General features: G+C 38.7%; 1 protein-coding gene across 1 annotated transcript; it reads left to right on the top strand.

The window, feature by feature from the left end:
• Window positions 1–50,308: 50,308 nt before the first annotated feature.
• SLC44A1 (solute carrier family 44 member 1) lies at window positions 50,309–115,210 on the top strand. Its single transcript, XM_054003127.1, has 16 exons — window positions 50,309–50,394; window positions 67,130–67,219; window positions 69,292–69,434; window positions 76,886–77,022; window positions 89,941–90,034; window positions 94,790–94,959; window positions 96,770–96,859; window positions 98,973–99,100; window positions 100,134–100,320; window positions 102,273–102,438; window positions 106,765–106,921; window positions 107,366–107,449; window positions 108,518–108,655; window positions 111,086–111,322; window positions 112,876–112,956; window positions 115,130–115,210. Exons 1-16 carry the CDS (start codon window positions 50,368–50,370, stop codon window positions 115,151–115,153), a joined length of 1,953 nt encoding a protein of 650 aa, XP_053859102.1. The 5' UTR covers window positions 50,309–50,367; the 3' UTR covers window positions 115,154–115,210.
• Window positions 115,211–116,586: the final 1,376 nt, after the last annotated feature.

Below are 116,586 nucleotides of genomic sequence, written 5' to 3'. Positions count from 1 at the left end.
TTCGCGCGGGGTCTGATTTTACTACATCTGTGATCAACAAATGGAATTTAGGGAAGCAGTCATCTATAGAGGGATCCCTACCGATCCCCTCTGCTAGCCTTTTTCCCACTTGCTCCCAAAATTCTGTTTTGCGCGCGTCCTCGGTAGACAGACGGGGGAAAGCAAAGAACAACCACAGGACAAATTTCTTAACTAAATTTTTTGGGTAGGGGCCCTTCACCAAAAGGATTTCTTTAACTTGGGAATAAAATTCCTTTTGTTGGGCAGATAGCACGGTCCCCATGCTTCTTCCACCCAAACCACCTCACCCCTGGGGCAGTAAAAAAGAGAAAAAAAAGCAAAAAAACGCAGGCGACTCCAGCGGCTGCCGTTCGTGCTGCGCGCTGCACGTCCCAACCTCGGGAACACGGCCAGCCCTCCCCGTATTAGCTGGACACGTTTCCACGACTAATACTTACCAGACTGAAGTCTCTGCAAAGAAAAGCTGCTACCAGGGTCCGGGAGTCCCGGGAAGTGTTCTTTCTTCTGCCCTCCTGGCTGCGAAAATTTGCACTTCCTGTCCCACGCGGGACACACTGTCTGGTCCCTCGTGCGCGACGGAGACTTCACTGACGTACTTTGGAGAGCCCCTGCTCTCGGTTTCCGTCCGGCACGGAGCTGTGGTCTGGCGCGGATCGCTGCCCGCTCTGGCTTGGCGGCGGCGCTCCCCCCTTGGCGGCAGCGCGGCCCCTGGCCGGCGGCGGCGGCCCCCGGCGCTGTTCCTGGAGCTCCGCGGTGAACCTCCGTCCACGCAATCAGCTCAGCGCTGGCCTCGGCCCCACGTTGGGCGCCAATTGCGGCGTGGGTTTTTGCTCTCCCCGGCTGCACGCGGCTCTTGGGAGCCTGGCTGTGGCGTAGCTTCCACATGCTACCGGGGTTTGCTGCCGCGGGTTCCCGGACACGGCTCCGTGTCTCGGGTGCGTGGGCTGGCCAACCGCTGTTACCGTGCGCTAGGGACCCGGCAAAGAGGAAGGAATTTGTCCATTTACTCCGTGCTTGGCAGGAACGGTTTATTGGTCACGTGGCGTGGTTCGATGGAAAGGCGCGACCGCTGCCGGCACTCGCATGGGAGAAAATGGCGTCTGACTGCCGGCGGGATAGGGCTTTATAGAGGGGCGGGGCGAGAGGATCCATGGCCTGCCGGCCAATAGGGGCGGCTGCCGTGGCGGTGACACCCGCAACAGCGACCAACCAGAGAACCCCGCAGGGGCGGGCGCCGAGCTGCGGGCTGAGCGGGATCGTGTGGCTCGGGGCGGCCAGCACGGGGTTTCCCGGGGCCGGACGGCAGGGTGGTTACAGGAGCGGCACAGGGGTAAGAGCCGGCAGCAGGCAACATGGGGGCAGAAACCGTGGGGGGGGGGGAACAACGCGGGGGAAACGCGGGATTACAGAACTTAACATAAATTAAAAACCCTAATCTAAACCCAAACTCCGGGATGCAACAGTAAACTTTTTATTTAATGATCATACCAGGATCATTAACTGAGGAAATAATCACACTGGTTCAATCCAAACCAAAAGACATGTTGGTAAGTTAGCAAATTCACGTTGAAATGCAAAGTACAGTTTGCAACACTTGCTTTTGTTTTTGTCGCCAAAGCATTTCCTCAAACTCAACCCAGATTTGGAACTCTTTTCCACTTTCTGCTTGATGACCATAACTAATTTTGCCAGTACTAGGTGAAAGCTCCAGTCCAGAGTGTTACCTGGCCACAAATATCCCCAACACAGTACAAGTCACAGAGGTAAATGCTAAAGGAGAAACCTCAACTTTTCTCCCTTTCAAAGGACAATCAGTAAAAATTTCTAGATATTATAATACTTTGATTAAAAGAGAAAATGGACTAGGTCTTCCATATGAGCAAGTTTTCTGGAAAGAGCAGAAGAACAATAAATGTGGCAGAAAAGCACAATGCATTCAAAGAAGTTGTCTACAGAAACTGTAATACTGTACTACTGTCTACTGAAAACTGTACTGCTACAAAAGATGTGAGATATTAACAAAAATACAACTGCATCATATACTAACTTCTAGATATAGCTACAAATATGAGATAGACCAGACAATGTTCGTTAATTCAGTAACTTGTCTCAGACTAGCCAAAAACATGGGTTTAGGAAAAAAATACAAAATCAGGGAATTTGTAGAAATTTTTTTTGCAGATATAATACTGTCTTTCAGTGGTTTGGGGTTTAATAATAAAGATGTCCTCACTTTTGTGTTTAATAGTCCCTGATGGATTTCCATTAATTAATCAAATGACATTTAAACAAATTGCTGTCAGCATTTAGGGGCGATGCAGCGTGACCATTATGTGACATGTGCACACATTCCACTGCCAAATCTTCAGACTGTTGTCCCAAATATGAGTTCTTTCACATAGTGCCCTAGAAGCTGATCCACACACAGAGTCAAAATATTTATTTCATTTCTGTGCAGAGAGGAATGCTGGGTGGTAAATCAAAAATGCACATCTTCTCTTTTATATGCTTCAAACAGTGAAACAATGGCATTTCCCACATACATATCAACCTGAAACCATAGTCACTAACCTTTCATTCTCTCATCCCTGCTGAAAGGTACACTGCACACTTATTTTACTTCATGTGCTCTGAAAGGAAAAGGCTTAGGTGAGTAAGAAGCAATCATATGGTGGGTATTACATTATTTAGTGACTAAGGCTAATGCAAAGTTCCCTTCTTTGGCTTTGTAGTTTGATTTCCAGTGTCTTCTTATTCTTACTTCTCAGGTCATGGCTCTTGGTTCCTGAAGGTTTGGTTATTTCCTCATTTTTCACAAGCTTTTTTATTTACCCTGTGCTGTACTTCAGTGAATTATTTAGCTTTTCATGGCACCTTAGTTCAACAAAAGAAAGAAGGGCTTACACTGCTATAATTCCATGTAAAACTGGACCTGGTGCTAGACACACCTTTACAAATAAAGATATCATCCATTTTGCTGATAATGTTTTAAAGCTTGGCCTTGCCAGGTTGTTCTCATTTTCAAAACAACTCAAAACACAATGCTCCTTTGTGTCCTATGTTTTGCGTAACACATGAAAGAAATTGAAAGAGTATTGTCCTGTGGGTTGTTGGAAGCTACAGATCTGTGTCTACAGCTCTTTGCTGTGAACACTTACTCTCCCCCACCCTTGTTCCAACATAAGACAGCTGTCATCTTCTCAGCTAAATTGGGAAGATATTATCACTACACTTTGATATGAATGCTGCCTTGATCATCTCTGGTGTTTAATTCATTTCCTTATGATGAAGCTTTCTAACAAAAGGCCAAAACACTTAAAGGGGCAAATACTTATCAGATGAGTAATTTCATCTGATTCAATTTCAAACTTTCAACAGTCTGTCTTTTGACAGGGGAAACACTATCCACAATGGCAGGGACACTCACCTGTCCTTGGGCTATGCAAATGTTGGAAGAAAAGATTAGTTTATCTTCTGTACTCCTAGTTTAATCCAGGATGTGGCTGATACCACTCACATTGAATTTACAAAATGCAGAAGCAAAGGGTGAGCAAGCCCAGTTGCCATGCTTTTGACCTCTTCCTTGTACATCAGTTATGATATGACTGACCAAATTTTCAAACCTTTTATATGCCTTTGAATGCTTGGGTTTGGGGTTCTTTTAAACTATTATAATTTTTAAGTGTAAGACATTTTAACTAGTAAACATTTTTGAACAAATTGTTCATGTTTCTAACTTGGCAAATTTGGACAGTGCTTTATTGGCAGAGAGGAGCTTGTGGCACAAAAACTGTATTTAAAGACACTGAAGGTTGCATAAACCTATCTGATTTGTGTGTTTAAGTATCAAGATATAAATACACTAAAAAGATAAAGACCTTTTTTAAGACTCTGTATGTAGGACAAGTTTCCAGAGCTGATGATTACATGTAGCTGTCATTAGCCTCCTTTGGAAACATACATACTCACATCTGGAAATCAGGCTGCTTTTATTAATTTTTTTCAGCTTCAGGTCCTGGGCACTAGAGTTTTACTCATTGTTCTATATATATCATGAACATAGAATGCTAAAGCTAAGAAAGGGGAAAAAATAAAATTTTTAAGCTATCACTGGAGGGCTTTTTAAAAACTAATTTAAAAATTAAAATGATTTCTAATTGGTCACGGAGTTCATTTCCTTTTCTTCAGCTTTGGTAAAGTTGTCAATTCTTAATTTTCCAGGAAAACACAAAATGCTAGCCTATTATCCTCAGGAAGAACTTAAAGTGAGAGAACTGAGATTTTGAATAACATATTTATTATAATGAAAAGGCTTCTGAGACTGAAAGCGTAGGACAACACCAGAAAAAAGGCATCTCTTTTGTTGGTTATGTATGTATGACTCAGGGCATGAGCCATAATAGAAGCAGACAGTGCTGTGTCCCCGTTGGCTACTGGGCCAATCTTTCAGTGCCTAGGAAAGGATGGAGCTTTCAACCTGTGAGAGTTGCTGGTTTTACCAATGTTGTATTTGGAGAATGACAGCACTGTCTGTAACAGTTTCTGCTTTTGCAAAATTCTCATCTCACAAACAAAATGACCAAGAGTGATATTAGTTTCTTGCCTTCCTGCTGATCAATAAGCAGGTCTGGGTCAGCCTCTCTTTGCACATAAGCATCCACTTACCGTTGAATGATTTACATTCAAAAACCTGTGTCAAGGGCTCTGTGTTGACTTGCAGGACATATATGTTGTGAAAGCTTTGTTGAAAATACATGTGGGGCTTTCCCCATTTGTGCATGAGAGTTGGGGTTTGTGTGGTCAGAACTGTGTACCTGTGATGGCTCCTGCTTACTGTGGTTAAATAGGGCTACCATCTGTTTGGGGTTGGCTGTGGCCATATTCTGATTATTGCTAATACTACAAGCCATAAACACATAATAGACTGCAGTCCTGAAGCAGTTTGGACATACAAATCAACAGGGAAATCCAGGATTTTTCAAAGCAAAGGAGAAGATTGGAGGGCATTGGCACCTCTAGTACTCATGCACAGCTTATCTTGTGTGTTACAAGTTCGTAGATCTCAGCCAGGTATTTTGTGAAGTAATTCATATCTGCAAATGTGACTCTTGAAGAAAATTCCCCATGTCACTCCTCTCTCGCCTTGCACCAACAAAAGATCTCTTCACAGAAGGTTTCTTCTGAGAACCATCCCTTTTCTTCTTAACACCAGCGGTAACTGGTATAGGTTACCTTTACTGTTGCTTGTGGTCACTTTCCTTCTAGCCTTAGTCAGAGCTTGTCTGCTCCATCTATATTTGGGATTTGCTGCTGGAGTAATCTTCTCTCTTTATAATAACCCAAGTCAGTTCATAAAGCCTGTGTCAGCACAAGAGAAAATTGCAGGAGTGTGCAGTCAACATCAGGAAGGGGAAGCAATATCATACATATCATATTATATCATACCATATCCTAGCTCTCCTAGAGTTTACCTAGTCTCCCCTAGTACCGGTTACCTCAAATCTGTGTTTTCAGCAGGTTTTGCTGCTTGAATGAAAAAGTGACTTTTATTTTCTAACTAGTAACCAATGTCAAATCTTTCTCAAGGCTTCCTCTGCCTGTGGATTTCAGACATACTTAATATTTTCTACCAAGGCCCTTAAAAATTTTAGAAATATTTAGAAAACTTTACTGCTTTATCATGAATCATTTGTTTCATCCCCTAGCCTATGTAGCTTAGCCTCACACCACAGAAGTCAGGGGACTCTGCTCTTTTATCCTGGTTGGGAACCTAGCAGCCAAGAATTTGCTCCACTAGTTTACCTAAGAATTTAATTTCAGAAGTAGGATTTTAAAAGGCAGGACTATTTCAACCCCTATTATGTGTTCATATCACAATGTTATGTAATTCTACCTTTAATGATTTGCTTCAGAGTATTTCCTTCACAGAGTTTTTCTCAGTAAACAGTATAACATGGGTGACTCTCCAGCCAAGCAGATCTTCTGAACCATAAAGAGCATAATTTTTGTTACCAGTATAGCTGTTTTATTCCTTGATTCTGTAAGAACTCCCAGGTAAACTTCATCCAGTCCTGAATTAATAAATTCCTACAGTTTTTGTATCACAGTTTTTAATGCCTCTCCCTGTGACAATGCCCCATCATCAGACAAACATCAGCATATCCTTTCCTTTGTTGTGAAAACTACAGCAAAATAGTAATTTTGCTGCTGCCTTTTGATGTTCTCCTTTGATAGAAAATGTGTGCTTGTTCTGGATTATATTTATTTTTCCTTAGAGGCTAAAATAAGGAAATAACAAACACAATGTTCAGAGAAAGATTCCTCCTCCCTATTCCCATACTACAAGAAAAATGCCAGGGTGATGGGGAACTACAGTCCTGGCTATGGATACACAACAAATGCCAACAGTTCAGATTCTCATTTAGTGTCATTTATAGCCAGGTAGTCCCTATTGATTACCACTCAGAGCCTTATGCTCTGATAAGTACCTCTGTGCAAGGTATTAAGAAGAGAAGCAGATGCTTACATGGAGTTATTAATATCTAGAGAGCTTATGTAATTCTGGCATTTCCTGTTTCCAAGTGGACTATAAACAATGTTAAACATTTATTCTTCAAAGTTTTAATTGCTCTCCATAGGAATTCCAATAAGATATGTGCTGTATCCATTATTATCCCTGTTTATGAGGAGCAGGAGACAGGAATAGTAAGTTTTACAAATACTGATGAGGATTTCTGGCAACTATCTGTAAAAGAGGCCAGTAGCTCTTCCCTCAACATAGGCTTTCTCCCAGCTACATCATCTATTTCACCTGAGCTAAGAAACAAATGAAGGATATAATAAATTTGAGGGTGTAAATATTCATTCACATGTGGGCTATAAAGATATCATCCACTTAAAATTTATCTGGAATCTCATTACAGCCAAATACTGTCAAGATGTTTTGCCTGCCCTTGTATTCTTGCTCAGTATCTCTGACAGAACACCTGCTGTGAAAGCACAATGACAACTTCATGAGAAGGCTGCCTGCAGACTGAATCAGGTCCACCTGATCTGCTTGAAGTTATTTTATATACCCGCAGATACCAAAAAATCACACGAGTTTTCCTTCTTGGAAGTAGGAGCAGAATTCTGACCAAAGAGACTGCAGGCAGGTGTGCAAAGTGGTGGGGACAGGACAGGTGGTTTTTAACAGCACTCAAGTCCAGAGCACACTGTTGAATTTACAAGGACAGATCAAAGTAAATATATGGAGCCCTGGAAAGATAGTGAAATCATGGCCTGAAGCTGGAAGTGTGCCCAAATGCCAAGTATTTATCACTTTAGAGCAGAAAACCCTTTTGCCCATATATGTCTGTCTATGTAACCTGGTGCTGTCCTAATGGAAACAGAGTGTTAAGAGTCTTCTACTGCAGAAGTGTGTGTTTTCTTTCAAAACTTCTGAACCCATAGTCCAATTACAGTCAAATTTGACAGAGAATGAAATCATGAAGATTTACTTCAAAACAAGAGAATGGCTGGCACAGTGACTTTCCAATATCAGCATTCTTTCTAATGGAAAAGGATTCACAAAACACCAGCAAAAGATGCATGTGGGACAGAGATTCTGCTGCTTGCCTATCCACTGGAGAGCTCTAGTCAGAGAGCTTACTAACTACTAACTAATACTTTACTAACCAGAAAAACTCACTCTGTAGTCTGTTTACTGGTGTCTAGCAGGCAGTGAGTTGACAAAATAGCTTTGGTTTAACAAAAAAGTCAAGCAACTAAAAGATGTAAATTCCAAGAAATTAGGATTTATGAGTTGTACTACTTCTGGAACTAATTTTTTTGATTCAAGAAATAGGATCTAAAGGGGTCAGCATCACATTTTACATCTATTCAGAAAAACAGCTCAATTCAACATAAACAAGCATAAGCAGATATCTCATCCTTGGTCAACATTTATTGGTCAACTAATTATTAATCCTTGGTCAACTATTTATTTTAATTCTTGGTCACAAGAATTAAAATAATTAGTTACTGGAATGCTCTGGATTTCAACACTTTTGAATCTTTTGTTTCCTAAGTACACCTACAAGCATTTTTTAGTGTTCAAGACTTAGATTAACATAACAAAGTCTCCAACATGTGCGCCTTGCATGGAGTCTTAGAAAGGAGAGGTCTAAGATAAAATGTTATCTGAAAAACATAACATAACTCCCAAGTCACTGATGAATTTTCAGAAAGTAGTTAAGGAGACAATAATATTCAACCTTGCTAGTTCCATTTCCATTTCCTTCTCCATCTAACAGAATTTCTCATGGTACTACTGATCTTTAGTTTCCTGCCAGAACTGTGTAGGATGACAATTATTTTAAGAAGTTTTCAAAAATAGCTAGATCATGATCTGGAATGTGGTTTTTCCATCCAGGTAATCAACATGCATTCTTTCTATGGATTCTCTGATTTGTTAGCACTTATCTTACAAATGAAAAGCCCAACAATATCTTTCACTTTCCACATTATTATTACTTGAATTTCATTTTCATTTTAGTAAGTGTACTCAGGAGATGTCTGTTTTGGTTTTGATTTCCTTTTCCCTATTTGAATCCCAAAATGGAGAGAAAGAAAGATCATCTCTGAAATCTCACATGTTTAGTGAGTTAGATTTTTAAAATAAACCTCTTCCTAGTGCAGTATTGTAAATATATAAATGGAGGCTAAAACAAATCTAGAAAGTATTTTTTAAACCCTCTGTGTCTCAAAAGAAACCTAATTCCTATAGATTACCATGTTGGAATTGTTCATCCTTTGCATGGGCTTTTCACTGATACTGTATTTCCTATGTCCATGCAGATCATCAGAGGCAGGCAGGAAAGAGGAACATTCTTGCTTGCATCTCTACGATGGTCCAAATATATGATACAATGCAGAGAAGGTGAAAGTACCACCAGCTCAGTCTTTTTGGAGGTTATTGTCCCTGTGAGTCAAATATTTCCCCCTGACTAGTCCAGAGTCCTGTCAATAAATAGAAATAGTCAGTTTTCTGATTATATGGGACAATTAAAGAGAAAAAGTAGTTGGGATCTTTGATTTAACAAACATTTGTTTTATTTCTATTTATTTCATCTATTTCTCTGATGTTTGTGACATCCTACAGCTCCACAGTATGATATGAGGTTAAAAAAAGTGCAGGGTAATGCATCTGTTACTTAAACTTTGCATAGTTTAAGTCTAATTTCCTAACAAAATCCAGCTAATACTAAACCACTGGCTACCCATCTCTTATTTCTACTGGGATGGATCTCTAAAGATGAGCTGATTCTTTTGAGGTCTAGTCACTACATATAGAGGCTGCAGAGTAGTCTAGATTGCAAGCAAAATAGTACCATCTGCCTGTATGTTCACACTGCTTTCTCAAAAAAGCAGACTGACTTAGTATTTGTACATCTACATTGAGGAAGGGGAGAAGGGTGCAGATTTTTTTGCTGTGCAGATGCTGACTCTGCTAAGTTGAAAATGGCTTGTGTTGGGCCAACCTGCTACACTGGAGGTCTGGAACACCACTGAGGCTTATGGAACAGATACAAAAGGTAGAGGCATTGAAGATCAAGGATGAGGGCTTGAGCGGCATTTCCAGAACTTCAGAATTACTACCTCAGAAACTGGAAACTGCAGCATCAACGAAAAAATGTACCTGGCTCTTGTTAAACCTGAAGAAAATGAATAGGGAGATTGCAGACCAGAAGCAATATTGAGCAAATTCCTGACTCCCTTGAGTGTAGATTCTACTCTTTTTCTGTAAGAGAATTGTGCTATCTGCCAATATTTATACTGCTTTTGCATCTTGAAACTTAAATGCCAAGCAGATGGACCTTTGCTGTCTCCTACTTTTGCCAGTGGGTGAGCTTTCCTCAAGCCAGAAACATGTCAAGCAGGATACAATCACAGGAAGTGGGATGAAAGGGAGAGAGCTTTGTCAGAAAGCTAACTTCTGTATTTTTGTATTCAGACTGAGCAGGGATTGAAGGTTTTATTCTGTGCAGAGATGGTGACACTGACAAACTGAAAACACCTCATGATAACTGGAGCCAAATTGCTGCCGTGGAGGACTGTGAGCACAACCTCCTTCGCAACCTCTTTTGGTTTTCAAATTTCCATTGGAGATATAATAGGTATAAAAATAGAACTTGTCATATGAACACCTAAGTAGTATAAAAAAATTCATAGAGGAGAAACTCTATAGTCCTAGAGCTTCATACAGGTACTCAATAGACCATGTTCTCTATTCCCTGAAAAAGTAAAAACCATTGAGCTATAAACTGCCATCTAAGAGATGCCCAACTTCATTTCTCATCAGTGATGGCCTGAACTACAGAAAAAACAAGTGAGGAAATTTGTAGGAGACCATACATCTTATCAGGAGACCTTACAACTGCTGTAATGCAGCAGTTCAGCTGCTTAATTTATATTGGTTTCCTTATTTGACCCTTTAATTTAACTGCCTTTGGTAAAATAATGTAGTCAGTATTTTGGAGTCACCAGATTCTTCCTTGAAATCCTTCCTGGGATTTATATGTTGTGTTCATGGAGTAGCTTGATGCTGGAGAGAATATTTACTCGTAGCCGGTGCTGGTTGACAAGAGTTTGATTTACTACCTGCATTACATTAATCTTAAATAAGTTTAACCAAAAGGAGAATAGCTTTGAGAAAAGGGTTTTCTTGACTTTTTGGCTAGTCATTTGCATTAAATTGATCCTAGGTTTCCTTTTTAGCAGAAACAACGTGAATTAAGGCACTTGTAGAGGAATAGTGATCCCATGTAAAAGCCTCACCAACACTCTTGATTAGGCTTGGGATCTTGCCCTTTTAAAAATGTCAGTTGTGGCCTTATTGCCTATAATTAAGAGAGAATATAACTCCAAATAAATGATTTACTGCCTAAAAATAACAACTAGCTGTGTCATGAGAGAAAATGTGCTTCAGCTCCCTGTGGTTACACCATCAGCAAAACGTGGATGAAAAAGAAATATTCTGATTCTGTGATTCTCCCTTGGCAAATGCAAAGCTTCAAAGGCAGTAAGAGCCTGTCAATCTTCTAAGCTCGAGTGGTATCAGAATTGGAACTGTCAGGAACCCCTAAATACTTCCATAAGAAATGGTTTTCCACAGTACACACAATATCATTGAAAGCACAGAATACTTCACATTAAAAAAATAACAACCAACCAACTCATGACACATAACTAAAACACTGTTTTACTTATGTTAGTGATTATATAGCTCTACACAGTGAAAACATAAAAGGAAGATTATCTATTGAAATGTGATGACCTCTTTCACTGACATTGCTTAATCACAGAATAACAGAATAGTTCATGTTGGAAGGGACCTCTGGAGTTCTTGAGTCAAATGTCCTGTTCAGAGCACGGTCAACCAAAAAACCACTAGAATAAATGAGTAAAAAAAGTGGCTCAAAAGTGGCCTCTCTAGAGTTAACCTGCTTTTTAAATCAACAGCAGTATAAATGTTATGCTGGAGCAATAGGTACTTAGGGAGAGGGCTCTCTTTATCTGTAACAAGGGTATGCAGCAGGAGTTTTAGCAGTCTTTTCACAGTGGCTTACATGTGGAAATCATTACACGTGGAAGTGGAAATGGCAGAATAAGGAAGTATTCTTCTTTGCTTAATGGAAAGCAATAGACCTTGCTGGATTGCATGGTGTGACCTATGAAAGGACATGTGCTGGCCCAGTAAAAGAGGAAGTGGTAAAGTCTAAGTTTTGGTTACTGAAGTGCTAAATTACAGAAAAGTGGCAAAGGTTTGTGCCCTTCCTGCCTCAGACTAAGTCAATAAGAAGCATTCACTGAACACAGTCAAGACTGCCAGGAGTAGCTAAAACCTCATTTGTGAGACTTTTCATCCAACTGACAATTTTAACTCAAGACAACATCTAAATTCTAATTTTCTTCTGGCACCTTCTCAAAGAAAGTTAAAAAAAAAAAAACAGCTATAGGATAGGGCAACATGGAGAATAAACGTAAGGGCTGAGGAAGATATGTTTAAAGCAACAAACATTTATAATAAGTATAGATAAAGACATGTGGGTGAGTCATGTTGATGCTTTTGTGGATGCCATAGTTTCATCATTATCTGCTCTGCTACCATCAATTATGCTCCACCCCCACAAAAATTAGTAACAAAAACATGCAGGACCAAAGAAGCTATTCAAGTACACACTAACTGAATATCTGAGCCAAAAGTCAAATATTTGTCATCAACTTTAGTAAACTGTTACTTCCCATCAGGTTCAATTTAGTGTTGTTTATTTCCAGAAACAACCGTCATGTATTCTTTGTATTAATATAGGGTCAAGAAGAGGAGAAAAACCATGTCAGAGTCTTAATCTGTGATTATTCTAGCCATAGATAGCAAGAAAATTTCAGAGTAGAGAGCAACAGAAATTTTGTGTACAACCTTGCAAATTTGATTTGGTTAGAATCAGAAACCTTAAATTTCTTCTAAACTGCTATGTCTGTGAACCCAAATGCTATATGACCTTAATGAATAAAAGTTTTGAGTAAGATCTCTGCATTCTTCTATAAAACCATAGAAATGGTGCCTGTGACTTTACGGAACCATCCTGGGCCCCTATGTTGACAGCCCATGTTTTATAACAACTGGAGGATGGCTGTTTCACATAACAGGATGAACAGCCAGATAATCCTGTAAGGCAGAGCACCTTCCATCTCACTTGGAAGGCATTCCTTAAATGCAGATAACAGCTATTTATCCTACAATGTGCATATTATCCTGCAATGTGTTCATTTGGCAGCCAAAGCTCTGTGGGAATTGAGTAATCCATGCTTTCTGCAGGCCTTTGGTGAACTCTGGTAACCCTTCTAGCTGCCACTGCTCACTTGTCACAGACTATACAGGCAGGTTCAAAAATTCTCTTGTGGGCTGGCACTGCCTAGAGCCACAATTTTGCAAACAGTTGTTTATCTGGGTGTCTTCCATTGCACTAGAATAACCCCATGACTGGGACAAAAACACCCATTGATAAATGCCCGCTCAGAGAAGCCACATACACAACAATAGCATATGTTCTGCATTTAATTGTGATTTTGCAAACATTGCATTGGTTGTAAACACATAAGCTAAGCAATAATTGTAGATGCATGCACAAGCAATATTGGAGTCTTTGTTAAAAAAAGAACATCTACTGAAAATTTTACGTACTAACCTAGTGCTTGCTTGCAGCTAAATACTGTAACTTCCAGTGGGTGTTAGGACATGTCAAAGCAATGATTTCCATTTGTATTTTTAATTTTTTTAAATTAGTCAAATAAAATTTACATTAAATAATATCAATTTTTTTTTTTGTCAAATATGCAAACTGGGCACTACAAGAGGCAACAGGAACCAACAGTGTAACTCAGATTCAGCTCCAATGCCTCCAGCAGTTAGGCAACATAACATTAATAAAATTAACATAAGAAGTGGTTCAGCAAGATCTACTGTTCAGGTCAGAGCAGCCAACACACGAAGGAGCTGAAAGGCCTATATTAGTGTGCTTTTGTTGACAGAAATTAATTATCTATATCTATATCTATATCTATATCTATATCTATATCTATATCTATATCTATATATCTATCTATATCTATCTGTTTACTTAACTGTGGTTTTGAACACAGAAATATTATCAAGATGTTAAAATCAGCATGAAAGGAATCCCAATGAGGGTCATGGGATCATCGGATAATTTGGATTTGAAGGGTCCACAGGAGATCCCTAGTTCAGCCTTCTTCTCATACAGGGTTTCTATGGGATCAGACCAGGGTGCTCAGTGTGTTGTCCAGTTACATTCTGAAATTCTCAGGGATGGGGATGACAGCTTCTCTGAGCAGCTTGCTCCACTGGCTGACTGTGCTCATGGTGGTACAGTTTCTCATTAGACCAGTCTGCACTTCTCCTGTGTTGGATTATGCTTGTTTCCCATGCTCCGGCCATGCATTTCTGTCATCTCATTCAAGTTGCAAACATCGGTCACTAGGACTCTGGCATTAAACCCTTATCAATTTGCAGTCTCTCCATTTTTCCATTGAAAGTACAGATCCCTCTACAGTAAATTTAAACTTTCTGAACAGGTAGTGATTTTCTATAGTCCCCTAACAAGTTGTTGAGGACCACCACCTGGAAAACACTGTCAAAATACATTTCCAAAGGCTTGTGAAGTTTCAGCACAGAAGACTGGGGAGCAGAAAGGTAGAGCACCACTCTAATTGGAAAGATGATCCTTAGGAGCAGATGGCTAGCAGTGAAGAAATCTTAATACTGCCAATGAAGTAAATTTATCAAGGCGGAGAGGAAAAGGTACAATAGAGAGAACATAATCTCTGTTCACTAATGAGAAAGAGTTGGCACCCAAACTGCTGTAAATCAGTGGAGCTCCGGTTCTTTCACTGGAGATATATGCCTCTTACACCATCTCAGGATTAGGCTTGAAGTATCCTATCCCCTAAGGAGCTATTCCTTGTCTCATTCTGTGTATCATCTTCCATGTGCCACACATTATACACCAGTTACGAGTTGCTTGTTATGTCGATACAGGGCTGCACTGACGTGCTTCTGCAACTCAAAAATAGGGTGAACCTTGAATATTAAATTTTATTTACATTAGGCATTCATTTAGATACTATGGCAAATCCAACATCCTCACAGCATAACTCAAACGCCTTTTGATGCATTCTTTCTGTTTGAACAAATAATCTTTAATAATTCTTCCTTCTTTGGCATAAGTCAAAGGTGGTGAAAAAATTACAAGGACCAACAGATCTGTCAAGAAGTCTGTAGCATGTTAGAAGCACAGGCAGTTTACTTGTGACATTTTAGTGAGATTGAATGAGTGCTACATGAAACAGCTCTTATTTCTCTATAGAATGGAAGGAAGAAGTGGAAGGATTGCATTCAGGTTTAAAATAAGAGCTCTCCTAGGGATGTGGCAGTGCATAACTGCATTCTAAGTCTAGCTGAATTTGCAATCTGATGCAATTCTAGTATCAGTCAGGAAGTCAGAAGTCATTGCATGATATCATTCTTGATCTTTAATTACAACCCCTGTCTAGGCAGGTATTTAAATACGTGTTAAACTCTCACTTCAACAGTATCACTCACATGCTTCCAAGTTAAAACATACGCTTGATTGAGTGCCTAGCTTAGCATGGCAAAGCTTGATTAATTCATAAATCAAACCAAGTAAAGATGCTCACAGATAAAAGGAATTCAGACTGGCCCCTCAAGCTAGGTGCAATACCCCATGCCAAGGCAGGTAAGGCACAAGGGCTGTAAGGTAGATTATTCACTGATGTAACTCCGACAGAGTGCCTGGCAAAGCTAACAAAACAGTGCTGATAGGCAAGTGCTCAGATTTACTGGCAGAACAATAGGATGGCAAAATGTGGAATGCAGAGGCTCACTGGCAAAGCTCTTATCTTTGCCACTTCATGCCAAAGAGGTACAATTGAAAGCCAGTCTTCAACACAATAATACCTATTCACACATTCTTCGCATAGCAAATGAAAAAAGGAGGGCTACATTTACTGTTGTGCTACTGCCCCGGTGTAGGTTTTCCTCATTCATTAGTCCAACATCCAATTCATCTGCTGGACACCAAATGAGACCCAGGATTTTCAGTAACATCTCAGCTAATACACACAGAGTCAAGGTATGCAGTTTAATTCTGTATGATTTGGCTAAACCAAACTGGATTTTCTTTCCATCGGGTCTAATGGATTATATCCATTCCAGGTTTCAGGTTTCTGGTTCCTCCTCTTGGGATGTTTTAGTCAGTGCATTAAAAAAATACACCTTTGTTTATAAATATGAAATTTAGAAAGAAAGTAATTCCATTGCATCAAGCTGTTTCTGCTCAAACTTCCCAAAATAGTTCTCTTTCAAGCAGAATCCAGGTTCAGAAAAACTTCAGCTCTGTAAAAAAAGGAAGCAGTCTATTTTTGTTAGCTTTGCTTCTAACTCACTTTAGATTTCAGCTATAACATTCATAATGTTATAATATTATAACATTTAGAAGCATTACAGTTATGACTTCACCTGAAGTATTCCAGTTCCATTGTGATTAGATTTGGGATGTGAAATGTTGGGAGACTTTTTGAGGACACCAGTATTGAAAGAAAATAAAAATATTTAGAGAAAAGTGTTAGAATGTCACTGTAAGTGACAAACCTGTCACTTATAAATTCTGTCTCTCCAAAACTAAAAAATATAAAACAGTTATAAGGCCTCAAGATATTCGTGAAACTAATCTGGTGAGAAATGCAAGAAATCTACCGGTTTATATAAAGAATAAAAAGGCAAAAGCCAAGTTGATGCTAAACCTAATGAAGTCATGACAGAGATACAGATAATATACTTTAGCCACCCTGCTCTTTTCTCAGTTGTCATAAACAGCAGTCACTACTGACTATAAGGAATACAAAGGAACAGAAAAAAACCACATTTTTGGTATAGCTGGTGCTTGTTGCTGACACTCATTAAATATTTATGACAACAAGGGCATAACAAGATCTCTCAAAAGACCATACTTCAACAAACCAGCACAGACTTGCATATATTTCAAATTAAAAACTATAACCAACTGAAGTTAGGCTCCAAAGTAGTAGGTTAAGCTCCTGGTAATTCTTCTGTGTGTGGACCTCTATATGTATTTTCACTACTGACCATTAAAAAGGGGAATTGGCCAAGACATATATAGAAGACTTCATGATACCATTTTAACCTTTCTTTTTCTTAATTCTCTTGCAAATGTGGCAAATAGAAATATAAATTGTAGTGATTTATTAAAGAAATATGGATATTGACCTAGTACCGATATCCAACTGTGACGGACAAAAACTCTCTAACAGTTTAAAGTTAGAAAGTTTATGTTTATTGCGATGCCGGGCAGTGTGTGGGATAGCTTCCAAATACACACCACACCTTTCAAATGATTACAGAGTCCTTTTAGCCACCCAAGAACTGAATACCCAAAATACAAGTATGTATTCATAATTTGGTCCATCCCATTCCTCGCTTCGTATGCTAATCATTTCAAAAGCTATTAAGCATGCGTAGTTTGTTCCTTGAAATGGGTCAGTGGTCCCTTTCATGGGGAGGAGTCCCAAAATGAGGAAGTAAATGAAGTCTTCCTCATTCTGACCTTTCTACCTTTTCAATGCAAATATGACAAATGAACCTTGGTAGAACTCCCATTCCTTGTCTTCAATTGGTTTCAGAACAGAGGAGGCCCACAATTGTCTTAGGTTCCTAAAAGCTATTTGTTAGTTTCTATATTCTCCATTATAAACCCAGCTAACTAAACATTGTGTTGACAAGCAATCAGTTATTAGTTAACTACTAACTCTTAACTTCATCAAGGCCTACTTACAGAGTCCTTTTATTTTAATTAACTCTAGTAAGGCTTATCTCTAACTAAAATCTTAGCTCCTTTAAAATCTCTAAATCCCTTAAAGTTTATGTTTCAGTAGGAAATGGTTACTTTTATGAAAGCATAAACACACATGCTTAAACACAAATAAGAAAAAGAAATGTCCTTTATCACCAACAAAGGGGAAAACAAATAGACCAGTTTTTGCCACTTCCCCCCACCCCCACCCCTCCACTCCTGATGCAGGAATTTTCACAGGATGAACAGAGTCTACTTTAAAGACTCAGGTCAGGCAGAAGCAGTTTACAGGTATAGGAGGGAACACAGAGCAGGAGAGTTGAGCCTTCTATCTATATGAACTCTGACTTACAAGTACTAAGGGTTGTATAGATTTAGCACACCTCTGAATTCCACCATGAAGGGGCCTGATATAGCAAAGGAGCATCCACACAGAAGGAATTTTGTTCCTGTAGATATAGCTATATGGTAAACTAAAAACTGCAGCCAGGCAACCTTGACATACTTATTTTCCTCTGGTCTGCATTTGGCCTGTGAGATTATTGTGCCCTTGACCAACTTTCAGGCCTAACAAGGCTTCCACACAATTTATTATCTGGAAAAAAACCAATGTTTCAGGCGACAAAAGACGGTTATTTTGCTCCTTCTGTTGCCAGCTTTTTTATCAGACTTCCTTGCAATTGAAGTTTTTCCATCTTGTTTTCCTAGTATGTGGTATCCAAAGGAGCAGAGAATTTATAGCTTTGGATGTTACTGGTGGAGTAAAATAGAGCAGTGTCATTTTTTCTTTACTAAATCCTGTTACAGTGTGCTCAGGCTATACTTTCCTCCCTTTCGGGGACCCCTGTGACTGGAACCAGATAAACAGGGTCCCTTCCTTCCTGCTCCCCTAGGGTTGGTGGAGAGCCAGAAAGCCCTCCCTGTCCAGAGCCTAGATAAGGCCATGACCCTTCCTATTCAGTCTCTCTTTCCCCCTCCATCTCATGGATTAAACAAGCTTGGAGAACCGCATTGGGAATTGGAGCCTCTTTTGTACCTGTGCCCATCTCCTGATGTGCCTTCCCTCAAGGCCCGTATATCTGGGCTGGCCTGGTGATTCGGGGGCCTGAGAGGGTAGGCTCATCAAAATCCTACTTTACTTCACTGGTGTTGTCTATATGCAAGCTGTACCCATCTAATATGCTTCAGGCATCACTCAACCCACTGCCTAAGAAGCAATTAGGTGAATGGAGTTTGCAGACTGACCCAGTACAGTTCTCTTCCCATTTGGCAATAATTCCTGGCCATCACTAATCTCTCTTTCTGTAGTGTTTTTGTTAAATAACTTGATAAACTAGAAAAGTTTTTTAAAAAGCACATGATCCTCCAGCATGGTAGTCTATCTACTTATGTAATTACATGTAGATTTGACATCTGCAAAAAATACTTTCTCTGAAAGTAGATGAAAACATATTTAAAACTTTCTGCAGGGAAGCATTTTCTGCATGGTTGTTAATTCAAGACTTGTGGCATTCTTAACATATTTTCTTAACAGAGTTTTACGAATATTAAGAAACCTTGTAGTACCTATGACCTAAAGCCACAATCTACTTTTGTACTTTCTTGCAATTGAGCAAAAGCTAAAAGCTCCCAGGCCTAACTCAGAGCTGGTATTCTTCCTCCAGCCAGAACGGATGGTTTCTTTCAAAACAGAACCAAGAAAAAAAGGCTGTCAGCATTTCAAATCATCTCTTTAGCACTACTCTACAGATTTCCTTCTCTCTCTCTGAGCCACATAAACTGTGTGTATCTTCCATACCTAACTGTCACCATACAACTTTGTGTGTTGGGCTCTAGAGCAGAAGTCATCAGACACCAGCCCCATTATAGGGCTTGGCTCTAGATGAACACAAGAGAGCTCACTGAATAGCTAGGAGGTGGAGTAGTGCATGGGGGACTTTCTTTGCTTGGCTACAAATCACAGCAGCAAGTTTCAAAGAACACCTGCCAAGGAGTGAGGGAAAGAGGGATGTGGATGGGGTTAATGCCAAGTACCGTCAAGCAAAGCCTGCAGAAGAGCTAGGCAGATGCTGGGAGTCAAGCTAAGGACTTAGTTGGGTGAACATTCACTAAATCTGATCTTGAAGGCAATCTAAAGTTCAGACCACAAGTACAATTGCACTGGACCTAAAACGTGGCAATATCACTGGGAGAAGAGTGGTATCATTTCAGTACTGGTTGTCGTATATGGATGACTTGACCTTCTGAGAGTATCCAAGTTTTCCAGTGTGAAATGGAAACACGTCTTTTCAAGAATCTCAGAACTACATGTCCCAGGCTCAAGCAGCCCACCTGCACACCTTCAGAAACCCAGTTTTAATTTTCAACAACCAAACCATGCCTCTTGCCTGAGACCACAGTAACAACCCACACAGCAACAGCCAGAAATCTGTAGTAGTACAATGCTGACTTACCTGTAGGGTGACAAGAGGAAAAATTTAAACATTTCTGCCTTTGGGAATTAAAATTCTATCTCATTGTGTGTGAAGACCATGAGCACACGGGGAAGCTGCAGCTCCCAGCAAAGGAGCTGCCCAGCAAGTTTCCAGATAACAGCTGGAGCTGCAAAGAGAGGAGCTGCAACTTAGCAAAAGAACAGACTGCCTTCAGCCACTTTTGGAGGCTACGACATCTTGCTGTATCTACAAATACAGGAGGAAAACCTCCAAAAGGTGTAAATCTGTATGGCAATAATAACTACAAAGGATTGGTGCAAGTTTCTATAAAAGAGACAGTAATTTCAGTTTTGACAGACACCCAGAAAGGTCTTACAGCAGTAAAGATCATCTTGTCCTCTATTTGCATCAATCTAACCACAATAGTTCTGGGACCCACATGTGCCCCCTATGCTGCTAGGACAACCACTAGTAATAGTAATAACTAAGTTCTCAGAACACTTCCAACTTTACCACTCCATTTGTACTATAAGACCTACCCCATGTCTTACAGAGCAAGGAGTAGTGGCAAGACTATGAATGTTTAGCCACAAGGTGCTATCTTGGTACATTTATTTAGAGTTTATTTGCTATTAGATTTCTTCTGCTTTACATGCAAATATGACTGTGGCTTAGATGGCCTCAATCAAGATTTATGCTCTCTGTAAACCTGAGATAATTTAGAAAATGAAGAAAGATAAACCGGACTGTCTTTTATATGTTTATAATTTAGCATATGTTCATGATCTCTTGAAATATGTGCATGTATATGTGATTTTCATACCTTTTTTCCTCAGCTATGATCCAGTTCAGATCTCTGATCTATGTAAGATGTTTGTGCCAGCAGAAGAAAGAATTAGCAGGAAATAGGAAACAGAGAGAGGAGAGAAAATACCAAAATTGGTATATCCTCAGAGAAGGGGAAAGAATCATACAACACAGAAGTCAAAATGTTTTGGTCTTTTTTGCTGGCACTGATCTAGTAGCATTTGTGATATCCTAAGCCTAAGTCTCAGCAACAAGATTCTACACCATTAAAAGCACTCAAAATGCAGAAATGCTGTGCCATGTACAGTAGCTTCTGATATTTTAGAATTTTTTTCTTCCCAAATAGCAAAAGTATAAGTAAGTTACTTTCTTCAAAAAAATCTGAAAAAATCCCTTCTGGAATTATATGTATCTGACTAGTTTGAAGTGATCTGTTTTATCTCTGTTGTCTGGCATTACATGTTGCAGCATGGCATGGCATAACATATAAAACAGTATTTAAAGTCATAGAACTATAGACTCATAAAATGGTTTGCATTGAAAGGGACCTTGAAGATCACCCATTTTCAATTCCCCTGCCATGGGGACACCTTCCATTAGATCAGGTTGCTCTGAATCCCATCCAACCTGGCCCTGAATACTTCCAGGGATGAGGCATCCACAGCTTCTCTGGGCACCTGTTCCAGTGCATCACCACCCTCAATTCAAACGTACTATCTTGCAGTTTAAATCCATTCCCCCTTGTCGTATCATAACATGCCCTTGTAAAAAGTTCCTCTTCAGCTGTCTTGTAGACAAATTTAGGTATGAAAGGCTGCTCCAAAGTCTCACTGAAGTCTTCTCCAGGTTGAACAGCTCCAACTCCCTCAGCCTTGCCTTCATAGGAGAGGTGCTTCAGCCCTCTAACATCACCTCTGTCACACTGTTGGCCCCAGAGCTGGATGTAGTAGTCAAGCAGAGTACAATGAGAGAAACAGCCCCTTAACCTTCTGGCCATGCTGCTCTGGAGGCAGCCCCAAGTTTTTCTGGGCTGCAAGCACCACTGCCAGCTGATGTTGACCTTCTTGTACAATATTCGTAAGTCCTTCCGTCCAGGACTGCTCTCAATCTCTGCCAGTCTGTATTTGTGCTTGGGATTGCCCTGACCCAGGTACAGGACCTTGTACTTGGCCTTGTTGAACTTCATGAGGTTTAAACAGACCCATTTCTCAAGCCTGTCCAGGTCCCTCAGGATGCCATCCCTTCCTTTCAGCTTGACTGTCCTACACAGCCTGCTGTCACTAGTGAACTTGGTAAGGGTGCCCTCAATCCCACTGTCCGTGTCAGCAACAAAGATATTCTAGAGTATCAGTCCCAATATTGGCTCCTAAGGGACACCACTTATCACTGGTCTCTGCTTGTTCATTGACTGCTGACCACAGCTCTTTGAGTGTGACTTTTCAGACAATTCCTTATCAATTGAGTGGTCCATCTGTCAAATCCGTGTCTCTTCAGTTTAAAGAGTAGGGGTGTCATGTAAGACAGTGTCAAATATGTTGCACAGTTTCAGGTAGAATAATGTCAGTCATCCACCACCTCTGTAACACCATCAAAGGCCACCAAATTTGTCAGGCACAATTTGCCCTTAGTAAAGCCATGTTGGTTGTCACAAATCAGTTCCTTGTTTTCCATGTACCTCAGCATAGTTTCCAGCAGCATCTGCTCCATAATCTTGCAAGGCACAGAGGTGAGACTGATCACCCTGTAGTTCCCTGGGTGTTCCCTTTTTCCCCTTTTTAAAAATGGAGGTCATGTTTCCCCTTTTCCAGTCAGTGGAACATTCACCAGGCTGTCACAACTTCTCAAGTGAGATCTTCATCCACCCATTCCCTTAGTACTCACAGCTGCAACTCATCATGTTCCCTGGACTCGTACACCTTTCCTGACATGGTCTCAAACCTGACTTTTTTCCTACAGCAGGTTCTTCACTCTTACAGTCCCTGCCTTTGCCAGTGAAGACCAAGGCAAAAAAAGTTGTTGAAAATTTTAGCCTTTTCCACATCCCAGGTCTCTTGTCTCCTTCCAGAGAAGGCCTACATTTTTCATAGTTTTCCTTCTATCACCAACATACCTATAGAAGATTTTCTTCTAGCCCTCTGACATCCCTTGCTAGATTTGGTTCTGTAAGGACTTTAGATCTCCTAACGTGATCTTTGGCTTCTTAGATGGCAATTCCTCACAGTTTCCCTGTCTTTGTTTCCATCCTCTGTAAGTCAAAAAATTAAATGAAAGGTTCTTCCATTGCCTAAACCGCCCCCCCCCCCCCAAACATTTAATGTTTTTCTCCCAGTAGCATTAGTTAAATGTTTCTGGGTTTGTTGAATTGAAACAGAATTGCCACAAAAAGTTCTGCTAAGAAATTTTTATTCTGCTTTGCCTTCTACTTTTGCTAGCAATTCTCAAATGCATAAAGAGATGACAAGTAGTAGGTTTGATACAGTCTGAAGCTGGAATGGAAGCTTTTTATGCCCTGTTCACCCAAGTGGGAAGGATAATACAAGGTACAAGTAGAAGGACTAGTGAGCCAAACCTTCAATGAGCTAATCTGCTTGGAAGGGACCAGGACGCAGCACAGTGCTGCTGCTAGAGCTGCTACTACTCTGCTGAAAGCTGAAATGGCACAGTGCTAGGAAATGCAAATTAGAAACATAGTCAGTTATTGGGTTTTGACTGTCTGAATGTAAGTTGGATTTAGTAAACATTCAATGGTTTTATTATATCTGGTTAGGCTGACCTTACTTTGTTAAGATAGCTGTAGAAAATTATGATGCTCTGATTCTTTCTGGTTCATTTTTTAGCTAGTATTAATACTTGTTAGCTTTTGGTATCCAAGGGCCTAGTTCTCTTAGAAGTATTGTCAGTTTTGTGGACTGGACCTATAAAAAGAAGTGAGTTCATTTTGTCATATATGAACCTTGCAGTATTACAGAAGACAAACTGCTTAAGCAGCAGGCTTGACCTGAGATACCTTCTGTGCATCTTGAATTATCATCCTGCTTTCCAAAACAAATGAGCAGTCCAGCCTGCAGAATTAATGTTCAGTTTTAATTGCATAGTGTTATAGCTTTTGCCTTATCATACACAAACATCCTCATATATTTTAATCTTGAATTAGTTCAAGGTTTTCTCATCTGTTGATAATTCAAAGGCTTTGTTACTATAGTCACTTTCATTCTCTTTCTCTTTCATCACTTGTCACTTCTACTCCCACTCTGTCAGTCTTTGCCCTATCGCCTAACTTCAGGAAAAAAAGCCAACAACGTTCTCCATACTAGGGAAGAACCTATTTTGAATGACCCATATATTTCCAACTTATCTTGCAGTATCTGTTTCTAAGGTGACTGTAATGAATACACATACAAATCAAGCAACCTCTTTTTTTTCAACCTCATTTTTTTCACTTTACTTTTCTGCTTTCGGAACGTGATGAATTTTAATGTCTATGCATCCAAGACCCCCACAATCATGTCCTGTCACGGCACAGAATCAATAAAGATGAACACTACCTCAGCTGTTTTACTTATTGCAATCCTTGTGTATCAGAAGCTGAGCCTCAGAGAATGGGAGCAGTGCTCTTTGGTATCTAGTGTCTGACTAGGATTTGGGTGTTCCCACACACTCAAAGGTTTCAGTCCCAAACTTTTATACTAGTTTTCTCTGTTTTTATGGGAAATCACCAAATCTGTCTATGACATTGTAATGGAAAGTACCAATTCTTGCCTGTCCATTGCAGGATCTTTGAGATAGGAATCAGTTTTTATTACTAGTCTCTACAATGCCAAACACAACAGAACACTTAACCTAGATCAGCAAGAATTACTGTATTACAAACACAGTGAATAATTGGGAATAGCCAGAATACTGTTTTGTGTCATGGCTCATATCAAGTAGTTTCTGTTTTGTTGTCACAATAAAGAATCAGGTTGGGGTTAGGTGTCCAAAGCTGTAAGCACAGAGAGAAAATAGCTTCACTTTAATTCCCAGTGAGGCTTTTATTTTCTGAAAACATTGAGGAGAAACAACAGACCTGGAATATGCTAGAGAATGAGTTTATGGTTCTTCCTATGCTCTGCTGTGTAGGCATGCAGAAGACATATCTACACAATGGAAATGAAACCAGACAAGACTGGGACTGTTGATTTACCAGATTAGTAGTTCTACTGAGGCCAGATGTGCAAAAAACCTAAGATACTACTCAGCTACCCTTACTGAGTAAGCACGTGAGACTTAAATAGTCATGTAGTGTGGACACTAGCTATGTAGTACAAACTGTTGAGAGAGAGAGGAAATTCCTCATTTAATCTCTTGGAGAAGCCATCACATCATTAACCAGCAGCTATTTACATCTTTTAGCAGCTGTTTTTCATTCAGAAGTGATTAAGCCACTCAATAAATTTTCACCAACAGTAGCTGCAAGAAAGAGAGTCCTTTTAAAACAAATTATAAGGAACACAAAAAAAGCCACCAAGCAAGCAGTCCAAAAGACAAACGTAGGTATTTAGTAACTTGCAGTTACAGTAGCAGATTATGAAAGAGTTGGTCACATTCATAAGCTGACAGCAGCCTCCTCTCACCAATGTTGCATCCTGTGCAGCTAAATCTACCATCCAGATCTCTGAAAATCCAGCAGACTTGAAAGAGCAGATGACTCATCTTGAGGAAGTCTAAGGCAGACTGCATAAGGAAGCACTTTGAATAATTCACAATTCACCATCTTCCTTCTAGGCTTGTATTATACAGGCACCATGCAGTTTGCCTTTTTCAGTGAAGCAGTGGCCTACAACTGAGCTCAGTTTATCTATCAAATATCAAGAAACAAATTATTTGACAGTCACACAATGAAGCTGATACTAAACTAACTGAATCCTTCCTCTTCCTAACTATAGTGGGGTGCTCCTATGAGATGCTCTCCCTTTTTGTTGAAAGGCTGACAGTGGTACAGGTTTTCTTGTTTCCTTACTCAAAGGATAATGATTAGCAAGAAGCCACACCCATCCTGTCAGACCTAGACTAAGCTAGACTGACCTGACACCCTTGACTGCCAAGTCTAAATACCATCAACTGTTATGCCTCAGTACAGAACAGATGCCCTTTAAAACAGTCACAGCTGGTTTTATACACAACAGACTGTCTATTCATGCAACACAGATGGCTAAGAACAGAGCAACTCAGGGCTTTGCTCTTTTCCCTGGCTTCAGGTCCAAATAAAATGAGGAGTTTGATCTTCATATTATCAGAGACATTCTGCACTTATCACACATACCATCCTTACTGATGTTGCTTCATTCTTTCATGAAAAAAGTGAGTGGAATGTAAAACGGGCAAAGAAAGCAAAATCAAAGTTATAAATCAAAAACCAGTGCTACTGAAGCCCAAAACTACTTACTCTTTTGCCATGGAGCTTGCCTAAATTTACCCCATGTAATGAAGGTCACTGTCCAGATAAATAGGAGAATGACTAGGAAAGGAATCAGAACCAGCACAATGAGAAGAAAAGAAAAAAATCTTACCTGTGAATTGTAGCCCAGCTTTCAAGTAACAGTATATAGTTTTTTTTTCTGTATACAGATGAAGTATGAAACAGTCTTCTGTGAAATTCTCTGATCTAATGAAATTGTAATTGTAATAGTATGTTGAAAACAAGGAGAAGAGTAAATGAGATCTTCAGCTGCTTTGAGCTCTGCTTTGGGCCTTTAACTGCTCTTGTTAAGGCAAGAACTTCTAGAACTATGATGTCATGCTGTATCAGCCAGCATTACACACATGAATCTTGTCAGATAAATCTTGTCCACTGGAAGAAGAACAGGTAAATTGCTGACTTTCAATGGCATTCTTCACTGTAGTCTAAGAAGAATTTATTCTATGGAGAATTCCCATAATCAGGAATTGCTCTTTCTTAAAAATAAAACTGAAAGAAGGTCTAGGATGCTTTGTTTTACAAATAAGGTCTGAAAAGATTTTCTTTTGCTGTCACATTGAGTTAATGTATATTGTTTCGACTTTGGGAAATGAGACCCTTAACATGGTACTATTAGGAAATATTATGGTCTTATGAGAAACAGAGAAGAAAGGACAAGACTGTCAATTGAGTCTCCAACTTGAGACTAAACTTGTTCTGTTATATCTCAGACTAATGACCTAAATAAAAGCAGTGAGATGTAATGACCCAATGCCTTTCTATTCTTCAAAGAAGAGACAGTTCCCGTTGCTCATTCTCTGCTAGACCAACCTGTATGTTTGCTATAGCAAGAGATGACAGTTGTTGCATTTGTAATGATCTTACTGTCTTAACTGGGTACTCGAGTCCTGAACATAGAGTTAATTTCTACTCTGTGAGTGTGTTTCTCAAAGTCTAATTCTTCCACAGTTTCAGAGTACTTAATGTACTACATTATTTGCTCTAGCTGAATATTTAATGAAATCCCAAGATTTTGAATAGGAAGTAAAGAAGTTCCCATTCACTCCTAATAAGGCAGGACAAGAGAAAATCTAATACATATTATGCACAAAGTAACATTTGACTGATTACTGACAAGTCACCTTGGCAGAAACCCATAGACATGAACATGGGAGGGATGATGCAAAATTCAGGTAAGCACTCACACTGGCCTGACTAGACTTGGCAAAAAATACTGGACAAACTGTAAGGCATTCAGTGGCAGACACATATTTGCATAATAAACTGGCAAATGCCACAAAAAAGATACATTGCCTAGTTAATTTGCATAGGAACCTTCTGAGAATGACCTTCTGCTTTGATTGCTTTCCAGTCTATAGTTGGAATATTTTTTTCCCAAATACTGCTACCATAAGTGGGATTCAGAGCAGCCAACAATTCAGTGAATGGATTCCACCTCGAAATACTGCAAAAAAGAATCTATTTCCTGAAAGAACATGTTGACTCAGTGGGCAGGTGCACAAAATTGGCACTGGCAGAAGCTTGCAAGTGTTCATCAGAGTTAGTTATGAAGTAGAGTTTTATGTCTACAGCCAAGACTGGGCATAAATTAATGTGTAACTGTCATTTTCAGGTTTTTGAAGTAGTTAAAGTGCTATTACATGAAAATTTATGTGTTTGGGCATCATAAGATAAAATGAGATTCATTCTTTTTCAAGTTTAAAGTTTTTAACATCCTTTTCTTTATCCATTATTTTCTTAATGGATATTACAACTGAATTCACAATGACATACTTGGTATTGTCAAAGACTGTGGTAGAAACAAATACGAAGAGATGGAAAATAGAAACATGGACACAACCATCCCAGGGATGGACAAGTCCTCTTGTGTCATTCAGTCAGTAACTATCTCGATTAAGTAATTGGTCAGACAAGCATATTTCACTTTGGGAAAGTAACTGGAGGTGGATGATTTTAAAAATGAGATGCCTAGATGGATACTCTAATCCACTCTAAACTACTAAGGCACTAGTAGCTGCATTCTGTTCCTAGATACCCATTATCTCATAGAAAACTTTGGTTTCTTCATTTTCATGAAGGCACTGGGAAGAACAGAGGAGGTCTTCAGCTATGTTATGCCACATCAATCTATGAAGAGATTTATGAACAAGAAGAGCAAAGCAGTCAGTCATGACTCAAGGAAAATCACTTTTTGTAGTTCTTCTCTCTCTGCTGTCTGAATTTAAAGAGCTGATCAACAGCTCTGAAGCAGTTCACATTTTCTCTACTGTGCGCATCTGTTATGAGCCAGTCAAACCTAGCTTGTTCTTCATATTCCATTCCTTGACTTAAGTATAATAAGAAGCATAAACAATTAATTCAGTACCTCCCTGCTGCAGATTAAAAGCCAGAATTTTACACCCAAAAGCAAGCCTGACTTTAGTTTTATCCTGCAATCCCAAGACAAGGAAAATGTCTCTTTTATTTCTCTGTGGATAGTTCACAGCTCTTTTTTTGCAGTGCAGTTCTTTATATATTTTCTTGTTAATTTCCTCCTTCAGCTCTCCACTGCCAATTTCATGTCAGTCTTTTCAGTCCAAGGTTATGAATGCTTTACTGGCCTTCCTCTCTCATTTTTGAAACTGTGCAGTGAACAGGACATTCTTCACTTACTATTACTGTTAAATGAATAGTCATTCTTTGTCTAAATGCCAGCATAGTGAACAAGGGAAGAGAACAATAAGCCAAAACACACAGAGACAATACAGTTAAAAGTAGGCTGTCATATTCAAGTCTTTGTTGCATTTCCCTCTTTATCAAGACTTTTGACTCAGGCATCTATGGCACAGTCAGATTGAGTCTACCATTATTTTCATGGCACTGATGAATGATCTCATTCTAGATGGGGAAAGTAAATATTATGATGTTTGGCACTGGGTCCCTATCACTTTGATGTTATTTGAAGTTTCCTGCTGCTTCAAAGCAGAAAGAGTGATGACTTGTGCTATTGAGATTACAAAGTCCTGCCAACAAGGTTGCAGCTCACGTACTTAAGGTCCTGAATGGCACTGTTATCTGGCACCCAACATTCAGCTTCATTCTACTGGTTACACAAATAAAAAAGCACTGTTGACACTTTTGGGATCTTGTTCATCCAGAGCCTGCAAAGCACTTTGCAAAAGATAAAGGTATTCAATGTATACAATAATCTCAATAAATCCTTATCAGTTTCACTATTGTGGGCAATAGATCATTTTACATTGTTATTATATGCTGACAGCTAGCTACAATAGACTAGCTCTAAAAATACCATCTTCCAAGAAATTACAGAACTAGTCACAGAATAACTATCATGACAATTAACAGCGACATTGTTATTTTGTTCTCACTCAACGGAGCTCTCCGCTGCCTATTGTGAAATGGATTCTTCTCAGTATTTTGTTGGCTTCTTAGTTTATCAGAGAACAATGAAAACAGTTTATCAAGCCACTGTTAAAGGAACCCTTGATTTGATCTGAAATTCATTTATCCAGCTAAAGACATTGTTTGGTACTGAGCAAACCTTTCTGGAATGACACAGATTTAATTTCAGAATAATATTATGCTAGTATTTCAGTGACAGGCAGGAGACCTGTTAAGGTCTTTGTCCTCGCTGTAAAGATGAGTTTGAGTGCATATAGCTATGAAAATAGAGGAAAAAAAGCCGGACTATTTGATGACTATGATGATGATGATGATAGTAACAGCAAAGTTAATGTTAACAAGAATGCCAAAAACCAGTGCTTCTCCATCTGAATCAAAGAGACAAAAATATTGAGCAAAACTCTCAATGAAGATTGTTTAGAGAAAGAGAAAACATTTACTATTAACTGAAATAACACACATGTAATTGGAAGTAAAATGTGAAAATCTTTCCTAACTCTACACAGTCACCTTTTGAATGAGTCAAACTGATTAATGACTCTTTGTTAATAATAACAAAGTCAAATTTGACCTACAGAGTTTAATCTTAGCTCTCAACTTTAATCAGCAGAGACAAGAGATTAATGTATGCAAAAAAATCTTAATGTCAGAACCACTGACATATATATCTTACTGCCATAACTGCCTCTGGAGACCTTGTCTGACACCCTCAGTGCCAAGCATTATGTAAAAACTTTTTCTTTGATGTAGAGTTAACAGCCAAAATTGAGGAATAAATAATGAAGAGAGAAAAAAACATTTCTCAAGTCCCAATCTTCTTCACAGCCACTATGCAGTATTGTCTTCTTTGTGGATTGTTTGTGGTTAGAATCAGATTTATTGGGAGATAAAAAATCTGGTAACACATCATCTTCAGTCTGAACAGCACTACTTGAAAAGCCAGATTGATGGCTGAAAGAAGAATCATATACCCAGTCCTCAGCTTCCACTGCTGATATAATTATAACTCAGCTTGCCAGAAATAATTGCATCTAATAAACTGAGAGAAAGCATAATTGAATTTATTACAATTGGGTCATCTTAGGCAATTTCAGTTGTATCATTCTATGCAAATGATCCCTGCATTCTGATCCACAAAACAAATGCCCAAATAAGAAATTAAAAGCATTGTCGTGCTGGGTAAATTCCTTAGTGATGAGAAAGGCCTATCACATGCTGACAGGTTGTAGGTAGGCCTCTGAGAAGCTGCAAGTCTCTTCAGCTTGCAGCCAGTATTTAATCAAGAAGATGGAGAACCCTTTTCCTCTTTTGGAATCCTTCCAATACTACTTCAGAGCTGGGAACTATCACCAAGTGCTCTCTGGCATAGGAGCTGTATCAGCTGAATACATCAGGAAATGCCTGCACTATTGGTGGACAAGTGAAAAGACACAGGAGAGGAATTCCCCCAAGCCTCTGTCTCAGTGACCTGTGGCCATAGTCTAGCAGGAGCACCACAAGCATGCATTTCTACTCTGCATAGAAGCACTGAGAGGAGCACAGCCTGCCCTCAGCATCTTCTGCAGAAGGAAATAATGAAAAGTCAAGTTATCTTGGGATATCCCTTTTTCACATAGTCTGTCCTCAATACCTCTGACCATTTCTGGAAGAAGTAAATATTACATGTATTGTGAAACAGGAGAATTTGGCCTAAAAAATATCTGCAAGTTCTCTACACAAATATCTCCTGAAATCAGTGGAGATAACTTGTTTCCAGAGTGGCTTTGTCCCCACTTCAAAAGCAAAATCAGGGAGAGTTTGTTGTGAATTGAGAACGTATTTCTTCATCACTCTGTGTTGTCTGTTGACAATAATTCAGCCAATTTTTTATGGGTAGCATCTCATCTGTTATCGTAAAATAATTCAAGAGTATGTCTGTATAAATGGAAGAATTTAGCAAACTTATTCTTGAAAGATTGATTTGCCTTTGAAGTATGACCTTTCTTTTACATTTCACCAGCCCTTATTGCTTGAATATTATTCAGGCTTTTTGAATGTGTACACTATCACTTTCAAATGGAACAAATTCCACACCAAATTGTGCTTTGAGATAGAAAGACAGAGCTTACTACAGGAAATGGGTTGCAAGTTTCAAAGCAAAGAGGTTACTCTTTCTCTGTTATATTCTAAGGAACTTCTTTTACATCATTTGTCATATGATGGGAAGCCTTCACAAATGCTCAGTATTTCCAATTTAAAATATTGAAAAATTAATTTGCTTAAAATATTATGACACTTAAAAATGTTGGTTCTACTTGTCTGCATTGTAGTTTTAAGTTTTTAGGTGTTTTATTTTTCTCCAATTAGGGTCACTTTTACTTTCAAAACAAAGGTATTCACTCTAGAAAGTCCTTTCTCAGCACCTACAAGGACCATATACCAGTTTGAAGGAGTGTATGTGGTGTATGTGTGTGTGTGTGTGTGTGTGTGTGTGTGTGTGTGTTCAGTTCCAAGAGCAGTAGTCTCCTGTCTTTCCATGAAACACAGATAGTCATAACTTCATATTTTTCTCCACTCTGGTAGGATGAAACAAAAACTGTAAGCTGATTCTGTCTAGCAAGACAAATAACTTAGGCCACAGAGAAAACACAGAATAGTTAAAGATCTGTAGGAGAAAAATCCCAATGGCCACATTAAGTTCTCTTAGTAGAATCTGGGGGAGTATTTAAAGATGCTAATACATCCTTGCTTGTTCCTAAACTTCTCCCTAAACAGTGTGTTTTGGTTTATGTTGAAAACATAAACCTAGGGTCTGAAATATGTCCCTTCTCCTGTTCTTACAGAATAAGGCAGGGAGGAGAGAAATGCTGTTGTCCATCTTTGAAAAAGGGCAGATCCATCACAGGTTTAAAATACCCACTTCTTGACCCACTTGCACACTTTACTGTATTCATACAGGGATATGGAGTGCTGCTTTCTCCTGCTTTAATGCCATGCATGCATGTCTCCTTTCTTTAGCACTCTGTAATCTGTTTACATGCTTTATCCTGTAGCTCAGCAATGCCACCACTGCAGATAAGAAGAGTGCTTGGATAGGAGAAGATTCTCTTCATTACTAACACCATGCAAGCTTGCCCATTAAGCACTGCTCACTAAACTAAACACATGCAAAGGCTTTCTATGTGCTGACTTGCAAAAGCATTGCAAAACACAGGAAAGAGAGGAAAGGCAATGACATTTTGCTGACTGGACAGAAGACAGAGGCATCAGTCCTGTGTGTGAGAGCTACACCAATATGCATTGCAACTGAATATTTGCAGTGCAGTAAAACCACTTATACTGAACTGCTCTGCAAGTCCTGTCATTATTTTCAGATAAAATAATGGTAACTAGCAGGAAGCAGTAGTTCTGACAAAGAGTTCAGTGGTTCTGCAATAGGGAACTTCCAAAGACAAATTCCCTCCTCAGAGAAGAGAGGCTTGAGTCATCTTTTTCACTGATATTCAAAATATCACAAAAGATATCAACACTACTCATGTATTCTGAGTTTATCTACTTGGTAGGCTGTTCCAAAAAACAACCACTGAAGCTCAGAACCTCAGGCCTTTTGGCTATTCCTTGAAGCACCAGGTTAACTAGGCAGAGAGTTAACATTTCACATGTGCTTGAAGTTTATCATCATTCAGTCATACATTCAAGCACATTCAAATTGACTACCTGTGTAAAGCACTTTGCTAATCACAGCCTTCCATCCATCAAGGTCTGAGACTGAGTTGTCCTACTAAGACCGGTCGGCAGCAATGTATAGTGGGAAGACCTTCTCCTATAGTTATTTCATTACTTACTAGAAGTAAAGATAAAGTCACAATTTGTGGAGAGCAAAAAACCAAAAAACTTGTGAGCAATGATTTTTGACAACAACCACCTCTGAGAAATCATCAAAAGTTCTGAAACATGGTCTTCAAAACCTATCAATCAAAGTTGTGTGTTACTCCATTCTAAGCTAAAAATCCTCCTGTCCTGCAAGAACAGATATAATATTGGGATATTAAAACTTTGCCATGAAAAACTATTTTTAGTACAGTAGTTAGCAACATTTCTGCCAACATCCAAGTGCTGGATACTAAAAATACTTTCTGTCTATTTCAGAGCAGAATTTTGTGTGCATAAAGAAATAGCTCCTGTCTTCTTCAAACACAAAACAGGTCTGACTTCTAAGGCTAAACAGTGAAAAAAAGCAGAGTCCCAGGGCTGTGAGATTACTCTTTTATACTAAATTAGATACACTGTTATTACAGCTTGGTGGTCCCTGGGGGTCCGTCTGGCCCCCGGGGCAGCAGCCGTAGGTGTCCCAGATAGCACTGTGCTGATGAGGTGCAGCCTGTCAGGCTCCTCTGGCTAGCTCCAAGCCGCTGGCTACTTTAGCAAGCACTTGTGGAGTGATTTCAGCTCTTAGTGATTTCAGCTCTGTGCTCGCAAAGTGCCTCAGCAGACGCAGGGAAGGAGAGAGGTGAAGGCTGTGTGGAGTTCTGCAGAGATGTCTTTATTGGCAGCTTCTGCAAAGGGTTCCAGTGACAGCTCTTCCGTCTGAACTGGGCAATGGTATGGGTTTATATAGGCTATTGAGGGATCAGGATTTGTCCTATGGCTGAGGTCGAGGAGAATACGACCTATAGCCTTACAGAGAGATAACAGGGGTCTGATGTTTGGAAGAGGGGCAGTTCTGTTCCACTCATCATGACTCTGCATTTCTTATCTTAGGTAGTGACCGCCATGGAGGCCTTGCCAGGCCTCTGACTGCTACACACTGTTACTGCAGTTGTGTCGCAAATCAGATCTTTGAATATACAAAATGGCAAGACAGCGTGCCACTGCAAATTCCAAATGAGAGTAAAGAATATTTTTACAACCTGTGTATATACATTGATCACAATGCTGTAAGATACCCTTCTTCTTAATGAGAAAAAAGTATCATAGAATTTGAATATTGAAATGAGACTCAAAATATTTTCTCATATTAAGCAACAATGTTTATAAAAGGCACTTATTCCCCTAGCCAGCAGAAACTGAACAATTGACAACTCCAGTATTTCAGTCAAATTCTCTCCAGCAGCTTCCATATATGTCACAGACAAAAATAAACTTTTTTCCCATTTCAGATGTAGAGAAAGATAATATTCCTGATTCCTAATGACAGAAACAAACACCGTATGACTTGAAGCACAAAGATTCTTCCCTATCTCAAAGGACAGAAAAGCAAACTTACTATACAACAGTAAGGTTCCCTCCCTCCCTCCCTCCCTCCCTCCCTCCCTCCCTCCCTCCCTCCCTCCCTCCCTTCCTCCCTTCCTCCCTTCCTTCCGCAACTTCCGCAACTTCTGCAACTTCCTTCCGCAACTTCCTTCCGCAACTTCCTCCCTCCCTCCCTCCCTTCCGCAACTTCCTTCCTTCCGCAACTTCCTTCCGCAACTTCCTTCCTTCCTTCCGCAACTTCCTTCCTTCCGCAACTTCCTTCCGCAACTTCCTTCCTTCTGCAACTTCCTTCCTTCCGCAACTTCCTTCTGCAACTTCCTTCCTTCCGCAACTTCCTTCCTTCCTTCCGCAATTTCCTTCCTTCCGCAACTTCCTTCCTTCCGCAACTTCCTTCCGCAACTTCCTTCCGCAACTTCCTTCCTTCTGCAACTTCCGCAACTTCCGCAACTTCCTTCCTTCCTTCCACAACTTCCTTCCGCAACTTCCTTCCTTCCGCAACTTCCTTCCTTCCGCAACTTCCGCAACTTCCTTCCGCAACTTCCGCAACTTCCTTCCGCAACTTCCTTCCTTCCTTCTGCAACTTCCTTCCTTCCTGTCGCAATTTCCTTCCGCAACTTCCTTCCACAACTTCCTTCCTTTCACAACTTCCTCCCTTCCTCTCTCCCTTCCTCCCTCCCTCCCTCCCTCTCTTCAATAACCTAAGTGATGGCTCAGAACATAACACAATTATATGTTGCCTTGGGCTCCTTGACTAGAACAAGTGGAAGTCTGACTATAGAGATACAATGCAAGCATCAAGCCATTGAAACCAAGAAAAGCTGGTGTCTGATTTGACTAGAGTTTGGATTTCATCTTTTGCTATGTGTGTTTTAAATCTGGGGGAGGGACAATGTCAAGTATTCATGTGAGTTTTCTTAATGTATACCAAAGATGACACTTCCATGAATGTTAGAAACATTTGACTTGAAAAAGACCCTTATGATCATGAAGTCTAACCATAAATCTAACACTGCTAAGTCCACCACTAAACCAAATCTCTAAGGACCCCATTCGAAATGTACTTTTTAATATCTTCAGGGAAGAAGATACAACTACTGTCCTGGGCAATCTGTTCCAATGTTTCACAACAATTTCTGTGAAGAAAAATTTCCTAATATCATATCTAAACATCCCCTGGTGCAACTTGATGTGACTTCCTCTAATCATATTCCTTGTCACCTGTGACTGTCTACCAACTGGATTTACCTCCATTCACCACCATGGCTTGGCCAACCAGTCAGTTTTCAACCCAGAAAACAGTGCACCTGTCCAAGCCATGAGCAGACAGTTTCTCTGGGAGAATTCAGAATCTGTTGCAGAAGATGATCAGGTTTGTCAAGCAGGACCTGACTTTCTTAAACCTCTGCTGGTTGGGCCTCATCACCTGCTTGTTCTGTACATGTCACATGATGGCACAGAAGTTGATTGCCATCTCAAGATGAGTGCTGTCACTACTCCATAATCATCCCTGGCACTGAGGTCAAGCTGACAGGCCAGAAGTTCCCTGGATAGTCCTTCCTGCCCTTCTTGTAGATGAGCATGACACTGGGTAGCCTCCAGTCACCTTGGGACCTCCCAAGTTAGCCAGAACTGCTGTTAAATGATTGAAAGCGACTCAGTAAGCACTCCCCCAAGAATAAGTGATCTTACTATTAAAGACTGCAGCAATGAAGGCATTAAATACCTCAGTAATATACTTTCACATACAATAAATCCCCTTTCTCATTGCTATGACAAATTAGGAAAAACTCAGAGAAGAACGGTAACAACACATTTGAGTACAAAGACCCAAAGGAAGCAGGAAGCAAATACAAAATCATTTGAATCACTATAGCAAACCATTTTCCTTCAGGGCCTCTTAGCTAGGAGGAATACAGCTGATAAAAGTTAAGAGCATTAAGAGCATTGAGTTGTGCATGCAGAATAATTTTCTGTGTGCTCAAGACACTGAGTTGGAATGAGGTTTCAAGTCTGAAGACACTGACATCTGAGAACATATCTTCTGATATCAGAGGATATCCTCTGATATCAGAGGATTATGAAGATGGTGTAATAAAAATAAAAAATTATGCTAGGTAATACCATAACTTTTTGTTCCAGTTGATTTCCCTTCCAGAATCCAAAGATTTTGTTTCAAAGTCTTAAAAACTTATTCACCTCTGTGAATATTTGGAAAGAGTTTTCATACCAGTGAGCTCTCCTCAAATGCTGCTACTAATGTGATGTCTGCATATTTGGAAAAAAAAAATTGCAAGGGGAAACAGACATTCCTTCATACATCTGTATACTGGAATATTATATAGATCCATGTATTGGAATGTTATACTTCCTTGTGGACAAGCAGAAACTTCAGTGAATAGGTGAACTGTGCTCCTTCCTGTTTCATTCTGATTGGAGAATTAAGCAAGACTCTGTCTCCAAAGTATGTAGGACAACAAATGCCAATTACAGATTGGCAGGAGTGGCAGGAGTGTGTTTTTCTCTATGCTGCATGAAAGCACTAGTGCAGAGAAGTTATTTGCCCTGTCCTTCAGACATTTCAGTATTTCCACATCTACCAAGACAAGAAACAGCAGTCTTATGCCAGAGATCTTGCTCTCACCACTTGGTCCTTATTCTGACCTGTGCTATGGTCAAACACAGAAGACACTTAAACATTAATTTGTCAGACTAGAAACTGATTTGATCTGGAGCTGCTTCATATTCTGCAGTTCTCTAAGTTTAAATTTTCTCTGTAAAATCACAGTCTTGTTAACATATTCCCTGGACATTTTTCATTTCTTAGAAGGGTGCTTGGAAAAAGAAACATTATTCAAATATTCTCTCTTTTTGTGACCTAAAGATTCAAACCAACCTAAAGCACATTGACAGAAACAGGTTACAGTTTAAAAAGTTCACCAAAAATGAATTTTCCAAGTGTTTTGGCTTAGCTCAAAAAATATATCCCTTATGATCCCTTGTGATGTAGTCTGAGCTTTGATTTCCACTAGTGTTAACCAAAAACCCTAAATGACACATCTCAGAGGCAGATTCCTATTGGTAAAAAGAGCAAATATTATTCAGCAAATACAAAACCGCCCTGGAATCACGCTTGAACCTCCTTTGAGACTGGAAAATAAAAGCCCTGAAAGACTGCATTAACAGGAGAGTGTGTCAAATTTGCTCATGTCTTGAATCCAGCATAAATGCAAGTGATCCATCAGCTACAGGGCAGATCACGTCCCTGAGAGTGTGTCCTGCTTCTTCCTTCACACATCTCCCTCTATCAGGACTTAGATACATATTTACAGGAACAGAGCTTAAAAAGTTTGCAAGCATTAAAAAAACAAACAAAAGAATAAAACCAAAAAAACCAACAAACCCAAATCGGAAAACAACAAACCGGCATGGTTTGACAGCGCAAATTCTGCCACCTACTGACGACGAAACTGAACCTGCAGTTTACGAACCGGCTGAGAAAGGCGTGCTTCACACAGCTGCTGGCGGGTGGGCAGCGCCTTAACTCCTCTGGCACCCGTGGTTCACCCAGGCGCTCTTATCTGCATGCTCAGAGCATAAAAGAGGATGAGTGTGTGCAGCGCAGAAGTGCATGAGAAGGATGACCAAGCCAGTATGTACAAACCCAGTTCATTCATCACGCTGGAACTGCTGCTGCCTCTGGATTTTATCTTCAGAGAACTCAATGAGCAGATTCAGCTATTGGCTACACAGAGGCACGGTATGGGAAGAGGGAAAGGCAGCAGACACTGATGCTCTTTCACAGTCCTTTGGCTTACTGGAGAACAATCAGCACTCTCCATCTTTAAAGTGTGTCAGCCACAGTGATTTAATGACATTTTGCAATTTCCTAAAATGTCAGATGGCTCTGAACTGAGCCATAAACAAACAGGACATCATCTGAACCAGTGAAAATCATCATCCAGTGAAAATGTATGTACTCATCTCTGCCCAAAATCTTCTCATCTTATTTTCATTGTCTTGTGTCTTGTGCACAACTTCTAGGAGGAGAAGGATTTAGGGTAAAGGCTGCTGTGCCTGCTGTTACAAAGGGAAACAGCAAATTGTGTGGTGTTTAGAAATGTGATTTCAGAGCAAAATCATATGGGTTAAAACATTACCTTCTACATATCTGCCCTGGAAGCATTCCTAAGCTACATAGGTATAAACTCCTGCCACATTGCTAGCTGCCACATTTCTTGGTGCTTACCTACAGTGAAATTGATCTTCAAGCTTTTGTAAGGGGGGTGGCAAATGCATAGAAAACTACAGTTGAAATAACAAACAGGCAAAAAGCCATGCTGCTTTAAAGGATGTGTTACTAATTAATGAAGTCTGCAATTAATCATTAAAATCTTAGCAAGGGCAGACTATAACGGAATCCAGGCTTGCCATCTTCATCCTCCTTGTTATAATGACTTGAAAACCCTTTGTCCCTGACACAGACAATTAACTTGACAATTTGATGGCTTGAAAATCAGTACCACAGTTAAAACATTTGTAGATTCTCACATGGTGTAAGAGTCACTAGGCCACAATTCGGGACTGGGTACAACTTTCCTACTCCAGAGGAAGCACACTAGAACAGATAGAAACAGACATGGTAACAAAAAAAGCCAACCATAACCCTAATGAAATAGTGCTAATGATTGATAGTTCATGCCCATCCAGAAACTCACAGGGAGGAAGAAATGCTGCAAGAGATATTCAGTAAGATGTAAGAAAGGAAAATACAAGAACAGCAGAAGCCAGTACCTTCTCTACTTATAGTGAGGGTAGCTCATCTACCTCATCTTTACCAATGTGTTACACACTTTTTGAAACTTGCTTAATGACCTCCATGATGACTTACAGATCAAACCCTCCTCACAATAGAATGGATCTGCACTACAAACAAAGCTGCTCTGCAAGCTCACTAGCTGAGATGGAGATTATCTATTTCTCCAAGAAATTTCACAGGAAAATACATCCCAAATCCACTACCACAGAAGACTTGCTCCAAAGAAGGATAAAATGAAATCAGTTCTCTTAATTCTTTCATAAGTTAGCCCAACCCCCCAACAAAGGTAGAACCACTCATTAGAGAGGTGGAACAAATCCCCCTCTTCCCTGTACCCTGCCACTAGTGCTAAGCAGCAGAATATGTCCTTTGGACATTTTGTGGAATTGTCTCTGATGAAAGAAAACTTTTGTGGAATTGTCTCTGATGTCTCTGATGAAAGAAAACTTTACAATAGGAAGATGTTTATTTCAGGAAAGTCTCTGAGGTTGACCTGTTTGGCAAATGTGATAGGATAACACCTGAAAAAAGGACAGGTCTCTCAATCCTACCTGAAGCTATTAGTTTACCATCACGTTATTGCAATTGAGTTCTCTTGTTTTAAGAAATATTTTTACTACGCAGTTCCTCATTGAAAAATGCAAGTTCCTTGAAACTGAAACTTCTTCGCAATGCAGAAATCTTTCCCTAAATCTGTCAGAAATTAATTTTGATATCTGAAGGACAAACTCTGATTTATACTAGAGCCTGTCCTTGGTCATTAATCCAAACAGAACTAACTGTTCCAGGAATGAGGCATTAATTTGAAAAACAACTGAACAGCAGTGCACTACTTCCAGCATTTGCATTATCTCAGTAATTAGATGATTAACTAAAAAAGCATGGGGGTTTATCTTTTTAGAAGAAAAAATATTAAATAATTTTTTTCCTACTGCAGAACAAACAGCTACTGAAATCTGTCTTTGTGGCGTGGCCCTGTTTATCACCGGTGAGGTTTTGTTATGCGAAGTACAATTTCTAATGTAAATTTTCTGAGAACTTGTGTTTTCTCTATCTACTCATAAATCTTCCTGCCTTTCACTGTTTCCTTTATTTGCAAGCACAGACTGGCTATACCCTCCAGTTATCTCAAATGCACAGCACATTAGGACACAGTAAGGGAGGTGGGCTTGTAGCCAGGACTCCTGTGAGTGAGGACTTCACGAACAAGGAGCTGAGACACAGAAAGGCAAGTCTTAGTCAGGATCAGGGACAGAAACAGTGATCAGGTTGGGCAGAGCATCTCCCAAGGGAGACAAGGGGCAGGCCCTCACCTCTGGCCTTCTCTACAACAGTTCTTACTAAGGAAGTAGCTGACCTTGGGCTCAGGCAGCTAAACTTAACTCAGTCAACTAAACTTCTGGAATATGGATGTGTGCTGGACCCTACCTATCGAGGATCTGACTCAAGAGGGGAGAGATTTCGTCATCTACCTCTAAAACAGGAGGATTTCTGGTAATAAGCTATTGCAAGCATCCACGTCAACAGACTTGGTGGATAGATGACACCTCTCTAAAATGTACAATGTTCCCACAGCACTGCTAAAAAATGGTTTTCCACATTCAAATTTTTTTGATCTTTCAGCTTGAAAACTGTTTCATGAAATCTTTTGAATTTCAAAGTGACACGCTTCTCACTCTTCCACACCTCCAGAAAAACCTCCAAAACCAGAAATAGCTACAAAAGTGTCTGTACCAGACACTGCATCCCGCCCCAGAATTTTTCCAGTGCCATGAAAATTGATAAAACTGCACTTCTGTACCCAGGGTCTGTCAGGGACTCTGTGGTCTATGCCTAGCTAGCTAACTTGGTTAGGTTTCTGGAACATGGTCAGAGAGATAACAAGAACAGTGACAGGAAAATAACAAAATCCTCTTCAGTCAGTTATTAGCACTCTTTTCACATTCCTCCACCTCCTAAGCCTGTTGCCTGTGTCCCTTCACCCCAATGTCTCAATTCTGTGTCATTAATCACATGTTCATTAGTCCTGCAGCAGACAGTAAACACTTCCGCTTGTCTGCCACAGCTGTGAAGACACCACAGCAAAAGAGCTATTTCTCAGTGTCACTTGCTCAAGAGTGATATATCTTCAAGCAAAACAGCAATATGTCTGGCTGGTCAGACTAATACCTACAAGCAGACTGTTTCTGCTTTTATTTTGGAAGTATTGTCCCACTTAGGAACTTATACCAACTGTCAACAAAAGCATTAATAACAGGAAAAATTGGTGCAGGTGACAAGAAGCTGGAGTTAAAATGGTGTCAAGTAGAAGCAAAGAGCAACAAGAACATCCTGGAATACTGTTGAATAAATAGTTTTGGGAAAGGCAGGGAAATTGAATTCCTGCTGACAAATCCTACGTGCTACAAAACAACTTACTTGGTGGATATTATGACAGTATTTAGGAGGATATTTTGTCAAAGGAAAGAGATGTAACCAAAATGAAACAAAATAAACCTAAAAATCACAATGGCTGATTGTGTTCCTATAAAATACTTTCTGAGTATACTTTCTGAACTTAATCAGAACTGTACCTCTCTAAATTCTCCAGGTGAGCCATAGCCTCTAGATAATCAAAGACCTGTTAATCAAAGATAAAGTGCTGACAAGAAAAAATGCTCAAAGGAGTTATTAGAACTTACTCTTCTTAAGAATATTGTCAGCCAATGTAGTTTCTTTGGGGTTTATACTACAGTGGTTATTGCAGATGGGCAGGGATTTTTTCCTCCCATCCAATTTATTTGTGGCCTTAGACCCCAGAGCTAGTAGTATGAGACTGCATCAGCTAACACATGCCTGGTTCAAAGGACATGGGCAGCCTGACAGATGATACTGCTCAGCAGATGGAACCTATATTCACTGGAGAAAATACACCATTCACAATACCATCCTGGTCTCTAGGATCAACAAGGATGGAAACCCTCCATCTAGGCCCACAAGGTCACATAAGCTCTACCACCTGCAGTTATTTTCTTAAATAAGCAATGCACTTCTTTTTTCCAGAAGAAACTCAATATTAACAGGAGTTGATGAAAATGTAGAACTTCTGAAAGTCACCATATTTTCTGTAAGCCAGAAAAATTAACATAACACCATTTTTCAAACATCCTTTTCATCACTGACAGGCTTGCACTAAGCAAAGTACTTGTTATGAAGTTAAAGATAAGCATGTCTATATATGGAGGAAACATGCAAGCTGAGATTGTCAATTTCAAATAGATCTCAATGTACATATATGTACTTCTTTTTGTAACTGAAATGGTGGGGCCATTGTATTAAAAGGAATTGCTTTTCAAATGTTTATTACCCTAATTTTAAAGGTAAATATGAGTGACATCAAAGAATCAAGCATTGAGGCTGGGACCTTTAGAAGCCACCCCAGAAGGAAAAAAATCCAGTGAAATTCAACATGAAGGCCCTATTATCTTCTTTTGTTAGCTGTCACTGCCAGCTGTATTGGCCATACATACACTGTCAGCTGCAGAACGGAGCTGAATTAGGCAGACCCCCTGACAGTCCCATATCTCTATCCACCTTTCTGGTTTAAATCAATCTGAAAGTCTCAAAAGACTACTTTCAAGTATTCACACAGAGGATATAAAGCAGTATTTTAAGCTCTGTCAGTGTCTACTCACCTACATTGAGTATATGAATGAGTGTTTGTGTCCATGGTAAAGCACTCTTTGGTCTTAAGTCTGCACCTGAATTGAATGCCACTTCTGAGCCCACTGCAAATATTCAGCACAACCAATAGTCCAGACCTGTGCCAATCTATCATTAGCTGGAAATTACTATATCTAAACTAAAAAAATCAGCCTCTGGAGAGGGATTTCTACTCCTCTCTCATACAAAATACTATGCAGAAAGCCAATCTATTAAACTTTGAATATAGCCATGTCTTTTTTTTCTTTCTCCTAGAAACAGCTGAACCTTCCTTGATGAGTGATTCCTAGCATAACATAAAAGAGTGTAGAATGGAACAGTACCTCTTTCTATAGCACCTCTTCCCATCTTCCCCAAGAAAACAAATGGCAAGGTCCCATAGCAAATTTTTTTCTAGACAATGACTCTCCTCCAAGAGATTTACAGCAGCAGCCTTGTAAGAGATTTGTTGCAGGCAGTTCTCCATCTGTAGTCTTACATCCTCACTATGGGAGCCATAACTCTCCTGGAGTGAAATGACAGGTGATTGTAATAGCTCATCATGTATTATGATGGTACAGTCTCTACAGGAAGGATTGTATTTATATTTCTCCTTTGGGTAACACAAAACTTACTCAAAAGTGTGAAATAAATTCTACAGTTTTGACTACTACCATGCCATCATTGCACACCTCATCCACACCTCCACACAGACAGAACAGTACCATCATAGGTATTTTAAAGAACATTTTTTGAGAATTTTTGGATTTGGATGTTTGGATTTTTTTGGGGCTTGGATGCTGGATATGGAACATTTCAGCTGCAAATTACTAGCATGATTCTGGCTCAGGCTGGTAACGATGTAAACGTGTGACAGGTGTCTTGCTTGCATTAAATTGTCTATTCATACAGTTCTTCATGCACAGGTGATCTGACATCAGAATGAAGTCCAACAAGTATTAAATAGGGCAAAACCTCCATGCTTCAATATAAAAAGAATATTCATTTAACTTTCATTATAGCATAAATGTACTACCACAGATATAAAGCAGTATGTAAACTAAATGTTTAGAAAGCCATTTTCCTAATACAGTAAAATGATAATATTCTAACGAGTACTGAATATTTTTGATAGCATCCTACAGACAGGATCTCCACTGTACACCTCTATCCTCTCAAAGTTACATCTCAAAGAGTATAATGGACCAAAATTTTGTTTCAGGACTGGAGAAAGAAAATTTCACCTTCCTGATTCATTCAAAAAGCCTTATGCTCTTTCTCCCTCCTTGGAGTCTCCAGTTTTAAATTAATTACATTTAAATTAAGACTAATTTATGGGGCTCCAGTAAAAAGTAGAATCACAATAGGTTTTCTGACTTTTTCAGAGGTTTATTGAATTGACCTCTTCTGTGATCAGACATGCAGCAAGAAGAAAATCCTAGCCTTAACCGGTGAGAGCTCAGACTTACTGAGCAATGTTAATATTTTCTTAGTCAGCAATTAAAAAGTCTGCAAGAATCCTACTATTCCAATTCAAAGAAGAATGCTTTGAATGTTTTTATTTTGACTGACAAAAATTTGACAGGATCTTCAGGATACAAGCTGGAGTTTATAACTGAGATTGAGAAGCAGGATGTTTTTCTATTACCATCTGTGTAGCAGTTGTCTTCTGGGCAGTTTTCCTTATCTCCTGTCAATGGGCCCATCAATGTCTTGCCACATGACTCAGAGATAACTCCCTCCAGGAGCCAATTCTGTTTACAGGTGATCAAGGACCCACCACATGACTCAGAATGACATCAGCCCATTGTGAGATGCTCTGCCCAGGGGGGAGCAGCTAAGCATTCCCACCTAGATATATTCTGGGATTTTGGACAGGCAGGCAGCCTTCCCACAGGTTTCCAAGAGGATGCAGCTGGGGTTTCCACTGGATGACTACGTCTTTTCTACAGGACCACTGCTCCAACAGAAACCACATCTGCCATTCCAGGAGGACTGCAGTCACTCCAATTTAGACAGATACCAACACACTGGCCAAAGGGGTGTCAGGTTGTATTCTGACTTTGTCAGTGGTCTTTCTTTTGAGTTATTGCATGCATTTTGTTTCTTTTCCCTTTTCCCAATAAATTGTATTTCTGACTTGGAGTCTCTCACTGGTTTTGCTTGCAAACCAGAACAATAACATACAGCTTCACTGTTTTGTTATCTGGTGTCCTATGTGATTTGACACAAGCCTCTATCCTGTAGTTCCACAGCTGTTGCTTTGATTTTTTAAGATTTTCTAAAGCCTTCTGAGTTTACATTCTTGTAGCAAACTTTCTCACACACTTTCTGTAAATAACTTATTGTTTTGCATTCCTTCATAAAAGAGGAAAAATTTGATTGACTACTAGTTTGTCCAGTGTCATTGGAGAGGTGGCACTTTCACCCTCCAATCCATTGTCACTTTTAGAAAACTAGAAATGCTAAAGTCAGAAAATAAACTTGGCCTTTTTACCTTGACAAGAGCAGGGGCTGGTGTCATGCTTTCTGGTGTCTTATAGTAACACACAGCACTTAAAAATGTGCAATGGCATGGTTTAACTTTTCATAAAGATTATCAATTTCACGTGAGTTCTGAGATATGTAGGACCACAGAGGTCTGAATAAGTCAGTGGGCTTTATCCCCTGCTCATAGACACAGGCTGACAGCCTGTTTACCATTTGTTTGCTGCAATTCCTTCTCATGATGTTCTTCCATTAGTATTGTGCTGAAATTAGCAGAATCACCCCTAATCCTGCATCGATACATGTTTATGAGAACTAAGTCCATTCACTGGGCATATTATGAAAAGAACATGTGTAGTTCTGTATTTAAATAAATTTAAAAAATCATAAAACCAAAACAAAAAAAAAAAAAAACAAAACAAAAACAAAACCAAAAAAACCCAACCAAACAAAAAAGCCAAAATCAAATACAAACAACCTCAGGAATATGGAGGCTAAGCACACTGGCAACGACACCTTGCTGGTGCAATATTCAGTTTTTAGTCTACACAATGCATTGCTTCCCATTTCATTAATGACAAAGCCAAGTTTTGCCTACCTGCTGGTTGAGCACTTTGTTCAGAACTGAGCCTGTTCAAAAATTCCCTCCCAAAATTCACACTTAAGAACATATCAAAAAGGATAGAATTTTATCGAATACTATTCTAAAGGTATTTCTCTCATTAATATGGAATAAAAGATGTAGATTATGTTGTACTCTGTAAAATCCTTAGGTTTTTAAATATGGCTGAGTAAGGTCAAGATCCTGTACCTGGTGAGACATGAAAAGGTAAATATTACCATATAATTAATGTTTTCTTCTCAGAATAGAAGCAGTTTGGACATAACCTACAATTTCCTCAAGTACTAATGGCATTTCTGTCATTCTAGGGCCTTCTCTCTGTTGTTGTCTCAGTATTAGATGGTACTTAAAAAACTCTTACCTGTCATTTTGAGTCTAGCAATGAAATGAAAATACAGTTAAAGCTCTTATCCAGAGCAGAAGGGCAGACTCAAATCTGTTATGGAAAAATAGATAGATTCTTATTAACAGTAAATTGGGACAGTCAGATTTGCTCTTTAGCAGCTTGTGATGCAACCATGCCTTACAGCCTATTACATTCAGATTCACTAAGGTATCCAAAAAGCACAATTCAAAAAATGCACTTAGACATATGCTTAAAGTTCAACTTCTGTATTACTGAACTAATATCCAGCAAGTCTCAGTCCAGTTCCTTCATTAAATGCTAATCTAAATAAATATAAAAGCTCATATAATTATGAATAAGCCAGAATCTTTTAACTTTCTCTCTCCTTTGTGTGACTGATCAGACAAACTACAGTAAAACTAGTGAGAGCCAGGCAACTACTGCTGCTGCTATTACTGCATCCCTATCGAAGACATAACTAATTACTTAGCTCAGAGGCAGCTATTTCTAACACTCATATCTGTTCAAATAATTTCTACAGTTGTCATGTACCTGCACTAAACTCTAGTTACCTATGCTACAGCTGGTATGTCTTTACAAGCTTTCTCATAAAGGTTCCCCTAGCTAATTAAGGACTGGCACTTTTTAATCACTATAAAGTTACTATTGCCTCTCTGCAGCTGCACAAAACTTTTCATTATTAGCTAGAATGTGGGGTTTTTTTTAAGAGTCCACAATTTTTGGGGACAGACACTGTGTTTTAATGCATTACCCTCTTCTGATAATCATGCTGAATATGTGTAGTCTACATGCAAAAAAGTAGGAGGCAGAATTTAATTTCCATGACAATGTTTTGAGGTCCTAAATGAAACTATTGAAGCACAAGTCCTAAATGAGTAGACTATTTTAAAAAATTGAATTTGGTCTGTTTAAGAGACTGACTAAATAACATCTCTGGCACAGACCTAGTGCTTTTGATACCAAAGCAAATGGAAAAGAGAAATACTGGGACAAAAGTCAAATTTATGAATGGCAAAGTGAAGGAACAGAGATTCTGATAGCTCCAAAGTTACACAAGAATTGGCTACAAATTTCTTGTTATCAATTACTGTGTCAGTCACAAAATAATCATTCCTGCTAGAGTGTGTTCCTGCAAAACATTTCTTTCATGGCCACATCTTTGAACACCAGAGAAATATCTGGATCGAATGAGGTGAAACAATGAAAATAATAGCAAGATATATGCAAAAAGGTAAAACACTAACCAGATACTATAAAATTAGAAAATTGTGATGTTACTGATGAGTCACCAACCTTGGAGGTATTTAAAGGATATGAAGATATGGCATTAAGGAACATGGTTTAGCAGTGGACTTGGCCATGCCAGGTAATAGTTGGACTCAATGATCTTAGAGGTCTTTTCCAAACAAAATGACTCCTTGATTCTACTTGCCATTAAACTATGAAGAGCTAAAAAAACCCCAGTGTGATTCACAACTCACCCACATGTCAGTTTCTGAGTTTTTTTGGAAGCCTAACAAAACTCCTTTTCTAGTCGCAAGGTCTCTTTTGCCTCATTCTGCCTGTCATATTTAAGTAATTGCAACACTATTTCTAATTATGGATATTCTACTATTTTGATAGAATAGTAGATAACTCTGCTACTGAGTTAAGATTCAGCAAAAAACCCTGAATTCATAGAGAGTATTGCTTCATATGTTTAGGTTGTGTTCAAACACAGCTGCTGGACCATACCTTAAAAGGGACTGAGGTTAGCCAATGTGACACTCAATTACAAGAGGGACAGGATGGATGATCTGGGAAACTACAGGTCATCTCAGCATGACCTCAGTGCCCAGGAAGGTTTGAAATAGATAATCTTGAGTTCTGGACATTCTTGATCACACAGACTGTGCAGGACAATCAGGCGATCAGGCCCAGCCAGCATGGGGTTAGGAAAGTCAGATCCTCATTGAACAATGTGATCTCCTTCTATGACAAAGGGATCTGCTTCGTGCACAAGGGAAAGGCTGTGGGTGCTGCCTATCTGGACCAGAGCAAAGCCTTTGACTCTGTCTCCCATCGTATTCTCCTAGGGAACCTGGCTGCTCATGGCATGGACATGTGTGTTTGCTGGATAAAAAATTGTCTGGAAGGCTGAGCCCAAAGAGTGGTGGTGAATGGCGCCACACTCAGTTGGCAACAGAACACTAGTGGTATTCCCCCTGGGCTCAGTACTGAGGCCTACCTAAACTTATTAATATATGTGGACAAGGGGATCGAGTGCCTCTTTAGTCACTCTGCAGATGACATCAAATTAAGTGGGAATGTTGACACGCTGAGGGTAGGCTGGTTCTGCAGAAGGAACTGCACATGCTGGATTGGTGGTCCAAGGCCAGTGGTAAGAGGTTCAACAAGGCGCCAGGTCCTGCCCTTGGATCACAATAATCCCAGCCAGCACTACAGGCTGGGGTAAAAGTAGCTGAAAGCTGTATGGTGGAAGAGGGCCCAGGGATGCTGAACATGAACAGAGCCTGAACATGATACAGCAGCATGCCCAGTTGGACGTGAAAGCCAATGGCATCCTGGCCTGTATCAGCAATTGTGTGACCAGCAGGACTGTGGATCCTTGTTCTTAGCACTGGTGAGGCTACACCTCAAGCTCCATGTCCAACTCTGGGCTCTGTAGGACACTGAGGTGCTGGAGTGTGTCCAGAGAAGGGCAATGGAGCTGGTGAAGGGTCTGGAGCACAAGTCCTGTGAGGAGTGGCTGAGGAAGCTGAGGTTGTTTAGCTGGGTGAAAAAGAGGCTTGGGGTGACCTTATCACTCTCTACAACTCCCTGACAGGAGGTTGCACCCCAGTGGAGGTCTGCCTCTTCTCTCAGGTAGGAAGAGCTGGCCTCAGGCTGCACCAAGGGAGGTTTATAGGGGATACTACAAAACATTCTTCCACCATAAGGCTGGCGAGGCATCGGAACAGGCTGCCCAGGAAAGTGGTTAAGTCACTATCCCTGGAAACGTTAAAAGAAGCGTAGAAATGGCGCTTGATTGTACTTACAAATTCTTGGCTGCAAATGCGTATGTACTACCAGGCTATACAAGCAGGTCTTTTCTTCCTCTCAGCGGGCGGGGTCTCAGACTCTTGGGAAGCCCTGCTGAGCAGAGCTTGGTTTCCACATGCAGCAGCCCCCACCGCGGCGCGCACCTTGCTGTGGGGCGACTGGTGAGGGACGGAGAAGCGCTGAGCTCGGCCAGCTCCGGAGGAGCGGCACCCCACCGCCATCACCACACCGAAAGCGGCCGCAGCGCGGGGAGGCGGTGTGGGGGCGGGGCCTCCGGCCGGCAGGTACCCCCCGCATCGCAGTGCACTGGCCACGCCCCCTCAGGCCCCACCCTCCCCCGAGCGGCTGCTATGGGGAGGAGGATGAGGGGGCGCCGCGGCGGCGCTTGTGGTACAGCCGCGCTCGTCTGACCGGGCTCCGCGGTTCCCGCCGCTTCCTCCGTGCCGCCCTCCATACGCCCCGCACCGCGCCGCCGCCGCCAGGGGCGGGGGAATTGCGGAGAGTGGATGCCTAGCGGGCACCCACGGGGCAGAGACCCGCGGACGCCATGGGCTGCTGCAGCTCCGCCGCGCAGGTGGGTGGCCCGTGTTCCCCTCCCTTTTCCGACACCGCCGCCCTCCGCTGCAGGGCCCTGCCACACCTGGCTCCGGCTCCGCTGCCCGCCCCGCGGCTGTATCCCCCGCCCCGGCCCCGGGTCTGTCCTTGTCGCTGTCCTGTGGCTGCGCAGCCGCTTGTTCCCTCCACAGCCGCGCTCTCTGGCGGCCGCGCATCCCCCTGTGCCCCTCGCAGCACAGCTTGCCTCAGACTAAGCGCCGCTTTGCTGCCTCCCACCACGGAGCCCCGCTTTCCTGTGGCAGTGTACCCCCCTCGTTACACCTGTAGCGCCGTTCTCCCGTGGCTGCGCTCTCTCCTGCGTCCCAGTCTGTAACCACATTCTGTGATTGCTGGGAACCCATTGCTTTCCCTCCCCACTTCACCAACAATTCCTCCACCAACAGCTATGCCCTCCTATGATTGCAACCACCTTGCTTTCCCCTCTCGTAGCCTTACTGTTTCGTGGCTGGATACCACCCCCTTACATCCACTCGCCCAAAGCCTTCATGCACATGAACTGTGCATCTTTTTGCTCCCTCTGTAGCTGTGCTTTCCCGCACATGGCTGTGCACCCCCGTGTTCACCTCCACCATAGCCTTACTCCTTACCATGCTATGCACTTCCACCCTCTGCCTACTGTTCTGTGTGCTGCTTCTCCGGTGGATCCTTTTCACTTTGCCCCTTCTTCCCCAGCCCTTGTTTGGCTTTGCAATCTGTGGCATACGCTGCTCCACTTCCCTGCCACGGCTGCAGCTGCAGACCTCCCAGTTCTCACCTGCCATCCTCGTAGAGCCTTGCACCACTGTCCTGTGATCCCCACCCCAGCTCCCCCCTTCCATACCTCAGTACATCTCCCTAGATAGCTCTGCATGCCCTGTCCTTCCCTGCAGCATGTTTTTTGACGTCCCTACTACTCTACCCGACAGAGAGAAGCTATTCCATGGGAGAAAAATCATCAGGCCCAGGGCATCCCTCAAGTCCACTGCCCCTGGAAAGGGAGACAGTCCTAATCCCAGCCTCCTTCCTCACTCTATGGCCAAGGGTTCAGGTGCCTCTCTGCATCCATTTCCCTGTGTGTGATTGGTCCCTGCACATCTCTTGTTTCCGAGGTCGGTTTTTCTTTCTTCCCCCTCCCCCTTCGATCTGTTTTGCCCGTACTGACTCCTTTTTTTCCCCCAGAGTGGTGCTGCCAGGCAAGGTGCAATCGGGTGCTCCACCCAATGCTCCAGTTTGTGGCTCTGCTACCCATTTTAATGTTGCCTTTGAACAACACAGCCAAAGCTATGCTGTTTTTTGCTGATTTTCTGAAGGCTGTAGAACAAATGGTCATGACTGATGCCTTGGCTGTGTTTTGCTCGCTTGCAAATGCTAGTTTCCTTTGGCTATATCACTTGCAGTGGCTGAATCCAGCTTACAGCAGACTGCTTATGTGGGAAACTCCGTTTCTGCTGTCCCAGATGAGTCATCACAGAGATGAGTTTTTGTAGCTCATCCGTTCAGGCAGACTTTTATTTTTATGTAAGAGCTCTGTCCTTCCAATGAAGAACACTGCAGAGAGCTGTCCAGTTGCAATAGGAAACGTCCTTTCTGTATAGCAAATATGCTGCAAAGGGAAGGCAATCAGCTTTATGGTGCATGAACAAATGGTTTGAATTAAGAGTGAGTTATATGCTAAATGTAAAGGGCAGATTTTGAAATTGTTCAGTCACTGCAGTAGACTGCCAGAGGATATTTGGAAGTCTGTATTATTTGAGGTTTGCTAAAAAACCCCAACATGTTAGATAAACATCTGTCAGGAACAGCATAAGGAAAGCTGATACAGACTTGGAGCACGGAGAGTGAAGTAGATATTTTGAAGAAATGTTTTCAAGTCTTTTTCAACCTTATTTTCTGTGATTCCTATCCAAATTGCTTTTCTTGAGTGTTTTCTAGGCCCTTTCTAGCTCTTCTGTATGAATTTGAATCGCCGTTCACTCTTCTTTTCTTAAAGGAAAATGCAGGCTTATTTGTGGGTAATGTTAGAGGATGAGTTGCCTTGCATATCTAGCCTGTTCATGGATTTCAGCTGACTGATTTTGGTGAAATTTGTGTTCTGCTGCCAGGTTGTACGATGATAATAGTACTCTACTAAACTTTACATTTGCCTTCCTAATGTATGGCAAGATACAATACAACAGTTGAGCTTTGTGCCCCATATACACATGGCTGAAGTATAAAGAATGGCAGTTTATTTAATTTCCTAACCGTAAGCAATGGTGTGTCTCCTCAGGAAATCCAAATCAAAGGGTAGTTGCTGAATATTTTATCAGCAGTTTTGTCTGGTATATGGATTACAGAAACCTTGCTGTATACTTACCATACAGCACTACATTAGGTCCTAATGTCTGTCCTATCATCCCTTTAATAATGAAAAAATTGTTGTGCTCCTCATCTACTATGGTCTTATGCACTTCCTCCTCTTACATTGTTCCTGGTTAGGGGTCCATCAGACATTCCTTCACATTTTCTCACCTTCTTTTTGCTTCTCCATTTATAGTTTCATATTTGTCTTTGACATAATCGCTCCTCTTATTGTGAATGCCCTCATTCCTTATGACTTTGTTTTTCAAGTAGATTTCTCATTAAGTTTATTTTTCAGTGCTCTAGCCTATTTGATCTTCACCTGCTAATCCCTGTTTCTGTTTCTGACAGAAATGATTACTTCTGTTTTGATGCTAACAACCATTTTATCTGATTACTGCATCGCCAAGTCCCTTTCTCATGACTGCCACCTTCTCTTCTCATTTCTGATAATGCATCTACGTGTGACTGATTGTTGAACTGGATAGATTTCTTTGTAGTTTTATTCATTGCTTTTATTTCATACTCAATTATCCATTTTTCCCCTTAGGTATGTTTCCCAGTTCCTTTGTTTTGCAGACTGTCTAAAGGTCTCTGTCTTAGGCCTTTTCCTATGCCTCTTCTCCAGCAGAATCTAAAGGTTTCCAGAGAAAAACTGATTGAAATTGACATGTTTACCTTTTTTCAGCACTATTGATTGCTTCTTACAGAGATGTATTCTCTGTAAGAGATGTTTTCTGCTTTTTCTGCCTTTTTAACTACCCAAAACCCCATTCATTCAGCTTTTCTGTTTTAATTTCACAGGTTTTTACATCCTGCTGTCATCTTATTCCCTTCCTAATTTTATTCTGAGTTGCTATTCTGCATCCTTGAAAATAACAGCACTCTAGTCTGTTTACCTTCTTTTCCAAATTCCTGAACAGAGAAATTTATGTTTGTTGCCACACATTCTTTCCTCTTCATATTAAGTTAATTCCAGTCCAGATTCTGTGTTGTGCTGAAATTGTCTCCAGTTAGTATCTCTACAGATTTCTTGTGCCCAAGGTGAAAGGATTCCACATCTTTCTTATCCTCCTTGGTCTCTGTTGCTTTCAGTAGTGTATGTAATCCTCTGCCACACGTCTTATTCTTCCTGGGTTGTGTATAGTGCCACAGAATTTTCTGAGTTGGAAGGAACCCACAAGTATAATTGAATCGAATTCCTAAGTGAGTGGTCTGAACAGGGATAGTGCTGTTGTTTTGCAATTATTCACTGCCTTCTACTCTCTGATTATTGTTTATTTGCCATTATTTCTGTCTGTGGTTATACTTCCAGCCTTCCCCTCCTTTTGTTAACTTCTTATTTTACCAAATTTATTAGCTTTATCTGTTAAGAGTAATGTTAAATTAAACTTAATACAACCATACCAGACTTTCTTCCAGATGAGCTAATTCTTTCTGTTGCTCCACTGCTGTTTTGTCTGCTGAGGTGATTAGAACTGGAGTACTTCTTTTCCATTTTCTTTCTTATTTTCATTTTGGTATTCCATGGTTGCACAAAGTTCTTTCACTTCTCCTGGTGTAGCATTTTGTATGATCTCTGCTACTTCTTTATCATCCCAACTAGAATTCTTCTTTACTTCTTGTTCCTTTTCAGTGTTACCTATTGTTTCTTCTTGGTGTTACCAGGGTGTTTTCTTGGTGTCTTCTTGGTGTTTTCATCTTTTTTTCTTTAAGGGCTTGTGCAATTCCGTACTTATTTAGGATCACTAAGCTGTCATTTTTTTGTACTTGCTGTCTCTTTACTATCACCATCTTGAACCTTGATCTTGTAGAGAAAACCTTGTGCAATGTCAGCTACATCTTAGCAGTTGTCTTAAAGCAGTCTTGTTTATCTATTGTTAGTTATCATGAACAGATCTTCCTAATATTTCTTTGAATTATTGTTTAGCCAAAGTTTGCTAACGTGTATGAGATGAAAACCTGTAAAGGAAGGAACAAATACTGAGGTGGGATTTCTATCTCCTGTCTAGTATTGCTGTTACTTGTCAGTACCTTCATGTTGTTTCAGCCCACTGTCCTCTCTTGGCCATATATTTATCATGAGATTTGTGTTTTCACAAGAAGGGTGCTTCTGTCTGGATGCATCTCTTTTGTCATGGATCTGCTGTGCAACAAAGCTTAAGTTTCTTCTTACTTTTGATGGCAGTAACTCTAGTTTGAGTTTGTGTTTTTTTTTTTTTTTTTTAATTTGTATGTTTGTGCTGTTTTGGAAATTATCTTCTCTACTTAAATGTAGGTATCTTTTTAGCAAATGGTGCAGAAGTTCTGAGTTGTTAAAATAGTTGCATTTCTTTCAAATCCTTATTTTTACTGAGGAAGAAAAATGGAGTTGAGTACTCGTATTCTCTTCCCTGGCTTTTCATTATTCTCCTTTTCCAGTGATATTTTCTTCAATGTCACAACATCAATCCATTTTAAAACTGGATTTTAAGGAAGTAACTGTTGGAGTTCATCACTCCTATGTTGCCACAACTGTTAGTCTGTGCTGTAAATCTGTTTGAACTAATCTGTACAGGTTCTTCATTTGTTTCTTTTTAAGCAAGAAAACTTATTTTACAGTATAACTCAAATTGCTCCATGATCTAGTTTATAGCACAGTTCTGTAATGTTTGCATTGTTATATCTGAGGGACAGAAATTCATAGATCGTGAAAGGGGATGAGGTGTGGGGAGAGACAGACCTTAAACTGCCTTCTCATGGAACAGTTGGAACACAAAATCTCTTCTTCCTTCCTGCTGTTCTACAATGGTAGTAGCTGATAGTAGTTATAAGGTGTTTGCTTTGGCAGCATGTTATAGGAAACAAGGCAACTTATTCAAGTCTTAGTGTTTGTGTTGCAATTGGAAAATACTGTTGTGTTTAAAATAAACTTACAGCTTTTTACATTAGGGACTTAATCTACGATATGTGTAAGAGAAGCTTGAAGTATTACTGGAAACTGGAGGCATCACTGGGAAAAACAAAGCACATGTTATTCTTGGTGGTTTTAGTGGTGCCCTTGGTTTTTGAAAAGCTGTAAGAACTTCCCTTTATAAAAGGAGATGAAGAGAGATCATCCCTTAACTTTCCCTTGAGCATCTGCTACCAAAACAACATTGAATAAATCTGGAGATCCTAATTTTTTTGCAAAATTGAGTATGTTCTGATGGAATAGCTCTTCCAACCATTATGGGCAATATGGATTGCTAATTATACATCATCCATATATTTTCAGTTGTCAGAGGTTCTCGCAGTCATATGAGTTTAAGAGGCATCAAAACATGCCTGCTTCGTTCTGGGCATGGGTACCATCATGGAAGAAGACCAGACAAATAATGGTGTTGATGAAGGGAAACAGAATAAATTGTTACTTCTCCTTCCAGGAGATAGAAAGCTTGATTTCCCTTTCAATATATTTGACAATAGATGAGGCTTCTGTTTTAGCCTCTGGTAAGCAGGTATTGTAAGAAGGACAAGCTGGATCCAAGAACATGCTAATGATAAGGCATCTCATGGAATCACTTCTGTATTTCTGATCTGTAAGCTCTGTTACTTTCCTATGAAGCATGAGATGTCCTTTTATAAATGCTGTCACAAGCAACTGCACAACCTGTGCAAATAATTCCTTTTGATCTTAACGCAGAAATATTTAAATTACATAGATACTTGTGAGTACTCTATAAAAGTTATAGAGTACTCTATAAAAGTTCATTGAGTTTTTCCTAATGAGGACTAGCTGATCTGAGGTTCAGACTACCCTTCAGTTGTATCACTTCTTAAAATTTGTAGGTAGTGAGTTATTTCCTTTTACTTTGTTAGATAATTCAAACATCGACATTTTAAGAGCTTCGGGAAGTGAGAGTGTGTACTAGAAACAAGCATAGCGCATAGCAAAAATTACAAAATTTTTGCAAATTTTTTTTTTTTTGATGAAGTGAGAACAGTTTTGGAGTCGACTAATTATCTTGCATTGTTAATAGTGAATGCTAAATCCAGAACTTGTTATTGTAATCTATTTGGCATCAAGACTGCTGTCAGCCATGAGAATTTTAGGTTAATAATTGTGAGGGTATGTCAAGTATCATCCAACTCATAGCTTTTATTTGTCATTATGAAGAAATGAGAGTGTTTGTTAAGTAGTGAAGTTGTTAACTGTCTTTATGCTGCTTACTCTGAAGGCAAGCTTTGGCACTAACTGTGCATGCCTTTTCTGTATTTGGGCTGACTCTAATTTTTGTTCCTATGAACTTAGCTCAGTGATTTCTTTTGTGAAAAGCAGAACTTGCAAACCAATTTAACAGAAACTGTGTCTTTGATATTTTGTATCTTTCCCCCTCTGAAGCAGCCTTTAGAAAATTGTGTAAATTTTATGCTTACCTTCTAAAAAATGGTTATGTAGTGTTGTCAGGCTACCTCTCCCTGTTGACTAAACTGATTACTAATTTTTACCTTTGTTTTATGAAACTGTACTGAAAGCTTGGCTATAATTTTTAGAGAAAGACTTTGTGAATATCTAATAAGGTTCTTTTAGGTTTTTAGGTCATTCTATCACTTTGATGTTTCCCAGACTTACGCAGTAAAATATCATTGCATTCATTGGCCTGCTTTTGCTAGTTTTTGTTTGTTTGTTTGTTTGTTTGTTTTTTGTGGGTTGTTTTGGTTTTTTTTTGTTTTGTTCTTTTAAATCTTCTAGGTAAGCAATTTTCTAATGTGGATTAGAAGTGTATATTTGTATGACAACAGCCTCAAAAGCATCTGTATGTATATTTCAGAAGAGAAGAGTGCCAACTTAGTTTTGAGGTTCAGCTTTACAGTCCAAAAATTTAGTTTTCTCTGCTTTAATATTTCAACACCCAGTAAGCAATGCACTTTAAGAATAGAATATGATTGCTGGTATATTGAAAAGCTGATTCCATACTGCATTTTTACATGCTAGTTTCTAACAGCTGCTATTTTTATCAGTAGCGTTGCTAGACTATGGTGGAGAGCATGATGAGCAGACTATGTTGACTTGTACCTGGTAATATATATTGTGCCTGCTCTTAATTAATGCAGTTAAAACAACTGTCTACAGCAGAAATGAGTGCAGGCCTCTTTTGTTTTGGTTTTGTTTTAAATTGAAGCCACTCTTGCTGCTCTCCAGATATATTATTTGACTGAGGAAGAGACCTCTGAATGTTGTATGCAGATCTACAGAAACAAAACAGGAAACTCATTTAAGTACTTTGTTCAAGGTCACAGTAACCATGTCCTGCAAATGCTTTGTCAGACTTCCCATAATTTGCAGTGAAAAACTGCAAAATTATTGCCTAGTTATAAGGAAGTATGCTTATGCAATAAGCTAAGGGCTTGACATATTTTCTTTCCCATTCTCCTCCCACTTTTTCTTACATAAATCAGATAGAGCTTTCTTAGTATTAGTTCCTGTTAATCTAATATACTTTCAGTGTCCTCAAGCGCTGCCCTCTTATTATATAATCCTGAGTGTTTTTCTTTCTTATGTCAGAATTTTGAATCTGTAAGTCAGGAGTTTGTATTTAAGCAGCTTTGATTTTCACTTGCCAAATACATTTGAATATAGGATGCATTTTGAAGGAATGTGTATCAAACTGCTATGAATGTCCCTGTAAGTGGCAACACTGTTAGTTCTCACAGCAGTGGTGTGCAGGCCATGAGCTCCTAATGAACTGTGATTTACTTGAAGACAGTGCAAAGAACAGGGGCAGCGTTTTCTATGGAATATACTCCACATCTCACGTGGAGACCAGTAATTGGAGAGTTCTGCCCTGGGATTCCTGGTAGGTTTTTTGGGTGTCCTGCGATAAAGCTAACATTTGAAAGTAAAGTGTGTTTTTAATTGCATGTTTTACTAGTTGTAAGTCAGAAAGGATTTTGTAATTTGGGATTTGCAGTCTGTAGAAGTAATAAAATTTGAAATTCTGTGATAAGCAAGTAGAAAATTCAAATGTAGTGCAGTAACTTGGTATGTGCAAAATGTCTTCAGAAGTGAAGAAATGTTTTGATTTTTTGGTTTTGTGGTTTTGGAGGGGGGAGTTGTAGATTTTTTGTAGGGGGGGTTGTGGTTTTGGCTTTGTTGCTTTAGGTTTTTATTGTTATTGTTTTGGGTTTTTTTGCATGACTGATTTTTTATTAATGATTCAGAACTATGGAAGTACCAAAATTGCATTGAAATAGGTATTTTAAGCCCCTGAAAAATATTACTGTGATATTTGTAAAATATACTTATTTATTGCTTTTTTGAAATAAATACTTAATAATGTATAATGAAGAAAAGAAACCACAACTAAATACTTTTGAGACTTAAAAATAGGACTTTTGTCTGTAGATGGCCTGACCTCTAAACTTCAAAACTGCAGCAGGTGTGCTGATCATGTCAGCTTTTTTTAATCAGCTGTGTTATGTTTCAAGATAAATATTTAAGTTGTTGATTGATGTGGAGGTATGTAATCAAGGAGCTTTGAAACGATGTTTAGTATGAGTTGACTAAAGATGAATGGAAGATGATCTACAACACAACATATGCTACATTCAAGAGTGAAGTCCCCATGTACGAGTTTTCAGGGTAAACATCCTTATATTATACCATTAGTAATACTGTAAATGATACCTTATGTGATCTCAATTTTGTTTACCTTATGTTAAAAATTTATAAATACTATTCATGCTATTAGCAAAATAGAAGATGTGGACATATTGAATTCATGGTATTCTTAATCTCTGAAGAGAAGAAAAGGATAAATTCATTTCCTTTTGGTAGATAAAGCAGTATTACACCATCCGAAAACTTCTTCTAGCATTATTTTTGAGTTTCATACTTATAATGGGCAGGTGCATCATTTCGGTGGACAGGGCATTGGAGAACAGGTGGTGAATTGTGAAGTTCTTAGGAAAATAAGGATATGGGTGCCTATATGTAAAATACAATAAAATACAATAAAATAAAATATGACAGTAGGTACAAAATGTGACTAGTGTCTGCTTTGCAGTAAATTGAAAAATACACTGTTTTGTAATGAGATTGAACCAGAAATTCCACAAAAACGGAATGTTGGACTTCACTGTGAGTTGCATGTCCTATTAGGGAGTCCCTTTTGGAATTATCCCAAGGTGTTTTGGCTTCTTTCTAGAGATGACTGGGACACGCTGCAGTAGTGCTACAGTGACAAGCTCTTTTGTCCCTTTAAGTGGAAGACATTGCTTTGGTTTTCTAAGTCTCTGGCAACTCAAGCTTCTGCTTCCCATGAGAATGCAACCATTAGCAAGCTCTTTGAGGTTGGAGCAATAGTCCTCTTTCCCAGAGGTGGATCCAGGCCAAGTCTACACTAATAATTATTTTAGTGTGTTTTTGGAGGTATTCTAATTGATACAATGTAGCTCATTCTTCCAGGGAGCTTGTATCATTTAGTAGAGTAAAAGTTTGCACTTGCACTTGGTGTGCTTTCCTGTTCTAGTAGTAATGGAGGTGTACCAATAATATGCTGTATAATAAACAAGTTTTATTGTGAACATGAGAGATTGTCTGAACTCATGATAAAGTGCTGTAAGCTGCTGTTTAGTGCTTTGTCTGAACACCTTATAGATCATGCATAGGAAGTCTCTAGGGAATGGTGAACATTTTAACTAAGTCAGCTGTATACAGTGTTCTTAGACTTCCTGGTGGAGTAAGCTAAGGGTTTTTTATAAAAATGTAACATGGTTGGTAATGTCATGAACTGAAAATAGGCTTCATTCTTCAAGACTTTGTTGTGCACACTTAAACAGCATATTTGCCACATGAAAGTTTTATAGAGAAAACTAGTTTACTTGCATTTTATTTTTAGTCTCTGAAGTGCACTTGTGTGGGGAATTGAGTGTAAGCTTGGGGTCAGGACTCGTGGTCTCTTTAGGCTCTAGGATCGAGGTCTGCTGCTAGTTCCTCTTTTAAACAAGTGCATAGTGTAGAAAAATCTACCATGTCTTAGGCAGAAAAATGCCATATCTATTAAACCTCTTGCATTGCAAACAGTTTGGTAAACTAGTAAATTATGGCTTATTGTATTTGTAGGCAGAATGCTTCACAGTGAAGGTCAACATGTAATTAGTATCTTTTTTAGCTTGTAAAGATGTAAAATGGGTAAAATAGCATCTCCTTAAATGGCCGTTAGGAAACACTGATAAATGTTTCAAGAACTGTCTTTTTCTTCTGTGTGGGTATGTTTCAATAGCATTTGAAGGTGCAGGGTTAAACTTGGCTTGCAGGACAACTTCGGAACTGGATGACTTCTTGGTCATCGCCTTTTTAACCTGGCTTGCCCAATTCCCAAGGAGGCATGCTCTTATATGTCATTTGGTGGTATGCACCAGTATTGCAAATGGACCCTTCAGTTTTGAAGGGTTGAACTTGCATCATAGTTGTAAAATTTATGTATTCTTTACTCAAAATGCTACCGGAATAAACTAAATGCTATTTATATGATCAGTTGAATAACTGGTACTTTATCAGAACCAGTCTGCCTTCTAGGAAAGGTGGATGTTGCAGGACTTCAGCAGTTTCCACAAAAGATGCCAGTCGGGATGAGAATCCTTTTTTACTTCTAAAGGCCATTTATTAATGCTCTGTGCACGCTGTAGCTGTTTGTCTTCTATGAAGATAGTTAGCTACACAATAATTTCTGAATTTTAATTTAAATAAACACAAAGCAGTTATGTCTATTTACTCTTCTGTATTGAATTACAATTGTATGTATTCTGAGTCAGGATGCTACATCAAGGTGATGAAACAATAGAGAATTTAAAGGAGATGTAGTTAGATGAATATGGTTCCTGGGATAGGGTTTTGTAATAAATTATCTTAATATCAGTGTACTTAACTATCTGAATGAAGTTGTGACATTATTCTTACAACCTTCAAGTTCATATACAAATTGAAATAGCCCTATACTCTCCAGCTGCTAACTTATACTCACAAGTTAAAGTGGAGCCTAGAGTCTAACCTCTAGGCTCTGAGCTGCAACTCCTTTTCATCCAGTGGTTGTAACTCATGCCAGTTATTCACTGGGTTGTCCTTAATTCAGCCCACTTGCCTCACTAGCACCTGAATTTTCTTCTTCTTGAAACATGTCATCTGACCACCGCAAGACTTTTTCTTTCTGCTTCCTGTACCATCAGGTGATATTGCAACATCATCAATTGATAGCAGATTCCATCTTTATCCTTACCTTATTCACATCTTTGCTACTTACCTACAGCTTGATTATCTGTATGTGTAGTGCTGCAGATGTTCTCTAATGGGCTTCTTGCTTCAGTCTCATCACTCCCAAATTTTACATTGCATGAGACATGTTGTGTTCAAAATAAATTCTCTGTAGCTCCCTGCATCTGTAATCTCCTGTTAAAATGCTGTGTTTTCCATCCTTTTATGGTCTTATATGGGTTTCACTCTGGTTATAGCACATCAGTGCTTGTATGGCAGCATCCAGTACTGTTATTACAGTTAACAGTGAAAGTGGTTATGGCTATGCTGGTTCTGGCAATTCCTGTACAGAAGTATATTGCAGTATGCAGAGGAGACCTGCTCTTTGGTGCTGCGAAGGTATATGCAATGAATACCAAGAAAATAACTTCTTTTTATTTTGTATTTTCATGCAAGTACTTTTAGTCTTGAGAATGTATAGCTCTGAATTCGGCTAGGAAAAACCAGTAGTTAATGTCCTGACATTCTTCCTGCTTCCTCTTCTGCAAGAGAAGTCTTAACTGTAGATGTCCAGTTTTCTAGTGTGTAGTACTAGAACATTATTTTAAAATTGCAGCACCTGAGGGTTTTGATTTGGTTTTGAGTTTGCTAAGTCTTGTGCAAAATGGAAAGATGTAAACTTATGACCATGCTAATTTGCATTCTTGAGTAAATGACTTACAAAATCAGCACAGAAGAGCTGTTATGAGCAGAAAATGTTCTCAACCTGAAAGTTTGTCTTGGTGGGAAAGACTGATTTGCCAGCCTTTCACTTCTGACGGATAGCGCTCCAGATTCTCTGTGCTTTCATGACAGTACATGCTTTGTTAATGGCAAGAATACCCTTAGAGAGCATAGTGTAAATTATGGAAGCTCTGTTTTAAGGGAAGACTTGAAATGAATCAAAAAATTTCCTTTTTTTTTTTTTTTTTCTCTAGCTTTCTTGCTTAAGCAAGCACTGCAGGCTCCTGCGGCAGCTACCTGCCACGACCTCAAGCAGACAAAATGAGCCGGCTAGCACTGTCTGTGTGAGGCCAGGTGGCCGCCACGTGTGTGGGCACCCCAGGGGAAAGGCGTCTGCCACCCTGGTAGTGCTGAGTGCCGCAGTTTGGTAGCAAGGACACTTGTTTGCGAGCCCAAAGAGCTTTTATTCCCCCAGGCGTGGTCAGAACAAAGTGCTCTCCGAGGATGCAGTGAGACAATGCCGAGGAAGCAAAGGATGGCAACAGGTTAAATAGGGGGTGAGCAGACTTTGTGAGCCTTTGTGGTGAGCAGAATAGGGGGTGGAAACCTGGCTTGCCCAATGGGGACAAACGATAGAGAAATGACATAGATTATAACAACCAATGGTAACATAACAGAGGTGAGCATAAAGTCCTGGGACGAATAGAAAGGCTGTGGGTGATTGATACAGAACTTCCTTGAAGAAGCTGGGGGTAGTTACAGGATTGACACCTGACAAGGAGTGACAAACCTTGACTGATGGGACTAAATAAGGAGAAAACAGGGCGAGGTGAGGAGATTGACAGGTAACTGTGGATCCGAGTGGCAGGAACTTCCAGGGTAAACAACTTGGAACAAACCACTGTGAGGGGAAGAATAGGGGAGTACAAGGAACAAACCTAACTAACATTAATAAAACATCTGTCTAAATAAAACCAACCCACAACAGGCTCCTAATCTATCTGGAAGAAAAGCTAAAATGAGTAGAAGTGCTGATTTAGGATTTCAGGCAAAGCATGTCTGTTAAAATGTTAAGGCGTTTCAGTCACAATGGATACAAAGCATAGTTTACAGATTGCAGAACAAACAACATTTGTTGGACCTTACATTGACCATAGATTAACAATTTATGTCGCCAAAGGATAAAAATCAGTCTGAGTAAATGCCTAAGGATGTAGAGTACACAGGGAGCAATCACTGGAGAGACACAGACACCAACATCAAAGACAAGGATAAAGGACTGTGAAGCTATGGAACTAGGAGCTAGGATTCATTGGGAATCCAGAATACAAGGAAGCAACTGGGAAGAAAATAGTAGACAGATAATGGTAGCTAGCTTGGGTTTTAGTGAGATCTAAGGACAATAAAGATTGGACAGGCTACAGGAGAGAGGTGTTCTTCTAAACATGTATCATTTCATACCTTGTTACCATGATAGGCGGTTAGATTTTAAGTTAGTAAGTATCTAGTACTTGTTGAGTTTCCTCCTAGGATACTTTTTGTTTAGAATACCTTTTTTTTTTTTTTTTTTTTTTTTTTTTTTTTGGTGGGGTTTTATTTTGGTGGGTTTTTTTGTTTGTGTTTTTTTTTTTTTAATTTTGTTCTGTTAAAGCTTTTTTTTTTGAAGTTGGCCTTTTTTTTCAGCATAGTAAGAACCATAGGCAGAAAATTAATATATCTGTGTAACTTTCTGACTGTTCTACGTTATAGCATTTCATGTTTCTTTTTAACATATAAATTGCAGTCCACTTAGTAAGTAAAATGGATTACTTATGGTAACTGTGACTAGTCAGACAACCAAAATCCTTGCCAGAGCTATTCTAGAGGCTTTTAAAAATCCTATTAAAAGATTTTGTATGCAGATGGTAGAGAGAGGATTAAAAAAAAAAAACAAAAAAACAAAAAACAAAACAAAACAAAAAAAAAAAAAACAAAAAAAAACAAAAAAAAAACCAAAAAACAAAGCATGCCAAGGGCAGTTTGCTCTGAAGACAGCAGCTGTAGCTGAAATTTCTCTGCTTTTTTGTAAATAAAAGTAAATTTCTAAAGAATCTCAAGTTCTTGGAATGAATTTAGGAATAGGAATCATGAAGCCTTACATATATAATGCAATTATGATTATGCTAATTATAACAATATATATGTCACAATCTTGTTGTAAATGTTAAATTCAAAGAGTGTGTTAGTTATAAGTGTGAACCGCTAGGATCAGAAGATCCAGTTTTGTTGTATGTGGGTTGTAGAGTGCATAATGTGACCTTTTAGCACCTCTCACTACTGGTTATTGAGTAAAATCTAAAGAAGTTTTACTGTTCAGAACCTACAGTGAATTTGCAGTTTGAATTAAAACAGTATTTATCACATCTGTAAAACTATATTTATCACAGCTGCAAGTGGAACTTCCTTAATAAAAGCAAAGCTAGCTTGGAATTCCTAATGCAAAGTTGGACTACATAGAAAACTGCATTTTTTGAAGTGTGTTGCATGCAGGATTTCATTTATTTACCCAGTTTTTAGCTTTCTAATGGTACTATATGAAAAGATTGCTTTGTGCTTGTGCCTAAAAAAGCCAAAGTTATGAATACCAAGAAAATTACCTTGCTAATATCATGTAAGTTACATGCTATTGCTTTTTTTTTTAAATTAAAAATATACAAAGTACATACTGGAGATAAAAGCTGTTGACATTTCATCCAGCCATTCTGTTCTAATTCAGTATTGACATTTGCTACCTTGTCAGTAAAATCTTGAAGATTCTTCAGTGTTGCGGTCCACGGTAGTGGTGGACACAACCTTCCCCAAGAGTGTCTTGCGCCAATGGGTAGGAGCCATGACGGCACCAGCACACACAGACACACACACGAAACAACTCAACAGTGATGACACAGGAGGGTCCAGGCATGGAGTTCCAACATGCTTTATTTCAGGCCATGCTGAAGTCATCCAGGAGCCAAAGACAGGAAATAAAGGAGGGTCTAGGATATAAACACAGAGAGAGGAAGAAAGAGGGGACAGAGGAGAGCTCAGGGATCCAGTGATCTGAGGGTTCACGAGTGGTACGCAGGGAAGAGACCAATAGGGAATGCCAGTGTGGATAGGTGGAGACATAAACCAATGGGAAGACAGGGAAGGGAGAACTAACTAGAACATGAACATATAAGGGTAAAAGGGGTAAGGAAGGCCAATGGGCTAATGGGGAGGACAGAACTGGGACAAATTAACATTTGTTGCAGAGCGCCTTGGGGGAAGCGTCTTTCCTCACCCTCAGCTGTGAGGAATGCCCAGAGCCTAAGGTGCCTCTCTCCAGGAAATTGTTGTTGTATTTCCCCAGTAGAGTCACAGACCTCCACACTTCAGAGTCTTAAGAGAAAAAAAAAAAAAAAAAAAAATCATAATTTGAACAGTTTATGCCCTTTGGTTTGTCTCTGCAGAGGACAGTTGTGTATGTACTCTCCTTATATCAATCTCATTTTCTTCTTCACGGATTAAAACAGTGCCTACAGTTTTTGGATCTCAGTCAATATACCTAAAAATTCAGTGTTTGGGAGCTGTTGAAAAAACTTGTCAGTGTAACTGTGTATTTTTAAAAGCAGCTGTAATCAGTATTTTTGTTATAACAAATTCTGATTTGCTGGTTAGTTTTGTATTATAGATAGTGCTTACTCTTTTCCTGAAACCTTTTTGCCTAAATGACTGTTTATAAGACTCTAATTATCTTAGCGATGTATACATACTTGAGAATTTTTACCTCATGAGCAGCAAACTATCTGAATTGCTTACAACTACCTCCATCATTGCGTGTTCCAACATTTAATTATACAACTTTCCTTTCTGGCACCATAGCAATACAGATGAAGGATTTCTTCACTGAAGTGTTAAGCTCAGCTGCCTTATGGCAGGTAGAAAACTGTTCCTTAAACAGCAATTTATTCCTCCTTTCTACATGCACAGTTCTTGTTCAGCCTGCCAATACTCTTTGAAAATTTAGGGGTCTTTGAAAAGTTTAATCCTTCTTGGAAATCAGATTACTGAAAGGTAGCTGTGGAAGACTGCAATAGGAGATATTTTCAGTTTCATGCCATTGATTTCTGTTTCCTGTTAATAAAAAGACAAGTGAAAATAACCTGTTTTGTGGATAAATATTTGTAAATTTCTAGATAAATTAACTATTTTCTGGGTAAGTAACTATTTGGTGATCTAGCTCCTGTGGAGGCACTTCTTTTGGAATCTTACATGAGCCTTACTCTTTGGGTCTTTCAATCAAGCTTCTTCAACTATCTTGGCATTTAAAGATGGCTCCCGCTGTAGGTAAATTACCTGTAGAATAATTTTCTGCTTTTTTCTATTATGAACAGACAATTAAAGTGTTGTTAACCTCATCTTTCTCTTCTCACACAAGAGTTCCAAGCGAGAGTGGAAGCCTCTGGATGACCACAGCTGCACAGATGTACCATGGCTGTTCTTATTCATCCTCTTCTGCATAGGAATGGTAAGTAAAACTCAGATGATTTTGTAAATGTTATATCATTAAAGAGTTTACATTCATAAGAAAGGAATTTTAAAACCTGTCAATAACTTCATCACTGGCAAAAATCAGGATAAAGCATCATCTATAGAACAGAAATGGGTACATATCAAAGGCCTTTGGTGGGGATCCATAATTTATTGTTGGTGTCAATTCTTGCTTCAGCTTCTCTTCCCCTGAAACTGTGGTCTCAGTGGTAAATGTTTTTTCAGTGAGGTGAATTATCACTTGACTCATGTTCCTTATACATGTCCCAGAAATGAGAGCTGGGTGTCTGGTAAGCAATTCTGTGAATCACAGTAAACTCTTTATTGTGAGAAACAAAAATTAAAGACTGTTAAAGAGTTAACTGAATTTTTGTTTATTTGTTAATTAATTTATTTTTATTGTATGCTTAGTAGAAGCAGCTATTGTTAAAAACCATATTACTAATGATAAGATCTTTCTTTATAAGTTTTAACAGTTCTGTCCTCTGTGATGAAACCATCACCTTTTTCAAGTCAGCCTCACAACTCTACCCTTTTTATTAAAGGACCAAACCTCCAAAACCTGCAGATTAATGTAGAAGTACATTTCTTTCCATCTTGTTTTGTTTCATGGACCTATGTTTGCTACTCTTCTTAAACAGAGAATGTCCATTGCTGTCTTGTACTGCTGTGTTGCAAACAGGTGTCCTTAGGGGGGGGTTGGGACTTAACATGCTCTCAGATTCCTTTTCTGCTCTCCCTTGCTCTCTGGTGTTAGGAATAATTCCACTGAAAAATTTCTTCTACTTTCCCCAGGGTGTTTTTCAACGGTTGGGCTTCAAATGTAAAAGTTATAATGATTATTTAAAATCATATCAATTATGTTGTCACTGTAATGTGAATATCTTAAAATTGCAAAAAGCACAGCGCTTCCTGAAACAACTCTTTTGCATTTGGTTTCTTTTCTGGTTTTGTCAATGTTCCCTGATTATTCGGTTATACTTACCTGTTCCCCCAATTATAAATTCGTTTTCTTACACAAGTGTCCCAAATTTTCCTGTCTAAGCAATGTAATATACAGAGCAATCATCTGACTGGGTCACATAGTTACCGTTCTAGGAGACTTCACTTGCAAGGTGAACCACCTACATTTTCACTGTTCCATGCCAACGTCATTACCTGTTGTCATCATTTCATCTGATCCTGCCACTGCCATCTGTTGCTCCATGCACTTGTCTCAGCTGTTTATTCCACTTCTACTTGTCAAATCTTAGCCTGTCTCACATGTAAAATCAGTTCCTTGGTGGTAGTGGAGTGAACTGATAGTTCATTTCTCCCTGTCAGTGGTTTGCTAATGAAGTTTTTGGTCTAGTCTCTTGTTTGCACAATCATTGCCTTAATCTTGGTTTTGCTTGTGAAAAATCTCTGAAAGTTCACAGCAAGACCTACCTACTTAGGGTATTTTCCATATTACTTGGATGGTCTGAACCATCTTGCTTTGCATCTGTTTCTTTCCTGCATTTAAAACCAGCGTCTGAAACCATAGTGGCCTTGACCTGGTCACTTGCTTTAAGAGGATTTCTTTAAAAGAATTTTGTGTTAGATAGGCCTCTTCATTCCAGCTCATGTTTGAAAGTACTTAATTTAAAGGAAAGAAAAAAACTCTGAAAGCAAGAAGATCTGGATTGTGTGGAATTGTCTAAGATGCATAGCAATCTGTCACAACTCCATCTCTGCTTGTAGATCTCCTTCACTTCCTGCCCTTGTGCACTTGCTGACCTCTCCCTTCTGCTTCATGCCCACTTGCTGACAGTATGACTTTCAAATAAATCACATAGGGGAGTCATAACTCTGCTTGTATAATATCCAGTATTAGATGTCTGAATCCCCTTTTAGCTTGCGTTCAGTTTTATTATTGCACAACAGTTCTCTCTGATAGTCCTTGTCTTTCCCTCTCCAGTCTGAAAGAATTTTTAGACAACCTCTGCTCAGAAATAAATTAATAAAACTGACTTTTCCCATCTTTCAAACAGAATATTGCTAAACTGTGGGGTTTTTGTATTCTTCCAGGGTTTTATCTGTGGCTTTTCAATAGCTACAGGAGCAGCTGCAAGACTGCTTTCGGGATATGACAGTTATGGAAATATTTGTGGACAGAAAAATGTCAAGGTGGAGGGAATAGTTAACAGTGGTCTGGACCTCACACACAAGAAGTAAGTATGTGATACAATTTTTGCATTGTCTAAACCAGGAAAGGCAAAAACTTTCTTTGAAAGCGGTTTTAAATAAGGTGGCAAAAGGGATGTGTTAACTCATTCCTACTTGTCCTTTGAAACTTTTCTCACTTAGATGACAGCAATCTTTTGTAACAAGTGGCAACACTAGACTATATGTTGGCAGATATGCAATATGAATACAGCTAAGACATTGAGAAATTACTTTTTCTCAGTATCCATTTCATGTAGGATATTGTACTAGGCTGATGAAAAATCTTGTTTGTTAGAGTTTAGGTGTGGCAAGTATTCTCAGATTTGGGAGCAGGCTTTGATATCAGTGTTTGCTTTTGATGTTGTATGCTCGGTTTCTGCTCCTAGGTGTAAGGGGAGATGAGATATATCTGGCGCATTAGAATAAGACTTTAAAATTTAAACTGTAGGCATAATGTATGTATGTGACTTTTGGAGAAAATGCACAAAACTTTAGAGGTGCGCACAGCTTTGATTAAGCATTGTCCTGTTAAATCTCATACTCAAAGTTCAGGTATTTCCTATCTGTTGTACAGGAAGACATCACACTTTACTCAGACAAGCTCAGAGTCCTTCTGTACAATTTGGGAGGGGCCAAAGACAGGAGACTTGAGAGACTTGGGAGACTCTGTTTAGCTTAGTACAGTGATATTAACTTACCAAAAAAAGTGGTTTTTTCACCATCAATTACTTCAAGGAGCTAAAAAGTTACTAATTTTTGAGTATGATAGCCTTTTGCTTCACACTTTCAGACTAACAGAAAATTGATGATTTTCATAAGTTATTTTGGAAGCATGCTTCCCTGAGATCTGCATATTTTGAGTTGCTATTCTAAAGACTTCTATCTCATTTAAGATTTAATGCAGTTACATGATTGGTGATTACCAGAATGGTTTGAGATAAATAAAATGTCTGGAAATTTTTACTGATATCTTCTGTCAGAAAAATAATTTCTTAATCTAATCTGATCTTTCAAGAAAGTTGAAAGGCTTAAAGTTTATGCAGCAGAATTTTGCTACTTTTTACAGAAACATTTTAGCACTTTCTAAACCCATGTGTATACAGTACAGAATTGTGATTCTAGTGTTCTGAGAAAAAATGCAAATTTTAACATCATAATTTTAAGCTTACCCTTAGAAGGAAATGGTGTCTGAGTTCATGTGAAGGTAGAGAAATTCAGCCACCTTATTGCAATTTAATAATTAATATTAGTCTTCTACATGTGACATAAGTCAGACCATCACGTAGGGAAACATCTACCACTAAGTAAATTCATCATTTAAATGCAAGCTCAAAAGACAGCAGATAAAAAAAGACACAGCTAATTGACAGAGCCTGTTGTTTGTCAAGATGTCTTAATGAGGTTCAAAAGAATTATGCTTTTCTAACAAAGATATTATAGCTGGAGGCGTGATCTAAGCAAGTTAATAGATACACAGATATGTGTTATAATCATCTCTATTTGATTAAGAGAAAACCCCCTAGGGCAGATTACTCTTTAACCGTTCGCAAGAAGTGCCTGGTATAGTCCAAGGTGTCCAGTTTTGGAAGTGATTGGTTCTTATATAAGTGATGATCCTTCCTTCTCTCACACCTCATAGTTCCTTCTGAAAAATTGCCAAGCAAATTAAAAAAGCTATCTGCTTTGCATCTGTGTCTAGCAGATGGAGTTCCTACAGTGTCTGAGGTGGAGTTCATGGGAGTATTTAATGCTATTTTTATAGGAGCACTTAGCAGACAGACAGTAAAAATAAACTCTTCTTCGTGCCTGTACATTTCAGTTTGTGTAGAGAAAGAAAAGACTTTAAAGCTCCACAAATGTGGCTCTGGAAACATGAAGTTATTCTAATTTCATTTTGCTTGCAGGGTAATTCCATTTTCATTTCCTAGTCCAAGGGCTGAAAAGCTATATCATCTGTAAGAGTAACATTATCTTCCTTGTATATGACAGAAACCCATAAGCACTGTAATGTGGAAGTGAAATTGATGTGGTCTATGTGGATATGGAAATCCAGTGGTAAAGGTAAAGAGCAGAGTTCTCACAGGGATGTGATTTGCTCTGTGTACATCAGATATGCTGAAACCTGTGAGATGAAGTATTGGGAAGGAGGATTTTACAGCCTGGTCTCATGAACAAAGAGTGGATCAAGCATCCTTTTATTTTTACAAAGTAACCACAATACACTTTAATAGTCTGTTTTCTACAGTCAGACATAAGACAATTCTCTAGATCTGGCAATGAATTCTAATTAAGCCTATTTGCTTCAAGTAAGCTTCTTGCTTTACAAGTTCTGGTAGTTACAAAGAGTTAAAAAATGGCCTTTTATTTGCAAATAAATGATAATCACAGCACCCAAAAGCAAATCTCTGAAGTGCTAGTTCAGTCTGGTTTTTGATCACCAGTATGTTGCTATTTGGACAGAATTCAGTTTGTGCTGTCTACTCAAGTACTAGGAGATGTGCATATGATGCTATAGAGAATAGTTAGGGTGGCATTCTGCCTGAGCACATGCCTTTGACCCCAGGAAATGCTTGAACTTTAGGTAATGGGAAAATCCAGGTTTTCAGGATGGTTTGCAGCATGTACACAGATAATTTGGTTGAGTGAAACTGTATATGCCCTACTGATGAAGAAATTTTTGACACTAGATTCTCATCTCCATTAGATGGCACAGGTCAATTATGATGTCTGATAGCTCAATCTGTGTGCCTTGAAAAAAGAGAGCCTGAACAAAGAAATACCTGGGGAATTATTAATATGAGCACTATTAGGGCCTGGAGTGGTCTTGCTTTTCATTGGTTTGCTGTTGTGTTACCAGGTGGTTGCCATTACTCTTTTCCTGAAACCTTTTTGCGTAAATGACTGTTTATAAGACTCTATAATGACTCTGTGGTCATCTTCATACCCTCTTAGGCTGTTTTTTGGGGAAGTTTTGCTTGGTTCTCTACTCCGTGTTGCAGTATGGTCATTACAGTTCATATAACATGCCCCATGGGCTGTACACTCTAGTTGCTAATTTTTAGGTTAATATTTAAGATGCTAGCTTTGGCTAAGTGTTATTAATGTTCAGATTACTAGCTCTCAGTTTCACCTTATTGCTCTACAGCTACCTAAAAGGATGGAGGAATCAGTCTCCTCTCCCAGGCAACAAGCGACAGGAGAGGAAATGGTCTCACACTGCAAGGGGAGGTTTAGATTGGACATTATGACAAAGTTTTTTTGCCAAAAAGGTTATCAAGCCTGGGAAGTGGTTAAGTCACCATTCCTGGAGGTATTTAGAAGATGTGTCAATTTGGCTCTTAGGGACGTTTAGTGGTGGACTTGGCAGTGCATTTACTGTTAGAGTAGATGATGTGAAGGGTCTTTTTCAACAAAAATTATTCTATCATTCTAATTATGCCTTGTTTTACTTTAAAGCTATTCCCCCTTATCCTTTCACTATTTGCCTGTGTGAAAAGTCACTTTGTCTTTTACAGAAGCCCCCTATAAATACTGGAAAGCTGCCAAAAGGTCTCCACAGCCTTCTCTTCTCCCAGATGAACAGCCCCAACTCTCTTAGCACATCTTCATATGCTCCATCCCTCTCATCATTTTCATGGGTCTTCTCTGAACTGTTCATGTCTTTCCTATACTTTCCTCCAGGCATCCTGGAGCTGGGTGCAGCTGGGGAACCCCCCTGAGGGCAGAGTTGCCTTGCTAGTCATGCTTCTTTTCATGAAACCCTGGTTACAGCTGGCTTTCTGGGTTGCCGGTGTACATTGCCAGGTCATGTCCAATTTTTCATGCACTGGTACCTCCAAGTCCTTCTCTACAGGACTGATACTTCATAGAGATGCATAAACGTGCATATGTTGTAAGTCTACTATATTGATTTTCAAATAGCAAGCATATTTTCATTTGCAGTGTTGAAGCATCTCTAACAATATGATTACTTAGTTTATGTCTGTCTTTGTATTGCTGATATGTTATTTCCTTATTAGAAAACTAGTCTATTGCTGATTGCAAATAACTGAAATTGCAGCACAAAGCATGTAATGATATTCTTCTAGAGGGAAACAAAACGTGTCATGTGGTGACACAGTATGAAATTTTCTGCAGTAAAATCACTTATTTTCTACATGTAAGCTTTAGAAACAAAAAAAAAATTAACTTTTCTTCTGTAATGCTGGTTCCTTGAATTTTGGTTCTTGTTTTAGCTGCAATGAAGTAAAATAATCTTACTTATCTTACTTGTGTCTTCCAAGGCCACAGATTTGATAGCCTGGAGTTTTCTGTGCAGCTCTTTTCAGTGCACCATACAATGCAGTGTTTGAATTACGTGTGCTGTTTAAGGCTATGTCCACACTTCTGTCAAAACTGTATAGGATGCTGTAATTGCATTGTATTTCTAAACTTCCAGGTTTGAGTTAGAATTGTAGCATTTATTTTACAAAATATTCTGGCAATTAAAATGATAGCTTGACCCTTGAATTGAAATCATGGTAGAAGTGGGATGAGTTTTAACTTGCTAATAGTGACATTCCTGATTTGGTTTCCTTAGGGAAATTCAGAGGACCCTCTTGTCCAGGAACTGGAATCCAGTCCTACAGCTCCCTGAGCCCTGGGTCTCTTCCTAGGCTGAGGGATGTGGATGGACAGTAACATACAGGACATTGACGTAGCTGGTTACACAGACTGGCAGTGATAAGGTGTGCCTTCAACAGTGGTACTCACAAGCACAGCCCACCATGTCCCCTCCTCCTCACAGTGACAGAAAAAGAGGGGCTGACAGTGGCAGAAGGTCACTAGGCACACACGTGGCACTTTTCAGGTCCACAAGCTCACATACATTTGCAGATTCTCCAAGTACTAGCAGAGCGCCTTATCTACCCTTATGGGTTCCCCCTTCTCATCAGCTGATCCAGTTTGGTGCTAAGTACCAAACACTTACACACTGATTCCACAAGCATCCCAGACCCACAGTTTCCCCCAGATAACACCACAGACCCTCTGCCCACCCAACACTTCTCACCTAGAGCTCCCTATTCACCATCTCATATGGCTTGGAGTTTGCTAGTGAGCTATACCAGAAGCTGGACTCAGTGATTCTTGTGGGTCCCTTCCAACTCAGGATTTTATATGATTCTATAATTTGCATAGATCATTCTGGAGAAGGTACAGGTGCTCAGCCCCATCAACAGCCAGCATCACAAGAGCAGTGACCACCTATGCTGAGTCTCTTACCTCTATAGCTGTTTTTTTTGTGGACACACATTGTTCCCACCCCGGCAGCTCATTGCGAAGACCCTTCCCTGACACTGGCACTGAGACCCCACTCACTTTGGTAGCTAAAACCACAGTCCTGTGTCACCTAAACTCCTGGTCTGATTCCAGCTGCTGGCACCAAATCCCTCACACCCATGTCAGTCCCCCCAGTAGCTGCCATTTAATCCCTGTAGCACTTGCAGCTTCCATGCACATGGGATAGAGACTGGAATTATGCAGAGAGAGAGTTAAAAACTTTAGTAATAGGACAAGATAGACTGCAGTGATCAGGTGCTGAGGTTAGACAATGTACTGACCAACATCAACTTGCATGTAAGTTTTCCCTTTTACACCCCTGTCTGCTACCCTTCCCCGTGCATGTTCTCTCAGCTGCTGGCAGGGTCCCACTGACCCCTCCTACATTCTGCACTTACAAGTTTGCATCCCTATCAATCACGAAGTCCCCATCTGCAGTTTCTTGACAGCCCATCAGTTATTGCAATTAACTGGGTTTCTTTCTGATTATTGTTTTTATTAACATTAAGCGGATACATTTTCTGTCTATCTCCCTCCTTTTCCTTTTCTCAATTTGGCAAAGTCCTTAACCAGATATTCTTACTGAGAAATCACCATTTTCATAATCCTCATATCCTTACCAATTAGTGAGACTGACCAGATTTGTTCCCATCCTAGCCTCCCTTGCCATATCAGTCAAGTTTGACTCTGTATGTTCTGCTTTGTAGCTCCTTTGACCAAATACCCTTAGAGAAGCAGACACTCTCCTGCCATGTACCCTTATTGTATGGGGTAACAACTGGAGGAACTTCAATTAAAACAGCTATTTTATGTCCTGGTATCAACTCAAGAGTATTTTCTTTGAAATTAAGGGAAAACTGAAGTTAAGGGGAAAATTGCTTGCATATGGTTACTTTTACTGTGTGGGCGTGACAGAATTTTAATGTTTACACTTGTTTCTCAGACTTCAGTGGTCTGTCTGTGAAGTCCCGAGATGTGTAGTGTGTAATAAGTAAAAAATAAATAGGGATGGATAATTTCACCAAGATGTTGAAAAAAAAAAAAAAAGGCATGTTTTAAGAATACAAGTAATCTATTACCATGTTACAGTTGATTTAGACAGCATGAGTTTTGATGGACTTCTAAGGAAGACTGTACTATGTAGTAATCATTCTTGTACACTGACATTGGGTAATAGAAAAGTAGACAGCAAGAGGACTTAAGTCTTTCTAGGAGCAAGAGGGATTTTTACCGTTTACAGAATGAATTCCCATCATGAGGACTACACAAAATAGAAATGACATTTCATATGGCAGATTTCTGGTGTTTTCATATGATGATGTTAGGTAATATGAAGGGAATATTTCAATGCATTGTACATCAGCAGAATTGTAGGGATTGAAGAATTGTTCAACTTTCAAAGAGAAAAGAATCTCTATTATACCATCAGTGGAAATTCTGTAGGGTTAGTGTTTGTCATAAAGCATATATAGCCAGGAGATGTTAGTTAATATACTTTATACATTGGCTTTTTAAATGACATTCATTGTAAAAAGTTAGCAAGTGGAATATCTTTAAAATACTGCACTTAAATATTAGATAATTCTACTTAAAGTATCTGAAGGCAGTTTATTTCTAAGTAAATACTAAAATAATCAGTGGAAAATCAATCTATAGTAAAAAGCTGTTCTTGATTACTAGTATTATGTGTATTCATTAATATAGCTGTGGACCTTTTGTTTTTGCAGAATAAGAGTGACTTTATTTGTTTTTGGGTCTTTTTTTAAAAAAAAAATTGAATTCTCTAAGTCAAGTTTAAGGTTGGAGTAAAGGTTTTTCAATGTTTGGACTCATATCTGCAAAGAGGCATGGTAGGACTACTGCTGTTTTTATGAGTAGCACCATTTGAATGGACTTGAATCAGGTAGAGTTAAATATCCTTTTTGTGTGACCCACAGGTATATGAATGCCAATACATTTGTTGTGCATATGTTGAGTACATAAATTCTTTTGATCCACACAGTTACAATAATATAAAATGTCATATGTTTCTGGGTAGACTGAATCACTCAGTCTTGACTGAATCCCATAGTTTGAAATTTTGTTCAGTGTAATTGTTAATTAATATAGAAGTAATTTATCTTTTTTCCTTCCATAGGTATGTATTCTTCTTGGATCCATGCAACATTGATCTAGTACATCAGAAGATTAAGTCTATTGCCTTGTGTGTATCAGCTTGCCCAAGGAAAGAACTGAAAACTCTGACTGATATACAGAAATTTGCAGAAACTAATGGTATGAATAAAAAAGGTTTCATATTTTTGCAGGATCTGAAAAAATACTCATGCATTAGTGAGCTAAAAATGAAATATGTATTAAGAAATATGAATGGAAATAATATGCTCTTTTCATTAAGCTAAAACATTACTGTATCTTATAGTATGATAGGCAGTTTGGAAAGATTATTTTTTAAAATAGAAGTACAAAGTGTAACAAGCATTTGAGGGAATGTCTGACTATAAGTAACCAACCTTTGGACATAGAAAATAAAGATATAAAATTAATTTGAGGAAATTTTAGCAGTTTTTAGCTATTCAAATGGGAACATTTTCCTAATGTGTGGGAACTACTGTGAGGCATCACAGCTTTCACAGAGCTGCAGAAACAGCTACCTCATGTGATCTGTGCAATGTTGTCAATTACAAGTGAAAATAGTCAATATCTACACTTGCATTCTTTACTTCTTCTCTGAGCATGCTGTGTTTTTCTTAACTAATGCAGACCAGTTCTTTGTTAGTATGAAGTGAAGGCCATTTGTGGTGGAATTTAAGTACCTCTTGAAGCAATGGAATCCAGACATGTCTTTCTTTATCACCAACCAATTGTTTCTATAAATCAGATCTCTTACTAATTGTGCCTGACGTATGTTCAGTATAACTATCTTTTAAAGTACAACAAAAACTACTTCTCTTGAAAGATGCTATGCTATATCTTGTCCTCATGAGTCTTTGTTCTAATTCTATTTTCCTTAGGGCTTTAGATTTTAAAACCTAAAGATAATTTTTAAAAAATTAATATGACAGGCAATTTTTTTGGTTTCCAGAAGTTTGGTCAAAAGTATGAAAATTGGTGCTAGAGAAGGACAAAATCACGAATGAGTGCAATTCCTAATTTTCATTATATATTTGGCTTGTCAAAGATGGGTATTAGACTAAACTGAGCTTTCCTTTTATAGAGGAAGTCTCTGCATAACTGAAATTGCACCATTCAGAGACATATTGTCATTCAATATTGAAATGTTGTCATGGTTATATTCCTGCTTAAATTTTCACCAACCTATGGAAGGTCCAAAAAAATGATGTTTTGCAGCAAATGAACAGCTTAATTGTTGATTATTTTAACAGTTGCATTTATATAGTAATAAAGTTCAAGTGTGACTCAGCCTTTTAGCAGAGCAAGAACAGTGAATTAGTAGCAAAACTCTAATGCTCAGTAAGCAGAATAATTTTTCTGAGATCCAGTTTGTAACTATGATAGTGGATTTAAATTAATTAATACTAGGATTAGGTTTGGCAGTCCATTTTAAGTAACCATTGACTCCTGTGTAAAAATAATAATAGTAATAATGAAATGCGAGGACTTTGAACATGACTGCAAAGAGTTCAACTTCAATTTCTGTGTTTGTGATGATGTATAGTTAGAAAATAGAGTTCAACTGTCAAGTTCTGAGGAGGGTATATTTGTTTGGTTTTGTGATAATTGGTAATAAATTTTCTCAGGCTCACAACTTCTAACATTTAAAAAGAAAACCATCTCATAATGTTTTAAATGTATAGGTAAAGAATGCAGTCAGTTCTTAATTTTGTTCTGCTGAGCCTTTCTGAAATCTTTAACCCTTCCTGCATCCTGAAAACAGCAATTGTCTGGAGACAGACTGTGTAGGTTGTGGCATTTGCTTTTGTAGAGTTGGCCATTTTCACCTGGCTCAAATGCCATCTCTGAAATCACCTTACTTGTCCATGCACCTTGAAATTCTTAAAGGAATTATGGCTTAAGAAACCTTCCTCAACCCAAAGAAATCACCTGTTGTGCCTCAGTTGCCCATCAAGAGGTGGTGTGGTAAGTTCAAATAAATGTGTTTTTTAATCTAAACATTTTTATCAAGAGCTGGAACTTGTAAAACATATTAAAACATCTTTGTTTTGATTCGTGATTTTATCAGTATCACATATCAATTTGCAACTAGCTTAGCATTTATAGTATTTTTACTAAAGTGAGGCATGCAGTTGATTGCCTCAACACAAAAGGACAGAACTACCAATCCCAAAGATTCAGAACACACGTTTCAGAGCTCATGTTTGTTGTGCAGTTCTGCGAGTGAGATTATAAATAAGCATTTAGGGCAGGGAAAATGCTTGCTTGAGGAAAGAAGACCATTTCATGACAAAGCAGCCTTTTAGCTTTCTGAATCAGTAATGATGCCCTTGCTCTTCTGCTGTAGTTTGGGAAAAGGAGCTGATTTTGTGAATAACACAGCACCATTTCAGGGTGATAACTTCACTCCCACCCCTACCTCACTTGCCCTCTCACAGTCAGGTCCTGCATTTGCAGTACCTTTCCATCAAGAAAGAGAAGAATCCCATCCCTTGCAAAGCCAAGCTGATTTTAAGAAAAGAAGAAAGCATGTGCCTTTAATCTCTTCACAATAATCGACACCCAGAAAACTGGAACCAGCTGGGACCTTTTGCAAGAGGAGAAAAAAGGGAAAGAGAAAGCTGGGCACTTGGCCACTCAGATCTTTGACTTGTACAGACGTGCAAGCTGTAAAATATAGAAATATTCTGGAGCAACTCCTGGAAGTGGCACAGGAAGGTGCAATATTACCTGAGAAATGTTAAATCTCAAACATTAAATCTCAAACAGCCATACTGGAACTTGAGTTTGTAGAGCTAACGGCTAGACACATCTGAGAATGTTATATGTTGTGAACTGACTGCTGTTGCTCTCCCCAGGATTTTCTCACCCAGTAGAACACCTCAGGCACTGAGTACTTGTGATTCAGTGTTTTTGTTGGTCTTCACCCTTAAAAAATTATGTATTTTGAGTAGTGTGACTGAAAGCTGTTTTCCCCAGAAACCAAATTGATGCTTCAAAACTAAACATCCATGAAATACTGCAGTGATGTTTTCAAGGACTTGCTAAAGCATTTTGAAATATCCTTGAAGATATAATTAATCTATGACTGTGCCAAATGAATAATGAAATGTCATTATTAAAGAGAAACACTAGACAGGTGGCTATAATGTCTGTTTTGTTTAATTCAGTGATAACTATAGTGTCTACTCAGTGTGGGAACTGCTATTCCTATTCATTGTTTAAATAACTGGGTGCATGTTTAGAAACCTAAAATGAAATTTTTATTTTGCTGCATCTTGGCTGTCAGAATTCTGTAGCTAGACCAGGCTAGTGGTCTGTGTGGACATAGAGCCAGAGGGAATGCTCCATTAAGTTTGCTATAGAGACTGATCTGAAAGAGATCAATATAGGAAATCAGTCTGCTAAGTCAGAGCAGGTGATATCTCTGACCTATTAGAAGGAACCACAGGGGAAACAAAAGGATTTTTCTTTTGTCTGAAGATAATGACATATTCATGTGTCCCTTGACACTTTTGCAGTTTCTATTGGCACTTTGCTTTAGAAATAGCTGTTAGTGGGTCTCTGTGAGCTTCTGACATTTTTTGTCTGGTCTTGTTCCCCCTGCCTTTGTTTTCAGTGAAAGTATGCTGTTTAAAACTTTTAAATCCTTTGCTCATGATTTTCTTGAAGTACGAGGTACTGTGTTAGTTACAGCTACCTTATGCTTAAAGCAATTCTGCACCCACAGGTCTTTGGAAACCTGGGCATGTTAATTTTGAGTGTCATTTTTTTTAATCAACTAGAGTAAAAGTACATTATGAGCAGTTTTGAGATACAGAGTCATCTGTTGGTACTCTATCTTGTTACTTGACCTGTCCATCAGGTTTGTGTTGTATTGGAAATGTATCCTTTAGTTAGAATGAAATTGTTTCCTCAACAGAAAGTGCCAGCATGTGGAGTCCTCCAATAATGCTGTGTTGTGTTACTGATTGCATTAATAAACCATTTGGAAAGGGGAAGAAACACAGTGAGGTTATAAATCTTGTTATGACTACTGAATTATTTAGAATTATGTGGAATAAATATGCAGTGGAATAAAATGTCAAATCTAAAGGAATGCCCCCAGAATGAAGGGGTGGGAACCTATTGTTATGCATATAGTGTTTTAATTCAAAGTGGTTATTTATACTTGGGGGAGAGATTTGTGATCCTCAGTAGTTTCACAGAGGATTAAGTTGGAGGCACAGCATTGTCTGAAAGTGTAATTTTTATGAATTGTGAAGAGGGACTGCATTTTGTGTAAACTCCTGCTATGTTGGCATCATAAATGCTTGTGTTCTAGTCTTTTCTTTAATTTTTTTTTTAAACTTGTACACAAACATGCATATGTATATTCTCAGCATGTATTCACCTACTGTGTATATATATATATATATATATATATATATATGCTTACTGAGAAGGGAAACAAGCATTATCATTATAAAAGGATGAGTGATTTCCTCTGTCTGTAAAAGAGAAAACTATCAGGAAGAATAAATCATTAAATGCAGGAATATCTTAGAGAAGGTTGAAAAATTATTGTTCCTTCATCTCATAACCTGAGTAATGTGAAACTAGAGATCAAAATGAAATCACTAAGCATCAAAGAGACAGATTTTTCTGTACACAAGTTAGGGTTAATTGCCATGAGGATGTTTTAAAAACAAAAAAGATAAACTCTTAGAATAATTATCTTAGAATAGAAAATACAAACTCTGTTTGGGTATTTAGTTAGCACTGAAGAACATCCTTAAGTTTTAAGTTGTGCAGAGCTAAAGATACAGTAGGAGAAACATGTGCTACTTGACTAGATGGATTAATGTGATTCCAGAGTAGCTGATTTTATTTAACATTGGAAGAAATACGAGTCAAGGAATAGGTAAATTAATATTTTTCAATTCTCTGTACTGTTAATAAGAATAGGATAAAGTGAAGAGTGTTGTCTTATTTTTTTAATTACAACTCAAAATACATATATGTATAGATACATAAATCCTGAATCTATGATTTTCTTTTTTCCATACTCTTATTTGTAATAGCATGTTGTAATATCTATCACAGTAGTTCTCTTTGTGGTCTTTAATTCTAGAGATTTTGAAGATCTAACTAATGGGGTTTTGTGATGGATCTTTCTTGGAATATTCTTGCAACCATTGGAGAATGCTTACTTTCACTTCAGTTCCATATTTATCTATAAAAGCACCTGTAATTTCTCCTGCCCTTTGATGCTCATTGTTTTAAACAAGTGGTGATATGTCTCTCTGCAACAACTAGAACTAAAGATACATATAAATCTTACTTTTCTTTCTTTAAAAAACATGTTGTGCTTCTGGAAGGCAGCAGTGGGTAGCTGAAGTGAATGAAGCTTTTCTTTTCTAGAACAATTCTGTCATATTAATTTGAGAAGTCTTGACTGCAAAGTGGTCTGTCCTATGCCTTTTTGCTCATCCTAAGGCATCACTATTTTGCTAGGGTCCAGAAATCAGATTTCGGTGTCAAGGTTCAGCTCTATTCTTATTTGGTCTTCTATCTCTATTCCTGCTCAGTTTGCAAAAGTCATAGCAGCAATGTTTAGGTATGTTTGTGCAATCGTCTGGGGCTTTCACTTTATCTGATACTTTAGACCCCATTAAATCTCTGGCTAAGTGGAGTTCTTGTTTTCTCGGTCATTTCCAGCTCTGATGCTAATATATGCATAACTAAATGCTATTTCATTCCTAAATGAAGCATCAAATGTATCTGCTCTTGGAATGTTTTTATTCTAAAATAGGTAAATAGGAAATTTATACAATCCTAAACTTCTGTGCTTAGTGCTTGTGTTCTGAGTAGAATTACTTCCTATAGCTGTAGATTGGTTATAATTACTATTGTCAGGCCTAGCAGTCAAAGAATAAAGAAAGTCTGGTCAACACAATGTGGTTTGTTTCATGGTGATATGAACCTTTTTCCATTTGACAGGAGTCAGTGAAGAGAGATCATGTAATTTCTCGCCATAAGCATGCTTTTTCTGGGGTCAGCAGCATTGTTCTCTTACTGACAGAACTCAGCAAAGGATAGTAACTACCACCTTGTGTGGAAGTAGTATTTGGTGTCCTACCAGTTCTGTGGTTTTTGGCTCTGGAATTTGCAGCAACCAGATACATGAGACGGTATTTTAAGCTGCCACTTTTCTATGCTGCATTGCTAATCTATAATATACTAAGGTAATATCCAATTATTGATAGTGTACCAAGCTGCCTCATTGCATGAAGCTTTGAATGTTTCAGATTAACAGTTTAGAGCTGATAGAGTTTGACAGATAGATTTCAGGCAAGTTCTGGGGTGAGAAATGTAGAAAAGTGTTGAGAATTTTATCCTTGTGAGAGCCTGGGAGCTTCACCTCTGTCAGTATCAATATCATACTCTAGCCTTTATTTCATGGGTTGGTTGGTCAAGCATAATCATCTGTGAGTCATGTATTCACAATGTTAACTAAGTTTTAATTGGTGAACTCAGTCATAAAACACCCAGAACTCAAGGGGGTTTAGAACTGGGCTGAAAGTCCAGAGGTGAGGAGTTGTGATTTTAAGTCTCATTGCTGCTAACATTTCTGCACATTTCTTGTCTGTGAGTTTTATTCCTGTGTCAGAGAACGTAATGAACTAATAGGATGTTACTTGTAAAGGAGGCAATGAAATAAGAAGTTTTCAAATGAAAGGTCTGCTTCATCATATGGCTTTTTAGAAGTCAGTTATCAATCACTATAGAATATGCTGAATTTGGGAGACCCATGAGGGACCATGAAGTCCACCTTCTGGCCCTGCACAGGATACCCCAAGAATCATGCCCATGTACATGATATTATTGCCCAAACACTACTTGAACTGTCAGGCTGGTGCTGTGACCGCTTCCCTGGGGAGCCTGTTCCAGTGCCCAACCACCCTCTGGGTGAACCTAACCTAAACCTTCCCTGACACAACTTCAGGCCATTCCCTCAGGTCTTGTCACTGGTCACTGCAGAGAAGAGATCAGTGCTTGCCCCTCCTTTTCCCCTCACAAGGAAGTTGCAAACTGTGATGAAGTTTCCTCCAGGCTGAACCGACGGAATGACCTCAGCCACTTCTCACACAACTTCTCCTCAAGTCCCTTCATCATCTCAGTTGCCCTCCTTTGGCCACTCTTCCAGCACTTAGTATCTTTTTTATTTTCTGGCACACAAAACTACCCCCAGCACTTGAGGTGAGGCTGGGGTGCAGAGCAGAACAATTGCCTCTCTTGCCCAGCTGGTGATGCTGTGCCTGATGCATCCCAGGACAGAGCTGGCCCTCTTGGCTGCCATGCCACTGCTGACTCATGTTCAACTTGCCCTTGACAGTGACCCCCAGGTCCCTTTCTGCAGCACTGTTCTTCAGGGTCTTATTCCCCAGTCTGTCCATACATCCAGGGTTTCCCTGTCCTACGTGCAGAATCCAGTACTTATCTTTCTTAAATTTCATACAGTTGCTAATTTCCCAGCCCTGTCGTTTATTGACTCCTCTCTACAAGGCCTCTGCTTGTAGAGAGGCTCCTCCCAATTTTGTATCACCAACAAACTTACTTTGGGCCTTTGAGTGTTGTGTCCAAGTTGTTTATTAAGATGTTGAAGAGCACAGAGCTCTAAGGATGGAGCCCTGTGTAACCCAAGTAGTGATGGGTCACACCACTCTGATGTCACCCCATTCACTGTAGCCCTTTGTGCCTGACCCGTGAGCCAGCTGCTCATCCACCTCATGATGTGTTTATTCAGCTGTGGGCTGGACATTTTCTCCAGAAGGGTCCTCTGAGAGACAGTATCAAAAACTTAACTGTAATCCAAAAAGAGCACATTAACTGGCTTCCCATGATCAACCAGCCTGTCCTAGAAGGCAGTCATGTTGGACATGCAGGACTTTCCTCTCATGAAGCTGTGCTGGCTGTGATGATGGTTGTGGTGTCATTCGGGTGTTTTTTAGATCTCCCAGGATCTTCTCTATAATTTTACCGGGCACTGAAGTGAGACTGATAGGCCTGTACTTTCCAGGGTCATCCTTCTTGCCCTTTTTGAACATTGAGACAACCTTAGCCAGCTTCCAGTCAGCTGGGAACTCCCCAGACTGTTCAAAACTAATTGACAGAGGCTTTGCAATGACATCAACCAGCTCTTTGAGTATTCTTGGATGAATGCCATCATGAAGCCACATAGATACATGAGGATCCAGCTTGAGCAGCAGATCCCACACAAATTTGGGGTCAGCTAGGAGTTTATCATTCTCCCAGCCATGGTCCTCCAGCTCTGGGCACTGGGACCTTCTAGGCTCATCACCAGTGTGAAAGACACAGGCAAAGAAATCATTAAACATATTACATGTGTCATGCCATGTAAGTGCACAATACATGCACAATATAAGAATGGAAGTTCATATAGATTACTTTATCAAAACTGTGGTTTATAGTCTCTCAGGCTGTGCTTTGCCACATGCATGTGAGAAGGGATATGTGGAGCTGCTTGGAGGTCTTTGTAACTTAAAAGAACATACTCCTAAACTCCTAAGGTGACTGTGCTGCTCCTGGTACTGAAGCTATCCCTGTTGGCTCTGCATAGTTTTGTATTTTTATGCTTAAGTCCTTGACTCTGAATATGAGTCCATGTTTCTAGATCTGGAAGTCCTTGTTTTAGTTGCTGTTAATAAGTGTTGATAGATGGATAGACACTGCTGAGCTCTCAGAATGGAATCCAAAACCCCTGGTACACTTTTCACTACTATAAGTTAGGGAATGTAAATGTCATTGGTATACTCTGTGGACTGCTCCTCTTATTGGATGACTTAGGAATCTTGCCATTTCTCAAGCTGTAAACTCTTGAATAGTAATGCTGCTCTAGCAGGGGTTTGTTTGTTGGTTTACAGCAAAGCAAATACAGGAATGAAAGCTGTACTGGAGCTCTGGTCTCTAGAAGTATTTTTATCTAACCACCTTTAGTTAGTTTGGACCTTACTGTTCACTGTATTGCTGTGGAAAGCAGAGTGTTATGTCTTTTGTGCACTGTGTCTTCTGAGCACACAAGACCTTAAAAATTTTGCTTTCTCATTTAGAAAGAATCTTTGAAGTAAAAGTCCTGGCTTTCTACAGCATTTTTATTGATAAACTTGGGCTAAATATAGCTGTTTCTATGAGTGCCAGAGATAATGGCTGTTTAGCCCTTTACTAATCCAAGCCTCAGCAATCTCCTAGAAAGGAGACTTAGAAAAGAGTTTTCTAAGAGTTTCTAAGAGTTTTCTAAAAGAGCTGTAGAAAATTGTTTCTACAGCTAGGCTGGAAGTTTGTCTTTTGAGGTACTTTGCTCCAGTTATGGCTCCAATATATTCTAGTAGCTGGAGCAATTCTAATTACTAAAAAGAAACCATGGAACAGAAACAGTTGTATGTCTCCATGATATCACTTAGTGTGTGAAACCACCAAATACAGAATTGTGGGACCAAAGTGTGCACACAGGTCGGGCACACTACTGTGTGTTCACCAATAGCCCAAACACTCATCCTCTGCATATTTTTCTTAATGTTACAACATGTTGGGATCTGAAATCCAATCCTTGTAGGACAGTTCGATGTCATTTGCCTAAGGGTTTCTCCAGAAGAAATATGTAAATTGCTGTAGGAAGAAAGGGTGTATTATATCAATGATCTTTTAGTTTGTTCTCTGTATCCTGCTCATACTGGTTTTGAAATATTTGAGTGATACTAATTTAGGAATAAAAGTAGTGTCTTTGGTGAACTAATTATCTCAGCAAGGTAGATGACTCAAATGTTTCCTTCAACTCTTTCCAGCCTTACCAACTTGAACAGTAACGAAAAGCTTGGCTGTGCCAGTCCCTGCTAACCCAGAGTAACTAATATAGAGTGGAAGGTTTGACAATGCCGTTCATTCTTCTCTCTCACCCAAGAAAATGTAAACTTCTATTCAGTGATGCACACTCTTGTGAAGAAATCAGTTTTAAGTGTAAAGTGACATAATTCAAGCAAACATCTGAGTTCTAAAGGTCTCCTACACAGTATTAGAGAAGTCAGAAGGTTTTCAGATTATAAATAAATAAATATTTATGGGAATAGTTAGAGTTTCTAATGATTTGGGATAAAAGGACAAATAATCTCATGGACGTTGTTTCAGCTATGGGACTTGTAGTTTCTTTAAAGTCAGGGTAGTTAACATGCTTTGTTTGACAAGCTCCATGAAAATATTTTTCTGCTTGACTGTGAGTAAAGAAGTGTGCTGTGAGGTAGTTATCTAAAGGGAAAAGATCCAGAGTAGTCCAAAAGCAGTTCCCAGATAAGACATGGTAGTGGCAGCCTGAGTTGTCAGGCATGACAGAAGAGAATATACTGTTGGCTTCCAGAGGGATCTGTCTAGGTGTTTCCAGCTTGCTCTACAGCCAGGAGTGTATTGGGTTACCCTACAGGTCTTACTTGAATGGCTTGTGACCTGTATGCACATTGGGATCTGTCATTTGATTTTGCTTCATTTACATTTGTGATCCAAGCAGGTTTTCAGATGCGCATTTTTACAAAGAGTTTCCTTTCCTCCCCATAGTAAATCCTACCCTTTTTCTCTCATGCCTGAACTGCTAGAAGTCAAAGGGAGCATGGGCATCCACAGACCAGCCCTGTCCCTTAGGCTTGTTTAGATGTGGTGGCCTTCACATAAGATACTTAAACTGTAGTTCACACTGGTCACTTGGCAGAATGGCCAAGCTGGCCCCAAACACTGTGTATCGTGAATCTAGATACACTTGTTCACGTAACACATATCCCTCTTCTTCCTATAGAGCTCCTTATTCTCACCATAGAATCATAACCAGAGAGTCATAAGGCTGGAAAACACCCTTAAGATCATCAAGTCCACCACTAAACCATTTACCTAAGCTCCACATCTCCACATCTTTTAGTTACCTCCAGGGATGGGGGCTTAACTTCTTCCCTGGGCAGCTTGTTCCAATGTTTGACAAACCTTTTGGTGAAAAAATTACTTTTAATACCCAGTCTAAACTTTCCCTGGCACAGATTGATGCCATTTCCTCTTGCCCTGTGTCTTGTTACCTGTGAAAAGAGGCCAACCCCCACCTGGCTACAGCCTCCTTTCAGGGAGTGATAAGGTCACCCCAAGCCTCTTTTTCGCCCAGCTAAACAACCCCAGCTTCCTCAGCTAGTCCTCATAGGACCCTCCAGACCCTTCACCAGCTCCATTGCCTTTCTCTGGACACGCTGCAGCAACTCAGCGTCCTTCTGCACGGAGGCATCCAGACCTGGACACAGGATAGAAAGCATGGACTCACCAGTGCCAAATACAGAGGGGCAATCCCTGCCCCGGTCCTGCTGGCCACACTATTGCTGATACAGGCCAGGATGCCTTTGGCCTTCTTGGCTACCTGGGCACAGCTGGCTCAGCTGGCTGTCAGCCATGTTTATAACTTATCCTTTGACTTATATTCAAAGCAAAATAAATGACAATATCTGCAATTCTCTTTTTCTTTCTGTTTTTAAGAAAAACCTGTAGATTTAGATACATTTTAGATGTTTCATTTACAACTAAGATCTAAGGAATGTTTTTTGTGATGTCTGTTTATGTTTATATCATGCCATGTTTTCCACGTAAGCAAGCAGAGGCATAATGATTCATATTGACAGTATAATTAAAAATGGATTTCAGATGTGTCACCTCATAACTTCTCTTTGTAGGAGATCTTTCTTTAATCGTGCATTTGGTTGTTTGGACTGGCATCCAAAAAACTACTTTGGTAGTAGTTAAGTGGTTCTTAAATAGTGTTCCAGAGACTGCATTAGACAGAGAGCAGCTGAGGCAGATAAGTAGGCTCTTTGCTCTTTCAGTCTGTGAATAGAAGAGGTCTCTTCATAGAGGTAGAAATGTAGCAAGATAAAGCTGTTTGTCAAAATTCTTGGTTTATTTTGGGTAATAGTGTATATGTATTATCCAGATCCAGAACTGTATTCTACAAACTGTATTGCAGAACTGTATTCTACAAGCTATTCTGAAGAGGGGACTTTATTAATGGAAAGAATTTAATATTTATATAGATGATCAAAATTCAGCTAAGTCCTTAGTGTATTGCACAGGGGTAAAGGGCACTGAAAGCTATGTATTAAAAGCCCTTGCACTTAGAAGTAAGCAATCTATTAGGAAAGAAGCTTGAAAGGAAATTCATCTTTGGATAGGCAGCTTTTATCATTGGAGGCTTCCTTACCTGTGCAATTGCTGATATACCAGGGCTCCAGTATGATCTGGAAGTTGTTGATTTCAAGGTTGAAGCATTGGGTCAGATGTTCAGTGTCTTCATTATAGATAAATTGAAAGAAATCTCTCCTAGGTAAGGCACTTCCATTAGGCAAGTGTCAGGTACAAAGGAAAACTTAATTTAAGTTTGAATTTTGTTAGAGACAACTTGATCTTTACTGTGCTGTACCAATTTGTTTATGGGGAGAGTTCAGCTGTTTAGAAGCTTTGGATATGTAATGCAGTTCTTCTGTTATTTCTCAGCCAACTTTCTAACTTTATCAATTTGGGTTTTTTGTTCCTGTCCCTGAAATCTATAGACCAGTCGTATTTTGAATACACGCACACAAAAAAACCCTGCAAACCCAGGAATGTTTTCTTTCTATCATAAATGTTGTGTTATGCAATGTTCATGCACTAAAAATGATCAAGAAAAACATGGTGGAATAGTAGGGGAGGGGGACTTGAAAGTATTTTGTGTCCTCTTTTACACCACATTATGAATTAGTCTTTTCCACTCAAATACTCAAACTTTGAAAAACTCAAAGCTAGATGGAGAGTGCAATTGTATTCTACTGACAACTGTGTTGGACTTGATTTACCACATTACAGGAGGAACTGTAGCAAAGCTTCATGGTAATCACATGAGGAGGTACAGAATTAGCACCTGTATCAATTTTAATGCTGTTTGCAAAGAATATTCATGTTTGTTTTTTATTTGTTTTCCATACCAATATTTTTTTTACTTTTCAACAGGATCCACGCTCTGTAGCTATGAACTACAGCCATCAGAATATACAACAGACCCAAGGGCTGCCAAGTTATGTCCTAAATATCCTGTTCCAGAGAGGTAATATGATCAAGTTTTCTGATTTGGGGTGGAGGGAGCAGAGATTTGTTTTGATCATGACAGTTCTTTAGAAAATACCAAATTACCAGATATATGTTTTAGTGTATTATTGTATATATTTCTAAAATGTTATTTTTTAAAAGGTAATGAAAATAATAGTCAAAGAAAACCCCAAATTATCTATGTATGTATTACTGAAACTATTGAACTGATATCTTCAAATTCTCTTACCTGATGTGACTGACACTGTTTTAAGTATCAGCTGTTTTACTGCCTTTTACCCTATCTACAGTCAGCTGTCTATTGGCAATGCAGATCTGAGACAATCATGGAACATTTTTAATCTTTGGGAGGAAAAATTATGTAGGGATGCACAGCTCTCTGCAGCATTCATTTCTTATACCTTATCTTCGCCAGTCAGATAGATGCAAATTGCTTCATTTTTTACTCTTTCAGTCTGCAAATGACTAATATAAGGATAGTTGAATACCAAAAAGAGGGCTGTATTTTATTAACAGATCATTTTGAGGTTTATTTTTTAAGTGTTACATTAGACTGCTGCTTGTGAAATAGGATTGGAAAGATCATAGCTTCATAAACTCTTCTAGCTGTGCTGCCTGGACCTGTGGAGATGAGCATTGCTGAGAAAAGAAGTGATCTGTTAGCTGTTGTACGCAGTCTTCTGTCAGTTATTGCACTAACTTGAGAAGACCCATGTTGTGTTTTCTCAAAATTTAGCTTCTCAAATATACTTAGTAGTGAGTGGTAAATGCAGAGTCTTTTCTTATGCATAGTTTTCTGCTATGTTTTTTGTAAATGTTATATTTGTGTCAGTTCTACAAACTCTGATTTTAAGTCTTTCTTGTATACATGGTAGCCTCTCCACTGAATCTTTTTTTAATATTATAGTGACAATTAGTGGCAGCTGAAATATTAACAATTTTTTACTTTTCCCAATATAGATTAATATTCCATGTAGCTAGCCAGCTGTTACAGCAGTAATACAAAAACAAATGAAAACTTCAGTACCAGCTTGCATACTGAAAAAGCTTGTTAGTCCTAATTTTTGCCAGAATTATATTGACTTCTCATTGTGTATTCTCACATCATTCAGTCTCAATGAATATAGCTCAGTAAGAAAACAGAAGGATAGAACAATGTATCAGAGCTCTAATGATGCTATGTAAATTCCTCATAAAAAACTATCTCATGTTATTTTAAATGAACTATTGTGTAGGTGGAGTATTTTCCCTTTTTGATGAGGTATTACTTAAATGTATGATACGTTTGAGCATTTTTGAAATTGAAAAGTCTGAACTTAATGCCCTAAGGCAAAAAAGGCCAAGGTTGTATCTGTAAACCACTGATTTTCAGGTTTCTATAGTTAAATTATTTGAGTAAGTGTAATTTGAAGGAGAAATGTAATGCAGTTGAGATAACCAAATGAAAACCCAACATCTTGTAGACTGAGGCATTCAGGAAGAACTTACCTAACAGTCACATTTGATCTGTGTCATGGTTTAACCACCAACCCAGACCTCCACAGCCACTCGCTCATTTCCCCACCAGCAGGCCTGGGGAGAGAACTGGAAAGGTAAAAGGTAAAAAGCTTGTGGGTTGATACATAGATGGTTTAATAGGGGAAGGAAAGCTGCACATGCAAGCAAAGCAAAACAAGGAATTAATTCATTACTTGCCATGGGCAGGCAGGTGTTCAGCCATCTCCAGAAGAGCAGGGCCCCATCACGTGCAACAATTATTTAGGAAGACAAACACCGTCACTTCAAGCATGCTCTTCTTCCTCTTCTTTCCCCCTTTTTATATCCTGCGCATTATGCCATATTTGGAATATCCCTTTGGTCAGTTTAGGTCACCTGTCCTGGCTGTGTCTCCTCCCAACTTCCCATGCACCCCCAATGTCCATGCCATCATGGCAGTGCAAAAAGCAGAAAACTCTTGGCTCTGTGTAAGCCCTGCTCAGCAATAACAAAAACATCTCTCCATTATCAGCCCTGTGTTCAACACAAATTCAAAACAAGCTCTATACCAGCCACTGTGAAGAAAATTAACCCTATCCCAGCTAAAACCAGTGCAGTCTGTCAAGAGTTATGAACCCTCTGAATCCCATTAGTTCCATGGGATGGAAGTAGCATATGGTGTGAAGATTGTCCCTTGATCTTTTCTGTTTGATGACCAGGCTTCTTCACAGCCTTCAGCTGAGGTTGTCAATGGACTCTTATCATCCATCTTCAAGGTATTATGTCCAGATTTGACAGAGCAGTACAGTCTAGGAGTGCAGTTAGCAATATGTGTTTCTTCCACACCCCATCTAGATCTAGAGCCTCTGTAGACATGACTGGATGTCTAGAGGACCCTGGAGGAGAACCTGTCCAGTCCCCTGCAGCATTTATCTATAAACCAGCTGTGCTGAGCTCTGCCAAGGGACTGCCCTGTAGAGGTTATAAAGAGCAGCTAGTAGTGTTATTCCAACTGGACTCTCCCTCCCCTTTCACAGGTTGCTGTACTATCCCTGTACATGCACAGGGGTAGTAGTGAGAGGAAAAAATTCTTTGAAATCTAATACTTGAGTAATCAGATGGATCTCCTAACTTCATTTGAATAATGCTTTAAAAGTACAGATTCTGAGACCATCATCTGCTGGCTTGAACTTTATTCATTCTTGTTTATGATTAAGCATCATGTTGCTATTCTTAGAAATTTCTAATTCCTTTCAGTAGGTAATATACCAAGATATAATCAAGAGTTCATATAAAATAGCACAGGTCATGGAGAATAGATCCATTATTGTGTTTTATATTGGGACACTTTACCTCACCTACTCATTCAGTCAGAACCACTGGAGCAGAAGCAGATCTCAAAAGTGGATTCTCAGGAATCCCATTTACTTAAGAAAGCTTGTAGGAACCATTAGCCTGTTTTTTTTATTAATTAAAACAAACTTAGTAATTAATTACTGCACATAAAAATAGGTAACTTAAAATACGTAGTGAAATTGCTTTAGGTTAAGAGATATTAGATGACTACTATAAACTCTGATGCAAAAAGCATATTTTCTTTCATTGGGATATATTTTGGAAGAATACTTTAATCCCATTAGTTCCCTTTTCAAAGTGAATATTTTTGTATTTGGATGCAGGAATAACATTCTTTTGCCTACTCCCACTTCAAAATTTGGGCTTTAGTGTTTCTGGTAGTGACAATTTACAAATGCTCTAGGCTTTCTGTAAAGTTGTAGCAATTAACAATTAAATAAACCTCTCAAATTTCAGTCTTTTTCAGTAATATGGCATATAATGAACCAACAGTATTCCAAAATAGGTTATGTTTTAAGAGGCTAAGAGGATACCTGGGCTGCCTTTTAAGTAGGGCAGCCATCACTATAAGTTTGTTTTTTAACAACTGTGACTAATACACAATTACTTTGCTGTGCTTAACTGCTGTATTCATTCCTACACAAAAGCAGACCATCAATATGAGCATCTCCAAATGGATTTGCCTACTCAACACAGTACTCCATAAAATTTGCAATCATCAGTGACTTTAAACAAAAACCTAGGCCCTATTAATTAATTACCTAGAAATGGTAGGTGATCATAATTTCTCCCAATTTCTTTACAGAATAGTTACACTTTAATGGTTTTCAGCATGTCATCATTTTTCCCCAGAAAAACAATGGATGGGAAATATGTGCCTAAGGCAGCTGGTTTATTCACTATGTATTTAAAATGGTGATTAGAATTTTAGAAAGACACGACCTTAAAAATAGTTATTGAGGACAGAAAATTGTTGATTTATAGGTCATTGCTGAAATGGGGAAACTGCAGAAGATTATGTTCATTGCTGGTATAGTCCACTGAAATCTTTCAAGTAAGGAAGATTGGGCAGATGAAACAATAGAAAATATATTTTTTTCATTGGATCCAATTACAGGAAGGAACATGTAATTCATATTTGAAATGTAATTGGGAATGGACCAAATGATGTAATAGGCCACTTTGAGATCTGACATAGTTTTTATGACCAAGGCAGACTGCTACTAAATGGGAGACATTTAGAAAACAAAACTACCCACTTTTAAAGGAAAGTTTATGCTCTCTTGTATCTTTCTCTTGATAGTAGGTTTTTCAGAGCATTCTGCAAAGTTTAGTGCATAGTCTCAATAGTTTTAACAAAGTTAATGAATATAAACACTGTGATTGTAATATTCAATGCAAGAACAAGCTTAGTATGGGGAAAGACTAGGAATAAATACATTTGTTTTGCTTGGCAGCAGTTGTGAATGCTGATGTCTTTTACCACAAAATATATACTCTCAAGAAGAGTATTGTTATTCTGCAATTTCTTTTGCTGCAAATATGGACCAGTATTCCATTCTAACATGAGTGAAACGCATTGTTTCAGCTGCTGGTTCACCACCTGACACTTGAAAGAAAGACATTTAAGTGGAAATAGGAACATATACTTTCTGCGCCTTGTCATTTAAGGGTGGGAGGGTAATAATATCCTATTGGAATGTACACTCCAGCCTCACAGGATTATTTGTAAGAACTGCATCACTTTTCATTATGATCATCCTCATTTCAGCAGCACTTGTGCATTCAACACATGGTTTCTGGTTATGATGTTATAAGGGTAGAATGATTGCATCTATTCACCTTTCATTTGTGTGTTGATGTGGCATTTATATTAAGTAGGAGTAATTTTTTTTCTGATTTTTTTTTCTTGTGTCACCAGTGCACCTATTCCATTCTTCCATCGCTGTGCTCCTGTGAACATTTCCTGCTATGCCAAGTTTGCAGAGGCCCTGATCACCTTTGTCAGTGACAGTAGTGTCTTACACAGGCTGATTAGTGGAGTTATGACCAGCAAAAAGATTATAATGGGACTTTGCTTGTTATCACTAGGTAATTGTTTTTCTCATTATTAGCTATTTCTTAGTGTACTCCATTAGGAGGTTGTTAACACACTCTAACCACAATATAAGCAAAAAACCTGTATAATAGCAACAATCCCTTAGAAAATTATTCAGAATGCTTTTTAAAATTTTATTTGAGAGGTGGGTAACTTGTTTTAAGTAATATACATATGCATTCCTGGTTTTGTTTTTCTTACACTGATTATGAGATAGAGGATATATGGCTGCTATTTAGCCAACATTAGTTTTGATATAGTTAAGAGAGCATCCGTTTTTTCTTAATTTTTTAAAATAGTATTCCCCTTTCCCATTTGCAGTAGTCATCTTCTACCAACTCAAGTCCAAATAAACCCTTTACAAATAGAAAGGACAGGTTGAGAAATGCAAAGTAGCACACACCAGTTGGATGTAGGGATTTTGTTTCATTTAACATACCTGCGCAAAGATATGAGAACTTTAAGAGTGAAAACAAGAAAATTAGGTGCCCATTTTTTGCATTGTATGTTACCTCCTTCTTCCCCTTCCTTCAAAATTAAAAGCTTCAGGTCTTTGAAAATCTCAGCCTTTTCTGAAGAGCTGGAAATTCCAAACAGTACAGAGGTGCTAATTGTTTCTATAGCTGCGAGATGCCTCTAGCCTATTAAATGACACTTGGCACTACACTGAAGAGCTTTTTTAACAAAGTCCTCTTGTTTGAGGTGGAATGTTTCCCACGGACATAAATTGCTTTCCTAGTGAGTCTATTTTACTCATACAAAGTATAAAATCTGAAATCCTAAAATAACAAGATCATGATATTAGCTATGCCTATGGGTGGTGTATTATTTAGAAAGAAACACTGCAAAGCTGTATCAGATATGGGGGGTCCTTTGTTTTCAGTTTGCTTTTGTAGTTAAAAAAAAAAGGGCAGGGGAGAAGAAAGAGAAAAGGAAAGGAAAAAGAAGAGGATGCTAGATACCATTAACCCCCTCTACACACACACAGAAGACCACTGTGTATTTTTTTCAACTGTAGCTGGAAAGCTGTTTATTTTTACATCTTGACAGCTTCAGTATTTGGTAATAATGGTAGAAAACCATTTTAAATCTGAAAGCTAGTGGCTGATTTGTTGTGCTACTGTTCAGTTAGAGTCAGAAGTTAGTACAGAATTTATATAGTTAATTTAAAAAGCATTTTTTGTAATTTCATAGTTAAACAGAAATTATTTGTTTTAAAACAGTGGGTTAGGCTGTGATTCAAAAAGCCAGGTTCCAGTGGCTTGCATGTAACTGCTGAACACAAATGTGTCATATGTTAAAATACAAGTTTGCACTTGTACATACCACTCACTTAGCCTTAGCTGCTGTATAGTTTGTGACTTATGACTAGCATGGCATTTTGGAATACGCAGATATCATATTAACTGCACTTGTTTGACATGTGTATTTGAGTACCGACTCTGCTCTAGTCCTCAGGAGGTGTGCTGATATTACCAGACTCAAAGTACTGCCATGTCTTGCTGTCTATTTGGTCATTGTCTAAGTACATCTCTGTCTGTATGCGTGCATTGTGTCTTGTGTTTGATGTATCATGTAAATGTATTTATGCTCTCTTTGTTTTAATCAACATTATCAAAGCAGAAGTTGTAGAGGTGCCTAATTTTCTTAACTATCTATTCAGTGAGTTTGTAAGCCTCAAAAAAGAAATCTGTCTGTAAAAATTCTATTGGAAGGCAGTTATCTTAGTGCAGTGGTAAAATCAGGGAGGCAATATCTACTTGAAGTAATTAGTCTGCTTATTTTATTTGTCTTCTTTTGCAGTGTTGTCCATGATTTTGATGGTTATAATAAGGTACATTTCAAGAGTACTTGTCTGGATTTTAACAATTCTTGTCATTCTGGGATCGCTTGGTAAGTTTTGTTTGTCTCCCATTTTGAGTGCCCAGTTCTAATCTTTGTGCTCCATGTCCTCAGCCCAGCTACATCCCACACACATCTTGGATCATGCATTTCCCTTCAGCCTGTTTTTTTGAGTCTCTTTCAAGATGTACATCAAAAGTGCCACCTTAGTAATTGCATATCTCTCTCAGAGAGTACATTGCTCCTTGAATATTTGCACACCCTGCTTGGCAGTGAGTCTTCATGTCAGCCTAGCTCACTAGAGCACACAGGTGTCAGTGCAGGAGATTCCTCACAGCACTTGTAACAAAACCCTACTTCTTAACCTGCATTCCAAACAGATCAGCAAGGCAGCTAAGCCTGGGTGTGTCTGGTGGTACTTCCACATTGTGGCTGGTGCATGAAGAAATCAAAGGGCAACTATTGCTTATGCAGCTGAATATATTTACAACTCTGACATGTTCATCAGCCCTTCAGTTCTTTGAGTAGCTCTTTAAGACCTGTTCTTGAAGAGAGGAAGTAAAGGTGCTTGTCTAGCAATTCTTATTCAATCCTTGTATTTCTATATGACTCCGGAAGAACTGCATGACATAGATCATATGTGAAATGCTACCAGCCATGCTATCTTGGAAATGACCAAAGGTTGTCTCTTCCAAAATGATGTAGCTTGCGTGAAAATAGCCTTATTTTATCACATTAGCTTTTAAATTAATAAAACGAAAGTTTTCTACACTTATTACTGAGTAGCTAAGCCAAAATATCTGGGCAGATGACTGCACAGAAGGAAAAAAAATAGAATAATCACATTAGGAAGCACTAGTGATTTAATTCTTGTAATTCATGACTGCAATGGATGGAAAAAATCAGCAGACCATCTATATTTTTTCAGGATCACTTTGGTTTTCTGATTAATGGCCTCACAATATTTTTCCTTTTTTCCTTTCCAAAAAAAGGAAAAATATGGATTTTTTTTTTTTTCATTTATATTCTCTTTAGAAGCTGAGCAACCATGTTGAATGAAATAGTTGACTGGCATCTGCTACTATGTTCTAAAAAGTTTCATCCATTATAATAATGGACTGAATAAACCCCTGTCTTTTATGACACATACTGCTTATTCTGCCTTGACTGTTTGTTTAGGAGATGTCAAAAGACCATTCCTCATTTTAGACCTGAACACAGTATGTTCAGCAAAAACATGCAATCACAGAATCACAGAAGGGACTACAGAGGCTCATCTGGTCCAACCTCCATACTAAGCTTATGCATTTGATTCAGAAATACCAGCAGAAAAGAGAAGGACACTTAAAAGAGAAAAGAAATGTACCAGAGAGGAGAGGTTATCTCCCTGAGGGGCTGGAGATCTGTGTTCAAGAAAAGTTCTACCTTGGAAAGGCAGCTAGATTAGGAGACTGTTTTTCTGGCTATTAGGCTAGGATTAACATAGCAGGGGTGAGAAGATAGTACTTCACATTGTATTTGCCTCCTGTGCCTTTTACTAATGTTTTTTTTTAGTGTCCAAGATATTGTCTGAAGCAAGTTTAGCTACATATTACTAAGGTGCAGTTTCCAGCATCAGGCTGATGCTTGTTTTTTTTGATTAGTGTTCCCAGGAATGGTAGACTCCTTGTTTTGTTGTTATTTCACATCCTAATCCAAAAGTCCGTCTCTGTTTCCCCTCCTAAATTCTTACTCCCTGCATTATTGTACACACAGATACATTCATACATACAGCCTATCACAGAATTATTTATTCTTCCTTTTGTTCTTTTATTGCCTGTCTAGTGGGAGCTAGTGCTGTTCACTGTTAGGGCTCTCCATGAAGTAGTCCTTCAATGCAGTTTACCCTAAAACACAGAGTCAAGGTTCTGCAAGTCTCTTAAGTGGCCATAGTATGGTGAGACTGTGAAAAGAGATTATTCACTTGAGAAGAGGGCAACAAAGGAGAACTAGGTACTTCTCCCTCCTCTCAAGTTCCTGTTGGGTTGAGCATCAGTGCTCTTGAGTATTCAGTACCAGTCTAGACTGAAAAGGAAAGAGCTGTTTTATTTCTCTGGGACTAGGTAGCATGTATCACACAGAAGATTCGTTTATTTATCCTTTTTGTTTTCTCACTAAAACATAGGTGGTACAGGAGTCCTGTGGTGGCTCTATGCTAAACAACGAATATCTGCCGGTGCTCTTGAGACCCAAATAGCCAAAGACAATCTTCAGGCTCTCTTGATCTATGCCATTGCAGCTACAGTCTTCACGGTATGCTTTGCTAATGACTGTATTATTTTCTGTTCTTGTCTTCTTGTTGGTCTCTATTTTTTATTCAGGTGAAAGCATTGTATTGCACACATTTTGGAACAGTTTATTTCTGTTAAAGTGATTTTCTTTCATTATGTTATTTTTTTAACTTTTAGGAATTGTTCTCTAACACGTGATTATGAGTCAGGGGAGACTTTCTAGGTACTGTTCTCTATTATCTGATTTTGAGTCAGGAGAGACTTTCTAAGCCTGCAGCTACTTTAATCTACTGTAAAATGTCCACAGGGACTTCCAAGAATAGGTACGATATTGGACTGCCAATCCAAAGAGTTTTTTCTTAGGTTCTCAATTCAGAGGTACTTAGTCATTTCAGTGTATTTAAAAGTCCTTAGCCTACTTCTGAAAGAAGTTGTTCTTAAATCATTGTGAGCTGAAATACTAACACCATTTGAACCAATTAATCTTCTTTGGGCCTTGCTGTTAATTTCAGAGTCACTGAATTTACTACTGGAATCTGACAATGTTTGACTAACTTCACAGGAATTGTAGACTCCCTTTTATGTTCTTCTTGTTGCTTCACATCCTAATCCAAAAGTTCCTCTCTGTTCCCTCTCCTAGATTCTTATTCCCTATGTTATTATACATATACATACATATATCTTATAAGACCACCATGCCATGGTCAGATAAAAATTTTAAATTACCTTTCTTAAAGATAATTAAAGGTTAAAACTGGCTGATTTCACTGCTTTATAAAACATAATTGAGGATAGAACCTGGTTTTGTCTCATTAGCTTAAGGCTGATAATGATTCCAAATACATAATTATGAGAATGGAATTCCCCAAAAGTATAATTTGGAAAATAATTTATCACCAGAAGAAGGAGCTGATAGAGGTTTTACATTTTGATCTTGTGATTTTATAGATAGAATATGTGTTAATTTAGGGGGTTTAAATATCCTAGCTGTGCAAAAGAGTAGCTTGATGCTGTTTCAGTACTCTAAAATGTAATTTGGAAACTTCCCCCTCTAGGTTATCTTGTTCTTGATCATGTTAATTATGCGCAAAAGAGTAGCTCTCACCATTGCCTTGTTTCACGTGGCTGGCAAGGTCTTCATTCACCTGCCACTGTTAGTCTTCCAGCCATTTTGGACATTCTTTGTGCTTATCCTCTTCTGGACATACTGGATCACAGTCTTGCTTTTTCTTGGTACTACAGGTAAGCAGTCATTTACTTTAAATAATTTTCATTTCATTTTTGTATGATTTCTAGCAGAGTTGACTAAAAAGCCTGTGGGAATCTCAAAGAAAAAAGCTCACATATTATGCTTCTGTTCCTGTCTGCTTCACTGACTTCAAGTTATTGTGCATTTGAGTCTTCATTCCCAGCATGGTACTTCGTGTGTTAGGCTGGCTTTTTGATTTGATGCAAGTTGGCTTGCTGCAAACCATGAGACTCTAATAATAAAACTGCTATAACAACTTTTCAAATAATTCCCTTTAATTTTACACACACAAGTTAAAGACACCATAATCTTGGAGTCACCAAGTATTGCAGACAGTATTCACACAGATAAGTACACAGTAAGGGAAGGGCCATTGCACACAATTACTATCTCCCACAATATAAATATTGTGATTTTAGTTTTCAGTTGTTTGTAACTTAGGTGTCCAGTATTATTCCAGAATGATTAGGGAGATTTTTCTGCTGCTTGTACACTGTATTTTGAGAGCAGCCAATGTACTCTTAATTCCTGCCTGCTCTTCAGTACATAAAAGGTGAAAGCTTTGTTTGTATTCAGGGTCTGACAAGAGCTTCTAGAATTAATCAATCCCATGGGTCCAAATCTTAGTTACTTCAGTTAAAAAAAACACCACAGCAGATACTTTTTAAAAAGTCTGTTATTTTGCAGTACATTGTAGGCAACAGAGACTGCCATTCATTATTAAATTTCTTAAAATTTTGAAATGTGTTGTTTGCTACCGACCCAAAAGTCACAGTGTTTCAAGTCACAAGGCTATTTCACAGTAATACAAGAAAAATATTTTCATATCCTGAGTTCTTAGCAAGGGTTGGAGGCAATAGAAATCATGTGTTCCTGTTCTCATTACTGGTGGAATTTTTAGTTTTCATTGCATGCTATGCTATGTGCAGAAAATGGACACCACAGAAAGTCTCAGCCCTGAGCTTCACTTTCTGAGTCAGATCACTGCACAGGTACTAAATTTATAGCAGAATGTAGTCTGATATTATAGTTAACTGACAGAATCCTTCAACCTGCCGTGATTCTACAAGAACTAATTTATCTTTTTAGCTTGTATGTACTCAATATCATCACTATTATCAGTTAAACAAACTGTTTGTGCAAATAAGGCCAAATCCATGTTTACTGAAACGAGAATTATTTCAATAATTAACTTATTGACAAGAAAACTTTCATTTTATATGTAAGTATAAAACCATAACTAAGAATGTGGGTAGGTACTGTCAGTGCTAAGTCAAAACAACGGTTGTTTTGACACAAAGTTCCTTGCGGTGCTTTTCTCAATCTCATCAGCTGTTCATGTAAATGTTGTATATTATGAAACATCTCGCTGTGCATTAAAACATTGAAATAGAGCTTATCTTAGGAGTGTTCTGACATGCTGTCCGTCTCAGTACATGATATTGCTATTCATATTAGACAAAGAGTCAATGAATTTTTGAATATATGAAATTGTATCTTTAGAATTTCTAAGGCTGCTCCATATTTGTGTTACTAGCTTTAAAGCTTACCACAGGGAAAACAAAAGTGTTTGTTGATGTTGACATCTAGATGTAAAGAGCTGATACTGATTCCTGCTGTATGAAAAATACTGATAATGCAGCAAACTCAAATTAGGAATGACTGAAGTAGACTTCCATTAATTTAACTATATGAATTTTTGCTATGAGATGGTGGTTAGTTCTGGAATTTTTTTAGGTTTTTTTTTTTCAAATAGCATTATACTTATTGTCTCAAAAGCTCTATTTTTCTTAAGAACAATTTTCCTAAATGTGGCATTTAAAACTATAAGCAGAAACTAGAGAGGTTTCTGTTGTAACTGGTTAGGAACTGCTAATACCATATGCTTCCTTCATTATGAGTTGATGTAAGCATCATTTTCTTTTTTACCCTCATTTATTTCTAGGTAGTCCTGTCCCAAATGAAGAAGGATTTGTTGAATTTCGAATGGCAGGTCCTTTGAAATACATGTGGTGGTACCATGTAGTGGGGCTCATCTGGATCAGTGAGTTTATCCTAGCCTGTCAGCAGATGACAGTAGCAGGGGCTGTTGTAACGTACTATTTTACAAGGTAAGGATAATGTAGATAGCTCTATCATGAGTAGCCTACACAGGCTACTCATTGACTTAACAGAAATACTGAGTAACAGGGTTTCTGTGGAGCATATTTGTGTCCATTGTGAAAGCTGGGGAACAGTTAAATTGCCTTGACCCTTTTAAAGTAATGTAAAGTCCTGCACTACCTGTTTTGCCATTTATAGATGGTATTCTTGACATACAAGACTTGAAATATTATTTGCCTTGTAACCTGTGCCCATTCTACAGGCATGGGGGGTTATTTACAAAGTAGAATGAGTCTGGAAGGTCATCTGTTTTACTAAATAATTAATGCTGGTAAGATCTGTAGAGGTTAAACAAATAATGACAGCAATTTATTATTATCTTAATTGCAAAACAGTGCCCTTTAAATTATTTACAGTGCTTCACTAATCTTCATTAATCTTTCTTTCACAGGATTACTTAAGATCTTATTAGATTAATCATTTACATATAGATTCTGACAAGATCTTACCAAAATAAAAATTCATGTAAAATTTTAAACTCCATATTTTATCGCTGTATTTCTGAACTAAATTGTGTATCAGTTTTTTGAGTAATGTATGCAGATATTTTTTAAGTGCATGATTCAGATCACAAATGTTTAATTGCTTTGTCTTTTTAATTGAGGTTGTTACCTGAACTACATTTGACTCCTTTTCTGCCCTAGTCTTTAAAATAATATCAAAAGCAAGGAATCAATTTATTGTGCTGTCAGAAATTTTGTTATTTTATTAATGATGAAATTCTCCAGTATACGAATGAAATACATCTATGAAGTTATTACAAGATGTTACAGGGATGTAATCTTGTGAATAATTAAACCCGATTGAGTATGGAATGAGGAAAACACAGAGGAAAGAGAATTACTCTGCACTGAAATAGATTGCTTAGCAATGTGCATGCTTCATCTGTAAGTTTATGTATTTCCTGTCACCTGAGGGGGAATGATATTTATTTCATCCATACCCTATAATTCCATAACATCAATTTTATTTTAAGTTAATAAATACTCATTTCTCTCTACTGTTACTTTCTTTTTGCATTTTAAGGTTCAAATCATAATTTGAAAAGTGACTTGTAAAAACAGAAAAGGCATTAATTTGCACTTATCCATTATTTTGCATATGCGAAGCTTTCCAAATCAAATGAGATGAAGTTATCCATGGAGAAATGTTTTATACATGTTCACTGCTCATTCACCGTAGCCAGATGGATTCCTTTCAACTCCGGCAATAACAGGCCTCAAAGTGTTTTGTGTTCCAGCCTTTGCCCTGAAAATGAGGAAGTGTCTGGTGTTTGAGGAAGTATTGCCTGGGCATAAGACTCAAGCAATTTATGTGATTATGCCTAACAGGGAGTAAAATGTGTCTTCCTCTAAAAGCTAATTGGAATAAAATACAGGGTAAATCTACTTTAATCATTAACATCTCAGGATTACATTATGCAGATATTAGTTTTGTAGAATGAAGAATCTACTTTTGTTATCTTTTCTGAGTGAAATTCTCATCTCTCCCAAGCTGGGGAGATCCTTTATTTTTTTGAATGTTTCTTAATATGCTTATTATCATGTTCTTATTTCCAATAAAGAAGAAGAGCCATTCTTTAAATGTTTAATTAGTGTTATTCTTTGAGAGAGATGTATAAGTGAGTTTCTTGGTAGAAAAGAAAAATGAAACCATGAACATGAGTATTTATCTGATAAATTAAAACTATTATAGCTACATTGCATTTAATAACTTGTTTTAAGGCTCAGCTCTTGATACCTTGAGGATATGACAGCTAAATCATAAACGCAAAAATTCTGAGCAAAGAGTTAACCTGATCAATTAGTAATATCCTGTCCAAAGTTCACAAAGATCTCCAAAAGAACAAGAGAGGAGAAGACAAGTTTATCAGTAGTCTGACTGAAAAAGTATTAGCACAGTTTGTTACTGTTTTGGAAGGTTTTGAATTGCACACCATCTGATGTAACTTTAAGGGAATTGCCAGCTGTTAATAGTGGTAATGCAACCAACGGCCAGTAAGACTACCTGTCATCAATGAATGTTTCCGGTTGCTTAGAGAACCACCAGCCAAGGTATTGGCAAAAGCTGGTGAATAAAGAAGTTAAAGTGTGATCGAGTTCATTGACAAGATTCACTCTACTACTTAGTAGATTATTAAAGCACATTTTAAAAAGGAAAAGTAGGACTAAAATAAGTTAATCTAAGACTAAACCTAAAATTATTTATGTGGAAGCTGGGGATGGAAAAAGCTACAGGTGAGAAAGGATAAGGATAAAAAGGAATGAGGGAGACCCTCTCACTGAATCACAAGAGTGGGCCCTCTTGCCACTCTTAGCCCAAGACTTCACCAACAGTTTAGGCCTAAAGAGTTAAACAGCACTTAAACTTAGTATCACTTAGTCAATAGCGTAATTTAACGAATTTAACAAAGTCTGTAGAATCATTAATTTACTATGAGCACAACAGTAACTCAGTTACTTTGACCTGACTTACTTACCAACCTAATGTTCACAGTACATTTGCCATAGCACATTCACACTCACCCATGTAGGTACAAGGTATAGACCCGTAAAAATTCCTCTCAAGTTCAGTGAAGTGCTCAGGTCAGATGCCTCTGCACCTTCTCAACGGGCAAAGGGTTGAGGCTTGAGGAGTGGGGTGTCAGCACAGGCTCTGTCAGCAGCATTTGATGTTGGTCCTCTGAGTATCACAAACTTGAGTGAGGTCCCACTCAGAAGAAGGTGCTCATCATAGCCCGCTGTGGTCCAGGAGTTTACGGGGTTGCAAGAGAATTGGCTTTAGTCATAGTAATTTTCCATCCTCTCCACAATTCATGTCTGTGACTTTCTTTGAAAATTCAATAACAGAAATGTTGTTCTACCTAGGTTGATATTTGGGCACAAAAAAAAAAGTTTACCAGGCTGTGCATTTAAAAACAGGACCTTGATAGACATGACAAGTTCTTGGGAGCAGACTGTGTTTCTGATAAGTTTGAGGAGCTGAGCACAGGTGCTCTTCATCAAGACAAGGGCCTAACAAGCATTTCTGAGATCATAATGCAGCCCAAGATGGGAAGGGACAACAGGAATGCACCAGCACACTACTCATATGTGTTACGAATCAATTTAAACACAGAAAAACAAAGAAAATGAAGTCTTTGTGAATAAAATAGGTCAAACCCAGAAAGGTTCAAAATATGCTCCAAAACTTGATTAAAACCAAAGGACGTTAGATGTTGGTGTCAAACAAAAAAGTTGATATATTTTATTTAATAGTAAAAGAGGCAAAGGGAAAGAAGAGAAAAGAAAGAAAGATGTAGAAAAAGAGCAGGGAGGAGAACAGGGAGAGGGACGGGGGTTAGGTAGAAACATACCATCCTTCCAAGGGTCCCACTGACATCTCATGGCTTCCTTCCATCTGATCTTCTTGGTGGTGAGGGTCCCCCACACCACAAAAAGTATAGAATCCAATGGATTAATATACATTTGGGCCAGGTAGGAATGCCTAGAGGGCAAGTTTGACACTGTCTCTTGCAACACTGTGGATCTGTTGCATCATGTTGTTGTGCTCCAGTGCAAGACCTGGGGCCCCTTGTGGGGGGAACTTTTGATGGACCATAGCACCCCCTCTGCTGTCATTCATATGGATGTCCTGTAGATGTGGCTTTCCCAGGTGAAGAGGTGATGGCAGCTGGGCGGGTCTGCACAGCAGAGTATTGGCATTCACTGCCTCTCACCAGAGGCTTTTTCACCACACACCCAAAACCTCTCCTTCCCACCCCCACCCTTTGGTGTGAGGGCCTGTGCAAGTCTGGCAGCTGATAGCCCTGGGGCGGTGGTCTCCAGCCCAAAGGTGTGAGTCTTAACCCTCCTGTGAATGTATTTTTTCTCCCAGCCCAGATTTGAGTCACTTTATCTTACCTCCATCAACTTGTAGTCCAGGGCCTCAGTCAGGAGGCTCATTCAGGGTGTGGTGATCTTCCATACAGCTTTTGTTATGAAGTTTTGGTATAATATGCAAAAATGCTTCATAAAAATGCTTAAGCCATAAACAATAATATTGCAGTCTCTGACAGTATGACATACCAATTCCTAATCGTAGTCCTGCATTAGAGACAAATTTGTGAGTTACACAGCTTGTCAGGGTGGAGTGAGCAATATATCCAGAAAGCAAGTATGAGGATAATATATTCCTTTTCCTATTCCAATATGTTATTGAGAATTTGTAGCACTTCTAGATGATACCACATAAATATTGATCATTCTACTTCATTTTTTTTCTCTTTTCAACAGGGAGAAAAGAAATCTGCCATTTACTCCTATTCTGGCATCTGTTAATCGCCTTGTTTGTTACCACCTAGGAACAGTAGCAAAGGGGTCTTTCATTATCACACTGGTGAAGATACCACGAATGATTCTTTTGTATATTCACACACAACTCAAAGGAAAGGTAAGAGAAATAGATTCCATTTTTTTATCGAAACTCAAGGCCTGATATGTCTACCTGTTTATTTAGTCAATGTGGGAGGATGGAACTCCTGTTTTGGAATAGATCAGGGTAACAAGAAATTCTTCACTGTGAGGGTGGTGGTGAGGCACATGAACAGGTTACCCAGAGAAGCTGTGGATATCCCATCCCAGAAGTGTTCTGGGACATACTGGATGAGGTTTTGAGCAACTTGGTCTAGTGAAAGGTGTCCCTGCCTGTGGTGTTGGGAGTTCCTTTCAACCCAAACCATCCTATTGTTCTCTGAATATTTAGACTTTACAGGACCATGAGACTGATACAAATTGCTTAAGTTAGCAGGCTGAATATCAGTTACTGAAGCACAAGAGAATATTGTATCCATAAAAACTCTTTATAGATGTTTTCCCACATTCTGTGCTTTTCTAGGAAAATGCTTGTGCTCGCTGTATGCTTAAAGCCTGCATTTGCTGCCTTTGGTGTCTAGAACAGTGCCTGACATATTTAAATCAGGTAAGATTTTCCATATTTAAGTTTTATGTAAGGGCTGATATTAATATATATATATTCCCAGAGTGCAATCTGATGCCGAGACATAATGTATTGTACTTTGGAACTGAACTTGAATGACAGTACTTCAGTCTTGTCTCCATTACTGAAATTACACTGCAAATCACTACGTTGATCTTTGGAAAATAAACAAGAACTAAAAAATAGTCTATATTCATCTTTGTGAACATGGTTTCTCAACTTTATAACAATTTGTTTCGTGGTTTAGTGGAGACATTCCCCCTTAGGTCTATTCAGTCAAACTACATCTGGGTTTCAAAATATTTTTGTTATGAAAAGAAAATTAAGCTTTTCTAAGTGTAATATTTAAGAATCTCACAGTGTAAAAACTATACAAAACAGCAAATTGTCATAATCATCTACAAAGAAGAAAAAGAGTTTCAAAGTGCAACACACTAGCTGGTCCTTGTAAAAGACCCCTTGTAAAAGTGGATTTATGGGCCATAAACATCACATAAATAAATCAGATACATAAATATCTTGCACATAATATCTCTTTCACTGTTATTAATTTTTTTTTGCTTATGGAAATGTAGAAAATAAAATCATAAGAAAGCATTTTAAATGCCCCAATGTAATCCTTGAAAAGTGTCCTCACTAACCTTGAATTCGGTCTAGTTAAGTATTTAGAAATTATCTTGGTTGACTTGCATGACACTCAGATTCTTTTATATTTCCAGATTGGGTTTTTTGGAACTATTTAATTTCTGTAGCTATGCTACTGTTCACCTCCTCCTGCAGAGAAATTGCAAATGAGTTTTTTTGAACAAACTTGTTAATGCATAAATTATGAGCAAGAAGGGAGAAGAATAGTAATTCTTTACCTCATATAATCTTCTGTCAGCTGGTTCATATTGCTTGATTCAACAACTCTCAAGGGAATTTTTGTTCATTAAAATCATATGATGAATGTGTCTTACTCAGAAGATGTATCTTGCCCCTTACTTCCCCCCTCCTCCATCTGAAATACCTGATCATTTTATGAATAAATCTTTAATTTCCTTTTCTCAGAATGCTTATACAGCCACAGCTATCAACAGCACCAATTTCTGCACCTCAGCAAAGGATGCCTTTGTTATCCTAGTGGAAAATGCTTTGCGAGTGGCTGCCATAAACACAGTTGGGGATTTTATGCTGTTTCTAGGAAAGGTATGTCTGCTACATACAGCTGTTACAGACTATGTGGAAGCAATCTTTCTTTAGCAATGGCTTGAACCCTAATTCAAAATGCCTTAAACATCCTGTTTCTTAGTGTGCACTTTATTGCATCTAGCTGTATCATGTTAGGAAGGGATCATCCAGTACAGGGAGCATAAACAGATGGTCCACTTAAATTTATTAAAAGTGACTAGAGAGGAATAGCTGAAGTTTATGACACTTTTTTGCATTTTTTTTAGTGAGTCAAGAGAAAAGTGATTAGAAAGTCTAAGGTTTTGATTTTGTAGTTAAGACATAGAATTGTAAAGAAAGGAAGCTTTTCTTTTAAATTGCGTTTAGTATGGACTCTCTAGGTTTATGTTGAAAATTTGACACATAGCTGATCACCTTTTATAACAAAATCAGACTGGAAGAGTACAGAAGCCTGCTATGAGGAGCTGCCAGTTTAAGCAACTAAGTTAGTTCTACTCTGAGAATTAAAAGGAGACCAGAATAGTTTCTGTAATCAGTCAGCCCTTTGGAGATATAGCTAATGGAGATATTCTGTATGGAAATTTAATCCAGTGAATTATTTCTATCCTTTGAAGTGCTATAATTTACAGAAACAATTAATACCAGATTACTTAAATCACCTGTGCCTAAGTATCTGGACACTGGTTGGACTGATCTGTATTCCTTATTTCATTCCTCTACTTCTGTTAAATCAGAAGTTCAGCGGGCTGGACCTTGAATCCATTTTAAATCCATAATTTAATCCATTTAAATCCATAATTTAAGTAAGATGTGAGAAGGAATAAACACATAAGGGAGATATAGGTGCTTCGAAGAGCCTGAAATTACATAACATAGTTTTACTGAGGAATTTGAAAAATGTTAGGAAACACCCCCTGAAAAGACATCTCGGATTATTAGAAAAATGTTCAGGTGACAGGAATGCTCAAATGAACTGTGCACATAAAAATCAGTATCAGCTAAAATAATGCTACACTATCAGCATCTCCTGATTTATTAAAGAAATATGGATATTGATCTAGTACCGATATCTAACTGTGACAGACAAAAACTCTCTAACAGTTTAAAGTTAGAAAGTGTATTTTTATTGCGATGCCGGGCAGCGTGCAGGATAGCTCCCAAATACACACCACACCTTTCAAATGATTACAGAGTCCTTTTATCCACACATGTATTGAACACCCAAAATACAAATACATATTCATAATTTGGTACATCCCATTCCTCGCTTTGTATGCTAATCATTTCAAAAGCTATTAAGCATGCGTAGTTTGTTCCTGGAAATGGGTCAGTGGTCCCTTTCATGGGGAGGGGTCCCAAAATGAGGAAGTAAATGAAGTCTTCCTCATTCTGACCTTTCTACCTTTTCAATGCAAATATGACAAATGAACCTTGGTAGAACTCCCATTCCCTGTCTTCAATTGGTTTCAGAACAGAGGAGGCCCACAATTGTCTTATGTTCCTAAAAGCTATTTGTCAGTTTCTGTATTCTTCATTATAAACCCAGCTAACTAAACATTGTGTTGACAAGCAATCAATTATTAGTTAACTACTAACTCTTAACTTCATCAAGGCCTACTCATTTATTTTAATTAACTCTAGTAAGGCTTATCTCTAACTAAAATCTTAGCTCCTCTAAAATCTCTAAATCCCTTAAAGTTTATGTTTCACTCCTTTACCAGTTCAATGTGGTGTTTTCAAAAAAGCTGACCTATTTTATGATTGTGTTTAGTTGCTATTCATAATAATACATTCAGAAATATTCAAAAAGTTAATTGGCAACACCAATTTAGTCTTTTTGGTTTTGCCAAAACTACACTGGTACCCAGTTAGGGTCTCACACATAGTGTAGTTCTGTGGAGACTGTTACATGTAGTGGCTCATGTGAATTCTGATCTACTTTCTCCTGTATGGAGAAGAAATAGATATTAAACAAGTTTGAAGTTGTTTCCACTAGCAAAATGAAAAACATACCTCCTAATACCTGACTTCTCCTAATACCTAACTTCTCCCTCCACTCCAAATAAAAAAAATCCAGCTGCATGTTAGTTGATGCATGGCATCTGATTGTGGGGTTTATATAATTGACAGGATAAAGTTCTTTCTTACAGGAATATTGTATAACACTAGAATGATGACAGCAGATATAAATGTAAAATTCTCTGAAAAATACTCTTTGTGATGAAGGATGTGTAACAATTAATTTGAACCTGCTGAAAAATGAATTAAATGACATTTATCCTCAGGGATGTGGGGAATCCAGGAGGTAAAGATCTTGTTCCCTACTATCTGTTACCTCTAGTTCTAACCCTGGCAGACCAAGAAGCATATTGCCTTAAAACAAACAAATCAAATAAAGAATATCAAATGGCTTCTGCCATTAGAGTTGTCTACCATTTTCTTCTTCAGGTCCTGATTGTCTGCAGCACAGGTTTGATTGGCATTATGTTGCTGAATTACCAACGAGATTACACCATCTGGGTGCTGCCACTCATCATTGTCTGCCTCTTTGCATTCCTGGTTGCTCACTGCTTCCTTTCCATTTATGAAATGGTTGTTGATGTCCTTTTCTTATGTTTTGCCATCGATACAAAATACAATGATGGGAGCCCTGGCAGGGAATTCTACATGGATAAAGTTCTCATGGTAAGTTTTCCCTTACTCTCAAAGTCTAAGGATCTGGTTCCATTAAATAGGTATTTTGACAATGGAATTAATGCACTAGCGGAGTTCAATATGGGGTTTTTTTGGTTGTTTTTTTTACCTTGCTATATTTTTCATGGCTTGATCAGGAAACAGTGTCATCTGATAAGGATCAAGTAAGTAATGATTCTTCCTTCCCATGGAATTGGCTTCCATTTGTTAGCTGTTAGATGAGCAGTGATCTTGCATAATCATACTCTTGGATATCATGTCTTGTAAATTACACAGTGCAGAATAGAAAGAAGCAAAACAAGGGGAGAAAACTTGTTTTTTTTTTTAATTTCCCAAGAAGGACTTTTGGATATGAGAGAGAAAAAATATCAGAGTATTCTACCTCATGCATAGACAGTGACCACAGTGGAGTTTTCATATAGGCATCAACCAGAATTTGACTCTTGTCACACATAGAAATACCAGGCTTTATGTTCTATCCTGGAGCCTACATGCTTTGTCAAGGCCTTTTGCAAGGCTGATTCATTTTGTCCATTTTTATTCCATGTTATTCTCTGTTCACGATAAGAAGAAACCAAGACATAAAAATTCTGCCTGTCAAGTCCCTCACTTTTTTGTTGTGTAGGAAATTTCTTGACAGTGTTTTTAAGTGGCAGGTGTATAATATGTCTCTGTAAAATGTACCCTCTTGTAGGCTAGAGGAAGGTTCTCATGACTTCTTAGCAATTTTTTTTTGATGGGAAAACCATGACAAAAATTTAGTGCTAATTTTTTTGTAAACCCCTATGGAATCTAGAGTATATAATAAATAAATCAGCTGCTGCTTAGTTGCTTTTTAACAGAGTAAAAGTAAAATGCAGCAAGTTTTCTCAGAAGAAAGCATTGATAAATTGTAAAAGCATTGTGGGTTTCTTTAGTCAACAGTCAATATCACAAAACCCCAGCAGCTAAAGTTTACCAACATTTTCTTCAGAATTCTTGCCTTTAAGAGAAAAAAATTGCTTAAAATTTTATAGGACATTTTCTAATCTTCATGAAAAGGAGCTTGTAATTTTGTGAAAAATGTAAGAGGTTGAACTGAGGACAGTTAGGGAAATCAGCCAAATCTCAAGTAATTATCTCCAAGTCCTTTTGTTTAATGGAGTTCTAACATGAGGCACAGAATACAAGGCAATAAATGAGATTCTGGTTTGTTTGGGATTTTTGTTGTGGATTTTTTGTTGTTTGGTTTTGACTTTTGTTTGTTTTTTGAAAATCAGCCTTTTACCTTCTTTCCCCATAAAGGAGAGCATTGCATGGTAAATAAGAAAGTTGTAAGAGCACACAAGGCAAACATCTGTCTGGCTTCCAGAATTAAGTGAAGGAGACCTTTGAGTTTATTTGGCAGCGTTTTTTGATACCTTGTGGTCAAGTCTAAGCAAGATAAATGGGAGATGCAAATTACCTAGATATTTTGAGTAGTTACATCTTGAAGTTCTGTCTTGAGATTTGATGTTTGGAGCCTGCTCTATGAAAGCACTTGTCATTTCATTACTGTTTTTCAGGAGTTTGTGGAGAATAGTAGGAAATCTATGAAAGAAGCTGGCCGGGGAAGTGGAGCTGAGGGCAGAGAGCTAAAACTAATGGTAGGTGCAGATGAGGAGGTGGCGATCCTCCAAGAGTTTTACTTTTACTTCTTCTCCCTCTTTGTCTTTACTGACTGCACTTCTTCAGGAGAAGTTTTTGTTCTCTGTATCACTCAAGATGTTCTGCTTTTTCTGTTTGTGAGCTTGCCTATCACCTGGATGGCAGAGTTTTTGTCACAGCTGAGACCATCTCCTGTAAAAGTAAGATGAAAGGAACTGTCTCATATGAAACAAATGCAGTATCATTTCATTAGGATTAGTGGTGCATGCCATGTGGTATATGCAGACAGCCCCAGTTGCTGAACAGTCTAAAAATACAATGGCTCTGAGATTCTTGGGGCTCTTCTCAGCCCTGAGATGAATAATTTTTGCTCATCTTACATTCGCTGCAAAAGCCTGAAATGAAGAACATTTACTGTGTGTATCCATTGTTGCAAAGTAAGAACAGGTATTAAAAGCCCTCACCAAATTATCTTACACAGTGCCAAGGAATTGGATACAGTGATTCCTTTCAACCTGCTCAAATGACATTTCTCCCAATTGTTTGTTTTATTGCCAACTACTTATGTTGCTTGTCTCTTGTGTGCTCTTTCCATCTCACACTGTCAGATGCACAGACAGTGAACAATGCATCATTGATGCTTCTGCAGCCTGTTTTACTTATGGTGTGCCTGTTAGGAAGGCATTGCATGTCTGAATAGCCTGGAATAAGAACACTATATATGGTACATATAACAGATAGGAGGATAAATTTGGAAGGTGGAGAAAAGAGGGCGTATAGCAGAGAGCCAGGCTGAGCAAGGTATGATTTTTCTTTGTACATTATGACTTTGTGTGACAGAATATTTTTCCATCATCACTTTCTCAGAGTGTTTGGGGTCTTATTCATTTCCGTACCATGAGGATCATTTTTTAACCAAATGGAATCTAAATAAGTGTATGCTAACAGAAGAATTTCTTTTTTCAACAATGTATGTGAAGCCATGTTGCATGAGCGTTTTTTGACTAAACTGGAATGGGTTCCTGCTATAGACTGGATAGATGTGTAGCTTTGCGTGTTTTGCTATTTCATTATGGCTTACCAACTTCTAGATCTGCTTATGCCTAAATGCTGCTGTGTTTATACATATAAAAAACTAATTCTATGCTCATTTACTGTTTTCTTCTGGGAGTAATTCTAGCTGGTCAAGCAGACACTAACATTGGGATTTTCAGAGTGGGCTAATTGCTATAAATGCAAATGTGCCATGAAAATGATTGAGAATTGGGTGTGCAAACTCTCTAGTCATATGGACAAAAAATTCAGTTCAAAATTTTATGTTAAACTCTGTTTCAAATATTTGATTAACCTTAAGTGGTTTTCCACTTACACTGTTGTCAGAGCTGGCACAGACTGGCACTTACACTTTTATATTTGACTGAAGCTTGGATGTTAAAAAACTTTATTCACCCTCACCCCTTGTAAAAGTGCAAACCAAAGGTGGTTTTATTCTTAGAGGAATTTTTTTCTGGACTCTTAGCCTGCTACTGGCTAAAAGTCCTCATAGGATGGCTGGAGAAAATGCTGAGCACTTGAGGCTCATAGTGGAAGTCTCCTGCTGAATTACTCCCAGTTCTGTTGCTCATGTGAATGTCTTGTTTGGGCCTTGTGCTTTTCCATTTTTGGGCATTCAGCTCCAATTGATTTGATTATGAATACTAGGATCTCACTTCCTGATCAAGATGGGACACAGCAGTTAAATTTCTGAGACCTTTCCCCAAAATAGAGGGCCTCAGTTACAGCTAGAATAGGATCATTCATAAGTCTGTTGTGTAACAGTATTGCCTGTAGTCCCAAAATTGCATGTCTGAAAATTAGATCAATACTACTTTTTTCTCTTTTTTTACAGAGTCTTTACTGGTTTGCTTCAGTTTCCTTGAAATGCAGACATTTCTTAGATATGACAATTGTTTCTTAAAGTGAAATGCCCAAAGAACAGTTGTATTTAAAATAGATACTAGTAGCAGAGATGAGAAAACACTTTAGGAAGTGCTGTTCTTGCATCAGGGCACAATAAAAAAACCCCACGTTTTCACGCTTCTTTCTTTATGGCTTCCAGTGACCCTTTTGACTCAATTTCTCCTTGTCCTTTGGCATCTGTCTAAGACTGTACTGTATGACTTTGTTTTCTAGGCCTCTGGAGCAAGTTCATCTTGAAACTAGCCAGCCATATTGGAACACATTGACATTCCAAAACAGTATATATATACATATATATATATATAAACAGCCAAAATCAGAGAAAAGGAACAGGGATTTAAAACTTTTTTTAACAATTATTTTTGTGAAACATGTACTCTTTTCATACGGGTGGCTTTTACAAGCAGCTTTATCATTGTTCCATTTCTTAAATTATTTGTTGTGGTCATGGAAATGTTGATTCATATCTGCTTGATATTTTAAAATCTGGAGGAAATACCATTGTAAAGATAATCTAAAATCATGACTGGGTTTAGAGACAGATTTCCCATGACACTGCTAATCTGCTGAGAGTTTTACTTGTTTAATTTCTTTAAAATTTGCATTGAATTTGGGACAGTGACATGTACAGAAAACATTAAAATCAAGAAAAGTCTCTAATTTATTTTTTCAAGAGGTCGTATCAGCAAAAATTTCTTCAGTTGAAATGTGTTTGTAAGCACTTATTTTACTTTACAGCCCTGTCAGGGCACAGTTCTGTTTACCAGTATCAGATATCACAATAACCAACTCCTCAGGTATTTAGGTGTGGGAGCCCTTGCATCTCCTATTAAACAGAACCTACAAAATGGGGACAGATAATTTTTATATGCAATTGACTTCCTGCTTACCCTACTTTTACCTCTCATACCCATTGCCCTCTATCCTCCCCCTGAGTTCAGTAGCCTCCTTCACACTTCAGCAGTGTTCCTTTGAAGGGCATGGATTCTCCATACAGGCCAGTAAATAACAGATTGTTAGAGCTCAGTCTTAGCCATACTCATGATTAATTCATGACTAGATACAAAGATGCTGAGGATGGGAAGAGAAATGAATTATACTGCTGTGCATAAAAAAGTATTGTATGCTTAATTTCATCTAATGAGAGAGCTCTGGGAGGTAGAAAGGATCATTCCTTGCCTGTTGCTTGATCCATATTTGTACATATTGTAATGGGTGGCTAAAGCCAGAAAGGGCAGAGAAACATTCCTTTGGAAGTGTAGCTGCCAGGATAGTTATCTGAAATTATTAAATAATGACAAGAGAACATGCTTTTTTATTATTATTAGATACATAAATATCTTTTCAGTCTGGAAGTTCACCAGATAGGAATGCTAATATTCAATTATTCAGCATAGTGAAATGGTAAATGCATAAAAGTATTTGCTAAGAATTAATGATCTGTCTATGCTATATATTCTTTTTGTTAACATTTTTTTAAGAAAACTATTTTTGTTATTGTAAAGTTAATATTTCAGAGCAGAATTTTTAAACTTGTTGCACTAAATACAAGCTGTCTACAAATAATGATGCTTCAATGGTTCAATCACTCCATTAGAGAAAATCTTTTGAAAGAGTAGGAGCCTTTCTATAGAAGCTTTATGATGGAGTAGAGAGGTATGTCTAGGTAA

The sequence above is a fragment of the Vidua macroura genome, chromosome Z (genome assembly GCF_024509145.1).
Source record: "Vidua macroura isolate BioBank_ID:100142 chromosome Z, ASM2450914v1, whole genome shotgun sequence".
In the NCBI taxonomy this organism is placed as follows: Eukaryota; Metazoa; Chordata; class Aves; order Passeriformes; family Viduidae; genus Vidua; species Vidua macroura.
The sequence above is the reverse complement of the archived record's forward strand: the minus strand, read 5'-3'. Positions and strand labels throughout refer to the sequence as shown.

Excerpts from the sequence above, each read along its gene's own strand:
- SLC44A1 (XM_054003127.1), top strand. The coding sequence starts at position 50,368 with ATGGGCTGCTGCAGCTCCGCCGCGCAG. Across the intron at positions 67,220-69,291 it reads TCCTCTTCTGCATAGGAATG|GGTTTTATCTGTGGCTTTTC; the intron begins GTAAGTAAAACT and ends GTATTCTTCCAG. Across the intron at positions 77,023-89,940 it reads GAAATTTGCAGAAACTAATG|GATCCACGCTCTGTAGCTAT; the intron begins GTATGAATAAAA and ends ACTTTTCAACAG.